This window comes from Battus philenor, unplaced genomic scaffold (genome assembly GCF_028537555.1).
Source record: "Battus philenor isolate CCGP_79_NKW_IND1 unplaced genomic scaffold, ilBatPhil1.0.hap1 SCAF_7, whole genome shotgun sequence".
Taxonomy (NCBI): Eukaryota; Metazoa; Arthropoda; class Insecta; order Lepidoptera; family Papilionidae; genus Battus; species Battus philenor.
The window spans coordinates 7,936,416-8,080,594 of record NW_027181737.1 but is presented as its reverse complement, the minus strand read 5'-3'; the positions used below and the strand labels follow the sequence as shown (position 1 = coordinate 8,080,594).

The 144,179-nt window shown below is 30.9% G+C and overlaps 13 protein-coding genes across 17 annotated transcripts in view; 12 read left to right on the top strand and 1 right to left on the bottom strand.

The window, feature by feature from the left end:
- Positions 1-4,124, top strand: part of LOC137931274 (endocuticle structural glycoprotein ABD-4-like) — a 10,053-nt gene extending 5,929 nt beyond the window's left edge. For both annotated transcript variants that reach the window (XM_068774703.1, XM_068774704.1), the window contains exons 2-4: positions 70-233; positions 2,053-2,173; positions 3,888-4,124. In XM_068774703.1, coding sequence (XP_068630804.1) covers positions 70-233; positions 2,053-2,173; positions 3,888-4,049 — 447 coding nt within the window. In that variant the 3' untranslated portion in view covers positions 4,050-4,124. The remainder of the gene's footprint in view (positions 1-69; positions 234-2,052; positions 2,174-3,887) is intronic.
- Positions 4,125-9,263: 5,139 nt separating this feature from the next.
- Positions 9,264-10,003, top strand: LOC137930938 (endocuticle structural glycoprotein SgAbd-8-like). The gene is made up of 2 exons (XM_068774305.1): positions 9,264-9,317; positions 9,478-10,003. Exons 1-2 carry the CDS (start codon positions 9,306-9,308, stop codon positions 9,847-9,849), a joined length of 384 nt encoding a protein of 127 aa, XP_068630406.1. The 5' UTR covers positions 9,264-9,305; the 3' UTR covers positions 9,850-10,003.
- A 7,602-nt stretch (positions 10,004-17,605) lies between these two features.
- On the top strand, positions 17,606-18,429 carry LOC137930827 (endocuticle structural glycoprotein SgAbd-8-like). The gene is made up of 2 exons (XM_068774158.1): positions 17,606-17,692; positions 17,913-18,429. Exons 1-2 carry the CDS (start codon positions 17,681-17,683, stop codon positions 18,291-18,293), a joined length of 393 nt encoding a protein of 130 aa, XP_068630259.1. The 5' UTR covers positions 17,606-17,680; the 3' UTR covers positions 18,294-18,429.
- A 17,993-nt stretch (positions 18,430-36,422) lies between these two features.
- Positions 36,423-38,601, top strand: LOC137931045 (larval cuticle protein LCP-30-like). Its single transcript, XM_068774445.1, has 5 exons — positions 36,423-36,464; positions 36,670-36,716; positions 36,808-37,059; positions 37,682-37,768; positions 37,945-38,601. The coding sequence occupies exons 1-5, from the start codon at positions 36,450-36,452 to the stop codon at positions 38,489-38,491; spliced, it is 948 nt and encodes a 315-aa protein (XP_068630546.1). The 5' UTR covers positions 36,423-36,449; the 3' UTR covers positions 38,492-38,601.
- Positions 38,602-39,264: 663 nt separating this feature from the next.
- On the top strand, positions 39,265-44,610 carry LOC137930953 (larval cuticle protein LCP-30-like). The gene is made up of 5 exons (XM_068774325.1): positions 39,265-39,313; positions 39,576-39,622; positions 41,817-42,035; positions 42,771-43,058; positions 44,036-44,610. The coding sequence occupies exons 1-5, from the start codon at positions 39,299-39,301 to the stop codon at positions 44,487-44,489; spliced, it is 1,023 nt and encodes a 340-aa protein (XP_068630426.1). The 5' UTR covers positions 39,265-39,298; the 3' UTR covers positions 44,490-44,610.
- Positions 44,611-53,434: 8,824 nt separating this feature from the next.
- Positions 53,435-57,490, top strand: LOC137930952 (calphotin-like). The gene is made up of 5 exons (XM_068774324.1): positions 53,435-53,491; positions 53,711-53,763; positions 54,174-54,311; positions 54,790-54,891; positions 55,797-57,490. The coding sequence occupies exons 1-5, from the start codon at positions 53,477-53,479 to the stop codon at positions 57,379-57,381; spliced, it is 1,893 nt and encodes a 630-aa protein (XP_068630425.1). The 5' UTR covers positions 53,435-53,476; the 3' UTR covers positions 57,382-57,490.
- A 2,661-nt stretch (positions 57,491-60,151) lies between these two features.
- Positions 60,152-73,271, top strand: LOC137931302 (uncharacterized). Of its 3 annotated transcripts, none has more exons than XM_068774749.1 (4): positions 60,152-60,226; positions 63,219-63,371; positions 64,965-65,401; positions 72,623-73,271. In XM_068774749.1, the coding sequence occupies exons 2-4, from the start codon at positions 63,351-63,353 to the stop codon at positions 73,221-73,223; spliced, it is 1,059 nt and encodes a 352-aa protein (XP_068630850.1). In that variant the 5' UTR covers positions 60,152-60,226; positions 63,219-63,350; the 3' UTR covers positions 73,224-73,271. The 3 variants fall into 3 exon arrangements, with proteins under 3 accessions (XP_068630850.1, XP_068630849.1, XP_068630848.1); XM_068774748.1 differs by lacking the exon at positions 60,152-60,226 and adding an exon at positions 62,559-62,670; XM_068774747.1 differs by lacking the exon at positions 60,152-60,226 and adding an exon at positions 62,559-62,674.
- Positions 73,272-74,136: 865 nt separating this feature from the next.
- On the top strand, positions 74,137-77,441 carry LOC137931304 (larval cuticle protein LCP-30-like). The gene is made up of 3 exons (XM_068774752.1): positions 74,137-74,205; positions 74,640-74,860; positions 76,684-77,441. Exons 1-3 carry the CDS (start codon positions 74,191-74,193, stop codon positions 77,066-77,068), a joined length of 621 nt encoding a protein of 206 aa, XP_068630853.1. The 5' UTR covers positions 74,137-74,190; the 3' UTR covers positions 77,069-77,441.
- A 13,071-nt stretch (positions 77,442-90,512) lies between these two features.
- LOC137931303 (larval cuticle protein LCP-22-like) lies at positions 90,513-91,935 on the top strand. Of its 2 annotated transcripts, XM_068774750.1 has the most exons (4): positions 90,513-90,611; positions 90,728-91,194; positions 91,424-91,595; positions 91,677-91,935. In XM_068774750.1, exons 1-4 carry the CDS (start codon positions 90,600-90,602, stop codon positions 91,764-91,766), a joined length of 741 nt encoding a protein of 246 aa, XP_068630851.1. In that variant the 5' UTR covers positions 90,513-90,599; the 3' UTR covers positions 91,767-91,935. The 2 variants fall into 2 exon arrangements, with proteins under 2 accessions (XP_068630851.1, XP_068630852.1); XM_068774751.1 differs by lacking the exon at positions 90,513-90,611 and having other exon boundaries at positions 90,716-91,194.
- A 20,914-nt stretch (positions 91,936-112,849) lies between these two features.
- LOC137931305 (endocuticle structural glycoprotein ABD-4-like) lies at positions 112,850-120,492 on the top strand. Its single transcript, XM_068774753.1, has 4 exons — positions 112,850-112,952; positions 118,988-119,109; positions 119,650-119,824; positions 120,099-120,492. Exons 1-4 carry the CDS (start codon positions 112,950-112,952, stop codon positions 120,195-120,197), a joined length of 399 nt encoding a protein of 132 aa, XP_068630854.1. The 5' UTR covers positions 112,850-112,949; the 3' UTR covers positions 120,198-120,492.
- Positions 120,493-122,298: 1,806 nt separating this feature from the next.
- LOC137930983 (uncharacterized) lies at positions 122,299-124,107 on the bottom strand. The gene is made up of 3 exons (XM_068774363.1): positions 123,339-124,107; positions 123,140-123,239; positions 122,299-122,633 (listed from the first exon to the last, which is right to left on the bottom strand). The coding sequence occupies exons 1-3, from the start codon at positions 124,031-124,033 to the stop codon at positions 122,454-122,456; spliced, it is 975 nt and encodes a 324-aa protein (XP_068630464.1). The 5' UTR covers positions 124,034-124,107; the 3' UTR covers positions 122,299-122,453.
- A 590-nt stretch (positions 124,108-124,697) lies between these two features.
- LOC137931160 (uncharacterized) lies at positions 124,698-126,829 on the top strand. Its single transcript, XM_068774562.1, has 5 exons — positions 124,698-124,702; positions 124,752-124,904; positions 125,382-125,570; positions 125,648-126,620; positions 126,704-126,829. The coding sequence occupies exons 1-5, from the start codon at positions 124,698-124,700 to the stop codon at positions 126,827-126,829; spliced, it is 1,446 nt and encodes a 481-aa protein (XP_068630663.1).
- Positions 126,830-136,400: 9,571 nt separating this feature from the next.
- Positions 136,401-140,136, top strand: LOC137931012 (endocuticle structural glycoprotein SgAbd-8-like). The gene is made up of 4 exons (XM_068774402.1): positions 136,401-136,456; positions 138,338-138,597; positions 139,106-139,358; positions 139,690-140,136. The coding sequence occupies exons 1-4, from the start codon at positions 136,445-136,447 to the stop codon at positions 139,786-139,788; spliced, it is 624 nt and encodes a 207-aa protein (XP_068630503.1). The 5' UTR covers positions 136,401-136,444; the 3' UTR covers positions 139,789-140,136.
- The last annotated feature ends 4,043 nt before the right edge of the window (positions 140,137-144,179 follow it).

Sequence of the window (144,179 nt, the reverse complement as noted above, 5' to 3'; positions counted from 1 at the left end):
ATAAACGAAATATTTGGAAATAGTGTTTATGTAGGTGCTTACGAAATATATGTAATTTTTTTTGTTCAGGTGGTTTTTGCTATAATTTTGGGCGTGGCATCGGCCGATGTGGTCAGTTTCCAGCCCTTCCAGCCGGCACCTGTATATCAACAACAACAGCTCTACACAACAGAACCTATTCCCATTATCAGACAAGAGCACGTCCAAAATCCAGACGGATCTTATAAATGGAGGTATGCATCTACTAATAATATAATTCAATTATTTTGTCTTCTCTTCAATATTAATAATATTATTGTATCATTTACGCTTGTATACATTGTGATTAATTATAGTCGTAAAATCTTTAAAGGGGTGGACATATAGCTTACTTTCAATTAATGTATGGTACACCCTATGCAAACATTACCGGCTTCAAAAATGATAAATATTGTAATGATAATGTAGCAAGAAAAAATGTTTCCAAAGCTTGGATTTCTACAGATACACATTAATTATTTTCTACTGTTTTTCATTATAGAGTTTTTAATGCAAGAAGTTACAGGCCTGTCAAATTCCCATAGAAAATAATATTTACTTTGACTTATTTCAGAGTGATCGCTTTATACAGCGTAAATAGGTGAACGTAAAAGCTTTAAACCTTTTTGCTGTCAAACGGGTTTACATTCACTATTTTAAACCTTTTACAATTATGACTAAATACTCTTTTTGCAGATATAAATACTGAAATTGGATTTTAATAATAATTTTAAATACCGAAAAATAAATTCTTGTTGCTATTTTAATCTCTTAATTATTATTGTTATTGAATTATGAATTTTTGATATCGAGTAATCAGCCATTACTTAGATAATTGTCAAAAAAAAGCAAATTTATTTTTATTGTATTGTGAAGATGATTCATAATAACTGGTATCCGATTTAATTTTTACTTGGCCCGAATTAATTCATCGCTACAAACTTACCTAGCCATCTCTATATCATATGCAATGTTAGCAGCTCGTATCATAATGTGCAGTTTAGTGTTCCTAATGTCGTAAAGTATTTTTACAATTACTGCAGTTCAGTAAGGGCTGATGATGTGATGATGTCCTGCAATCCATATGAGGCACAGTCAAAGATAACGATAAAGAGTACACCCTAGTTTATTAACAGAAGACTATATACATGATACTACCCATTGGAAATACTTCGTAAAGGATTGTTTTTCATTATATCTTTGACAAACAAATCGCCTCGGAGCGTACTCTTATTATTTTCTTTAGAAATCCGCTAATAATGGTATCCATACAATTCAGCTAACTCTCTGTTATCGAATAAGAATAAATATGATCTAATCAACATTAGAGTGGGATATTATAATATTTTTTGAGCATGTTCAGTAATTTACGTTAAAGAAAATTAAAGGATTATTATAATATTATTATCGGTTCTTCGCAAATTTGTTAATGTTTTTTGGCGTTTTTTATTACTCAAGCTTTTACTTTTTTCCGTTCCCTATAAAGTGTATTTGATATTGTTGGTCATTTTACTTCTGTCTAAATTGTAGAGTATAATACAGCCATTTTTAATATCCGTCTTTTTGAAGAGCAAAGTAATTTAAATATTTATTATATGATTTTTCTATTACGGTTTTAGGTATTGTCTTTTGCACGAATGGATCTTTTATCTGCATTATCTTTTCTTTATCATATACATTTTTGTTTTATTCTTTCGCCTAATTTTCGTAAAAAAATCTTTTACAGATATATTTTTGAGGGCGCAATAGTAGACATAAATGATTTTTGTTTTTAACTTGTAGTACTATGAATGTTTTCTTCTTGTAAAAAGTAACGGATTTCCTTTCTAGTACTTTAAATTATTGAGAGTGAAGTTTCCAGTTTATCCCTTGCTATTTTATTTGTTTTTAAAATTCAGTGAAAATTTTAATCGGATATGAAAAACGCCAAAAAATTACTTTTAGGTTTTTTTGGGGCCTTTTCTATGCGTTATAGAAATTACGTTATTAATTTATTAAATTTTGGATAACATATTTTGAAATCTTAAATTCTAGCTACGAAACAGGCAACGGTATTCAGGCTGAGGAGCTGGGTTATATCAAAAATCTCGGAGTACCGGAACAGGAAGCGCAGACTGCACAAGGACAGTACCAATATACAGCTCCTGATGGCCAGGTAACTTAAATATTTCGCAGATTTCTAAGTAATGATAAAATTTCCTTCGAATGATTGATGATACTAATTTAAGAATATTTTTTTTGTTCTAAGACAGGATTAAGGAATACAGTTGTGTTGTTAAATACTCTTGCTCGAAAAACGTTCCGACTTTTTTGTAGCGTTATCATTTTCAAAAATTTAAAACAATGATAACAATAGAAGTTAAGCGTACTCTACGGCAGACAATAAAAGGTTCTCCTTTAAGGTTTTGATTGACTTTTCGAACACGGTTTGCCATAATTTCATAAGTTAGTTATTGAAGAGTTTAACTGCAACCATCATATAGATTATCTAGATTAAAGACCGGTTGACTGTGTTTAAAGCGCTTGGCTTATATCACTGTCCAGTAACTAAACTCGAGTCTAGGCCTCGGAAGCCTTGACTTAGGCCACCTAGGCCTCTGTTCGCTTAGCTCTCTAATTGCTTAAGCAGCCGTTGCATCGAAAGTTGGTCGAAAGATGACTTTGGCTTAGGTTGCTAGTAATCACTAATCATTTCTTTAGCTAACAACTGCCGTTTTATATGTTAATTAATTAACATCAATTAAACAGTAATAGATTATAGAGCAACAACGTTACTCTCTAGGAATATTACCTAGTATTTCGTTCTGCATGCTATATACAAATAATAATACAGATAAAGAAATTCAGTAGAGTCAAAAAATATTAAATTGATTGTTTAGAACAGATCAATATTTCTGTTAAAACATATTTCGGATGTGCCAAATGAAATGCTGGGTTGTATATTAGGTCTAAGCTCTTCTGGTAGAATACATAAGAATTGCAAAAGAGGTATTTCTTATTTTCGTATCTTTTTAAATTTGGCTCGGACGTCGCAGTATATATATCAACAACATAAGAATAAGTTTACATTAACAAACGTGGACAAAGTGTCTATAATTTTAATGTTTCATATTTCGTATCCAAACGATATCATTTCTTATTCTCAAAACTTTAGAGTTGAATCTTGACAAGTAAATTTTTGTCATGTAACTGTATTACTGTGTGAAATATTACTAATATACGTTAATATAAAAAGAAAGTTTAGATGCTTGGGCGAAATAAGAAATAAAGTTAAAAAGTTTTTTTTCGGTGCGTCTAGAATTTTAAGCACATTTTATCCCTCTCTTTCTCTCTCTTATATATATATATAGATATTCTGTAGTCAGGAACATATGACTCGAAGAATATTGTTCTGTTGTATATGGCATGATTTTAGGCGGGATTTTCTAGTTCTTTTCGGGTGATATACGGGTTTTTCTAGTGATGTACAGAAAAAAATACTAAATCTTGTGTCAAATATTTTCAAATAAAACATTTAACAACCGTAAGATCACGCAAGTAGTGCGTTGAACAGATAACCGTTAGGGCCTTAAGGTAACAGCGATACTTATATCTTGAACGCTAAACCTATAGGGCGTGAAACCTATAGCGTGGACTTCCTAACGTTCACCCATAAGGCAGAACACGCTAGATGAAGGATGCTTTCAATGGGTTTTATTGGAAGTTAATGGATGAGGGTCATGTCCAGCAGTGGATGCCATATGGTAAAAATAATGATGATGATGATGTTTGTCAAAACCGATGATCATACTTTTATTTCAATAAAATATCAATGTGTTGTTTTAATTAGTAATCATTTATTTAAGGTTTATTTTTTATTTAATCTTCAGGTGATCCAGCTTAAATATGTAGCCGATGAAAATGGATTTCAGCCCCAGGGATCTCATATCCCAACTCCGCCACCTATTCCACAGGACATTCAAAAGGCTCTCGATTATCTCGCTACCTTACCGCCGCAGATTCCTGACAGCAGAGTTTTCGGGCGCCAGTGAAATAAATGATGTCTTATTAAATAAAAACTATTGAGGCTTAATTATGTACCAATTACTATAAATTATAGGTAAAACGATTTTAAGCATTCTTATTTTCATAATTTAGAGAATTATGAGTATTTTATTAAATAAAGTATTGTTTATTATACTGCTTTTTATTAACTTTTAAACAAACTTTTCTGTATTTATAGTTCTATAGTTTATATTATTTATTTATTATTTATTTGTTTATATTGTTATGCACACAGTAACAATTTTCACGACAGTGACCACTCATATGATTGAGCTCCCATATATTTTTCGTCGTTTCAGCCCATAGATGCCCAAAGCAAGACAGACCTCCCACAAATACATCTTTGATAAGATAAGGTGAAATACGTTTATTCAACAGGAACTTTTAACAGAACTCTTATTGATCAACAACTTATTATCTATTTTTTTTTAATATATTATTTTTGGGGAGATATACCATAATTGCCAAGCTTGGCAGGCCGGTTGATGATCGCAATGTGGTATTATGGTACGGTGAAGATGCTGCTGCTCATCCTCCGGAAACTTGTTTGTGAGCAGTAGTAATCCTATATAGTTAATGTGCAAAGTGTAAATTACATAAGATTGTATTCCGAGGGTTGAACCTGCGACCTACGATCTTTTATAAAGGAATCCTTCAATTGAAGCTACGAGGGTTTCAAACACGCCTAAACCAGAGAAGAGCCCACAACAATCTCAAACGGTTTTTGTTGTCGTGACTTTAGCAAAATCCTTAATAAAAGGCAGTTTAGTAGTAGAGAATTTCATTCCTGAACTTTATTATGACTTTAAAAATCTTTGTTTAATCAACTTTTCAATTTTACTTCATAGTCTAGTTATATTACATGGGTGTGAATTGTAATACCGTACACAGTCACGACTTACTAATTTTAAGAAGCCGAAAGAAAGGTATAAAAAGCTTATTAGTATGCGAAACAGTTATAGTGTAAGTCAAACAGTTTTTTTATGATTGACTTAAAAAAACATTTCAATTGAAATTACGGTTAATGTTGTAACAACGAATGAAACGCGTAGCTATCGCTATCCAAAGGCCGCTGCCAATCGGTCCTATGGGAAAGAAATGGACGCCTGTATCCAGCACAGGACTTCCTACAGCTAAAATAATGATGCCGATGATGAGTCATCATGATCGGCATGGCTTATACCAAGAGAACTTTGGTTTTAAAATGTATATAGTATTTAAAATGTATGTAAAACGATGACAAGATACACAATTAAAATATAAAATATAATTGTTCCTATATCTTGCAATTATTCGTCCCATGTCTTGTTAAAATCTAGACTAAGCTTAGTGCACTTGAATGTTAACCGTTTAATATTATCACATTGATCTGAAAATGTTAAAACGTAATAGTACGCGTCTTGGCCTTGATTTTGGTCGATTACTGCGAAGACGCGGTTTATTCAAGATTACTTAAAACGTTTTTCGCATACATATTGAATGATTTGTTTATTCATCTTGAGCGATGCAAACTTCCTTAAGATGAACATTGCGGAATAATAAATAAATACAAAATAAAAATAATCGCGTTTTACGTATTATTAATTTTAATGTTACTTTAATGCGTTAATATTAAGAATTAAATCAAAATTATAAATATAAGCGGACAAAGACGCTAGGGATATGTAAAGGTTTATACTAGTACAAAACTTACTAAGCATGAAACGAATTTATTTAAAACTCTGCAACAAAAATATCAATTTTATTATAGGCCTATAAGACGATATATTACAACTATGGAGGGTGATTGGTTATAGGCGAAAAACTGTTAAATAGGTATAGCTCATTTTTTAGCACAAACCTTCAAAGCTTTTACACCAATTTCCAACCACTCTGTATAAAGCGATCGCCCTAAAATATTAATGCGACAGGCCAATAACTCCTGGCAATAAAAACTGCAGGAACAGATACACAATGAATATTTTTTTTTACATAATTAGGTTTCTGAATTTTAAAAACGCTTTTTCTTATTACGTTATTTACTGTTACTGAAACGGTTGATTTTTTTTGACAGGGAGTAACATACATAATTAATAGTAAATGAGATATTTTATATCAATCCAATCAGCCTGTATAATTTAATGTACGGTTTTATTGCTACGTTTTTTGATAATATTAAAAAGTTGTGACAAAATGTTTTTTATTTAACTCTACTTAATATTTTCAAGCAAAATGTATCTGCTGGTGTATGGAAATTTTTTATTTATGTCCTAACATTAAATATTAATCGGATTGGTGTATAATTTATTAGCCGTAAAATATATTTGTACAAACAATCGATGCATATATTCCGTATCTCTTTCCTTTTGTACTGTGTTAACTAAACTAGGCTACAGCAACGTATATAAATTGAATATGATGTCAATTTAGACACAGTCATAGTAGGTGAAAATGGTTTTATATAGTTTACTTTGGATAACGAAAAATAAATAATAATAGACTGTCTTTGGATTTATCGGTGTTCAATTATGATATAAATAATGTGGAACATTTATGATAGTTCTGAAAAATCTTGATAATATTTAGAATATTAAAAATTACGAAAAAAATATATCTTGATAAATATTTCAAGTATAAAGTATTCTAAGTATATTTAAAGTATAAAGTACTAAGCAGAAAATGCTAATTAAAATGTTTGGGATTTTTTGATTGAAATAATTATGAAAATGTTAATTTGCGTCAAAATAAACCGGTAAGAGTTTTTATATCTTCAATAAATATTTTTTTTTCACGTCGCTGTCGAAAAATAAATAAAACTGCGTTGACAAAAAATTAACCGACGCTTGAATGGGATTACCGGTCAAGTTATTAAAATACAATCACACCTGAAGCATCTACCTACGCAGGCGGCACGTCGAGTGAGCGGCGAAGTGGCGTCTGTTGGCAGATGGGATCATGATGTACACCCGGTGACCCAGCTTGCTCAACAACCGGTCGGTTCACTTTCCCCGCGCCTCGTGTCAAGGTCGCACGATCATTGCTTCGCCATAAACCCCTCACACTCGACACCTTGATGATACACGCATAACGTAAATTAAAGATTTGACTATAACATTAAAATATCAAGGTTAGGTGAGGGCATACAAAGGTGACCGTTGTTATTATAGTATTTGATTTAATAATTAATAATAAACGATGACACACTCTTAATCATTTTTATTCATTATTATTAATAACCTAAGTACGTTGGAAATTTAATAAAACATATTGTTTATAACAAGTTACGTTTTAACTACGTACTTTAGGTTCCATCAATATTATGAAGTCACCACTAATTAAATTGTGATAGAAATCACATAATATATTTCTTAATAAGCCGTTTGCTATTTAATGTTCTAAAGAAAATTTACGCAATTAATAAACCCAAACATAAGAGATTGGTAATGTCACTCAAAAAAGCGTATATTGCGTTAGTGACACCCAGGCCATTATTGTAGACTCTTAGAACTTCTCCAACCATTCTGACAAAAAGTTTAGAATGTCAAATGACTTCATCAAATTATCATATCTATACATCATTCAGTTACATACCACTCCCAACAAATAGATGTTAATCCAGCTAACAAAATTCGCCCGAAGTCATTCTCTTGGTTCAAAACTGCTTACAATACGATTTACATAACAGATTTCAGTGAAATCTTTTGTTGTTTGAGTATCTATTCATACGGATTATTATATTGCATAATATCGCAGATGTACGTTGCCTGTATTTTTTATTATGAAATTACCTATACTTGCTAAATGATTATTGCAAAAAATATTATTATATCTATTGATAGAAAGTGAGAAAATGGCATTGATAATTTTGAGTACTTATTTATTTTAGGAAACCAAACAGTGACAAAAGATAAAAATAGATTTATATAACTACATAATAATTACATGTCGACATAGAAAAAGATAATGTAAATGAAGAGCTATAATAATAAAAAATGTTAAATAAAATTTTTGTCAAATCGTCAAAGCCTGAAAGTATTAGAAGCCTACAAGATTATAGAGCATATTGTATCACTTTCTAAGAATTAAAGTACAGCTAGAGAACTAATACCATGATAATATATTCCTATTCAAAAGTTGCTTTAAAATCATTTAGTTGTTTGACGAAGACCAAAAACCCGTAGTATGTATAAAACCATTTTTATAAGTTGGGTAACAAATAATTTCCATATTTATATATATATATATATGTATATATATATATATATATATATATATATATATATATATATATATATATTTATATATATATATAAGACATTAAAGTGCATTAGGAATATATCAAAGTCCTCAATATATTAGTTAGGCAGTTTTGAAGTATTTTCGCTGTTTTAGCATTCGATTTCTAATATTTATGCTGATTATATTGTCTTAGTATGGTCATAAATATAATTAAACGTTTTTGCGCATAAACTTTTTCATTCTAAGTAATATTTTATCATTAGTGTTTGATAAGTTTATAATTGTAAACACATCGAGTATTAATTTACCTGTGTTTCTCATATCACTTGATTGTGAAAGACATTTTTAACCTAAGGTTAATGGACATTAAAATTTTAAAGCCAGTATTGTCTCAATCTCTGAATAATTTTTGATGATTTTCCTGCTGTTGTTAGTTGTGCAGGTTATGTTTTGTATATATAATGTAATAATTTTTTATCTACAACAAAATCAACAACCATTCGAACAAATTAATATGAATTTTTTTAGCAGTATGAATAGATTATATTTTTGTCGCAAAATCCATGCAACGACACCTTTTATTTAGAAAACATGGAATAAGCAAAGGCGTTTAAGAATTCTGTAAGCTTGTATGCGTTGTTTGTACAGCTAATTAGTTAACAATCATATTTTAGTTACAATGAAGCTCACGTGACGAATGCGTGTTGTGTCACTGAACATTGACGTTGTAGGTGGAGATACTGCACCGCTTGCGTTAAGGTCGATACTGTACAAATTGAATATCCGTTTGCTTTGTTGACAACTGTTACGTCGCCGTACCAAGTTGACATATACAAGTCGAGGTAATGCATTTACTGTTTACTTATTTCATAGATTTAGCTACTTCGCAATAAATTGTGAAATTGGTTAAAGAGGTGGTGGGTAAATGGGTCCCACTATAAATAGACAAATTGTTAGGATGTCATGTCATCAGTCACTCGGAACATATTCAGCTACTTCATCAATTCACCTTAAGTTTGTCAACAATGAAGTCAATTGTAAGTGGTCTGTTGTGTAATAGTGTTGAAAAGTTATTGTTAAATATTCAAGTGCAATTCAGTGCAAGTTCAGTAGAATTCTTGACGCATCACGGAACCCGTAGACCTTGCTACAATTTAGTCAACTAGATATGAAGATTTATAATGTATTTTTTTACAGGCTTTCGTTGGATTGTTTGTCGCTGTGGCGTTTGCTGCCCCGCAGTCCGCCCAGGAACCCATCCCAATCCTGCGACAAGATAGCCAAATTAACGGCGATGGTTCTTACCAGTACTCCTTCGAAACCGGCAATGGCATTAGTGCTGACCAAAAAGGTGATTTGAAGAAGGTTGGAGATGGTGAAGCTTTGGAGGTGCAAGGACAGTTTCAATACCCAGGTGATGATGGCCAGAACATTCAGTTGAGCTATGTTGCCGATGAGAACGGTTATCAGCCACAAGGCGCTCACTTGCCCACTGCTCCTCCAGTACCTGAGGCCATCCAGCGCGCACTCGCCTTTATTGCTGCCGCAGCACCTCAACAAGCAAACTAGGCATGTTGAACAGACTGATTAATACATAACTTTTATGAAATAATATTAATATCTGTTACTAGAATAACGTTTTCAACGTTTATAATTACTTGGAAGAACAAAAAATGTTATTTCATTGTGATGTAAGTCAAGCCTGCCTGTTTTTTATTTTTATAGAGTGAACATAATACATTTTTATTTAAAACACATGGATTTTATTTCGGAACTTGATTTATTTATCAACCCCTTGAACAAAACTGTGGTTTGAGTTTTTTCTTTCAAAACAATGAAGGAAAGGAAATTAAAACTTTCAAATATATCATAATAAGCCACTTTTGTTTTTTTTAATTGCACTTGATTAAAAAAAACTCACTAGCTAATTACATTAACTACTTTGTTACCTCTATTTTAAAGGTTACGTATATACACAACAGACCAACATTGACAAAGGCAGATCGTCTACTCCTTTTCTTCCTTCCAATAGCAGTTAAAACTGCATTAACAATTTGTCACACTTTACACGCTATGTACTCAAAAAGCACTCAATGCATATATAAAAGTATAAGTTTGCGGGTTTGCGACCATTACAACGGTAGGAGATTGTACTAAGGTTTTAATACTTAAATAAAAATACAGGTGCTGTGTACTTTATACGTTATAGTTTGCTAAGATTTGTTCATAATTCTCAAAAATATAATCTGGGATGGTACTAGACATTGTATTTACGGCGCAAATTTTCGATTGTTTAGAAATTCTAACATCTCACACATCGTTCAACGAATCTTTAATACTAAATATACATTTTATAAGCAGATTAAAATGCTAATTTTACACAATATCTAAAACGGACATATTTTGTAAATTATTGACATGATCTTTTTATTTTTTAAATTTTAGATACCTTACAAAAGCCCCATCTTGCCATTTTTCTGCTAAATTGTTATATCTGAAGACTATTATAAATATCAAAATTTTACCAGTACAGTAGGAACACGCTCGCTTTGAGTGGCTGGCAGTGGCTTTTGTGTGTAATTTTAAAAAATAACTTTTTGACAGTTTAGAAATCCTAAAAAATATAGCTAGGCTTAAAATATGCATTTTTTATTAAAGGCCCAAAACAACCCGTTTCTGGTGGAATTTCATAAAATTCTTTCTTAGTTGAGCTGTACTCACCGAAAGGAACATACTCATCTGTTCATAATGTGTCAGAGAACTTAGATGAAAATCTGTTGCATATACATATAGATTATGTATTTTTTTCTTTATGAAAGTAATGAGAAAAATTTAACAATGAGTTAATTCATACAAGATTTTCTTCTTCTCCTTTTCAGCCGTGCATTCTTGACAGAGTCAAGTTGAAGACCCTGTCGATTCTGGTGTCCTTGCTGCTTTCGCTTTGTGTAGAACGATGTTTGGCGGAATGAGAGAATTTATTTATTGTTTTTAGTGGCTTTAATGAGATCTATCCATCTTATTTAAGAGCGTCCACGAGATCGCTTGCCTTCCACTTGGCCTTGCCACGTTCCATTGAGTCCTCATTACATGTGACAGACATGTCCAGAGAACTTGAGGATTTGTATTTGTTGACGTTTACTTCTATTTAATGTTGAGTTCTTTGAGGATCGAAAAGTTGATTCGGTGCATCGTCCACTGGATTGTGAGCTTTCGTCATACAATATATGAACTGCGTTAATAACCTCTCGGTTGCCTATGTGTCGTTTTGGCTTTAGATAACTAAGAGTTTCGCGGCCCCCTAATCTAGTGAAATAAGTAATGTAACCATCTCGGACCAGGTTCCCGAGTGAGTCCCTAAACGTTGTTACTAAAACTGGGGAAGCTATATATGGGTTACCATTTGTAACTTCACTTGTCCTGGAAAATTAAGATTACCTTAACAGGCAAAAAATTTAAGAGAGATTTAAGGTTTACTTGAGCGGTATTTTTAATTTACTTTTTTATTTATAGTTTGATATTTGATGCTTTAATCCTTCACTTCACCTTTACAAAACCATCGAACTGACCTAGGGTTCACGGATCCGGAATCTACAAGCTATAAATTTTATATCGATGAATTAAAAAAAATATAAAATTTTATTTGCATCATAAGGAAAACCGTCAGTCACGTGTATAAAAATATTAAATGTGGAAACTACAAAACTAGTCTCATAAATACATTTATTTACGATATTTATTTATTTATATACACTTTGTACATATTGTAAAATGGCGAATTGAATGTCTATTTATTGTGACGTTAAACGGAATTATTAAATCTAGACATTGTTCTTTCATCATTGATTTATTTTAAGATAAAAACCTTTACTGGGTTGATTATTGGATACCATACACCGTTACGATACAAAATACTTATCTATTAATTATTCTTACCAAAAATAACTTTCCGTGATAACGGTGCCTAAATAAAAGAACTAATAGATTTCGTGTTCATGAAGTTCTATAAAATTTACAATTTCACCTTCAGCGTTTTCTAATTTTGACAATATTTGTAATATAAATCATTAATTAGCATTTTAAATTTTAGATTATTCATGTTTTAAGTTGCAATACATAATGAAAAACAGTTTTGCGAAGTTTACAAATGAATTGTAAATAATTAATAACATGTTATTTTGGAATAATTGTGTATCGTTAACTAAATTTTCATTGAGAATTATAAATTAGTAGTAGTTAGTAGAAAAAAACTCATTGGTCGCTTTTTTAACAACTGTATTCTATTTAGCCAAAGAATTAAGAACCACATCTTTCTTTCTCTTAGAACAAAAAAATTACTGGTATATACTAATGTCGACTACAAGGCATCGGCATTCCCAAAGAACGTCTCAATGACCGATCTTGCGCTGCCTAGTGCGGGGCCTGCCTACGCCGCGTCCACCAGCTAGTGGTCAAAGGTTTTCGAGGATAGGTTGTACGAGTGCTTTGCTCCGCTCACTGCCACTTTTCTTCTTCTGCGGATCTCCTCATTTTCATTATTTTACTTCAAATTTATTTCCGTATAATCGTAGTTTTATACTTAAATTTATTTATTACTCTTTTTATTTCTATAGCTGCAAACTAACACTAAGCAATGGATAGCTCTTAATATAATATATGAAGTTCAAAATGAAATATGTTTATAGACATCTACTTATTTTACAAGAGAAAGTAAGCACTGTGTTATATTAATGGGGTTCATGATAAACTCCACGTTTATTTTTTCTCAAGTCACAGGTGATAACTCGTTCAGTCTATGAATACTAATATCCTCAGTCAATAATTCAGTAGGAGTGGTATTTTTATATCTAATACACCTTTGGAGTCTCAAAAGAAAGTTTAATTTCACTAAAATGTATGTTTCCTAACTTTTTGCTTAAAATTGCCCTTACTTGCCTCATCATTTTAAGGCCTATAAAATGTTAATTGGTGACCGGAGAATAATTTAAAAAAAAAATTAGCAGTTGTTTTCCATCGTTTCGGATCTTTGCATTTCTGATTCGATTTCGACGACGTCTATGCTTAAGACGTAAGACTTCTTCATAACTCGTTGAGGGATGGTGAGCTTGCCAATGAGCTTCAGAGTGAGAGATCACGTTTCTGTGCTGTAACTGGCGATGGACGAAAACTTTCGTCTTAAGGCTCCGAGGGATATTTGACCAGGAGATGTTTCTTAGTTTCCCGAACGTCCAGTTTGATTCGACGATAAAATATCAGCAATAATTCGTAATTAACACATAATAAAACTTAATCAACGGATTAATGGTTTTCAATTGACTTTGTGATGTACTATAGACTTAATCAATGATGGTCTATACTAATTTCTAAATTTTGTTTTTGTGTTTATATATGCTAATACATTTCGCTTTTGTAATTCGAATTTACCAATAGATGTCGGCGGTTATGCTTTTTTAAATGAGTTTTAGTACTTCAAAGCGCCGCGGTTTAGTCTTATGAATATTCGAAAACATTAAGTAAACACGATTTGTTACAGTGTGGTTTTATTAATGGATGGATCTTCGTCCGAAATTGATGAAATAAATTTAAAGTGTAGTGTACTAATAATTTATGCATTTTAATGTATCTTACCTAGTTTATAGTACTTAAAGCATTGTACGTTTCCCATATAAACATTAAATTAAATTTTATCTTTGGGTCAGGTCATGCCTTGCAGTTGGCTTCTATCGGCTGATATGATGACAATAAAATTTGTATAAGTCGGTAAATACTTTTAGCACTACGTAATCTGTTTTACTAGAGTTATAGTTGAAACAAAGCTAGTAAAGGTCTTAACATTTATCAGAGAATAATTAAAAGTATGGTATTAGCATTTAACCAAAATTTTAATCTTTAGGACATAAAGTCCGATATGATTGCGGTGTATTAGGAACAACGATCTAGCATTAATATTTGTTTAACTACCGAATACATACGTATATAAATACACAGAACATCAATTTAAACATAAATACCGTTCAAAGTTTTTTTGCTATAAACATGTATTTTTATGCATTTTGCAATCATCTTTAAGTGTCTCTTTCTACAACCTTCGACATTCAATTAGCACCGTGAAGTTTCTTTGGATGAGCGTGTGTGTTACGTTATTGCAATTGCATTTGTGTTTCGCTTGATATAGTAGAAAATATAAATCTTTAGTTTGTGTACTTTGTATGTGGCCTTACGTATGCTATTTGTTACAAAAATTCCAATGCCTTCTTAGAAATTACCAATGTCTTCTACGCTCGTTTATGAAATAAATTTGTAATATTACATGTTAATCATGATCATTATTGTCAATATTTTTTTATCGCCTGTCGAAAATTGTCCTTGTTTTATCACTTTTTTTATCACTCAAATCACATTTCTAAGGTTGCTGCTTTTATCACTCTTGACATCAATCATCGGTCTCATAGATATATCTTGAGCATAGCCATCTTTAGGGCTTTTATGAGAGTAGATAGTATTCCTTATACCTAATTTAAAACCTAATTAATTGATATTTAAAGAATGAACGTCAATTGTAGTAAAGTTAATATCTCGTTTTATGAAAGCAAACATTTTATGTTTATGAGCATCATGCTCTAAGTACGCTTGCGTGCGTTACCCATGGTTGTTAACATCGACCTTTCTTGTTAGATTTCAATGTAATTAGGTATGAGTTCAAGAATAAAAACCTTACGTACATTTAAATAATTATAATAGTTGCAATGCTTCATTTAGCAATTAACTTGTTACTACTAAAATATGACCATATTGTGAGATTCTACATTCTTTTACTAGATTTATACAGAATGATTGACTATAGATGTAAAAACTTCAAAGGAGCGAAGATTTAGCTCATTTGTCAGCTAAAAGTTTTATAGTTTTTTAAACTTTTTCTCAATCACTCTGTATAATAAGTATTCACTTGAAAACATGCCGCATTGTTTTATATTCTAAGACAGAAAAAATAGAAATGAAATTATGGCATTTTAAAATCTGCAGTGACAGTAGCCTATATTTAATTTTAATACAGAGTTATCCGAATTTTGAGAACTGTTTTTATACTATGCTATCATTACGTTTTTTTATTACTTTTGAAACATATGATTTTGGTTTGGGCGTAGTCTACATTAATTGGGAGCAGAAAATAAGCTATACATTCTCCCCTTTGAAGCTTTTACAGTTGTAACTATTAAAGCTGCGTGAATTAAATGTAACATGATTAGCAACATATACATTAGAAATCAAGTGACAAGACCAAGGTTCCCACGGCGAGTACTCGTATAATATTTTGATGATAATTATTTTAACCCAAGCCTACAATAAAAAACCGTCTTTACTTATTTCTTTATGATAGGAACACATCGAACCGATTCGGTGTTCTCCCGAATCCAAAAATGCAGTGAAAGCCAGAAATATGTCTCGAAAAATATTTTGTAACTGCATGAGGCTTCTGAAAGAGCTTTTGAACTTGGTTACTGTAAAGACATCCAAACACTTGTAGCTTAAACGCTTGCTTGAGCGAGTTAAGAGATTGGCGGCATCCTGATTTGGTGAAATAAATAATGTAACAGCGTAAGTCAAGGTTCACAGAGTAACCCACGAGCTGGATTACTGTAAAACAGGTTTATTTTAATTCCCGAATGCGCTGCACGGACGGGTGCATGGAAGTAAATAATGTCAGAGTTCCATTTAAGGCTTCGGGGTGACCCACAAGTTTGGTTACTGAAATAGGTTTCGAGTAATTGCCTGCTGCACCAGTCAATCGATGAAGCTGTAAATTTCAAACGGCATTTGTCAATCGATTCAAAATTCAAATAAAAAACCAGTTTTGTAATACAATACCACACCGGCTAGCACACCTTGCGAGATAAGATGGCATGTTTCTCAGCTTAGTAATTTCACTAGCAACGGTGTCCTAAAACCTCTGTAACGTAATAGTATGTATGTAGACGACGCCTTTCTACATAAACCTTTCAGAAAAATGAAATAACAGTAAGAATGCGCAACTATGTTTGTAAATTACTTAAAGTAATAATATTAAAAAATCCCAAAAAATGTTAATATTAAGAGTGCTTGGTTTAAAACTAGTGAAGAAACTTCTTAGTTTTGAGTTGTGTGCTCTAGACGAACAGGAGGTTTTTGCACGGCTTTTTCAAAGTAATTTATTTATTTTTTACTCAGAATTTTTGCACGTAAAGGTTTAGTATATGGAGACTTTTCAGCTTTTGATATTACACCAGACAATGAGTTGCTCTATAGTGACGTCTTCATTTTCTATGACGTAGGCAAAGTTAATTTAAATCCTAGGCAATAATTGGTTTAAGACTTGCTTAATCTTCAGCTTTAAGAGAATAATCTATAATGTCTGCAACTATCTTTTAAAAAATCAAATTTCTAAGGCTTGGAAGAGTTTTCATTCTCTATCTTAATCTTTACTAAATAAAATTTTCCTTGCTTGACTTTAAGTGCGAAATTTTTTTTAAATCTGACCATGATGAATAAACGCTATTAGTATTACCAAAAATAACTTATGTAAAATGAATTATTAATACTTTGTTAAAGTAAACAAAAGTTATTAAATACGTAAACACAAGGTCATTGATTAAGTTTATGTACGTATATGACTGTAACTTTAAAGTACTTAAGTACCTATACATTATTGTGTATGATCTTTATCTTTACCGTAATATGCCTTTTAGATACAATACGAATAAGGTTTCGTAAATATTAGGGATCCAATAACTATGTTAGAATAACATAAAATATTTTAAATCTGCTATAACTATTTTCTGTATGCTAATTTTCCCATCAATTTGGATGCTAGCAAAAAACAATCAACAATAAATCAATAAATTCTTGGCGCCTTACGAAACAACGAATGTACGCACGTGCGTCGTATAAGAGCCAGTTATTTTTTAAAATTTTGTATATCATTCTCAATTTTAATCGATTGCCACGACGAAAGAATCTATTTGATCACAAGCCTATTGTTATTTGTAAAATTAAAAAAATACTATTTCAAAGTAAATATTAAAAGTGTTATAAAACATCACATATTTTCAAACTAAGTTTTTTTTTAGTTTTAAGAATAAAATTTAAAGAATAAATACTTAAAAGACTTTAACCAATATCTAAGTACCAAATAGAACTCTTATCTAGAAGGTTCAAAATAAAAAAAATATTATTCAATGGCTTGTAATAATATGTATTAAAAATAAAAGCGCGCACAACAATCAGTCGAATGTATTTTAACGCTTCATGTGGTGCAATACTACCCAGAGGTGGTACAGCGCAGTAATCCACCCGTATATATATACGGATATGGCACTCTTAGACCAATATTGTTTTGTGCCTCCACCGACATTCTATAAGCAACATGAAAACCATTGTAAGTGCCAGTGATTTTGTGATAAAAATAAATAAGTTGTGTATAAGTGGATATACGAATCTTGGGATTAAATAAAACTTTTCGCGGTATTAATTTTTAAGAGACCGATTTAAAAATTCTTTATAATATTTGAAGATATGTGAAAGAAATTTAAAAATTATTAGGTATTTTGAGAACTAAATTTTGCTATTACACGATGTTTTAAAATCTATTGTTTCAGGTCGCCCTATCACTCTTGGCTCTGGCCGTCGCCGCTCCCCAGGGACCTACTGAACCGATTCCGATTGTTCGTCAAGACAGTCAAATTAACCCAGATGGCTCTTACCAATTTTCTTATGAAACTGGAAATGGCATATCAGCAGAGGAGAGAGGAAATTTGAAGAACATTGGTGCTGAAGAACCCGCCCTGGAAGTGCAAGGGCAATTCCAATACCCTAGTGAAGAAGGTGGTAATATTCAGTTGACTTATATTGCTAACGAAAATGGATTCCAGCCACAAGGTGCCCACCTTCCCACCTCGCCCCCTATCCCTGAAGCTATCCAGCGCGCTCTTGACTTCCTTGCCACCGCACCTCCGCAACCGGAAAACGGCAGACAGTAAACGATTTTAATATAATTAAAAATGTGATGATATAGAACTTGCTTAGTTGCTAAGTTTTCAATTTTGTACTTTTGTATACTTTTAAACATTTTATACTAAGAACATATAAAAAAATAAATGTAAATATTTTGTGAAACCAGTCTTTTCTCTTAAGTACAAGTAAAACCATTCCAAACATTTTTTTTAGATTACGCTTATCGAAAATATTAGTTTTTTATGGACCACATTACCTAAACTACCCTTTATGCTTACCAATACATGTATATAACATTTATGTAAATGTCGGGTACCGAAACCAATATTAATTACAGTTTTAAATTTTTATGGAAGCTCTATCTACCGGTAAAATGTTAACTTAATAAAACATCAGTGTGGAATTCTAGAGTAATGGATTCTTCAAGTCTATTTTATGAAAACATTAGCTTTACCTAATTTTCGTTTCTTTTGCTAGATGGCGTTAAATAAAAATAATACGTGGTTTAGATTACAACAGTTTCCATAGAATTACGTTGCAATGGCAAGGCTATGCATAACGTAGTTTTTGCATCGGTTTTTGGTTATAAAAGAAATTGTTATTAATTTTGTTCCTTTGTTCCAAATATATATATATATATATTTGGAACATATATATATATATATATATATATATATATATATACACACACATATATATATATATATATATATGTATATATGTAACACGCTTAAATATATGTAACTCAGGTAGTAAATTATTGTAGATACGATTAACATAACTGAAATGGACTTAAAACGAAAATTCATCTGTCTTTACAAATAGTTAATTTGCTAGTAATAAACAGAAGCATGTTAAATTGACATTGGTCATTTAAAACTTTTGTAGATAACGGAACTTAATGACGCTACATAGCATTCAAGACTCAACATGATTTGTGGCAGATATCGGTATTCTGTCTGACCCAATTGACCTATTACCGGAGGTGGTAGTAATAATAACTGTTGGCATTTAGACTAACGGAACTTGTTCTGGAGGCCTTTGGCTGCATCATCTTCAATAAAATATGTACATAGAAACGTTACGTAATGCCATGAACAAATGCATTTGTATTCAAATTTTCTAATGTTTATTTAAAATTTCATAGAATTTAATGCATTTTATTACATATTGTTATTTTAGTATAACATTATCAATAACTATATTAAATAAAATATTTACTTATGTTTGTCTTAAAATACATTTTATATTGACAAAAGCTCCACCTTATATTATGATTACAATTCCGCTTAAAACTTAGGGGTGATATTTTTCGTAATTTGTCCTAGTAATATAATACTATTTATCGTACGTTTTCAAGAAAGTTGGCAATTTTGTGCATTGAGTTTTTGTCAAACTGATAAGGGACTTTTCAAAGAGTGTTAGTGGTTAAGATTTTTTTTTTTAATTTTTGTGTGTTGTGAATTTTCAACATAAAAATTTTGAGCTTGGGTATTTCATTTTCAAGTTAAAATTATTAGGGTGCATAACAAGTACAAATACGTTGTTGAGCAGATCATAATAATTTATTCCTATGTCCCTAAAATGGGGCAGAGGAAGTCCACAGTACGTCGCCATCCCGAGCGGTCTTGAGCCTCGCGCTTTACTTCGCTCCACATCATTCCAACTGCTTTCACTTCCGCAGTGATCGTCCGTCGCCAGGTTTGCTTTGGGCGGCCACGTCTTCGCTTTCCTTGAGGATTCTATTCTAGGGCTTGCCTCGGTATGTAATCGGGGTCCCTTGGGAGCGTGTGGCCTATCCAGTTCCACTTGCGGCGTTTGATCTGCTGGTTGATTGGCATCTCACCGAAGCGTTACCAGAGGTCTACGTTGGAGATTTTCTTAGGCCAGTATATACCGAGAATACGTCGAAAACAGTTGTTAACGAAGACTTGGAGCCAACGTGTGATATCTTTGGTAACCTTCCACCTCTCGCATCCATTACGCAAAACGGTTTTCACATTGGATCGGAATATTTTAAACCTTAACTCTCCTAGTCAGCTTCCGTGATTGCCGTGCGAAGGCTCCTCTCCCTTGGAGATTTTCGAAACGTGTCCTCTTCGGTCCCCCCTGATTCCGATACTACGCTACCGAGGTAAAAAAATGTGTGGACTCTCTTCACTCCCTCTGTGTCAATAAGCAACGGCAAAGAACCTGTTGCTCCGCACCTCATTTCTTGGGTCTTCCGGGTATTAATTTTAAGTCCCGTCTCCAAAGCCTCTCGTCGTTGATCGCCTGGCTTGCATGTCGGCATGTGTGTGGCTCAATTGGAAAAGGTCATCGGCATAGTCCAAATCTTCCAAGACATTCGACAGTCACTCTAAGCCACTTCGCTTTTCGTTGTTGGAGGTGTTCATGATGCTATACAGAACGACAAGGAAAAGAAGAGGTGAGGGGAGGCACCCCTGTCGCACACCTGCATGGACCCATATACCTCCCGAGACAAGGCCGTCATGAGCCACTCTACAAGAATATTTCCCGTAGATGGCCTTGATTGGTGATTTTCTCGGGTACACCGATTTCACGCAGCCAGTTCCAGATACAACTCCATCTCAGCGTGTCGATGGAATTTTCAAAGTCCACACGGGTCAAATACATTTTTGCCCTTTGCCATTCTGATGCCTGTTCGAAGATTATGCGTGTTGATCTAGTCCATATACGATCGTTTGGGTCGGAAGTCAGCCTGTTCTTTGCCAAGAAGAGGCTTTACAACCCACGATAGCCTATCCAATATGAGCCCGCAGAGCACCTTAGAAGAAATCGAGAGCAAAATGATACCTCTCCAATTGCGACATTTACTGAGGTCCCCCTTATTGGGTACGATGATGAGAAGGCCCTTATTATTGTCGTCGGGTAACTCTTCGGCTAACCAAATGTTCCTCAAAAGTGGCGACAGTGTGGGTAAGTCGGCTTTCAGCATTTCCGCTGTAATGAGGTCAACTCCTGGAGCTTTCCTGTTCTTTAGAGAACGGATTGCCTGCACTACTTCCTCTCTCGAAGGGAGAGACACATTAATGTTCAGGCTTTGTGCGGGTAGGCTTGCAGCAGCTGTCGCCGTAGAGACGGGTTCGTTCGAGACTCGGAAGATCTCTTTGAAGTGTTCTCGCCAGCATTAAAGCTGTCCCTCCGATGTCACGATAAACTGTCCTCTCTTATCTTTCAAGGGCTTCTTTTTACTCTGGTTTTGATTCCCGGTAAGTGTTTTCGTCGCCTTGTACATTTATCTGAGATTGCCGGAATTGGCAGCGCGTTGGACGCCTCAGCCCATACTCGACGGTCATGACGAGTACTGTGGTAGATTTTGCGGCGAGTCTATCTATATTTCACCTCCAGATCTTCGCGCACTGCCATATCACCCGTGTCCAGAAGTTGAAAACTGAGTTGCCACCTTTCTTCAATAAGATTCCAGGTCATCTGTGACATCCAGTCTTCTCGCGTATGTTTTATGGCCAAGAACGACAGACCTGGTCTCTGTGCAGGCCAATTTAATGTGTTTGTTGAGCAGATAGAACTACATTTTTACAGATAAAGTATATATTACATGTCGGAAATAATAATCTTTAAAAACACAATCCGTTTTTACAACTTTGTATGCCTAACAATGTATGTATATATACTATATAGAACAGCTAAAACTGATGTAATTTATAAGAGGTTAATATTTTATGCTTAATATAAATTCCGGGTACTACAAATAGTTTTAGTTTACTTATTCTGTCGTATCCAATGTTTTAAAATAATGAATATTTATGACGTCTTATAATATACATATATAACGTTCTTAGCTATCAAACTATGTAATTAATATATAAAATAATACTTTAAGAATATTATTAACATCGAGGAAGTTAGTTGCTAAAAGGTATTAAGTTCCACAGTAGATAAATACATTTAAAAAACTTTTAAGTTAAACGGTTTTTTGATACCCATATTGTGGTGGTTGTGGAAAAATATGTACCTCCGCCATATTGGAACGGCGTCCATCTTGAATTTTAAATTTTGACATAATCATCGTGTTTTACTAGTGTAGCCCTTACATTTGATACCCATATTGAGGGGGTTTAGGAAAAATATGTTATCCGTCATTTTGTGTCGGCGGCCATCTTAGATTTATAATGTTATTGATTTTATTATATTGTATTGTCATCTAAATTAAATGTGTGTACCAAATTTCAGATCAATCTGACAACGGGAAGATGCTTAAATTTCAATTTCTGATTTTGACCCAAATAAACAAATTCTGTACGGGTCGAACTAAATAAAACCGTTTAAAAAGATTTAAGCATTAATAAAATTTTATAGGTGGTGAGAGACTACGTGGTTCAGCTGCACCTAAATTTAAGCAATTACGATACAACAAAGATTATAATCACAAGGTTTTATATTATCGCTTACTTAAGGCGACAACCATAAATTGATGACCATGACCCATGTACTGATGGATTTTCTAAACAATCGGTCTACGCAATCATAATTTGGTAAAAAGAATGTTTAAAAGGTGTATTTAATGGTGTATAAAACTAAACATTGCAATGTACTATAAAAATAATATTTGGATACTTTACGATGGGTTAGTTATAATGGAAAATTGACATTTTTATTGTTTTCAAGCAATTGTTTGTAACTTTCGTTATTAGATATACAAGATATTTAAAGTATGGCGACCACGAGCTGGTACATCGGCGACATCAATCATCTATCATCAGTCAAGGTTTCGAGAAGTGAGTGCGTGCATACAGCCTATTTTCGTAGGAGGTCTATGACTTGCAGTGAGCTTAGCTGCAGTTAGCTGACACGATGATGATGATGATATGGTTACGTATACTGTATCACCGAGACGCAGAATACTTTGTTCATTTGCCTAAACATATTATTAATACCAATTATCATATCAGCCTTATGATTAAGAATACCGGACTTCTCAACTATTTATTCGTTAAGAGGCTATTCTATACTATTTATATTACATGGGCATGGTATTCGTAATAGAGATTTTTTGGAGACTAACGCAAAAATAGGCACACCAGCGATAAAGCAACTATGCAGACTGATTTCCAGAACAGGGGAGAACGATTCGATACAGTAGTGACTGTAATGGACAAATAATTGCGAATAGCTTTTTAAACTATCACTGATGTGAAATATATAGTTGTATCTCCAGACGATTATCCTGTGCTGAAATCACGTTAGTGATACTCCGTTACAAATTTTCACACTATCGGGCGGGGACTGCGGTATACATAATAAATTGTAATAGGTAAATTTATGCTTAAATTTAAAAAAACAAAGTAACCAAAGCGTATACTACAATAATAAAGAGAGGGAGGCAGTGTATGCTTAATGAAACTGAATTAAAAAAATCCCATGAAAATGATGATTGGTTCACACAGAACTCACGAAAAGAGGTCGTGGAAAATGATTTGTGAAAAGTAAAAGTAATACCATACGAGCCGATTAAAACATATAAACACTTCGGATCATTTAGCATTAAACAATAGCAGGGAGGATAGATGAAACTTTCGAATTACTGGAGAAAAAATATCAGCTAAAAGTTACAGGAGGTAATTTACCATCCTAGAAGAGATTTGTGAAACATGGAAAACCTGTTAGGAATGTCTTTTTTTACAAAGATGCCTACAATTTCCTCTTTATACTTTTTGGAGAAGTGATGCAGCAGCATTAAACGTCTTAAATTTGCAGAAGAGCAGGGAAGTGATAACATATAAATCAAAATTATCGAAAGTCTCACGATAAAAAATATCATAATCAAATACTGCGACATTTGATCTCAGGCGTCAGAGCCGTGTTGATAAATTTACACATTAACAGACAATATAACGACAGTAGACAATATAACGTCAAAATCTAATCGAAAACTTAGTCAAGCTGCTGCGGGTGTATAACAGGGGTACTGTTATTTAATATTTATATTAATCACACAATGAGGACTAATAACCGGGAAAATATATCCAACCTTTTTGGCGATAACTCAAATCTCTCGACGATAAGTAAATATCTAATTTAAATGCTTCCGGGCCGTGTTGTAATAGCAATTCTCGAGTAAAATGTGATGACCGATGGACTGTAAACTAAGATGATGGTGATTAACCACAAAGGATTAAAGGTCGGAAATTGAAACCGGAAGGTCTTACAAACGTGCACATACTTAAGATAAAGATAACTCAGATAACAACGAAAAATCGTTTAACATATTACGAAAACAAGTGAGTCCCGCCTTAATAGAATTATACACATACCATTTTCAGAGTTGCTTTGGTTGCCCCAGGAGCTCAAAATCAAGCAACCACGCTTTAGCAACCCCTAAAACTACATTTTCAAGTTTTAAAATAATTTAACAACGTAAAGCTAAAGAACTATGACTGTGCTGCTTTGAATATTGTAGAGTGAATGCGATGGAGCTTGAACCTAAGTGATCATCAAGGATTACTCCTTTACGGTGATTGAAATTTTAATCTGTATTCGAAGAAGAGATAGCGGGCGATTAGAAGGAAAGCCTTGCAACGCCCCTTTAATTATGACTGTCGTCATGACTATCTAGGTCGGGTGTCTACAGCCGTTTTAGTGCCCTCCTCCTTTCACTATAGGTGACCCAGCTAAGGTTATTGACAAGGTGGGGTGCAAGAAAATAGAGGTGTTGTATATAATTAATATTTAAATAGAGATGATACAATCTCCTTTATATATATTACAAATTAAAAGGTCGTTTATGAAGGTGGTACTTACTTGTTCCCTTTTAAACAAGAATGTCATTGATGAGACTAAACAGGTTTTTGCGCGCATAATTTTAGATTTTAATTACTTGCTGCTAATGATGTGTCTTCTTGTTAATGGTCGTTAATAAAATACCAGTAGGGTTATTTATCCAAACAAGTTTTTAACTATAATCACAAATAAGGACATTGTTAAAAACGTTTTTGCATGCATTCTTTATAAATGAAAACTGTTTGTCGACTGGATTCCATAATTTCATTGTAAAACCATAATAAATAATCGCCACTGTGTTTTGGATTAACATTGTGGGAAAGTTAAGAACGACGTTACTGGTGTTGTAATTGATCTTAGTTCAGCAAGGACAATTGGTTTCGATTACTTACGTATATTGACAGAAAAAAAAGACGTTGAATTGTCAAATAAAAATCACTTATAAAATATATTTGAGCAGTGGAAGCCCAGCGGCAGTGAACTCAGACTTGCAATCGTATGTCACGGGTTCGATTCTCGTTTCCAGAGGATGGGCAGCAGCATCCTCTTCGTACCATAGTACCACACTGCGATAGTCAACCGCTTACCAAGCGTAGCCATTATATCTCCCTATAGATATTTTTAGGAGATGCCTGTGCCTTGCAGTGGACGTCTATAGGCTGATACGACGAATTGAATAATAAATATTTTGTTTGCTAATAAAAATAAGATATGAAATAATTAAAACAAGTTAATTATAATAAACATCTGTACATACTAAACATCCGCTTCCTAACTGGTTGTTTTAGATGGTCACTTAATAACGCAGATCGCAGACCTTGAACTTACATAATTTGTTTTTTCAATTTAATACTAATATGGATCTGTATCACAGGCATCCGTTTATTTAAAAATGTTGTTTGAACATGATTAGTAAAGTTACATTTACTTAATTATAACCTGGCAAACTCTCCCGATATCATCGGAATAAAATTTATGAGAAAGCCAATTTGGTGCGGCTACTCCTTGTCTATTGATTTAATAAGACAGTAATGAGGATTTAAAAATTTATTAGATATTTTTTAAATCTGGTTGCTGATGTACATTTAAGGCACGCATGATTCTCATAAAGAATTTATTATAATTTTCAACAAACGACTAATAACGATTAAAAGTACGTTTTAATCGTTATTAGCCTTGTAAATAATACTTAACGTCAATTGGTTTCAAAAAATCAGACAAAAGAAGATTAGACTTCAGTCCAATCTTCATCAAGTTTTGCTTCTTTCTTCGTAGAAGTTGTTTTCAATTCGCTCACTCTCTTGTTCACATTTCGTAGGCACATTTTGGACAAAATTGCACGTATTTCACGTAAGATTTTTTTTTCACTCTTATCTGTTATCCGTCTCAATGTCACACATTCTTTCCTCTTTTATCCATCACAAATTCTCCCATTCCCCTTCAAAATTTTTCTTTTTGCATACATCGCCCCGCTTTGTTCGTCTTATCTCTGAAATATTACATTACCATCTTGATTTATTTTATTTTTGATCCTATTCTTCAATTTACTTTACATTTTGTTCGGCTATCTTAATTTCTTACTTTACTTCTTAATTCTATATCACAATTTTATTACTATTTGTTGCTATTCAATCACAATATCCGTTACTTTCGGTTGCTTATTTATTTATTCCTTATGATGGTTTTTCTTTTTACCTTCCTGGAAGGTCCGACGACTCTCGTCGTTTTTCACTAGCGAGGCGATGTTTCCTTCTTCAATCCTTTGCTGCAACCGAAACTGGCAGTCTGTTCGTTTCGCACGAAATACGAGACATTCGGTGATTATGTGCATCACGGTCTGGTTCACACAAGTGTTACAGATGCATGAGGGACTCTCCTTGAGTTTGAATTTGTGAAGGTAATCGAATAATTCTCCGCGTACCGTAAACACCTGGAACAGAACCGTGCCCAGCTCAACCTGACGAAGCATGCGGCAGGCCGAGACGGCATCCGGGAAAAACATCCGCATTACCGAAGCCATCGTCGATAGTCTAGGCCGAGCGTGTCATTTACTCTTCAGAGCTGCGTCTTAGGCTAACTGGTCCGTCCTCTCGTTCCCTTCCATGACGCGGTCGACACTAATCCATTATATTTTAAATAAAGTATATGATTGCAAACAATTTAAAAGGGACACCGATTTTATATTCCCAGGAAAGTTTCAACAATAACAATAAATTTTTTGATTTACTTAAGTATTTTATTTATTGCTTGTATAATAAACCAATCAAAAATATAGCTGCAATTGTCATGGAATTATAAATAGTTTTCAGTTATAATTCATAATAATATGTTTATTGCCTGTCCTGATAGACTTCATGCGGCCAAAGTTATTGGCTTGTCGCTGTCAAATCATCATAATCACTGCATCAGTACGACATGATCTGCTGGATATAAACCTTCCCAATAGATTTCCAATAGGACCTTTGAATAGCAATTGGAAGCGGACTACATTCAATGTTTTAAACATTTCTGAGTAATCGCTAAATTATTGATTTAATGTATTAATAATAAACAAATAATACTTACAATATTAAGTGTTTTGTTCTGTGGACGACTCCAATAATAATATTAATATATTTCTATTACAGTGCTTTGGTATACTGTATTTTTGGTGTAATTAAACCAAATACGTTCTAATACGTCTTTTTGGAGATGTGATAAAAAAGAAGTGTTACTTATCTGTTCGCATTTTTTTATTTATTTTTTTATAAAAACATTTTTTGCGTCTTACCAAAAGCTTAAAATATATTAGCCAAATTGGTCAAGTGGCTTACTAACATATTAGCTAATTAAATTTTTTGTATAAAATAGATTGTAGGATTTTATATTGTTAAACGATTTGTTGCGATAGAGTTCAATAAAGGATTGAAAAGCAACCAAATATGTCCAAAAATTGGAGTTCAAAAAACCGATTTACTGCTTAGTATTACTAGATCGAGATATTTGGTAAAGCAAAGTATTATAATGAAAAATCTGAGCATGTTCTCATACATCTGTATTAACATGACAGAACATACAATGAATCTTCATTGTATGTTCTATCAGTCATCTTAATCGCGCTCTTGAACAGATCTTGCCATAACTTGATGCAATTTACAGAATTCTCAAGACTTATCCTAAAATAATCACAGCTCTTACAAAACTTCAAATTGGTAAAGCTTTTTGATAAATAGATGACTGCTGACAAATATTGCTTATAAGAATTTTTAAGAGGTAGTATTTTAGAATTTTTCTCCCGAACAATTTATGATGTTGCAGTGAGATAGGTACGACGAAAGCTATAACTGGAGGCCCACTGTTATCGGTGACAGAGGCCGGAGGAGGGAGTTTTTTAGTGAAGGCTAAGTGTAAATCGAAGAGGTGTAGGTTGCCGGGTTTGTTTGACAACATTCATAAAGCACAAGGAATAAAACTAAAAAAACCGTAGTATATTTCTCCTCCGATTCCACTAAACACCGAGCTATATAGCAATACTTACACGAGTAGCAGGTGCCCCAGTACCTACCGAGGATGACCAGGACCACTCTGTCAATAGTGCATAAATGAAAATAATTGTAATAAGGGTTATCTATTAAATAGTGCCAAATACGGTAATGCAAAAGTTATAGGAGACAGAGTTTTGAGATTTCAAATCAAATATTAAACACGTAAAATAATGTCTACACCGAATTTCCGCTAGTCGTTTGCTTTATTCTTCGCTGTTATACACTCGTCATTTTCTTCTTTGTTGATTTTTTTCCGAGAATAACGATAAAAACGGCTTTGTCTCGTATTGACGAGTCCTATTGTGTTAGAGCAGAGTTCCCCAAACTTTTTTGTGTCGTAGACCCCTTGCCATGTTTTTCCGTGTTGGGTAGACCCCCTACTTACCTGATATTGATTTCCTGTAAATTTCTAACTGTAGTGAAGTTTAGTGTTAAAAACTTAAAGTAAAAACACATGTTAATTTATACATTTATTAATTGAATTTAAATTAAAACTACACAAAATAAAATTTTGTATGTGTTATGTAAAATATACGTAACATTAAATAAACTTAAAATTTCATTTCATAGACCCCCAATTATTTTTCGCTGACGTAGACCCCTTGCAGGTTGTCATAGACCCATAAGGATCGATGTAGACCACTTTGGGAATCACTGCATTAGAGGTTCATCAAAATTTTGCCTAGTTTTTCTCCGATAGCCTCAGAAGTCAGGGGTCTTCATATATCACACTTCTAACGGTAATTTTATTTAAAACCATTTGAAAGGTTGATAATTTTTGTTTGTGGTCAGTTTTCTATAGATTTGTACTTAAACTACTTAATGATCTCCCGGTCCCGTAAGAGGTCAACCGCTCCTTTCACGATCTTCACTAAATATCCATTGAATCATTGCACATTAACGCGACTCCTTAAAGATTCACACCATTTTCTTTTCTTATCTTAAGATATATTTCTGAACAAAAATTTATTTTAGACAAGCTACACGCTTCGCAAACATAGTAAACACACCTTCAACCCACCCTTCCGTTCGCAAGGAAGGAATTAAAATCCTTCCGTATATAAATATAGGTGTATATAACATATTTATACATAGAATAAATCGTACAAGGTTTTTTAATTGTATTGTTAAAATTATAACCCTTTATGAAATAATGTTTATACAATTTTGTTAAAATTACAAAAGTAAAACGCGGGGAATAATTTTTTTTTAATTTGATAAATTATTCTAATAATAAAACGCAGTGGATAATAATTATTTATTTCATCCTGATTAAAAAGAGATAGTCTGAATTTAATGTCTTAAGCATTTTAATTTCATAATGGGACTAGTATAACCGAGATTTATAGTTTCTTTACCCTTTTACTGCATAACAAGCTGCGAAACCTGACTATAACAGTATATTTTTGATACTGGATTTTTAATAATAATCTTAAAGAGCAACTTAAAAATGCGACTAATTTAGCAAACGTGCTAAAGAGATACACAAATAATTTTTAAAAGTATTTATGTGGTTGCATATAAAAAAATAAATCATGTGAGATGAAAAATGTGTAAAAAATGTAAATTAATATAGTTAAATGAAAAATTTGCTATTCAAATAATGAATTAAGATATTTGATGTTAAAAATATTTAATAAATATATATATTTGTTATTATAAGACGACTTTTCTTCCACAAAAATATGTAAAAATACTCGTAGGGGTATTTATGATCACATTAAAGACTGCTTACCTAACGGCACTTTCATATTTTAAGACAAGAAGCGAAAACAAATAGCTGCGTAAGCCAATGCGACATCAGTTGGTGCAGAACATGATTTCATTATAAAAAAATATCGGTATTATACATGTGACAGCAATATTTAATTAAAATTTACGCAATAGCTTTAATAGACAACATAAAAATCGCTGGAAAGGAACAAATAAAAAATAAAAATGTAAAGTTAATTGTTGTTTGGTATATTACGTTAGACGAAAGATTTCCACATACTTCCTATTTATAATAGTTGTCAATTGAATATTTTTTTCCCATTTTAGCACTGATGTGTGACTCGGCAATAAAATTATTAGATTTACGTTTTATTTGAAAATTTATATCATATTGCATTTATGGTGCGAAGTTAGGTATTCGGTTATAAATTTAGTTAAAACTATCGAGTTTTATGTGTAATTTTTTAAGAAACTTCGTTTTGTTTAAATGAGTTTTTTGTAATAATCAGAATAAATAAAGATTAAGTAATAAAAGAATAACAAAGTCCATAATGAAAAGCGATAATATTAATGATGCAATTCATTGAAAAACGTAATTGTATAATAAATTTATGATATTGATTTACATATGTATATTTTTATTAGATTATGCCTTCCTGTTTATGTATGCAAGTATCAATTTAGATTAATTTACTAAATTAATAAATCAGGCGTTCCAATCTTTTCATTTTATCAAATTTTATGTTCAATGCATCCATCGATATCATATTTTGAATGACAAGAAAGCTTTACTAACTTCTGAAATATTTCCTAGTTGTTAAATTAAATTATTTTGTAAATATAGCCTGCTTAAGGTTTTTAGTTTGATTTTTTCAATTAAATATCAAAAATGTGTGGAATGGTCTCTCACTTGGATCAAATTCACAGTCGCTCAAGGAGCCGCGGAGGGGGCTATGATGAGAATTCTACTACGAGACCGAATTATGAACGAGTAGGATGTAGACGTACGAAAGTACCGAGATGGCCCCGCGAATTGACAAGTTAAAGTGGCATTAGACAGGTCATATTTGAGAACAGATTGCCACTGGAGCTTAAAGGTTCTGGAGTCTAGATCATGAGCGGCTAAACCGCGCTTGGTTTAGGTCGAACACCAATAAGATTTGATAAGGTTCTCGTAAAACGTTGGATACAGGCTGTTTGCATTCAATCCTGTTCATAATCAAGAGGGGAGACCCGTGTCCAAAAGTGTGCGTCCTACGGTTGAAACTGTGATGATGAATTCAATGTAATATTTCACTTCAAAAATGCTGGATATTATTTTTAAGTTTTGGTAAAAAAAATTGCCTAAAGAGGATAATTTTAAAATAATAGTTTTATTAAACAGCAAGGTTTAACTTATGTGAGATCTCACACGACTAACATTATTCTATGACTAACATTCCTCGTGGCAGAGAACTTGAGGATAGGAACCTACATGTCAATAAAATTAAAGTTCTATTAGTTTTGCATTGATAATTTACATGTTTTGTCTTCGTTAGTAAATGACAATTGTCAAGGTGCAACTTAAGTCAACAACAGGTTACATTAGTTTTCTAGTAGCGACTTTATTAACACCTAATCCATAAATGCAACACATTTTCTCATATTTGTATGATAGAAAATTTTATAATTTTTAATATTAACATTATGGACAAACTAGTTTTATGACATCATAAATAATTGGAAGGGCATAGTAATTAAAAATGTGTGACATTTGCGGTGAAATGATTTATCGGTTCATAAATTTTGAACTCGTGAAATTAGCTTAAGGAAACTTTATCACCGGGTCAGACAGACATACAATTAACTTTATATATATTAAATGTATCTACATATATGGTTATGAGACATTTGAAATTACAACCCGGATTGTCCATGACATTATATTTTCTCAAGTCCTTTTCACACCTTCCGATGCTACATTATATCAAAGGTAAAGCCGCGTTCACATAATCTTTAGCCGAAAAATATATTGTATAACATTATTATTTTTATTTTTAAGTTTTTGATATCTTCCTGCTAGATTCCTAATTAAAAAAAATTTTAAGGAAAAGTAATTCATGTAAAACATTTGAAACATAGTTATCAAATTTTACCGCACTCAATTTAAAGTTCATATCGTTGTATTACGTTATAATGTGGAGTTCAAATGTGTATTTATAGTGTCATCTAATACTATTGAATTCATAAAAGATCTAGAATAAACTTCACTTATTAAAAACTATGTGTCTTAATATCTAAGGTTATTTACTAATGCACATATAAAAAACTATTATTTTAATAGATTTAAATCTATTTATTACTTTACACGTAGAAAACATTATAAGGTACTACAATTTATGCAAAAACTGTTTACAGAAGAATATTTACACAAAAATATTACTTTATTTTCGTTTTTTTACAAAGAATAGATACATTAGTTAAAAGAAACTCGAGTTCAATACAAAATAAAGTTCGGCGCATTTACCTATAGCAATTATATTTTATTGAGATGCTTGAATTTTAAATACTAATAAATATGATAATTATTAATTAAACTTTTTAATCTCACTTGAAGAAAATTAAGCAGTACACTTAATTTATATACCTAATTAATATATTTATCCTCCCGGATTCATGATATTAATAATGCGTATTTTATTCATTAAATTACTTCGTCGTATAGTGTTTGATAAAAACCGAAAACGGTTTTGGTATATCGTAGAGATTTTTCATTTCCAAATGCATTAATATATTTCAGAGGCTTAAGACTATAGAAATGCGTATAGTGTTAAAAAAATCGCCAAATACGTGATTTGAAATTTGTCAACTAAGTGATCTCTGCAATGCTGATTGATTTGTGTTAATCTGTCTGATGGATTATTTACGAACATAGATTTATTACAAAACTAACACATTATTTAATTAGATCTATAAGTAATAATAATATGATATTGAGATTACACGTGTACTATTTTTTTCATATCTTCTTTAAGAAGAACATTTATGCGTTTTTCTGTTAAGGCTTTTCATCAAGATGTAAGATGCAAATTAAAAATAAAAAACTTTTTAAAATTACAGAGGTTACGGAAAAAAACTTTGTGAATCAACGTAAAAAAGAATATTCATCGACTTTCTAAATCTCTATTCACCAATGTTTCCAGAATACTCGGTAATTTAATAGATGTATTTTCGAGAAGACAAATTAGGTATTGCAGGACACGTGTTTTTGACCTATCTGTTAAAATTTTGTATAAGTTTTGTTAAGGTGATTTTCACCAATACCTTTTGATTCTATTTACTTATGCTTCAATTAAGATCGATTAAAAGAGATGAGAAAGATGTATTTGCCAAAAATTTTGTTATTAATGTACGCTATTTTATTCAATGTTTTCATGTTATACTTGATGTGTACATCTTAGGCAATTGTATAGTTGCACAATTATAATATGACGAATTATTATATAAAATCTATACAACAGTACCTATTCATTAAAACATTTTTCATATAACTTTTATCAATACTAGATAATGCTATAATAATAATTTAAGTATTTTTTTAATAGTTTTCTACCAAGTGCCTTTGGTGTCACCAAAAGAAAAAATTCTTCAAATAAGTAAATTTAAGACAAATTGATACTCGTCAATTTAAAAGCAGAAAAATGTTCAAAAGGATATAATTTAGAAATTAAATACCAGAAAGCATATAGGCCGTATGAAACATTACAAATATCGGTGAACGCTTTATAAACATTTAAACATATGTCCTTTGCTGAACATAGTACATCCCCACATGTTTACAATAACTCAAGTTAGAAGCATTCGGCATCAAGCATCTTCAGCCGACTTTAACAGGGTCGTCTGTCGACCATGTGGGTGGACATTCTACGCTATTCTTGACGGGCCTTGGTTTCCACACCAGAAACTTTCGACTTCCGCGGTTATCTATATGACAATATTATATGTGCTGAATCGCAATTTATGTTTACGTCGCTGTATGTCGTTGTTTGATGATTATCAATTCTTCATTAATAAATAGTTTTTTCTAAATATCTTTAGGTAATTTAGTTAAGAGAGGTACTTTTTAAAGACAAAAAATTAAGAGCCTGTATATATACGTTTATACAGGTAAAATAAGCAACAAATATAATATGATGTTTGAAGCTCCAACTAAAGAAGGATCAAAGCTTTAAGGCATACTTCGTTATTCGATGTTTTTGGATTTATAAAGTAGATTAAAAATGTACTAATATAGACGAATCTTGTCTTTACTTATAGTAGATCACTTAAGCAAGAGGCCGTCTAGGTGGTTAATTTCTGTAGTTTTTCGCTTTGAAACGTGCCATTGCTTTTTAAGTTACAGGGACTATACATGTGTAAAAAATGTATTTAAAAAGTCATTATTTTGTTAACCTTAGTGGTCTCTTTACCTTATGTTATACAAAATCGTATATTATGCTCGTCAATAAAAGTAGTTTATTTTAATAGAAATTAAACTAGCATCATGTGCATATAAGAATTATATAAGCATAAAAGATACAGATAAAAATACCAGCATTTTATCTAATTTTTTTCTAATTAGTATAATAATGATTTTAAATTTAAATAGGTCAATTAATAGATCAAAAAATGGAAATTAGCGCAAAAATGTCTAATGGAATACTAATTGATTGATGTTTTATCCGCGTAATATTCTGACATTCGAACCAATTTTGCATGTGTGTGAAAAATTCAAGCCGTCCGGCTACCATGTGTGAATCTTTAGGAATCAGTTCTCTTGTGACGTCGACAATTGACGGGGTTCTCAAACTTTGCTGTTATATTTTTTGAAATAAGTAAAATGTTTGTCATTTTCAAATAAATGTCACCATTTTTGATAATTTTATAAAATTGTAAAAAAATCAAGCTGATGAAGGCAAGATGGCAAGATCATAATATTTAAAAGAAAATCAATTACAACCTAAATCTTTGTGTACAATATAAATTCCTTTGTTCTTTATTCACGCCTTAATTTGAGATCTGAATTTACTGATTTTTTTTTTAAATATTGTGACAGAAAAAAAAATAAGAATGGATACGGACTTGAAAAAATTCAAAAAATACTATACCTGTCGAAAGTTGCATGTTTGTGCGCACTGAATACTTCACTATAAACTTCGCGCGTTTGACAGTTCGCTCTGAACTTTGCGCGTTAAACAATACATGCGGTGCAAATTTGTGTTGTTGTTCACTGAAGTTTTTGTCGTCAAAAAAACGAAAAGTAATTTAGTTGCTAGCATGTAACTTTAATTTATTTTTTAGTTTAAAAGCGACAGGCCAATAATTTCTATCTAAACAAAATCAGATAGCTGGTTTTATTTATTAAAAAAAAACAATTAGGATCATTTATAACTGCGGATTATGTACGTCATGAGTACAATTTGAAGAGACCCCAATTACATTGAAACCAGAATAGGATTGTTCCCCTATTATGACATGCTTCAACTCGAACTTTGACAGTTTATCAAAGAGTAAAAAGGTTATATTGACTTACTATCCATAAACATATTATTTAATCAAATGTCAATTATCTTACCGATCCTCTTATATATTTCTTTTGAGTATATTTGTCGTCATCTGTTTCTTAATATACATAAAAAAGATAATTCTACATTTGAGAAGTAGAAAACGAAGAGTGTATAAAATTAAATTTAATTAGTAATATCATTAAGTAAACAAAAAATCTAGCTTATAAGGATATAAATATATATAAAATAAGATTATAATCAATTCACAATAAAATTTCAAACAAACATCTTTGTTAAAATAATAAAGGGTATGATTTTCTCTGTGAATTAAAAATAACAAACAGTATTTACGTTTGTTCACAATTCTATATTAGTTATAAGAAAAATTGTAAAAAATAAAGTTTTGTAAATATATCACATACATAAAATTATAATTAAGAAGACCTTTCCCTTATTCTACGCAGAAACACAAAGGATCCTTTGCTAAAGATTGAGAATCTCTAGTAGTGAATTAACTCGCTTGTTTTACACTTTATGAAACAGATGGATAAGACAAGAAAGGATCTACTTAGAGATGTAGGTGAAAAAGGTATATATATAGACTTTGATTTTTCAAAGAGCACATTAAAGTCGAGAAGCTCACTAAGTAGGAACAGCAATGCGAGCGATTTTGGTTTGTATTATACGAGAATGTTTATGTTTGATAAAATGATCTAAATAATATGTAAATGTATCAAGGCACTATCGAAATACAGTTTTATAGCCCATTATGTTAATTTAGACCAATTTTATAACATTTTTATGATTGCGTTATGTGGTATTAGATATTTGATGTTGTAATTTACAGTAAATCTAAAATTATATATTTTTCATTCAAGGTATTATGTTTGACTGTAACAGTCACGCTTGCGGCGGAGACCGGAAGGTAAATATATTTTATGTTTTTTAAAATATCTTTGTTTAAATCGATGAGATGTATGCATCTTTAACTTTGTATTCTTTGTCTTCGTTTTTAGTACTTCGCCGTTCGTGTTTGTTACGTCAACACCTAGGTACAATCCCGGCCGGTATTATAACTTCGGAAGGTACACGACACTGGGTGACAACTCTGGACGATACAATGCTGGCCGTTACGACCCTGGACGTTACGATGCTGGCCGTTACAACGCAGGTCGTTATGACCCCGGCAGATACGATCCCGGCCGCTATAATCCGGGCAAATACGACCAATCTGGACGTTGGATTCCTGACGGTTCGGGCGCTTATAAGTAAGTGAAGACATTAATATTTACAGCATACTTACTTCCGAGCAATTTAGAATATTAACACTGTACTCCCTAGGGAGCGGTCCTTAGCCAAGTATAATTCTTTGAATAATTTGTTTACGTACTGAAGTGCTAATAATTATTAATTGAAATAAAACTATTCGAGAAACAAATGCCTGGTCAGCGGTGAATTAAAATTTGCCTTTAAAAAAAAATTTAGTTAGAAGGCTGATATAATACGGCTGTTAACACATTTTGACATGTTAATTAGTTCGCTTAATAAATTTTAAGAACTTTAATTGAACTTTATATACCTCTTAAAGGGTCCAAGTTTTTTATTTTGCGGCGAGAGATAAAAAATACATTTAGCTAGAAAATATTCAGATAAAGCAGTTTGTTTAATAAAAAATCTACTAATTTGGAAAAAATTATCCTGTATTAAGTGAAATTACGTCCGTATCTGTGCTTCTCCTACAACTTATTTAATTTGTAATAATTATTCGACAATCTAAATATCAAACAAACAAGGTAAACATTATTACATAGGGTGAATTATTAAGTAAGTTGTGTAAAAAAGAGTGAAATATTGTTTTAGTAACTACAATAATTTTTTAAATTTTAACAGTGGTGACCGCGGGGACCGTGGCGGTGCTGGTGGTTTCTACGTTCATCAAGGAGATGACATTGATAAATACAAGCAAGACCGTTACAGGTGAACCTTAATTCCTATTTAATTATTTATTATCAAGAAAATGTTCCCTAAAAATAATAGCAGAAAGATTAACGTCGCCGAGCTAAAATAAATAAATAAATTTAGAAATAAGTGTTCTGACAATTGCTACTAGTTTTTAGTAATCAAATAAAATGAATTTTTGACTGTGTTTGCAGCGGAGACCGCGGCGGTGCAGGTGGTGCCTACCAAGGAGAATATAACACAGGTTCTTCATTTGTGTCCACTACCCCTGAATATCTCCCAGAAACAACCGTAATTCCAACAACTAGTGCTCCAAGTCCTTCTCCGACTCCTTCTCCAAGTCCGTCACCTAGTCCGTCCCCAAGCCCTGCTCCCAGCCCATCCCCGAGTCCTGCCCCGAGTCCTTCTCCTGCACCTGTATTAATTTCAAGCCCTAAGCCCGTGACTGTTCAGCCATACGTTGCGGTCAGAAATCCTAATAACGGAGAATACTTCTATAAATACGATATCATCCGTTTGGAACATGACTACCTTCCACCTGGTGGATATCACTACCTCCTTCAAACTAAGAACAAAATCCTTGCTGAGCAAGTAGGCAAGGTCGAAAAAATCGATAATGAGAACAGTGCACTCAGGACCAAAGGATTCTTTGAATATGTTGCACCGAACGGTGTTACATATAGAGTTGACTACACCGCCGATGAATTTGGTTTTAAGCCTGTCGGCGTTCATTTACCTTAAATGCACTAGTCATTGGAATTATATTTGGTTAATGTAAGGCTATTTTAGTTTTGTTTTAAATTTATTGAAAGCTTGTTGCAATAACCGTTCTTTTTGTGTAGAGCTCCTTATTGTTTGCAATGTATTCACAAAATAAATACTTTAAAAACATTACAGCGCTTATTTTTTTACTATTTTCCTCTTAAAGTATAATTTCCATTTTGCATTTGGCAAGAAAGTTTTATTTTTCCTAACTTTCTTTGAAGATAACAATACTTACGAAAGTCAACATTGTAGTACGTATTGTTCGTTGTTAACCGTAAGAAATTAGCATCGTCTCTAAACATAAACACTAAAACGATGGTAACATAAATATATACCCATTATGTGGGTGCTTTTAATAATATTTAACAATAAAAAGTGACAAAGAGCACATACGCAATTATCGCAAGAAATATCTTTCGTTTTTTCCGCCAAAACATTAATTTAACTTTGTATTAAAACCTAAAATACATGCAAAATATATTTGTTGATCATGTTTTTCTAGTACTTTTTATTGCAAAGTTAGAAAATGTAATAGAACAAATTTTTCGATATTTCTTCCCAAAACAGGCAATGTGCGCGCAATTAAAATGATTGAAGTAAAAAATTAAAGTTATGGCTTGAAGATTGAGAATCTCTGTTAATGAATAACTTATTCATATTTTGTTTATTCATTATAAATGAGTAAAACTAGACGTGAGTATCAGTTTGAATCTGGGTGAGAAAATTATATAAAAGTCTTCAATCTTTGGAGTATCACATTATAGTCAGTTCTATAGACAGAAAATGAGGGGGATATTGGTAAGTTATTTTTTTATCGTTAACTTTATTGTTGGTGGTTTTGCTATTATGTTTCGATTTTTTGTAATTAAAATGTTCTGAAATAAAAACAGATATAGATTTTTGTTAATAATATAAACTTCCATTGTTTATTTTGTGGTCAATTGTTAAATTAAAAGTAAACATTTAATGTTAGTAATGAATTTTCATACAAAAAGAGTAACATTTTTTTACAAAAGTACCTAGAGAATCTTTTCTAACGGTAATTATTTTTCTTTAAAAGGTTCTTTGTCTATCATTGACGGTTGCCTTGGCGGCTGAGACAGGAAGGTAAATATGTAATTGATTTTATCTATTTAAAAATGCCTTTATATTAACATTAATGGTAAGCTTATGGAAAATAATAATTCTAAATAGAAACTTCGCCGTTTTTTGAAAAGATCAGATCATAAATTTTCAATTTAATATTTAAGTAATTATAAGTTAAAACAATCGAATAATATATATATATATATATATACATATATATATATATATACATATATATATATATTTAATATTTGATTGTAATATGTATATATATATATATATATATATATATATACAAATTACAAATTGGGCGATTAATCAGTTATATTTGTTCCAAGTTATATGTACATTTTACAGCTACTGATAATAATTTTAATAAACTTTAAGTTTTAAAATCGAACCATTATATATTTTTAAAAATTTCTAAATTAGCCTTTTAAGAAATCGTCCTGGTATTACAAAAGTTTATGTAATTGGAAAATTAAGAAGTATCCTTTTCATGTTATTAGCCATTTTGGAGCCACAAGTCTGTTTTAAAAGATTTAGTGGCTGACACCAAATTATTTCCAATTTACAATACCCAACATGATTTTATACAAAAGTGTTATGATATCAAAAAAATGTATATAAATGGTACCAAAATTTGTCTACAATAGTCGACCGGCAAATACTGATAATAAAGGAAGGGTTATAAAAAAGTGTGTAAGTAATATAAAAAATACTTATAAGGCTTTAATAAATGTATATTACTTTACAACGCAAGAAACGTGAATTATTTTTTAAAAATTATCTAATCGAAGTATAGGTTCAAGAACTTTCTGACAAATAATACTGAAGAGTCACTATTTCCCAAACGATACTGTTTAAATTTTCCGTTCACGAATTCAGGTTTTAGCAATTGGAATCACCGTTATTTATTCCCGAATGTTTTACTTTACTCCAGCGAGTGTTTTTAAAGAGTTACAGAATCTTGACATGTTTTAAGGAAAAAACACAAGGTGACAAATTAGATTACGTGGTGGCCACTCATTATCATACCTTGTCGATATGACTTTTCTTGGGAAGGTTTCCCGTACGGCCTCCATGTTGTAACTCATCATGTGTAAAATCTGGCCCCGTTTTGGAAACAAAGTCATGGAGCAAGTAAAGCTTGCGCTGGCCCACCCTTTAGAATATAAATAACTTAACTATCCATGAAACTGTTATCTATATCTTGTAGATTTTATATCAACTAGTAGTTAATGTGTTAATTCAATAAAAAATGTTATAAATGGTGCGATAGAATACTTATCGAAATTCTAACGATTATTTGATGTCAAATTTATGATAAGTAATTATTCAAAATTTATTCAACGTAGTCAACGTCTGGCTTTGATGACTCTAGTTACTCATCAGAATTTATATATGTGGAAATTTAGGAAGTCACAAATTTATAGTTTTTTTTTTTAAATTATACATGACTTGGATACCTATCCATGAAGAGATTGTATTGTATCCTTTACTAACCGCTTTACTTGAGATTGAATATGAATCATAAGGTACTTAATTTTGTTATCGAGAGGTGTAAATGTTTAAAATTTCATCAGTAGCTAAATTCTATAGGATTACAATTTTTTAACACTGTGGTACGTATGACAAAATGTAAAATAAAGGATTTGTACCAAATCTTAGAAAAAAAATTGCGATTCCAAAAAAATCCACGTAAAATTTTTTTACAACCAACTTTTACTTTTCAGTTGTATTTTCGTAGAGTATTATTATGTGTGCTTTTAGGCAAAAAAAGGCTTAGTAAAGGAATTAATTATATGTATATATTTATATCAGGTTTTGTTTACGGCGGTGTAAAATTTTAAATAAAATATGTTTTTAAGTTATATATATGTGTGTGTGTGTGTGTGTACATTGTACTAGCAAGTGCGAGAAAAAGTTCTTTGCACTTAACGAAAATTCAATACCTTTTTTAAGTTTATATACATTTGACTATAAAACATAGGTGCTTTTTTGTTCCATTACTTCTTGTAATCTTGTAGATACACATTTCTCATCAAAAAACTCGAGAAGTTGTTTTGGCAGTCCTATCTTAATGTTAACCTGACACTGTGTAAAGAATACTGTATAGACAGAAACTTGTGGAAATGACTCCGAGTTAATATTAATTAATTTAGCTCTTGCTTTGATGTCATCTGTTGTTTCTACATGTTACTTTTATTTTTAGATATGTTCCTTTCAAGTACACTTCAACTACATCACGGCCTCTGATTAAATACGATAACGCCGGACGGTACAACCCTGGTCGCTATGACCCTGGTCGATATGACCCTGGTCGTTATGACGCTGGCCGCTACGTAGCTGGTCGCTACGATCCTGGTCGTTACAGTGGGGGCCGCTACGACAGCTCTGGACGATACATCCCTGACCAGTCGGGCGCTTATAAGTAAGTTGCTATTTAATCAGCTGCGAGTAACATCATTATACTATCGTATATTTTATCATCATCATTAATTCAAAGAAGACAATGCTGTGTTATATCTATGAACGTTACAATTTTTTTCGTGGAAGTCGTAACGTTTTATTCAATTTTTTAACTAAAATTCTGAAATGGTGATGGTAATTATATTTAGTTACAATTTTTAATTAAAATTTAATTACTATAAGGAAAACAACAACGTTCGCCGAGGCCGAAAGTTTCTCGCGTGGAGGCCATGAGCCGGTAGACACGGCTTGGGTAGGCTCCCCTCTAGGTGTACCGACGACATGATCGAAGATGCAGAAAGTCGCTGGATGTAGCCAACGACTAGTCACGGTAGCAAACTTTGATGGAAGCTTATGCCTTACAGTGATTAACATATAATATTGTACTTAATTCAATCACCTTACAGACCGGTTTTTACGTAATATGATATGTTCTTTTTCAATTATCTTCTTTTTGAGGTTTTCGATTACATTTTATTCTACGTTGTCGTAAAAACAATACAAAAACTGGCCATATGTTTAAAAAAATATATTTTAATATGCTTTAGTAACGAGTATATCTCAATAGGTTCTTTTTATCTCTTGAAATTCTTTTAACTATTATCAAACACGTAAATATTTTTCATGATCATAAATTAATTAAATAAATATTTAAAAACCTACTTTTATTTCTCATATTTATAAATATTATCTACAGCGGAGATCGTGGAAGTCGTGGTGACGCCGGCGGATTTTACTCAGGTTCCGGTACTGCAGGAGGTCCTGGTGGTTTCTACTCAGGTTCGGGTACCGCAGGAGGTCCGGGTGGTTTCTACTCAGGCTCCGGTACCGCTGAAGGTCCGGGTGGTTCTTACTCAAGTTCCAGTACTGCAGGAGGTCCTGGTGGATCCTACTCTGGTACAAGTGTAGTCGTTGGATCAAGCGGCGGTGATGTGACTCAAAGCGATTTTACCAAAGATCAGTCCGAAAAAGCTGAAGATGCTAAGTAAGTTAGAATTTTCTTTATAAAAAATCGATACTGTGCTATGCTTGGTTCTTCCGTTATTCAGCAGTGAGGAGATTCTAAGACAAATCAAAGACCAGTGGATTGAAAAGTTGAGGTGCCCACTGCCCATGTCACATAGCGCGCAGAATTGATGGTTGCTGGTGCCTCAAAGTTCTGGAGTAGAGACGACGGGCTGGTTGTACGAGCGTAGTACGTCCACCCGTAAGATGGATAGATGACCTTGTTAAGGTCGTTGGAAAACTTTGGATGCAGGTCGCTACCTACGGGCCTCATTGGAAATTTGTGTCGTAGACCTATGTTCAGCAGTGGATGTTTTATGGCTGAAATGAAGATGAAGAGTTAATTAATTGCCCTAGAAAAGTAAATAAAAAGTACTAGGTTAAATTTTCAAGTTTTTAATTTGATATAAGAAAACGGACTTTTTAGGTCATACTCACGTTTCCATGAATGATCATAATATGATCAAAAAATATTTATTTAAATGCAACTTATAAGCCTTATACGTGAAGATGTTCTGCTGAAATAATCATAATCATAATGATCCTAGAAAGAAACAAGTTCTTTAATATACAACTTAGTGTAATCAACAGCGAACATAGGTTTGTTAGGGTTTAGACTTCAGATGAAACATTAAACATGTTAAATTATATCATTGTTACACATGCATGGCAACTAATAATATTGTCTTGGTTATAGAGTGGTAAGATATTGTTAATGGAAGGACATTAAAATTACAAAGATTATAACAGGGAAATAATTTCTTTAAGACACGAATGATATGAGGGAAAATACTTGTTTTATTGGTGGTCTTACATAAATGTCATCAGGTTTTACTGACCTTTATTTTTGTATGTAAATTTAGAGCAGTTACCAAAGCATTTGAATATAATTATTGTTGTCATAGCCTATTAAGAAATTAAATACTTTTATATAAAAGATGATTTTTTGTATTTCAGTGTTTCTACAGTAGCGATAACCGAATCGACTGAGAGTTCTACCAGTGCATCTGAATCAAGTACAGTTAAGTTCGAATCATCTCCTAGTGAAGTTCCTGAATTAGTTCAAACTAGTCCACCATCTGTTTTTATCCAAAAAGTTCAGAAACCAGTTAATCAATCACCGTTTGTTGGAGTCATTTCGAAATACGAGAGTGGCAATTATCAATACAAATACGGAATTATTCGCTTGGAACACGATTACCTACCCCCGCGTAGTTACCATTACCTATTGGAAACTGAGAACAAAATTCTGGCTGAACAAGAAGGTAAAGCCGAAAAAATAGACAACGACAACTATGGTATTAGATCTAAAGGGTTCTACGAATACGTTGCTCCTGATGGTGTCACTTACAGAGTTGACTACACAGCTGACGAGCGCGGCTTTCTACCCGTTGGAAGTCACTTGCCATAGTTCTTCTAGTTGAAGGGGAATGTAAGATAGTTAATGGATGTTTTTAAATATTAGATATCCTCGTGCTTCTTCGTAAATTTTATTGTAAATATGTTTGATAAACAAGTTTTATTTCATTGAATTTTTGTTTTATTTACTTATTGTCTGTATATAATACAACAAATATACTTTTAAAGTACCTGTTGTCTAGCATTACTTAAAACGAGGACTGTCATCCCTCAGATGACTCCTTGGCGACATTTTATTACGAAAGTAAAGCTATATCAGTAAAAAACCTATAAGCGATGTTAATCCCTTAAAAAAAACTATATTTGTACCTGTTTCCTATAATTACATACAACAATAGCTGTCTATTGAAATGGCTCGCCCTTTAATAAATTGACAAGGTAAGTATCGAAATGGAATAATAAAATAAGAAGCAAAAGAAAACATTGTATATTGATAAATGTAACATCTGTGATAGAAATAAAAAATACATCCTTATAATAATAAATATTGTAATAAAGCATAATAAAAACCCAAGCGATGCAAAGAATGAAGGTATGAATAAACGAGAATGTAAGATCTTGTTATGTATGATAGAAAATAAATGAATGATAATATGAAGATCGGTAGAAGAGAATGACAATTAAAAGAAATGTTAAAATATTATTAAAGACAAAAAAGTCCTATTACCAAAAATAAGATCGGGAGTACGAGGGCTCCCTAATAACGATACGATAATAACGACTCTAATAATATCACTTTATTATTGGTGACATCAGCACATTGTAGGCATAAGGGTAAAAATCGAGAGTAGTTTAATCGTTGTTTAAATCAAAACCAATAGTAGTAATATCAACTAGCGAAAAAGACATAGTAAGATATTAAGAAAATATTGTTTGAGTAGGATGTTTTTGTTAAATAACCCACCGCTGTTGTATGTAGGCATAAAATGTACTTTTGTTTTCTGTACTAATGTTAAATCTGTATTGGTCGTTCATACGAGTATCAAGATAACTATTTACTAACGTGTATATGTTACAAGTGATGATTTATTGCAATAAAACGTTGTATCTTATTTCGGGCCTATTTGGTAAGCTCATAGTCGCTTAAAGAATCATTGAGGAATAAGTGCATGATTCCTCTAGAAGATTTAATCTGGAACGAAGAGATCCTTAGAAGAACGAAAGTAGCTGTGATAGTCCAGAGGATGCATAAATAATTTAAATAGGTGTGGGCAAGCCACATAGCTTGTAAAATACGCCGCTGGTTTTTAAAAGTTTTACAGGGAAGCACTGACCAGCAAGCAAAGCGTAGGGCAACCAACAAGGTGGATACACAGCGTTTTTAAGTCGTTGGAAATCTTTGGATGGAGGCTGTTTCCAATGCTGCTCTCGATGTTCGTAGGCTGAAAAGATGATGTTGAATGTATTTTAAAATATTTTTCTCTGTAAGTGATTTTTGTGATCTTATGGGATATAAAGGATTCATAAATCTTGAACCGTAATTGTTAACAGAAAAATCCATAAAACTCTACTTATGATAATTCAAAAATTTAATGCTTTAATGCGAATTTGCTAATAAAATATAAAAGGCGCTTAGTTAATCGAAAAATGTTACGAATCAATTTAATATAGGACGAGAAAAAAAATCTTGCATGCTATGCGATTATTTAGCTGTGAACACCAGACAAAACAAATTATTTGTAATCTTCGTTTTCGGGACAAAGTTAATAAACAAGCAATCTCTTCACTTCCCTAAAACTATATTCGTTTATATTTTAGGAGTAGAGACTATTTAACTTTTCGTTCTCTTTCTTAATCGTATCAAAACATTGTTGTGTGAAAGAAGCTGCATATTTGTTCCACGCGGAGTGATTGTACTCGTATCAACAAAATGACATAGCTATACCTGCGGGAATAATATCATTAATAATTTCGACTGTCGCGCGACATATCGAATGGTACGCCGTTTATTAACGCAGTGGCCTTTTGCGAAGTTGTTCTTGTAGGCGAATTGCGTGTCAAACACGACGATTGTCCAGAGGTAGTCAAATTCACTACAAGCGTTCTGCTAGTGTGGTCTCACAGAATAACAATCTTATGGTAGGCTTTAGTGTGAAAGCTACAATCTGAATCAATGTTATGATAATTGTCGACCTTTTTTTTCTAAAGGCTATCTAGGGTGCTATCTATCAGAAAACCTCTTGTACCAATTAACGGTACTGCAGAATCTGGTTAAAAACTAAGAATGACATTGGCACAAATTCTTCTATTAGTAACTGATTCCAATACGTAGGCTTTATTATACGATATAAACTTCAGAGATTTAACTTGGCAAATCCACTAATCTTCGAAGCGTAGGATTTGAAATCTATGTTCTACGTGTAAAAATTGCTACTTGTAATTTTCGCGTAAATTTTCTTTTCAGGATAAATTAGGTTATTCTAATAACTTTTCATACAAGCTATTCCACTAGCGTCTGTATTTAAATGTTAACAACACTTTTTTGCTTCGTGGAGAATATTAAGGCGTACCTATTTTCAGAGATTCATAAGATTCTTACACACTAAAAACTCGATGCTCGTCCTCTACGTTGGTAAAGGGCACTAGTAATTTCTTTCGTAATGCGTCGCAGTCCTTCTCAGTCATGGGGTTGTGCGTTGTGCGCGCTACCTCTGAAATCTCGTGGTTCTATCGCGATGTTTCGGGACCACTTTATTCCATCATCCACTTCAGAGTTACTGAAGTTGGTGAAAGTTGAGGGTCCATAGCCGACTCGTGTTTTAGACCATGACGTCCTCTTAAATGGGGAGCACAGCCTTTCGTGCCGATAGTAAGGTCTTATCTAATCTTCCACCAGGATCTGCCATTTTGACTATAACGCCCGCCATTTCTCCATAGCTTGCAACCTTGCAAATATAAAGCCAAGCCACGGTACCGTGTGATTACCCATGGAAACTTGGAGGCGAGACTCCCGCCCCGTCGCAACATCTCTGTCCCGAAGATGGGTTATATTGTTCCAACCAAAGTCCGTGCGTGTACCGCTTTCTCTAGTTAGAATTCGATTGCAGATCTTTATATATCTACCTGAATATATCGAGGGAGATAACGTGAGATTTATCTTACCATAGCATCACTATTTAGCAACTGTTTGTAGCCCAAAGTCGCATCAGCCTACGACGATTTGTTTAACAAGCTCAGAGAGATCTTTGACCCTTTCGTAGTTATACTCGACAACGACGACACTTATTTTTATTAAGGAGGTTGTATAAGGGTAAAGTATTTACTCTTCGAATTTATTTTTTTACGTCGTATATAAGTCGTAACTAATGTAATCTATATCACTTAAAATATAAGAAATGAAACCTATTATTATACTTCTATATTTGTAATTTTGTTTTGAAGTATATTTGACCTTTGTTATTTTGTCTACGTACATGTCTCAAATAAAATAAGTTAAGGAAATATGTATATAAGTATTTCATCAAAATGTTACATATTCATGCTACCGGTTATAATTGCTATGTTAATAATAAATTTATTATATATTTATTATCACATAACCTTTCGGCGGCGCAACTTCCCTGAACCTCAGATAACTTACGTGTCACCTTGTTGTTAATAAAAAAAAAACATTAAATTATTGTGCTGCTGTATTTCATTTGATGACTGATAGATGCTTTAATAAATAGGATAGGATAGTGACATTCAGTGGCATAGAATATTCTCAGAAAATGTATTTCTTACAAATTTATCAGCAGGAGCCAAGTTATCTTGTTCAAATTATTATAATTAAAGTAATGGACATCCTTTACATATAGGCCTCCGGACTACGTATTACTCAGTGTTGTTTTGATTGGCTTCAAGAGCCAGGCGATTCCTAACAACTCGTTATAATGAATTGTTGGTCGTGTGATAGACCTGCCGATCATACGTTGTTTTCTCCGCAAGGTTGTAGATTTAGAATATCCAAATTCTAAGATTCATCGTATCTCAAGATGTTATGTGTTTGCTCCTACCTCAATGAATCAATTTTTCCAGCTTTCGACAGATGTTTAGTCCTTATTTTTCTTACGAGACCCATAATCAAATACTAACCTCTTTAAAATATTGTTTTAACTAAGTAAATAACTTATCACGAACTGTAGGCATTGTATTGACGTGATACATATATAGTTTGTATAATTTATTATACACGTGTATACTACTTCATTAATTTGGATACCAGTATATTATCTTGAAAGCAGAAAGTTCACGAGAACAAAAGCGGTTCGCACTACTTTTTTAATGTATTTTAATGTATTTCATTGACTATGACTTTTAAATGTCATTTAGTTTGACATTAAGGTCGCTAACATTTATCAAAATTATTAATCGAAAAGAAATTCCGCGTTAATTTTAAGTATGTTATTAAATATACATAATATTAATAAAATATGTAAAGTTATATACAAAAGTTTTGAATCGTACTGACATGAAATTTTTTATTTAGTTTGAAATAATGTAACTCTTATGGGGTACCCTATTTAATTTTGCCATGCAAAGCGAACAATGTAAATATGTAGCAAATTATTTCTTACGACTCTCTTTTAAAGATGAAATTTGAAATTTCTTTTTTGGGAGAAGTAGCAAAACCTTTAGCGAAATGTTACCTGCACACACATTTTGATATATACCAGGTATATGACTATTAAAACCATACTTTTATTTCTAGGTGATTTCACCAGGAGCTGTATTGCGAAATTGAATTGTTCACAGAGAATAGTTTCTCTGAAAAATCTCTATGTATTTCTTTGTTTTAGTTTAGGTAAAGATAGATACCGGAGGCATGCAGGGGTATGACAATCTACTGAGGTCTGGATATCGAAATATTCTTCAGCAAACAGTAACTTTACTTTTAATTGACTTTATTTTTACTCAGTAAGTTTTTTTGGTACATGAGGGTTTAGTGTGATCATTTATTAATAAACAGAACTATTTTCATAACCGCGCTGCAACCCTTTTTTGTCTTGTCACTTCTATAGTCTACCTTAATTTATATGGGTTTTATATATGAAATTACTGTATGTTTAAATTAATAGCTTCGAATTATATTAATATGCATATATACATCTATATATATATATATATATATATATATATATATATATATATATGTATATATATATATATATATATATATATATATATTGTTGTTGCACACAAAAAAAAATATATTATTAACATTTGCAAACAATGATGAAAAAGTTCGTCTTCAAGAGACAACGCCCGCCTATACTACACAGGCTATAGACACTTGAATTGTCACAGTCCTGGTCCCATGCTTTTCAGATCGTGATCCAACTGACTATCGCTTTTTTTATAAAAAACAGTTATTACATAATAATTGTGTGTTAATAATATACTGCATATAAGGAAGATATGCACATGTTATCAAAAATTTTGTTATAATTAATGTAAAAATTATTGTCTCTTATTAATAGAGTAGCTCGCCTAAGGCAGTACGTATCGATTATGAATTAATAATTTATAACGAGGGACATAACAATTAATAACAGATTTTTATTTTTAATTACTGTCGAGAATTATGTCAAAATTCATTTTAATTCTCTATCAAATAAATTATTTATTATTATTTACTTATTATAATCCGTTCCGGAAAAAGTTAAAAAAAGCAAATATTTACTAACAAAAACAAAATGAAAAACGTTTTAAAAAGTAATTTTAGTTTCAACAATACCCATATATGAGAAGTTTTTATAACGGGTAAATTCAAGCTTTTTAAAACTGCCGTACCGATCCAAAAAAATAACAAAATCCAAAAGGGTCTTTGCCCTCTTGGCTCGAACTGAGTCACCTTTTTAACAGTAATTGCAAATTCTTTTTGTTAATAAATATTGGACCGGTCAAGTCGGTTTGCGTACATAGCATTACGTACAATGCTTGTTTTCTTTGTGTATATTTTTTTCTATTTATGCATGGTTATTGGTGTAAAAGCTTTGAAGGAGCGAATATGTCAGCTACAGTTAAAAAACGTATGGTATATATACTATAAAAATCAATAGTTTAATAAATAATAAATAATGTATTGATAATAGAGAAAGAAAAAGCGTTTTCAAAATTTGGCTTACTACATATTGAAATACATTATTGTTTAATATCTGTCCCTGCAAGTTTTATACTGCATAAAGTTATTGTCAGGTCGTAGCCGTTAGAAATGAGTGTAAAAGCTTTGAAAAAAGTAAAAGCATTACAAATGAGCTATGAGTTAACCCCGTATAAGCTGATTGACTTATAACCAAACACCCTGTATTAATAAAAAAGTAAGCTACAAGAAGAGAGTATATTGTTTGCAAAATTAAGGTTTGTTTTTGTTGAGAAATCAACAAATTGCTGTCCATCCCTTAGGAACTATTATAATTACATGAAATTATAATATTCTTGTCTGTTTTGTGGTTACATTTTTCAAGAGATGGTTTATTATATATATATATATATATATATATTATACATATCTCATAATATTTATTGCTAGTTTTTAAAAATGAGTTTCTAATCATTTTAACAAACAATGCGAATTAATAAAAAAAACTTATCTACTACTAAAACTAAATTAATCTTTGATAATCTTGACTTGTAAAGTAAGCATAAGACATAACTTATAATTAATTTGTAAAAATGTCGAATAAACAAACCGTCTGCTGCAAAATTGTTTATCATAATATTTCTTGAAACAAAAACATTAAGCATTAAAATACAATAAGATGACGACTGTTGTTGTCGGATTATTCGAAATATGTGACAACTCGAGCAACATTAACAAAATCTTTAAATTATGTATAAGAAAAAGGTAATCGGCAAGAGCGAAGTCATCTCCTGATGGTAAGATAAGCTTTAGCTTATTTTCGTCCGTAAAAGCTGATTCCCTTTTAAAATTAACAGATTAACTGGTATTAGATAGCAGAGAAATATAGATATGCAGTTTTGACTTTATTTTAACTTTTTTAATTGAGCACGAGAGCTTTGGCTCGAGCCGCTTCATTATTTAAGCGAAGTTAGATGTAAGTTCTTAAATCGTTAGATCTCTTCCTATGGCCCATTGAAAGATAGATCAGCATGGGCTATGTCTCGAAATGCGTGAAGAATTAGATTCTATTTCTTTTGAATGCGTTTAAAACATGAAATTGAAATGGATGTAACATTTTATGAATAGACGCTATTATAAACATTTTATAAATAAACGTTTCGGTTATTAATCTTGGATGTAAGAATGGTGTTCTAATTAAGAGTATCTGTGTTCTCTAAATTCTTTGGTTAATTCCTACAAGGCTATACCGGCGTTTCTATTCGCCTTCTTAAAATTTTATATGCTAGTACTACAATAAATATACATTTATTAGCCTAGGACCTATGCAGCGTCATTGAAGCATGAATACAGAAAAATCTGTGCCACTTTTTTGCTGCTAGAATACTACTTAATTAAAACATAAATATAAATTTCTTATAGTAATATAAGTATTTTTACAATTTAAGTTACAATGTATCAATAATATCAAAGCTGTTAAAGTTGTTTTTTTTTCCAAAGCTTGTAAATTATAAGGAAATAAAGTTCTTTATATTTATTGCGACGTTCACAATTTATTTAATTTTATAGGTATGACAGTTTTTAATTTTATTTAACTTCCAATTATGTGTAGAATGTATATATGAATGATGAGAATGTATATCATTCTCGTTTAATTAAAAACGTAGGTATTAATCTTAAATTAAAACCAACAATAACTTTTGTCTAAAATTTGAATTAAAATGTCACCACTTAATATTTGAATCATAGCGACTAGATAAATTAAGTAATTAGCAATTCAATCAATTTTGAATCAAGAGAATATTAAAAATAATCAAACGATGCTTAAAGTTTAGTACTAAAAATTTACAGTAATATTATAAAGACGCTTGCATTGGAAATGCTTATATCATGTTTTACGCTTAGAATCACTGATTAATGTTAGCATTATTAATGCCTAAATACATTTTGTTCCTTAATTAAACCAGAATATCTCTATAGAATTTCTGTATAGAACTAGAAATTGCGAACTAAAGTATTAATGTATTTTAAAGGAAATAGTGATATTTCATGAGAAAGCTTACTAAATTCCCTTTTTAAATTGATTATGCGTATTAAATATCACTTTGAAAGTGAAGGAATTACTGCATACCTTTCAAATTATAACCATAATTCTTTTTCCGATATCAATACTAAGAGTAAACAATGTTTTTTAATTTTACGCTATTTTTGATTTATTAATAGTTGTACATATACATTTCCATTAAAATTGAATACAGGTCAAACACAAAATAATGTTAATAGGAGATGTATAACGGAACTGTTTAATTAGTAATTTATGTTTTAACGGATAACTACGCAGGAGAAAAAATTCATATATATATATATATATATGAAATTTCTTTTTTCTGAAACTATATATTGCGAATAAATAAATATTATACATAATATTAAAATAATTTTGTTTATTTTTAACAGAAAATGTATGCAGCAGAAGAATTATTTTTTATAAAAGGATTTGTTCATAAAATTGTATTAAAATGATTTATCTATGAAAGCTGTCAAAGTAAAAAAACGAAAATCTTTACCGTTTGACAGGCTACCTGACTTTGATAAGTTCAAAAAAAATGTTAAAAGGTTAATTGCAATTTCGTTACATCCTCAGATTAATGTTTTAATGATTGAAAATTAAAATGTAGTTTCATATTATTTACATCGGGACAAACATACCAATTTATGATAAAATATGTCAAGACTAGATTGATTACTATGTAAAGATTGAGAATCTCTGTCGATGAATAAGTTATCATCGCAAAAATTATAAATGAGTAAAACTGGACGTAAGAATACTTTTAAAATTAGACGAAATTAAGGTATAAATAGGCATCAGTCTCAGATGTGTCACATTAAGGAAGTATAGCTCGTTAGGTAAAAACAAAATGCGAACATTATTGGTACGTATTAAATCATAAAGAGTTCATTAAAATATATGTATATATTTATAATTAAAGTTTGTTAATATTTAAAATTCTATTCTACATACAATGCTTTTTAATTACACCGGTATGAGAATAATCGTAAAAATTTAGTAATTTATGACTTGAAGGTTATCTTGAGTTGATAATTACTTTTATCTATTTTAAAATGTTACTTACGTTTATTTTCTTTTATAGGCGGTGAGTTTACTGGTTGCCGCTGCCTTTGCGGTGGAAACTGAAGAAGTAAAGTGAGTTTAAGACAATTGAATCAATTATGTGAGATAATGAGATATGGGCAAGTAAAAGAACGCTAATAATTTAACCTAAACAGATTTTAACATCTAGCAAAATTGAAGCCTTAGTATCAATGTATCAAATTTAAAAAATATCGGTCGAATACAGCATTAGGTCTTTTACTGATTCCATAAATGTGCATTTCTTACTACAAAAACACTGTGCATATATATAAAAAGACGCCATTTTTTAGACAATTTTTAGATATTATTATTGTATATTGTAAATTACGATATAATATTTTACGTTAATATACTTTAACGTCATCATGTACATTAAATCAAATACTTATCAAGATATAGGTTATTAAAAAAGGTAAAACAGATTGTTACTGTCTTTTAATATGTGAATTTGTTTTCTGCAGGCCGGCACCAGTAGAGTTCGTGTCTTCTACACCGCGCTACTATGCGTCATCGACGGCGTCTTACAGCACCTACAATCCTAGTCTTTACTATAATAGCGGCAGATACAATCCCGGAACATACAATGCATATAACGGAGCGTAAGTGTATATTTACATGACAAAAGTATAAGGAGAATGATTGGTCATCGGTGTAAAAGCTTTAAAGTGATGAACGTATACCTCAATTGCTGTCAATGAATCAATGTTTTAGAAAAAATAAATAACGTATATTATATTAAAACATATTCAAATTACTGTCTAATCTGTCCCTTCGGAAATGCTACAAGCTTCGGAATGCTATTGGCCTGCCGTATTTCTATAGTAAAAATAATGTAACTTATTCCAGAATGATCACTTTATACATTGTAATTGGTCATAGTTGTTAGCTTTGAAGCTTTTTGACAATTGAGCAATATATTTTCCACTTTTATATCTATAAATAATCGCTGTGTATAGAACATAAAATAATAACATTTGTTGGATAAAAATGTTTGCAATAAGAACCATCCAAAAAATTTTCAAAAATTTTCCAAAAATTTTATTAAACATGTCCAATACTTATTTAATTTAATTGTAGTGCTGGAAGTTACTATAACACTGGAAGCTATCCTCAAGGCACATACTACGGCAACAGTGTCAACAGTGGACAGTACAAACCTGACAACTCCGGAGCATACAAGTAGGTGAAATACTGAAAATATAGTCATTAACATCATATTTTCAGCTATAGAATGTCTTATGCTGCGTAGTATATGCTGGAAGGTAATATATGTAGATTTTCAATAAGACCGGTTAGAAGCGGCTGCTGATCAGGTGGAATGATGAAATTAAATTTGTTGAAAGATGCAGACCGTTTTCAGTTTGCTGTTTCCAGTCCTATTGGAAAATATGCTAAATTGCTTAAACTGTAAGATCTACAAATGTAATTTAACTTAATTTTTCATCGTTTTGTTGAAATTAATATCAATAACTCATTTACGTCATTGATAGTGTACCAATAGGTGGGTAGTTCTAGCAGTAATGTATTAGTACCGTTACGTTGTTTTTTAGATGAAGGTAGCCAGGTGCATTTATTTTGTTAACGCTGTTATTAGTTTACGGCAAATTGTGTACTGTGCTTGTTTTTGTCTAATAAGTTCGTGTGCCAATGGAGTTTTGTAGTAGAAAAATTGTTTTAAGCATGTTTTAACTGTTATTTTTACCAAGTAACATTTCAGTTCTAATAAGTTTATGCCTTAATTTAATTAAAAAGTAAGGCCTCAAATGTTCAACTCTAATATGATATAATACTATTTATTGACTTTGAAGAATACATTTTTATTATACTTTTTTTTTTTAACTCATTGGAAATTAAGGCGAAATCTTTCAAAATATGAATGTGTATGTTAATGCAATGATTTCTATAGAAAAAAAAATTCAATTAAAATTAAACATTATAAGGAAATCGGTATATTCGAGGACCAACCTTGAAACATATTGGGCGCGCCTTGTGCATTATGGCCTGTAGCCTTTATGAGAATAAATGACACAGTGTCTTAAATTTACAAGTTAATACTTTAATGATTTTTGTTCTTTTATTTTCAGTGCCCAAAATGTTGCTGCCACGGCTTCAGCTGCAGTTAGTCCAGTCATCTCTGTAGCTATTGTTTCTGAGCCTAGTCCTTCCAGTGAAGCTTCCGTTGCGACTCCCAGCGAAGCCACCTTAGCTGCTCCAAGTGAATCTCCTGAAGCGACTCTCAGTGAAGCTCCAGCAGTGACTGTAGCTGAAAGAAATGATGTTTCTTTGAGCGATGTCCCTGCTGCTTCTCCCGTTAAAGTTCCTGTCGTTGTACCAAGTGAAGTTTCCGTTGCCGCTCCCAGTGAAGCTCCGGCAGCACCTGTAGCAGAAACTGTTGATATTGCTTTGAGTGACGTTTCTGCTGCTTCCCCTGTCGAGCCTTCCGTTGTCGTGCCAAGCGAAGTTTCCGTTGCTACTCCCAGTGATGCTCCAACAGAGCCTGTAGTTGAAACCCTCGTTGTTTCCTTGAGCGATGTTCCTGTTGCTTCTCCCGTTGAGGCTCCTGTAGTAGTTCCAAGTGAAGTTTCCGTTGCTATACCCAGTGAAATTCCAGCAGCTCCTGTAGCTGAAGACGTGGTTGTTGCTTCAAGCGATATCCCTGCCGCTTCACCCGTTGATGCTCCTGTAGTAGTTCCAAGTGAGATTTCAGTAGCCACTCCCAGTGAAGCTCCGGCAGTACCTGTAGCTGAAACCGTTTTCGTTGCTTTAAGCGATGTTCCTGCTGCTTCCCCTGCCGAAACTTCCTTTGTCGTGCCAAGTGAAGTTTCCGCTGCCACTCCTAACAAAACTCCAGTAGCACCTGTAGCTGAGAACGTTCCAGTTGCTTCCCCCGTTGAAGTTCCAGTAGTAGTTCCAACTGAAGTTTCCGTTCCAACACCCAGTGCAGCTCCAGTAGCTCCTGTAGCTGACCCTGTTGTTATTGCTTTGAGCGACGTCCCTGTTGGTTCTCCCGTAGAAGCTTCCGTTGTCGTGCCAAGTGAAGTTGCTGCTACCACTAACAATGAAGCTCCTGTGCCGCCAGTAGCTGAAACTTTAGTAGCGACTCTGAGCGACGTTTCTGCTGCATCTCCCGTGGAAGCTACTGTTGAAGTCTTGCCTAGCGAAGCTCCTGTTGCTTCTCCCAGTGAAGCTCCTGTTGCTTCTCCTACTGTTGCACCTGTAGTTTCTCCTATTAAAGTACCAGCTACCGCTCCTGTTGCAGCTCCCGTTCCTGTAGTTCTTTTCGGTTCATCTGCCAGCTCATCTTCAAGTGTATCTCCTAGTGTAGCACCTGTCGTTGTCTCCAGTCCGGCTCCTTCTTACGTATACAAGCCTGTACAACCAACAGTTCCAGTAGTAGCTTTGTTAGGCAATGGCCATTACAATTACGATCACGGTATTGTTCGTCAAGAAAATGATCTTCTTCAAGATGGATATCACTACTTATATGAGACACAAAATAACATTCGCGCTGAGGAAGTTGGCAAGCTAGAGCAGATAGATAGCGAAAATATCGGTTTTAGAGTTAAAGGATTTTTCGAGTATGTCGGCCCGGATGGTATTTCTTACAGAGTAGACTACACTGCGGATGAAAATGGTTTTGTGCCATTTGGTGCTCACTTACCCAAATAATCTAGTCAATAAATATGTAAAATGATGTTTTAACGAAAGTTTCCTCTGTTTTCAACAACTTTAACAAAATTTATGTACCTATGGATAAATAGTTGTAAATAAAAATATAATGATTTATAACAGGATTTTATTATATGCTAAAGTTATTATAATTCGACACTATACCTTATTCGAACACAGCAATTTAACCCGAATGTTTTTAATTAGAAACCCTAAGGAAGTCTAAAGTTATCGCTAGCAAATTTATACAAAACTTATATGTCGGCAAATATGCCTATAACACGCTTATTTGAACTACGATGAAAATATTCGATTAGCCGGAACCAACTGTTTCTTCTTTATAATACTTAAATTCGTGGAAATACCGAGAACATTTATGAAATTTATATAAATTTATCTATTTTTGTAATATAATGAACCGCAGGGCTCTATGAACATGGTATAATTCGAATAGTTGTTATTGACGTCGTTTACGCGAAGTAAACGACATAGTTCTCTTTTTACAAATGGATGAACGATTCAACTCTGATCATTTCATATTTGGTATCAGTTGTGGGATTTATATATAATACTCATTTATTAGGACAGTCATAACCCACCTTATTACAATCTCTACGGTTCAATACGTAATGTACGATTATAATAAACAAATTTAAAAATGATTTCAGTATAATTATTAGTTCAATAAACTAATACAGGTATCAACGCGACACATTTAATAGCAACACTATCTTAAATTTTAAATTTCAAAATGAAGCAGTGATTTTCATATGCTTTATGTAAGTTACCACATTTTCAACTTGGCTTTCAAAAGTTAAGGCCACTGTAATGGAAAACCCGGTTTGATCATCTTCGTTTCAGCCGCAGGAAATACACTATTGGACATAGGCCTTCCACCGAAAGCGAAGCGAAAGTAACCTGAATCCTGCGCCTTTCGAGAACTAGTATACACGAACCAAATAATGATACTAAAATATGCTTAAACTTACTTTAAAATAAATAAACAAGGAAAATAATTCAAATCTCAGATTCATATAAAAATAAAGTTATAAACACCCTGAAAACAGTAAACTCCTTTACTACTTTTTTTAAAAACTTATGCAACCAATTAACAGAAACCATATCAACATGCACAACAAGAAACAAATTTGGATTTATTATATTAAGATTCGGTTAAAATTGTTAAAAATACGTTTTTAGTGCGATTTGGTAGATGAAAGAAATCTCTTAAAATAGGAATTAATCAACTATTTTTGGCGAATTATATTAAATCGCACAATAATCTCAGAAATCATTATGTGAATGATTGCGGATTAGAAAGAGATAGCAAATTACACCTGTTAAAAGATGTGAAGACGTAATGCACTAGGTTTACACTATAATTAAAATTCCTTATGAAATAAAAAGAACATAAACTCATTTCAGCGTGTGTCAAAATATGTACTTTCAACAGCACGCATACGCGCTAAGAACCTAAGCCAGCAGAGTAAAAAGGTATTATAAACAGTGATTCATCAGAAACGATTCAATCCTGCAATATAATCTGCATAAAATTTGTTTTATTTTGATTTATCAAAGCTTATACTCTTTATAGTCATAAGTTCCAAGAAATTCGAAACGTAGAGATTTGAGGAAATAAAGACTTACGTACGACATGGGTCGTTTCGTTTTCTTAAAAGTTATTAGAACTTTACTCATAAGAACTTTTTGTAAATTAAACAAAATTGAAGCAAGGTTGATCATCGCAACAATTTTTAGGGGAGGCCGGCCTATGCCTCGCAGTAGGTGTCTATTGTATGGAAAGAAAAAAGAAGAATTAAACCTTCATAAATTGGTTGCAAGAATAAAGTGAACATCATTTGCTTCATTTAAATAATAAAAGTACGCTGGCAGTATTAATTGAAAAAAAAATACAATTAATTCTTGTTATAATTAGAAGAGGGTATTAATTTTGTCTAATAAAATGTCATTGACTAAATTAGAGCTTCATGCTTTAAGAATAAAGAAAGAAAGAGAGCATTTCCACAAGTATAATCAAATTCGACTTCAATATTTTAATATTTAAAACCTTTCTATCGTAATTATGAACTAAAGTTTTTTGCAGTTTCGTTTGGAAGTATTGTTGGGTCTGTATTATTTCTAACCACACATGAACAATTTACTTATAATTATAAAACTTAAATTTTAACATGTAATATTATCTTTTATTCTACATTATAAAATACATCGGTAATTATTTTCGTTAACCTTCCAACTACTATATAGCAAAATTCCTGCACTACTACATTGCGGCAAGTATCGCGATTTTTTTTACACAGTTAAGGCTCACTGTGTAAAAAAAATCGCGACACATATGACGTGACTTTTACAATAAACAAATTAAAACACTCTTTTGATGACTAGCATAGTTTTGTGCTTACGTTTATTTTATTTATTTACTTGTTATGGTACTAAAAAAGGTATTGTGAATCTCACTTGACGATTTTTTTTTATCAATTGTTGCTTGTTTAAATTTGGGATGCAGTTCACTAAATTTTTTGATAAATATGTTAGAATTATGTAATGTATGAAGTACTTAACTATATATTTAAATTGGAATACATTAAACGACAGACTAAAACTGGAATCTCTAAATCGAACTTTAGACAATTAAATTTCATTCCGTTACCGTTATACTCGTAAACCGGGTATTTATTTTATTTTGGGATACAAACGAAGAGGGGGAACGTACTGTTAAAACGAATTTCTTTTACAATCCTAACCCGTTCGATTTTAAGTCACATCTGTTGAGTCGGTTCGTGATCACGGGTGTAGCAACAATACAACAATTTTTTTTAAAACTAAGGTAATCTTTTGTTATTTTATAATTAAAGACCGTTGTTGCATAATGTCAACCGTTCGATCTTTGCATATTCTGAAAATGGTGATTCCAATGCAAGACTATATGTAGCTTTCAATTTTAAACCTTTTGAAATAAATACATTGAACAATTATCAATTCATATTCGTTCTGTTTAATTATTTAATTTGTGCCTTCTAATATTACCAAAAATAGTAAAACTACTTCATAGTAATGTAGTATTCGTAATGCTTTATTTTCTAGTAAAGCTTTATTTGATAGTATAAAATAACATAAAATTTTGGGATGATGAAAAGCAGCGAGTTCTGTTTGTTTATGCTGATACTCATTTGTTTTTAGCTGAAAGTTGTTAGTCACTTTTATAAAAAGTTATTGCTCGACTTTGGTGTTAAAAGTTCAAAATGTATTTAATGTTTTTCGATCATATCTAGTTGACTAAATAGTTGTTCAAAAAAAGTCCGCCATTTAGTCACTATCAGTTTAACACCTATTGTAATTAAATGAGGGCCAATCTAGTAATTTTAATACAAATATTGTAACGCATTATTAACCAAACGTTTCATCTTATGTTCTAAGGGGAGTAGCATTTTGTATTTCATAACTATTTATAGTACTATTATATTATAAGTACCCATGTCATTTACCTATTCGTGAAAGCTGTTTATACATAAACGAATTTTATAAAATGGTTCTCCTAATATTAAAAACACGAAGAATTGCTACAGGTAAAAAGTTGTACATCTTTATAACAGACAAATTGAATTAAATATTTTTGGTTGCATTATGACAGAAACCTTATAAATCGTATACTAACTTCCAATATTCTGTTAAAACTTAATAAAATTTAAGGAATTTATAAACAAAGAAAAGTAAATTATCTGTCACAAAAACGTACGAAAAAAACATGGACAAAACATGGAAAAAATTCGAAAAAATAAATGGAAAAGGCAATCAAAGCCCGTATAGCGAACCCCGGGTTAACTCCCAATAAGATGACGGTGTCTGGGCTAGAAGAGCAGCGGCTGTCATGAACTTTTACTGCAGAACAAAACCATCAATTTGGGTCTCGATTGCAAACAGCTGATGATATTAAAAACTTGGTAGAAATTGGTTAACAGAAACCGACTGCATAGTTCTTTAAATGTTCAGCTTGCATCAGTATCATACACTATCCCCGGACTTGAACTCTTGGCTTTTTATGTACAAAACATTATGATGCAGATTTTTTATCATTTAATACAAAGTGGACATTTTATTGAAAAAATGTTATACAATAATTTCAATTTTTCTAAAATATTACTTATTCATGGAAAATGAAACAAAGTTTTGTAACAATTTATTTTTATAAATGATTTACTTGTATAATTATTACATATTACATAACGATTAAAACACTTCGGCTAGAATTATAAATTTTTATATAAACTACACTTACTGTCACATACTTTAATAATGTAATTTGTAACTTTTTTTTCTGGAAGTACGTTTCTTAACAATTTTACCTTACCACTTCATTTATTGATAGTAAATGTGATATTTTGAAATGTTCTGTTTACAATAATTTAATTTTATCTCCAAATAAATATCAAAGATGGTAAAACAAATCACCAGTAAACGTTTTCCTCAGTACGAGCTTTCTTGAAGCGACTAGGTGATAAAACTAAAAGATAAAATTACTATAATTTGTATCAAGTGATCAATAATTAATAGGATTTGCAATATTTGACGTAAACGTGTCAACATTCACAGAATTCATGCATAAATTAATATATAATTGTACCCTGTCGAAGAACACTATTTAACAAGACCTTGATCGCAACGGATCCGCTAAAAATTTTAAGTGTTTGATTGATTTTTATGTAGCTGTGGGTTCTTCCATTCTTGTAATATTATACATTAAGTAATATATTTTCTTAAAATTTTGTTTAAATTCTAAGATGACGTAGATATAAAACTATTGGTTATAGTGTAATTAATAATTTTACATGTCACAATAAACACCGATTAAGGCATGCGGATCCACTTTGCATCGAACTGGTTATTGACATAAAATTGACATATTTCTCGAATTGATTAAGTGTATATTAATATGTCACAAACAGAACACACCTTATTAGACGTCGTAACATATTTTTATACTTTAACACGTCATGACACAAAGGATTTTCTCCTAATTTATCGGAATTAAAATGAAACGCTCGAAAACCACTAATTATCGATTATAACGTCCCTGTCAGACTAGTTTAAAATCTTGATTTTTTTAACTTGAGGATATAAATAAGCAATAAGATGACAAGGTGGCGCTCTGTGTTCATCTCCACTTCAAATTCGAGTGGTGTATTGCGACTGAGATGTGTGAATTATGATTCACACATAAATTTAATTTTTTTAATCTAATAATCATTAAAATGTCAAGAGCCTTATTGCACCGTAGGTAAAGTTGTTGTTTTTTTTAATCGTTATTCAAAAAGTTTTTTTAAGCATTTGTTGCATGTTATTAATTATTACATAATACAGTCAAAGCTTGTTTATCTCCATGCAACCTTGATGTTTGCGTGATTAATTTGTAATTTTTTATTTAAAAATTCTAAACATCAATTATTTTTTTTAAATTCAGATAGTTATTAGTTAGATCAGTAAGTGTTTTTTTAATAACTACCACTGAAACAGTTCATTGTCGTATTACTTTATTGCAACTTTAAATTTTAACGTCTTTGTTGTAGTCGTAAATGACCGACGTCATGAAATATACTATATGGCTCCGGAACAATTTTATTATTATGAACTATGCTAATGTCTTTGCCTGACCTCGTCACACCTTGATATTAGGATTCTGATCCACTTTTCGGTTTGTCTCGAACAAAATTTATTATACATTTAAATGTTAATTGAGGCAATGAGGAATAAAATATTTTTGACGAATATTGGCTGTTATCTCACAAAAATGCTGCTTACTTATGACACATAATTTGATCTAGTTTCAGATCTAAAACATAATCTGCGGAGTCAACAACGTGCATCGATCGAAGTGTGAAAAAATCTACTATTAACGAAATCGACCTTACTTTTGAAGCTTTCAATTGAAGTTAATTATTTATTTTATTATAAACATGAAGAGTTTGCGGCTAATTGTAAGTATTCTTTGTTTAATAATATTATTTAAAAATTTAAATATTATGTAGTCTTGTAAGTGCTTAATAATGATCAGTAAAGGTTTTTTTTTAAACGTGAGATATAAATAAATCTAAAAATGATAACAATAATGAATGCAATGTGCATTTCCACTTTTAGAAGAACACAATTATTATAAAGATTGGAGTTTAGAACCGTGCTTGATTCATATAAAATAAATCCTTATCCCTATCGAAAATGAATCCTTCGCAATGTATATGAGTCGCTAATATGTTGATTGCTATAGTTTGCGGCACATAATATATTTAGATTATTTATAGGTGTATTTAAAGGGATGATTGAATATCTTATTTGTCAGAAAAGTTTTAAAGCTTTTACATTTATTTTACCTCGTGTTGTATAATGTGATCACTCTGTAATATTTTATATTAATGTTTTTTTTCTATTGAATTGCGATAGGCCAATAACTTCTGTCAGTACAAAGACTACAGGGACAGATAATAAACTATAATTAATTTTATGTGTGGTAATCCAAATTTTGTAAACTTTCTTTCTTTTCTACATTATTTTTGTGTCTTTGAGTTTTTGGATAGAGGGAACATATATTAATTGACAGTAAGTGGGCGAAACATTCATCACTTTAAAGCTTTTACGTCTACTACTAATTACCCACTTATGTATAATACATATGGTAATCCACATCATTTATTTAACTTTAAGAAAGATAATCCCGATTAAAATAAAGTAATTAATCCTCAGGGACAAAATAACAAGTAGCACCATCTTTCATTTTTTAACCAATTTTGGATACATATTTTTAATTTATTATAAGAAATGAGATATAAAATGGCTACTATTTTAATTTCAGCGTTCAATGCATTTGTTTATTGAGACTTTTTTACTGAACTATTTATATAAACTATTCTATCAAATTCCGTAGTTAATAATGTATTTGTCCTTTTTTAATTTATAGAACGATACGTTGATATATTCTAGTTAGCTACTTTAACTATTGCTATTTGCCTTTAATGTACAGACAGTCGGGACACAAAATTTCTTTGAGTTAAAGTGGTTCGCGTTGCAAATTATCTTACTGTCTTAGTATAAATTGGGGAATGTCATAAATCCATTGATGTTTTGGTTCTGACATACGCTAGTTTCCTTAGTTTGTTAACCGTTAATGAAAACAAATAATTATATTGCACTAAAAAGGTTGCAGAAAATAAGATAAGCATATGTTCTCGGACGCTGAATGGCATGCCTCCATAGAATATAGGGAAAAGGGGAGTTGGTAAATATTAGAACTTTACAAAATATTTCTAATGGATCAGGCCTCGGGATGGATCAGACCACTTTTGATTGTACGCCTTCTTAATCGATTGTTCGACTTTTTTAGTCAGGTATCTGACATTTTGTATTTACGGTTACATTAACAAAAATCCTCAGAAAGATATTAACTTTGTAAATAAACATTGCTTTTTATTACCTGTCCATAAACAATTTTCCCATAACCTTTCTAAATAAAGATAAATAAACTGATAATAACCGATAACTTTATAAAAAATCTAAAATATGCTTTATATTTTTTTAAGGTTTTAATAATATCTGTATTAAGTGTCGTCTTATGTTCTCCGTTCGATGATGGAAAGTATAGACCTAAAACTTACGGAGATTACGATGACGGAAAATACTATAGACCACTCGATGAAGGAAAATATGTTCCCGGTGACGAAGGTCGATATACTTACATCTACCAACAAGGTATTTGGCCCTACGATGGCACGTACAAAATTCGCAACAAAGAAGATGACCCATACCAGGGTTACAGAGTCTATGCTAGTCGCTACCCTTACATACATGGTGTAATAAAAGGTTTGGTTACCAAGTATGTCTCTTCGGATAATATCAATTTTGGTGAAGCAACTGAAGGTAGCACAAACCACTACAGCAAAGTCTTCGCTGATAAGGAAGTGGCAGTTAAATGTAAATACATAATGCCTGATTCCAATGGATCGGAGTTCACAACGCAGTAAGTACCATTCTTTTTTATTTATAGTTATAAATTATATAGACAATACATTATATGACATGCTATAAATATAGATCTCATAATTTAATTTAATAACGTTGGCAACGTGATAGAATCCGTTTAATTGTATATCCTAATGTCAACGCAACAGACGGCATTGAAAACGAAACAAAAGATTAAATAAAAGTCCTTGAGATTGACAGGTGACTTAGTTTTTAGAGCGCTTGTGTGATATTAATAGAAACCGGTTCACTGATTAATGAAGACACCAACAGGATATAGCCCGTGCGAGTTTGACATTTTTTAATAAACCGATCTATAATAAAATTTAAATAGTTTGCATCAATAAAGCGGAATTCAATTCTAATGTGAATAGCGATGTCTTGAATAGTGAACGAATTCATTTAATTTTATTAAATTAGATCCGCTTACAGTTGTACATTGCAATAGAATACGAACCTTACACGTAAACTTAGAACAAGTTGCTCAACCACTTACAAGTAAACAGTACAAACACAATTGAAAATAAGGTAAAAAAATGAACTACAGAAATGCGTGGCAGAAAGATATCACGGTAATTTATTCCAGTAAGATACTAGGGATTCGAACGGGATTCAGTCAGGTAGACAATTTAGAATATGTAAATGAAAATGATGTACAGAAATAGCGAATACTTCAATATTACAACTGCACTCTTTGTAAATTTGCATATTCGTGCGGGAGTGAAATCATATTTAAAATTTCATAAAATGTATCACATGTTCGGTTTATTGACCTTAGACCCCTGTACGACCGTTTTTTCCCCAACGGATCACACTTAGTTTATTTATTCCATAGCAGTTTTTTCGTTTTATGGACGCGGGAAATCACGAAATAAAAGTTATGTTGCTGTCAACATCAAACAACTTTTTATTCAATTTAAAAATTATTTTCTAAGGTGACAATATCTTAACATTTAAAGTTCGATAGCCTTAATAAATTGTGTTTTTTGTGGTTTTGCTTTAACTAAAATAACCGGTATTGACAGTGTTTAAAAAATCCGGGAACGCCTTGGACGGATGATATGCACTTTATCGATTTTATACATATCAAGGCAAACTAAAATTTTTGGTTTAAATGACAGTGAAGGTTTTTGGATTTAATATTATCCCATCACATACTCTTATATTCTAATCGATAATAGCAGATAAGTAAACTTTTAAGTGATCGATAATTTATAAATATTATGCTGTGAGAATGAATAAGTATACGCATTACCTTAAATTATATTCTAAGGTCTTCCTCCTTAACTTCTTTTAATTTATGACGCAATGACATAATACTTGGAAGTATTTCATAATAATCATCATTTGATCGTACGACATCCACTAACTGGATTTTGTCCTCTCTCATAGATTTGTAAGAGGACCGGTTGTAGGTGGTTTGCATTCAGCGTCTTTCGATGACCTAAACAAGGTCGTTTATACTTAAGCCCCTAGCGGCCATTAGCCCTACGCACAATGTGGCCTGCCCACTACCACTTCTAGTTGCCAATATGCTGGTCAGTGTCGGTTATAACCGTTCGTCTATGGATCTCCTCATTCCCGAATCGATCTTATAGATCTATAGCTATAATTTTCCCCGCCAAATCAGAAAGTAATATTTCATTATCGTTAGCCACTGTCCCTTCGATGGGAAAATATTAGCGTTCTTAATTTTTTATAAAATTTTATTAATCGGTGATAAGATTTTTTGTTACGTATTCACTTCAAAAGTTTTTAAAGAGAACTTTGGGTTGCGACGTGTAAGTTTTTAACTGTACTTGCCGGTACGTGGTCTGTAATCCAAAATCTTAACGCTTTAGCGGCTATCTGTTCTACGCCCTTGGTGGCTTATAGCTACATCAATTTCCCAATCTTCTGGTCTATCACGGTTACTTTAACTTTGAGAAGGTTTAACCCTCACTGTATTGCGTTTTGTGCCATCATTTACCTCGTGCAATCTGTTTTCCGTGAGCTTTATTAGATATTATTTATATAGCAATATAACATATAATCTATCTAGTCATACATAATATAATAGGATTGCGAGTAGCGTTTGCCCGATGATCGTGGCGATATTTGGGAGAGACTTATGTCCACTGATATGATAATGATGAATATTAATATTAATATGTTATTTTGTATGTTGCCCGAATGTAGCGATAACAATCGTACAAATTTAGCGTCGACATAACTTAAAACTTAATGTGTTTATTGTTAAAAGGTGTACGTTTACCTCTTACTTTCTGATCTGCATGCGTTTTAATGTTATAAATTAACAAAGTTAGAAAAGTTGGAATTTCGAAAATCACAACAAATATTACCATTTTTGAAGACCATAATGAAAAAAAAAAACAAATAATCTAGAACCAAATATCTTGATAAAGCCAGAAAACATTAAAAATAATTTCTACGAACCATTCTTGAAGGATCCGTAACTTTTTATTCATTAGCTTAACTTCATAATCAAATTTCTGATTCTCCTCGCTGACGTTCATCGTGGAACCGTATCTTCGTAATATATATCTATTCGTTCCGATAAAAGATGTATAATGAAATTAAAATTTTATAATTTGAATTTAAATAAAATGTTGATAATATCGAATTATCTAACATAATATTTTTAATTAAGATATTTTTTAAATAAGTCGTGGTTAACAAGCAAGATAAAATGTTCTTTTATCAATTACTGAACTAAGATAATTTATGTGAAATGATAAATTTTATAACGAATATTCAGGATTCAATGAAAGCTTTGTTATTTTAGGAAGTATATTTACGCGAAGGAACTGTTTTCTACAGGAGACTTTTTAACCGTTGAATTTTTATGATCGTTTTTCCATTAGACGCCGCCGCTTGACCAAAACCGTGTTTTCATTACTTTTAATATCAGCTCATTTCTGGGACCGGCTTCCAAATCGGCATTAGTTGGATTATTTAAAATTTAGTTAGGTAGTGAGAGGAGTTTGATCGGAGACGTGAATGTCAATGCAAAGCAAAGAGGGCCCTTTCAGAGGCGTCTCAAACTTTTAGAATCATATCCGGGCTCGCCCTCTATAGCGCGATGGACCCGCCAATTAGTGAATTCATGAAATGGTGAACTTTGACCCACCTGGAAGACAAGAGCTCAACACATCTTTGTCTTATACGCACCCTCCAAAATTTTGTTCCCTATTTAAAGTCACTAACACGTCAGATTAAAACTAGCCTGGCAGTTAAAAACAAAGACTTTGATGCACATAGCTGTACAGACTTTCTATTTTTCTTTCTTAAGGCATTAGATTTAGGTACGTAATGTTTTTTTTTAACCAGATTATCCGTTTATTTTTCTAAATCTTCTTGAAAATATCTTGCATAGTTTCCTTATATGAATAAGGTAGTTCGATAAGTAAGTAAGTTCGATGTTTCAAAATTAAATTATATTGTAAAAAATTTTTTGTTTTAACATTAACATTTTAAGTAAATGTATTTTAAGTTTTCGAAAATCTGACTTCTTTATTAATGATATTAATTTTTTTTCTTATTTAGATATTCGTTATTTCGTGGAAATGATCTATCAACCTGTATATATAGATAATTTGTATAATTTCACGTAGAACTAATATTGCTTCTATGATGTCCTCGTAACAAAACTTTAAATAATAAATCGGCAACAACAAAAGAACTAAATTCTGCCATTATAACTTTTTTTAATATTATAATTCTTAACTTAATTTAAATATTGTTTTCAATTACATTGATCTTTAATTGATATGAAAATGTAACGATTGTTAAAATAAATAAAAAATATAACGACGCGTGTATTACAACAGCGATATTGACAATTCTTTTATTATTAAATTAAAATTAAACTTTTAATTAAAAGCAAATGAAATGATTTTGTTATTTTAACTTATGCACCAATTACTTTTGTATATAACTCTAGTTCACCGTAAAATAATGTTTAGAAAGCAAGATTTAAAAACATAAATAAGAAGCGTTACTTTTTAATTTGTGATTTTTAACGGCGGCTAGAATTTTATCCTTTATAATCACAGTATGATAAACATGTAATTAAATTTGTTTTAACATCCTGCGCAAATTATAAAGTAAAAAACGATTATGGTGAATTTTGGTTTTACGAAAAACGTTAAACGTTGAGTTGAGTTACTTTAACAAAAGTATTTTAAAAATTGAGCACCTTGTAATAATCATTTGTAACCGTAATGTTTCGTATCTAATATTTTAAAACATCGTATTATTTTACAAATGATCCTTATTCCTATCTGCTTCTGAATGTTTAGCTTTCGTAAAGATTTAAAGTTATTTCATTTATAGCATTTTATTGTTAAGTACATAATAATTTTAATATTAAGTACGTTAACTAAATAATGCTTTGCGACACTTGCCATTGCGTATATGGTTACATACTGTAAGGTTGCATTGCGTACATAGCAGTAAGAAGATACAATTTAATCACACAGTCGCTAATGACGCCTAATTCGTTTAACACATTAACACATAATTAATTTTCATGGTAATAAACGATTATAATTTCTTTTTAAAGGCAAACATAGGTGTTTAAATCGTGATAAATAAAAAAAAATATTTTTGTTTTCGTATGTCATCAAAATTTTGCTTTTATTTCTTTAACAGTGCAAATTGTTATAAATCATATTAATCATCAATTAACCGACTTCTTTTTATTAGTTTTATTTTTAAGAAAAACTCATGTTGTAAACTTTCTACTTAATTTTACAGATAAAAAAATATTATCTATATATATATATACATATATATATATATATATATATATATATATATATATATATATATATATATATATATATATATATATATATCATAATTCTCGGATAATACAGATATATGGAAATAGTTCCGTATTTATTTTTGACTTGATTACAAATTGATTTCGAGTTAAGAAGCCTTGACTTTTATTAAGGCGATAGGTTTATTAAATTTATTTTATTATCGTGAGTCGCGGGTTGCATTATCGGGATACAGTCTTCTATATAATTCACATGTTGTGCATTAATTATATAGGATTGCTACTGCTCACAATAAAGTTTCCAGAGGATTAGAAACAGCGTCTTGAGCGTACTATTGCGTACACTGCGGTCGTCAATTCGCTTGCCAACCGAAGCAATTATGGTATATCCCCATAGATATCTTTGTAAAAGGCCTATGTCTTGCAGTGGGCGTCTATGAACTGAAACGACTTAACGACGAACTGGACCACGATATTTTTTCCTTTATTATATGATATAAAAGATTTAAGCTTTACACTAATTTATTTAAGAACTAAAACCTTATCAATTGACAAACTATTTCAAATTTAGTAATTATATATATGCAAATATATGAGTAAAAGTTTATATTAAGTGATCACACCTTGATAAAAAAAAGTTTTTTTTTTACTTTTTTATAATAGGAAAATTAATTTTTTTAAGGTTATAATTTATGAAATACATAGATTACATTTAACACCTTTCTAATATTAAGTTTTCTGTTTTTAATTTTATTTATTTAAGGCAAATTCAATGTAACTTTTTATACATGTATTGAATTTCAGAGCATTAAAATTAAGATCCGGGTTTAGCATTAACCTTATATTTAAGATTTTCTTAAATATTTTATACATACAATTTACTTTAAATGTAAAATGATGACCTCGAACTAGAATAAAATATGATGTAAACTGGACCAACGAGTTTTATAAACTCTTTCTAAAAACGATTCCGAAGTTATTATTAAAATGATCCTATTATGTATTAAAACATGACTTATAGTCTTTTCAAATTATAATTTAAAATCAATTTGTTTAACAGTGATGTTAAATGATTATCATTATATATACCGCCAGTTCCGAAAATGTTAATTTGAATTAATATTTTAAAATAGTATTTAATTTAACGTATTGGTGCATTTTGTAGATACTTTTAAAAAGGAGTTATATATGATGAGGTGTTTATTTGAGACAAAATATTTATACCTTCGACCGACAAGCGTAACGAAGGACTACCCATAAGGAGGACAGACGATCGGGTTGAGGTCGTAGAAAGACACTGAATACAGACAGGTTCCTACCAGTAATACTGGAAAAAATTAAGAGAGGTCTATGTCTAGCGGGCTTCCTACGGCTAAAATAATGATGATGGTGATGAAAATATTTTTATATTGTTAGCAATACAATGATAGCCTTGTCATTAATAAACTATGACATGCGAGTCGCGGATTCAATTTCCGTCCAATGCACCCCTTGTGTGATTTAAAATTCAAACGGTAAAGTAAAATATCCTATGGAAATCAGCATATCGCGGTACAGCAATCCGAACGTGATAGGTGACTTTCATACAGATTTCCAATAGAACAGATAGAAAACGGCCTGTGTCCAGCGCCTTTCGATGACTAAGGTTGTCTGTCCAGGAGTCAATAGCCTCCCTGATAAGCGGAATAGATAAAAACTCATTCATAGCCCTCTGCAAAACAATTGCAAAATGTGCCATTGAAAGGAACAAAACGCAAACACAATAAATAAATAGAAAATAGATAAAAAAAAGGATAAAATAGAACCAAAGTGATACATAAAACTGTGATAGATAAAATTATAGGATAAGTAATAATAATGTAAAATAAAAATGTACAATAAAAAAATGTAAAATGAAAAATGTAATAACAAAAGAGGAAAGAATGAAAGATTGAACCGAGCAATAGAGAAAGATAGAAGAACTGTAGCGTGAAAGATAGGTAATAGACCGAAAGAGACAATAAAGTACGAAAGACGAGAAAGAAAATAAAAAACTATGTAAAAAAAATGGCAAATAAAGTCCCTGTCCCACCATAAATAGGGGTACGAGAGGCCCCCAATAGCGGGGGTCATAAAAAAAAAGGTTGTCTGTCCGCCGTGTGTGTAAACATCCTAAGCTTGCCGGTTCGTGGTATCTACTCTAGAATCTTCAGGCACCGGTAGGCTGCGATTCTGCACGTTATGTGGCCAGCAATTTAAACTTGTGAATTCACTTGGTTCTGTAAGTTACTAAGTTCGTCTACGGATTATTTATAAATCAATAGTAGTCATTTAACTTTTAACATATAACAGGTTAACAAAAAAAAAAACTGTAAACTTGTGATACGATTTAACTACAAAACATGGTCAAATTTACTGCCATACATAATAAATCGCTTCCTTTCTATTTTACAGATACCCGCCACACATGAAAGTTAATGACGGTGAAAAATTGGGAACTTACTACAGTTATAAAGGAACTAAAGTTTTGGACACTGTCTCTAATTCGCTTACAAACAAATTAAAATTACAATATGAAGTGTTTGTGAAGGTAGTCGAGGATATATCGGGGCCAACCGAAACTGCTCCTACACCTCCCGCTAAAGAAGAAATAAAATCTCCTCTTTTGATTTTAAGACCATCGGCTTTCGACAAAGTGGAAGCAACTACAAGTAATGAAGTTAAGAAGTCTATTAGCGAAATTGTAAAAACTTTAATTGTTGACGACGTTTTGCCCACTGTTGGAGGTATTCAACCATCAACAGCAGAAGATTTAAAACAGAAGATTGGCGATGTACAGTTAGTAGCTAATGATGAAGCGAAACCAACAGCGCCGTATGTACAATCTTCATTCGATGATACTGTCAAGACAACCACTATGAACTACAATAGTGCAGAGATTTTTGCTCAAGAAGGCATCATTTTAACTAACAATAACGCAAAAGTATTTACAGATGACGATGCAAGTGTAACTGATATTAACGAATTGCTCATCATGGAAGCAGGAAACAGATAAAAGGCGCTGACTTTTAGATATTAATTGATTAACAGTGATAATTGCAATATAAGGTCTTAAATTATAATAAAGAATATTATAAAACTATTTCATTGTTTTACTTCAGTCTGTTTATTTTTGTCAGATTAGGGCCAGACCAATGCTACTGAAATGAAAGTGTTTCTGAGAGTTCGCAAATATCACAGTTTAGTAATAATGTTTCTAACAAATCTAAACATGAACAATAACAGCGGATGTTGTAATCTTTGTTAATAAAAATCTGTTCAGTTAATTCATATGAGATGTTTGTTTTGATCTGTGATATTAAATTTAAAAACATGTTCTATAAATGCACAGATTACGCAATACCCACATTTAAATTACTTTATTTGTGTATATACTAATGACTATTTTTAAACTTAAATTTGCTGGCTTTAAATGTGAAAAATGACTTTTTATGCTTTAGTAGAAACTTCAAAAAGTATATTAACGTAATTGTAAACAATATGTGCTAGTAAAAATAAGTTTATAATAATATGCATATAACCGCTCGGCGTTCATTCAGTTCATCATAGTAACGTCGTTAGTTTGGGTTTTATTCGGCAAACCGGAGCCAACTACTTTTCGATAGATAACATAAGCGATACAATAAAACTTTTAAGATTGGAATTAATAAAACCGACTATAACTTTGCACATACTAATCGTTAAAACTACTGCAAGATTAAAATGGGAGGATAATTTATCGTTACCTGTTCATCCGAAGCATGGGCGTAACAAACATTGCTAAATTGGACTTCGAATTAGGTTCGCACCAAATAAGCGATTTTCAATGTCAACTTGACAACAAAATCTACATTTTTTAAACTCAATCCATCGCATTGTTGTAATAAATACTCCAATTTGGTATTCGATGGATATATAAAAACAAACGTCGAATAAATTGATTAGTCATTCAAAGTTAGGGTTTTGTGAAAATTTAGTCCATTATGATGCTCCTTACGGTAAGTTTTTCTATTTCTATTATTTTCTACTTCTTTTGTTTTCTACTTTATTGTTTTTTCGATCCTGGGGAACAAAAAGTTAAAAAAAATTTTTAGAACTAATATTTTCGCCCCATAATATAAACAGTAAAGGAGGTGGTCTATACCCATTGCGGGGTTCCAATGACAGAGTGGCCTATAATTCAGCTAAAATTTAAGAAAAATTCTATTTAGTTATACATATACAGTTTGTATTGCACTAGTCATTAAATATACATACAGAGTGTAAGAGCACCATAGACAACCTTTAGCATCATTATAAGAATTCCTGTGAGGCATTATTATAATCGAGCCTGGAAAAGGATCAAATTGCTTTATAACAAAATTTTAAGACGTTTCTGTCAATGTAAATGATCCTATGTGTAAATTAATTTGGATAAACCGATATTTTACAGATTACTTGTCTAGCTGTTTTCAGCTTTGTTGCCAGTGAAGACGATGGACGTTATCGACCAGAATTAAACGTGAATTACAGAAGAAATAGCTACGGCGACGGACGTTTTTATTCTCCTTTTACAAGATACAATAACTATGCAAAAAATAATGGATTCTACACTCCACAAAAGCCCCATCAAGAGCTACTCGCTCCATACGCTATAAGCAGTTCAGAAAACCGGTAACTAAGATACAATATTTATATAATGTATTGAATTAAACAAAGTATACTGTGTTAATTAATAAAAACTAATAATATCCATCAATTTTGACTAATTTTTTTTACTATAATATCATCTATTATAAAAGGTATTTACTAAAACATATTTACAATATTCATAACACAATAGTTTTCTTTAATAGTGAACAATATTATAAGTAAACCAAATGTTTATAATGTTGTTAATTTATAACAGAGGCAGTTCAGCAGTGGAAGTCCTATGGCTGAATCAGATGATGATGCTTTATAATGATATGCACAATGCTACCATCGCGAACTCGCTTACCTAGCGTGACAGTTATGGTATATTTCCCCATAGATATCCTTGGGGGAGGCCTATACTTTGCACTGAGCGTATATGGGCTGAAACGACGACTTATCGCTTTATTTTACTCTTGATAGAATTTTTTATCAAGTGCTTATCCAACAGGCTACTATTAGATACGAATTTATATTGTGCAAAATCACGTTTTAGTTTAAAAGGCAAAATTGTAAAACATTGGTGAGTATTAATATTTTTCTCAATATGCTCTTTCCAATGAGTATTGACTTTGGAGTTAGTACTTTAATAGTTTCTGCGAAAAAATTTCGATATTCCCAATAATTATATCGACTTATTTTTTATTGTATCATTGAGAACTAGTTATTGCTCTATTAAATGTCAATACGCAAACATTTTTGTTGTCATGTATGTTGTAGTCTTTTACATGCATACAGTCTTTGATGTTTATGTAATATAAAAGAATTGACCATATTTCTGTCTTGGATCTATTTGAATTATTTTCATCACTGTAACGTGTAGTTAGTGTTACAAAGGACATGGATTACTTTGCAATGCACACCACAAGAGAATATAATATTCTTAATATCGTTATTAATTAGCCAGTGGGTTGTACCAGCCAATACTGTTGTTTTATTTTTATTTGAACAATCAAACGCTTTGTAATAATTTATTTATTTACATTTACCACATAAAACTATATAAGAATACACTAATACACTTAACACAATAATATTTAAAAATCTACTTTTAAATTGTAAAGTGTTTAACTATACGTTTATATATTTATCTTGGATAACAAATCGTACTACAAAGACTTGCGGTTTAAGTCAAAGTAACTGAGATTATAGCTACTAACTTTAATCAGGTGTTAATCTTAATTATACTCTGGCTCTTTATCAGAGAGTCGGCTGTTTTCTTTCGTTGATTGGTTCTGCCTACCGGTAATGAGAGTAATTGTCGGTTACGTGTATTGTTCTGATACGTACAGATTTAGAAGCGATGTTTAACCAATAACTCAGTCTATGTGTTAAACCAAGGTATTTTACACATGTCGCGAGTGTGATGTCGCCGTGCCCCTTAAGCTCATTGTATGTTACGATGCCCAAACAATTATTACCGAGTGCATTAAAAGCTTTTGTATATAATTTAGTAAAGAAGAGCCTTAAGTTTTTATTTAATAAAAAATATTACTAGGCAGACAATGACGGCTGCTACTAAGTAACTATAAAGTCTTAAGTGGCAAAGAACACTTTCTTTTTAGTATGATTTAATTTTTTTAGTTTATTTACTAATAATTTCTCTGTAATATTCTTTGTTCTCTTAATCTTTTTCATTTTTTATTAAATTAATGTTAATCTTATGAATTGCGCCGTTCTGTTATTGATACCTATCTCTATTTCGTGAGGATTAGAGATTGTTATACTTATATAAATAACAAAAAATTATCATATAATAAAAGTTGTGAAGCGATTGATGACATGGCTATTTTAATTATTTTCAGGAGAAATATCGAGAAAGCGACTGTAACTCCTCGTACTGTTACTCCCAAATCAACAACTGTAGGTCCAATTTATTCTCAGGTTTCGGAAACCACAGTTTTACCTAACGCTTTTCCTGTATATCAAAGAAGTAATATAAACGAAGGCCAAGCAAAAATCGTCAGCCAGGACAATGATTTCGATGTTAACAGTTATCATTTCAGCTATTTGACTGAAAATGGTATAAGTGCAGGAGAACGAGGAGTTGTAGAAAATTCTGTAAATGGTGGAACCAAAATAGTCGGGTTTTACGAATACATTGGCGCCGATGGTCTTAAATACAGAGTTGATTACACTGCCGACGAAAACGGTTTTCATCCAACAGGAACTCATTTGCCCAAATTGTAAATGTCGTTTTAACCAAAATTAATTATAATACGAAGTGATTAAAATATTTTGTGTCGAAATAAAATATTCTTTATTACCAGTTTTGTTTCCTCATATTTACGGAAGGTGTTCTAAAGTCTATAACATTGGAAATAGCATCAATATTTTAGGAATTAAAATGCAACGTATTCAACTTCCTCACAATAAATATATTGTATAATGCCCGTAGTGCATAATAAACTACACAAGGCTCTTTATAAAAATAATTTGTAAAATTTTATAATTTCATAACATTACAAATATTCGGAGGACGGTCATATTTTACACTGACAGGAAATAATCTGTTTATGCAAAATTAACTAATAAAGATGCAATAAATACTTTTTGCAGTATATTCAAATTGTATGATTATTTACAATTATCCATTTACATTATTTCGAATCCGTCAAAACAAACAAACCAATTTAAATATATCGTTTTAATAAACAATTCCAAAACCCAGTGGTATTATTGTAGTGGAAGGGCGTAGATGGCGCCTAGCCTAAGACGTCTCATTAAGTAGCAATGCTCGAAGGCTACCGGCAGAGTCATAGCTTGAGCCTACATACTGCTGTTTTTTGGATTGGGAGACTGCCGAGCTCTTTGATCGTTTCCGTGAACACTCAATGGAGTGACTAGGCACAAGAGCACTCACAAAAGTACTTCGCCTTGGGCTGGCACTCGTTGGTAATACCGCCTCAGCGCCCAAGAGGACCGAACCTCGGCATAAACACATTTGCGGATATGAACTCTCTTGAATTATTTCCTACTTAATTTTATTACGTAACTTTCTCCATTGATTTTAGGAAAGGTTTGTAATTGCAGGCAATATAGGTTATTCGTAAAATATCAATTTCGATATTTGAGTTTTGTTTCCATTTAAGTACCTATACGAATGAAGTATAGTGAAACTACTGGGCTAACAAATTCGATGTAATGCGATGAAATTGACAAGGGTCGGCGAGGGGAATTTTGTGACTGAATTACATACCATTATTTTAAAGTAATGATCATCGCTCCATTTTCTAGAGAAAATTAATTAAGAATCCTTTGATTTTACGGTCTTCTAATGCCATCTTTTAAACATTTTTCTTAAGTACAACTTTTTTTATTACGTACTACGTATAAATTTGTTACTTAATAATAGGTGGTAGGAACAATGGTGATGGTATGTTATATTGATATTATATAACGGAAACAGTAAACTTTCATTTTAATAGGGAACATTCGTCTTTATTCTATGTGTAGCCGAAATCGCATGATTACATATTAACATTTTAGATAAAATTGTTTAATATTATAATCTGCTTAATTTATATGTTTAAGCTGATCAAACATCTTATCAATGTGTTGTTACATATTTTTTGTGTATTAATAATAATTATATTATTAATTATTGCTTCAATCATTTAGACTCTGTACTGCTAAAGACTTTAAAACTAAAGTGCCAAAGAATTCAGTAAAAAAGAGAAAAGAGAATCACAAAAAAAATGTAAATTTTATCTTAAAAACCTAAAATAGTTACAAATCATTGTATGAATGTTGGCTAAAATACGATATCTAGTTTGCTATATTTTATCAGTCAAATAATGTCAAACTACTACTAACGCTAGCAGCAAAACAATTTATTCTTTCATAGTTAATCATAGTTATTACGGTAAAATATGAGGAAAGATGAAAGAGAAAGTTTTTATAGTGCAATTGTTTTTTCAATAAAACCTTTAGAGATGTCTACAAAAAAACTTAAAACAATGATTGCTTAATAAAATGACTAGGTGCTTTGTGTCCAAATATTTAATACTGTTTAAATGTAAATAGCAATAAACGTCGATTATGTAAACATCTTTGTTACTCTTTTAAAAGGTGCCTTGTTACGTATGGGTAAAATTAAGTGATAAAAATTTTCATAGAAATATTTATACATTATCATTCTAGGCGTAGGGTGTAAACAGCGGGGCATAGGTTTCCCCGCAAAGGTTTCCTATAAAATCGGTAAGAAGCGGCTTGCATCAAGTTTTTTCTGACGACTTTAACAACAACCATTTTATTTATTATTGTGAAAAGAGAGTAGTATTTTTTGTTTTGTTAATCATAATCAAACGACAAGACTATTGAGATGTAAGTTATTTCTCAAGATAACAAACGCAAACAAGTATTAAAATTTTTCATATAAAAATTTTGTAGAAACTTATTGTAATGGTCTTGGCTGGAACAATTTCAACAGGCGTCTTGTATTATACAGTGTATTCAAAAGGATAACCCAAGAGAACAACTTCTGTTTTATAAAGTGAACCTTCACAATTTTTTAATTAGATTTTTATTGTGCTAATATTTATATATTTACTAATATGAATGCGAATTTGGACGAAATTAGGCGGAATTTTATGTTTTAAAGTTTATTTTTATTATGACTACAGCTAATATCTATATACATTAAATTTCAATTTAAACCACAAAAATCAATCTTATATAATTGACACTACATTTTTAAGAATAATATTTCATATAAACAATTTGACTTTTTATTACTTTTTGACCAGGTTTATAGGAGAACACTATCTTACTCTCTGTTTTCACTTCTGTCTTCCTTAACATTACCTCATGGGTATGGCTTGATTAGATCCTTGTTTTAGAATTCGTTGCACCGGCTTCTATTTATAGTTAAGCTCAGTCTATCGAAATGCTATTCAGAGTTGTGAAATGTAAAACCCCAGTACTTATCATCAAAGGGTAACATTTACTTAGTAGCCTATGACTATACATATATCAGTATCAATACTATATCTACATTTTTGGATCTCTTAAATATAAGTTTCATGTTTCGAATATCATTCTGTTTTAAAATTTTTTGGATGACAAAATTTAATTTATATTACATCCGTGATTAAAATTAATGTGACTATTAATCTTTCAATGTTACGCAAGGTTATAAATATACTACAAAATTTATTTAACACATTTAGAGCACATATCAATAAAGTTGTAAAATAGTTCGATATTTTTATAATACACGGGTATAATAGGCAGCTTTACATATTTATAACAAAACCAAGGAATTTTGCCATAACGTCATTAAAATTCATTCACAGTTGTTGCTATTGGTGAAGAAGAGCCATCGCATGATATGATCAGGATGGCATTCGGAATAAATGTATATTAATTTCCCGCTATGTTTGTTGAATTTATTGAATTAAGCATTTTGACTTTATTACTTTTATTTTATATCGTTTTAGATCGAAGCCTAAAGGTACATTCACACAACCGAATTTCTTTTAAAAAATATTGTGGTGTTTAGGGATTAAGAATTTATAACAAATCGCATCACATAAAATTTAATTACGATACAGGATCTGCATTATTGAGTAATGTGCGTGTTAATATACATAAATGATATTTATTTTTTATTAAAATTTATGCATTACAGTACCCATAAATAAAACATGATAAACAACATTTATTTCTCATACGTGCAGTGCGCATCTGTTAAAAATGGTAATCTGCATTCCAGTATTTATTACAAGAAACTTTATTAAATTCGTTTAGCTAAAGACTTAATAAATTTATTTTTTTCTTTGATTGGAAAGAACGAGCACATTTTAAAAACAATAGAGAAAATTCCCAGAACGTGTTTAAGTATAAATCTCGATTTCAAAACTTAAAAATAATTCCTGGTTTATTGTCCCTTGTTATATTGACCTGCTTTGAATATTAGGTCGTCAAAGTAAACTCACAAAAATAATCAAATTATTTTAAAATAATGTGAACAGTACTTTATTAAGTTATTTACATCAGAAACATCTTATCTTTAATTCGCTATGTATGTATATAAATAAATAAAGCCTGAACTAATTATTCGCAATCAATATTAGTGGTATTATCAATTTAAAATAACTTCGCTTACATACTAAACTTCAAGAAGAGATTTTCTCTTAATAAGTCATAAACTTAACAAATACGGTACAATTGTACAAACACATGCCGTACATAACGTAAGTTAAAATATTTTTTTATTTGTGAGACAGGACAGTATGTATCTGCTGATGATAACAAAATAATTTAAATGCCATGTAACTATCTGATTTTGACGACCTCTTGTCAAACAGGCCAGCTATAATTTTAAAAATTTTTGTTTAAAAAATATTTAGAATGTTGACTTAAACTTCTCACCTAAAAACTACTCATTCGATATTTCAACTTTACAATGGTAAAGAGGATTTTTTATATGTTTTTAGGCTTGCAATAGTTACTAAAATACAGTAAAACTATTTGGTATGATCGCGTGATAAACTGATATCTTTATTACTACACTCAAAAACACTAACTACTACAATGAATAACAACTAAAGTCACTACATTCAAAACTTATATTAGTATTTTAAAAACTAAAATATTTCTTGTTTGATTCTGGTAAATAAGAATAGATATTAGGTGACAAAGAATCGCAACTGTAATTACCTTTTTATATGGAATGACTATATTCATCAATATCAATATTTACAAAAAAAAAAACAGAATGTTGTTTAAATTTCAGATTATATGAAATACTTTTTACAACCTACAAGTACAGTGTTATTTTATAAGTCCCAAATTTCTTAGCTTATTTTTAATAAAGATTTAAGAGGAAATTTGTATTTCATATAGATTTTTAATTATAGATTATACAAGTCAAATTTCTCACGTGAATAAAATCTTCGTATAAAAGTTTCTAACGCAAAATACTTATTATTAATTTTGTACCTTGTAACTTCTTTATTGAATCTCAACGGATGATTGATAAAAAAAACTTGGCAGGACGATTCATTGACCTTCATTCATATTAAATTAGTTGGCGGATATAGGAGTGGTGCCATAAATCTTATCTTCTTTTTGGAGTCGAAACCTTTTATCTACATAAACCATGTCAAAGTTAAAAAATAAAGTGGGTTATTACATAGTTTATTAATTACAATATATAATTCATTTAGTCCATTATCTCCCGTTTACAGACGTTTTCATGTCTAATGATTTTTAAGAGTTATTATCAATGGATAATTAAAAAAGTAAATTGATTTTTGAATTCGAATAAATCTTAAATATGAATGTAATATTTCTGATACTAGAAATAATGTTTTTATATTTGTGAAAATCAAACATTACTTCAGTCAATAAATACTAAAAATTATTTAAATTTAAATTTAAATTTTAGGATGTTCTGATTGGCCGATATTGATATAACAATATTATAATCATATTTAAAAAGTCCATCGGATCGATTAATTATAATAATTTTTAAACATGGCTGCCGACGTGTTCAAAACTCACGAGAGCGCCGCATGAAATATATTTATTTTGTTACGATTATTTATCAACGATCTCATTTTTGTTCCATAGAAGAATGTATATCAATTCTGTAATATTACAAAAAAATTTCGATACATTTTTTATTAAAATAGAATAATAAGTATGACTAAACAAAGCGTTATTAGATGAAAATTATAAAATGCGTAAACATCGAATTTAAAGTGTAGTTAACAACGCAATTAGAAAGATTAAAGCTTTTTACATTCGAGTAAAATAAACGTCATTATTGTATACTTTACCAATTTTATAAAAAACTAATAAATTATTTTAAAAAATCCAGGAAGAAAGGTACAAACAACTCTGCTTAGGATTGCCTCATCAATACACGTTTTTTCTTATCAATTAGTTTACCAAGTTCGAAAAAAGTGATAGTCAGTTGGATCAAGATCTGAAGAGCATGAGACCAGGACAGTCACAGTTCAAGTGTCTATTGCCTGTGTAGTATAGTCGGGCGTTGTCTCTTGAAGACGAACTATTTCATCACTGTTTGCAAATCTTTACAATATATTTACATAGTAGTTATTTAATTATCTTAAAAAGCTGTAGAGGACAAAGCTACAGGTCTTCACTTGCAATATCTTCAACTTCAACTTTGACACTGACTTTGACCAGTTAACCGGAGTTTAGTCATTTTAGGAACGTTTCAAATTGTTACATAAAATCCACTTTCTTAACCAGTGATATATTTATTTGCTTGAGTAGTTTGTGGCGGCACTCAATATGTTTTCGCTAACGCTTCATTCAATTCATTAATTATCCATAACTATAAATTTATTACAATCGCTTGTCATGTACACCGAAACCAATGAGTTCAATGGATCCACTTTAATTATCGCTTTCAGTTCATCCACATCTCCAAGTATCCACGGTGATCATTTCTTTGATAGTTGTTCCACAAACGCTCGTTAACAGTAGCTGATATACACATACATGTCAATAGAGTAGTTTCTGCGTAGGAAAACGGAATGCAAAAAAATGCTTATCTAATTTAGAAACAAATTTGTGGTCCCGGAAAATTTCTAAGAAATTTGTATTTAAGTTTGCAAGTAATAAGAATTGAAATTATGAGGGTTGTAACAAGTATTCCCAGAACAATTTTTTCTTGTGTCAAACAAACAAAGCCATTATCAACAGTGTCAAAAGTAAATGACATAAAATTGCAGTTTCACAATGTTCAACGTAAATTACTTAAGGTAACGATATCATTACTCATTGTGAAAAGTTTAGAATTAGATCTAATTTGTATAAATATCAAGTACGTTTTTGTTATCTCTCTATAGGCTAAATAAGCTAAAATAAAAACAAATACCATTAATATATGCATTACAAAATGATATAGACCTGTACTACAATTATGTTAATAGTAAACTTACAAAAGCGAAATACGTTTTTAGATTTTGCAGAATTTTAATACCAGTAAGTCATGATATACAATATAAGAGCATTCAATTGATCGGCGGTGCCGACCCAGCCATAATCTATTGTAAAAGAACATTTTCTATCATAACAAATACTGTGCAAAATGAAATTTGATATGAAAACATTAAGACACGGAATGCTGCCTGCATCTTATAGTAAACTTAATAAATCTGAATTTAGTATTAGAAATCATATGGCTGCGATTTGACACACTGGGTGCGCAAATGATTTACGTTTTCCAGCTTAAATAAGAAATGTTATATTTCATATATAGTTTTATATAATTAACAACTAACATTAAACAATTAGCAATTAGCACAGAAATTCTAATTTTATTTTTTGAAGAGTATGTCATTCAAGTATTTTCTGTCGAGTTGAATACTCCGGCAAAGGCAGCATTGTGTTCTGCGCCTCACGCTGTAGCAACTTAGTTTAATAGAGATGACTTCTCGACGAATATTATCTTTTAAACTCACAAAAGTTCGGAAATTGGAATTGCAAACTCTTTCTTTGAAGACGCCCTACAAAAAAAATTGTTGGAGTTCACTGAGGTGAACTCAGTGGTCACTGTGGAGATACCAAAGCGACTTATCTATTTTTTGAAGGAAAGTTTTTCGAAGCAAACTCAGCTTCGCTCTACTGGTGCATGCAGTCGCATCATCCTGTTGGAACGACTACGATGAATGAGCTCGCGTGTTCCGTAAAAAGGAACTCGTAATCAAGCGTCGATAATTTACGCTATTTATCGCTGAGCCTCGAGCATTTCCTGAAAAAAAAAAGGTCCAATTATCCCCTTCCCGAATAAAGAACACCAAACTATTACTCTGGGGCAATGCAGTGGTTTTTCTTATTTCACTTGAGGTTTGCGGATTATTGGAAACCAGTAATCGCTTCAAAAAAATTGAACAAACTTTTGCGTGAAACAAAGTTAGATACTTTTAGTTTTTGTACACTTTGAATTTTAAAATGATGGAATTCAGATCCTTTTTTGAAATTTAATGAATAATTGAAATCTCAGTAAGTATGCTCTTTTCCATATATCATATATATTCCAAAGTCGTGGATTTGCGCAAAAATTGCTTTCAACCAGTTTAATGCGAGTGAGTGTTGTGTTGCGAGTGAATGCGAAACGGTTGTGCGGAATCTCTATACCCATTAAAAATTTAAATTTACACACGGTCTATCCGTTATACGTCGAATACCGAAGTGTTAACAGAATTGTCGATGAGCAGTTAAGTAAAAATCGTTGCTCTTAAAAATACTTCGACGGCGAACGCGCGATGCTCACTCGACCACTGCAATATCGCGACTAAGATATTTCTTACCAATCCCAATGGCACCACCATCATTTTCAACTTTCATTACTTTTTGAAATACTCCTATTTAAAAACCTAAATTTGCCACCAGACATCCTATCTTTAAAAGGCACAAAAAAAAATTTCTTCTACACATCCTATAATATTATTAAATAGCACCTTATCTAACAGCTACTAAGACGTACGAATATCATTTTGAAAAATGTCAACGAAGTTGCAAAATGTATGTAAAAATATTATGCTGTTATAGTACAATCATTTTAATTAAGGTGAATATAATAATTACTCTTTTTATTTCCTTTACAGTACAGCAGGAGTTGAAAAAAGCATTGCATATTATGTAATAATAGTTATAAATAAAAGGATACGGAACATACATGAGAATAAATATGTGATAAAATTTATGTCTCAGCTAAATTATTAATGCTCAATGATATCACTGAAATTTCTATACCTAAAATGAACTGGTATAGTTTGTTTTCACACATGTAGAATTCTATGGAGAAGTGGCATGAGTTCAAGGCCTTAAATATTACGTAAGATTACGAGAATGCGACTACTAATAATGATATTTTTGATTTACTTTATATTTAAATATCATAATGGGTCTGAGAAAAAGTATTCACGTTTTTTTTTTGTTACAGTTTATTTACTTATGATTATAAAATATTTGTGCGTTTTGTTCGAAAACAGGTTGCCATTTTGTAGATGACGATATAATACTATTGCTCTAAAAATTATGAATCGTGATCAGAAGTCTAGTCTCTAAACTGACAGAAGTAGTTTAATAGCCTTGTATTTATTTTACGTATATACAAACTCGTCTGGGTAACATTTGGGATGCTCAGAAACGTTTTATTTAAACGTTTCGAGTCGCAATATCTGAAGATGAAGGCCTTTAACAAGTATGTGTTGCCGATGATGACTTATGGATCTGAGATGTAGTTGTTTATGAAAGGCCCTGTAAAGAAGTCTCATGATCACGCAGAGAACAATCGAGATGGCTATGGTCAGGCCTTCGTTGCGATATCGGATGGGGAAGATGAGATTCCTCATTCCTGAGGAGATCCATGGAATAACTAAGGTTATTGACGTAGCGTGAACAGTCGCTCGTGATAGTAGTCGGAGGACATCTATCGTGCAACTGACGACATATAACACATACATAAGATCGCGGGATGTCGCTGGATACCGCTGCCCGTATGCTAGGACCAGCTATCGTGACGACCTTTGGAAGAAGTTTATGCCGTGCACTGGGCATTTATCAGCTGTAAAAAAAAAAAGAAAATATATGTAAATAAATTAAAATAGGTGTATTAAGCTTCTATTCATAATAAAAGACAAACATTATACTGTAATGTTTATATATATAAATTAACGTTTTAAACAATGTTAACAGAAGATACGGTCAGCATAAGACTGGTCTTAGTGGCGATCTTTGAGGTAGGCTTATGCTTTGTTATCGGCTAACATGATGATGATATATTGAATTGCCTACACTCACCGGAGAAATTTGAAAATATTGAAATAAGTGGAAATATGACGTTACAAGTATGTATTACGAATATATATTATTAACACTTCCCAATTAAGTTCTTTTAATATTAGATAAGTGCTGTGAGTTTGATATGCCATGATGAACCGTAATATATTCTGTCTATTCATCCATTCCGGTAGTTTTTTTCTATACTTTGTTCCGAAATCGTTTGATCGTTAATTCTCGGTAGTCTATGAAACATATTTTCTCTTTAAAATTAATTTTATGTATTATTTCAAATAAGTAGCAGTAATTATTCAGTTTTTTTTTTCAATAAACTTATACGGCAAATAAATAGCGAGAGTTTTGTTTATCCTAAAACTTTATTGTGTGATCTTAATCCACCGTTTCATATATAAATATAAAAATAAACTTTTCCGAATAGAGATATAGCCGAAAATAAATTATCTTTATAACTTGCATAAAATTCCATATGCCATATACAAACTATTATTTACAATCTATGGTGTTTAGTCTAATGACTAAACTTATTTCGAAGAATAATTGATAAATTTGACACAGAACAAACTAATATTTACACATTGTTAAAGTTTTACTGCGCGGGCATGTACTGAATGTATGGATAAACTATCAAGAAAATTATTTATAAATGAATTAAAAAAATATTTGTAAATGCAAAATAAAGTGTATTTGCGAATAGTTTTTGAGATTGTAGAAAGAAGAAAATCCAATAGTTCGCATAAAATTACATCTATATACACTTTTATTACATATGCATATACATATGTATATATTAGTCTAAAAACAATTAAGATTAACGTATGTATATATTAATTTTCATAAAACCGAATATCTATTTACAGAACTATTTTTACCATATTTTTCACTAAATTATACTTAGTCAGTTTTTTGGAACATTTTGTATTTGAGTTATAACATAAAGTGAAAAACAAAATAATTCCGTTTAGTTCATAATATGAACAATATTGTTCTCATTTTTAATTTTTGATACTTTGCATTATGAGAATTGGAGAATCGCGTAGGTGTCACATTAGTATGTATTACATATACATTGATTATAAATTAACGAAGAGTATTTTACTATCTGTTTTATTGCTAAACTTTTAAAAGTACCGGATTCGTTCTCTTAGACCTGAATAGAGGCTTATAACAAATTCATATATTTACATTTTTTTGGGCTTTGTGAGAATGGTAATTTGTCAAAATAATATAAAATTGTGTATTTACACTTTCATATTTAAATTTTACTATGTTCAATATTGTTTGTTTACGCCGAGTATTACGCGAAAAAAAAATTGTTTTCGTCAAGGCACATGTGTGTTGACACCTTCTGATTGTTTTAAATTGATAAATTGATCCTTTTAAGACTCTTAAGATTATTTTAAATGAATCGCATTTACGAATTTACATTAGCTATGTATGTCAATTAATAGATATATTAACAAAAAAAAAACAGGTTAATATATTTATAAATTTTAAAGTTTTAATGATAATATAACAAATACTTACTTAATTTTAAAGTAAATGGTTGAACGGAACAAATTTCTATGTTTGGGTTGAGGTTTAACAAAATCAAAGGCATTTTTTAATCATTGAACATGTAGTACAAAATTATATACATCATGATAAATTAAAATTTCTTTTTACATCATAAATATTTCAGTTGTAAGAAGTCAACTATAAAACTTGGGCCTCTTTTATAGATTTTCAATAGGACTAGATAAAGCGGGCTGCGTCCCAGCTTCTTCGATAGACATGAATAAGGTCGTCTGTCTACCTTTTTATATGAAGAAAAGTAAATTGTCATTAAGCACAGATATCGAGTTATTAAAATGTTCTAGGTATTAATAAAATTTTGCTTATAAATTGTAGAATACTATGACCAAAATATTTTAGGTTAGCAATGTTTCCTTAATAACATCAAATACATCTTTTATAATATTTTCGTATTTTTTGTATTATTACTAACTGATAGTGAAACGTTTTATGAACTTTATTGACTTACTGTCCGCGACGAAATTTCTTAAACATAAGTTTCATAACATTAGCAGGTTTCAACAATGGAAATTTAGATCACTAAGAGTTGAACTGAAACTTTTATATAACTTTTGATTAATTTTGATTCTTTAGATTCTAAGTAACTGTAATTAATAATAATTCAATTTATGTACGCGTGTAACTTTTGTTATATTAATATATATGATAGTTTTCTTATATTGAAAGTATATATTTATTAAAAAATTAACACAATTTTTAATTTTTATTTTCCATTATAGCCATAAAATATGAATATGAAGAAATCATTTACTGTTTACATTTTTAATCTAAAAGTTGTTATCATATTTAAAATTCAGGTTGATTATTGTAGATGGTAATGGCCCCGTGGCAGACCATGTTGGTGTGTGACTATGGGTTGTGTGCTTTTTGCTTTTCTGTGCCAATGATTGGTTATAGGTGTAAAAGCTTTAAAAAGGGTGGATTTATGTTTAATTTGGTGTCAATTAATATATAGTACACTCTATTCAAATTCACTGGTTTCAGAATTAAGAAATATCGTAATGATTATACAGTAAAAACAAATCGTGCTGAAATTTCGGATTACTACAAATTAAAATTAATTTTTTTTTATGTCCCTGCAGACGGTTGTACTGAGATAGTTACCGCTATAAAGTTTTAAGCTTTAAAGATTTTGCTGACAAATCTATATATTCATTCACCCCTTTGATGGTTTTACACTAACAATTAATCACACTGTAAAGTTAATTGATATAAACTTGTACATTAAAAGAAGATGGCGAAAGCTTTAATCTTAAGTCAATTTTTAAACCTGTTTTTCTGTGGCTCAACCACATGCTTAATTTATATTTGTAAGGTACATTGACACTTAATTTACCGCAATAAAGAAATTAACTGTTTGCGAAACACACGAACACATTGTCCTTAAAAGAATATACATATATACACATAAATATAAATACATATATATATAAGTATTGTATTTTATATTAAACATATAAATGTAATTTATGTTAGAAATTTTGGTTGTCCGGGTATTCCTTAAGAACATTCTTGTAAACGACACTTAGGGTAAAGCATGCATGCAAGTTTAATTTTATTGGAACCTTCGCCATTTCTTTTTGAATATTTTGGCTTAACTCGACAAGTGTTCTCAGAGAGGTACAGAAGACTTTACTCTTGGATTGTCTCCATTAAAAGTAAATCATGAGGCAACAAATCATGGCTGCATGGTGGCTAAACATCTTCGATATAACTTTTCTTGGGAACATTTCTCGTACGATCTCCATGCTGGCATTAAAAGTGTAACAAGAGGCTTATCGAAACCAAGTCATGACTCATTTAATACTCATTTAAGTTCAATTATCAGTTATAATGTAATAAAATGAAATAAATTATATTCATACAGACGGAAATGAACATTAAAATTTTGTTAGTCTGGTGTATGTTAATTGGTGATTGTTTCAAACAATCATCATTCTGTTTTGATATAAATAGTCAGTATTGTATCTGTTTGTTGTCGTATTTTTAGTTTTATAACTAACCGTTGAATATTATAAAGTCAACGATTTAGTTAGCGCCTTAAGTAAAAATAAAAGGTTATTGCCTTAAATTATGTTTATATTATGACACTCTTATATAGACAGGTCATGCTGAAAATAATCCTCCGTAAATTACCAAAAATGTGGTTTCCATAGAAAAAACCATTTATGACTTTATTAGAAAAATGGATAGCTCAAGTGTTATTTTAAATAGAGTTCCTCAATCAAGCGCCAAATTATTCAAATGTTATTGCAATTCGTCGTCTAAAGTGGGTGGTTCTATGAACGATATAAAAGCCCGCACGAATTTTTTATCCGCATTCGAACTAGTTCAACGAAGCTAGGCAATCTCGAAAATAAACATGAAATTCGTTGTGAGTAGAAATTTCTTTAAATTAAATTTAAAGAGAATTTAGTGAAATAATATGTAGAAACTGTTTAAAATCTAAGATATTACGTTTTAAATGAATATTTTTTTATGTTAACACAGGTTGTCGTCTTGGCCGTGCTGGCGGTGGCTTACGCCCAAAGCCAAAGTCCATCTTCCCCTAAGCCACCCGCGTACAACAACTTCGGTTTCCCTCAGCAAAACTACCGATACAATCCCCGTTACCAATATAATGGACAATACAACCCTTACCAGGGACAATACCAGGGACAATACCAGGGACAATACCAAGGACAGTACCAGCCATTCCAGAACCAATACCGTTATCCTTACCAGACCTACAAACCTTTCGTTTCCGTGACGACCGCCGCACCACTTCGTCCAGTTGAGCCAGTAGTCGCTTCTCCTGCTCCATCAGCTTCCGCTACTGCTGAAGCTAGTGCTTCAGTTGTTTCCGCACCTGTGCCTTCAGTTCCAGTCGTCGCTGCCAAGCTTGTCTCTGATCCCCGCTCCGCTTCTATTGTGAAATACGGTAACGAAATCAACCCCGACGGCTCCTACAACTACTTGTAAGTGAATTTTTTATATCGGTTCATATAGAGGATTCATAAAGCTGTCTAAAGTTTATAAAATAAATTTAATTTGATTATAAATATTAGTTTCATCTAAGACGTATTTAAGAGTATTACTATCTGTACATTCCATTTAAATCAAAATATTCGATAGATGTCTTATTCTTCGTTAATTATGGTGTTTTTCTTAACTATAAACACTTATTTATTGCTTTTTTAAATGTAGCTACGAAACTGACAACGGTATCGCTGCCCAAGAGCAGGGTGTACCCCGTAACTTCGGTGGAAACCCACCAGTGGTTCCCGACGTTGCCCAGGGCTCTTTCTCGTGGGTCTCTCCCGAAGGTGAAGTGATTGGCATTACTTATGTCGCTGACGAAAACGGATACCAACCCCAGGTAATTTATATATATATATATTAATTTAAATCTTTATTTAAAGTAGACGTATTCTTAACTCTGGTTTATAATATTTTTCAGGGCAACGCTATCCCTCAGCCACCTGAAATTCCCGCCCAGATTGCTCGCGCTTTGGAATACGTAGCCAAATACTCTGCCAAACAGAAGTAAAAAGAAGATCAATATTTAAAGAATCTCGTCACATTGTAACAGTACAATCCTTTTAACAAGTAGAATTAGTTTAAAACTTCATATGTGTTGTGATATGTTTAAAAAAAACGTAATCCGTTGTATAATGTACCTTTATAAAAGATGCAATAAAACAATTTATAGATAATAATATTAATGATTATTTATCCTTGTTTCCTTTAATCACTTGACCATAACATGTCAGCAAGCTTATTTCATGTACAAATTAGTTCGGAAATTAATTGCAATGAAAATTTGCTTCTAAAATTTATATTTTCCTAATAAATACTTATCGTTATATGGAAGACAGTGTCAATTATGTACTCAAATGTTCTTCTCGATTATGGTTTGGCATTAATTTCACATGTATTGTATTCTTATAACAATATTTTATAATAGTCAAAAACTCTTTTAAAGATTTTGTGTCATAAATAGGTTCTTTTAAATTTTTTCCCTCCATTTAAAGACACTTTAAGTGCTACTTTAAAACTAAATAAATTTTAAAGATTACACATGTAAGATACTTCCAAATATTTAATATATCCAAATCAATAACGTATTACTGTAAAAATATTTAAATTTATCACTATTAGACTTCTTAATATTTTTGAACAAACCTAAAGGTCAGACCATAAATTACTTTTATTCGTTCCTTGTTAATTTTGTTTAACCTTGACATGAGTTTTTATTTATTAAATGTTAACATATATAGTGTAAATTTCTTAAATCACCGCCTTTGTATTAATTAACATATTATATATAATTATACACATTACACACACACACACACACATATAATATATATATATTTATATATATATATATTATAATTATATTTAATAACCACGAAGTTATTTATTAAAAGTAAATATTAAGAGTATTTTTTAATTAGATTTCCTTAGAAAGTCATGAATAATGACTAAAGAACTTTAAACAGATCTTTCTAAATAAAAAATAGAATGTTTAGTAATGTTATCTATTCATATAAAACTTACACTGGGTTTTAGAAAAACAATCGTCTGTTTTGTCACAATTACACATTTATTTGGCGACAAGTTATGTATTTTGTTTTATTATTTTAAATAAGTAAATAATTCATTATATAAATAATTAATTAATAATTTATTAATTAATTAATAATTTATTAATAATAATTTATTATTCTTATCATTTTAAAAAAATTATGTTATAATGTTTGACAAAAAACTAAACTAAGAAAAATAATTTAAACAAACCTTATTTTTACAGTTTTTTTTTTAAATAATAAGACTAGGATTTGTTGTGTGAAAATTATAGTAAAATTAGCAAAACGAAAATTACCCCTGAACCATAAAATGTTTTTAACAAGCGTTAAAGTTTGAAATTATATAGAGTGTAATTTTAACATTACTATGATACAAATAATAACGACTAAAGTTCAGTTCATCACATTAGATTTCGACACCTCGATCAACTAAACTGACTAAGCTATATTAAATGCCGGGAATGGAGCTACAGAGGCGAATATCGAAAGCCCAAGAGTTACCAAGAAAAGAGCTGACGTGTTAGCACATAGAAGTCCTGACGACGGACAATATTTCCAAAGGCGTATCAAATAGGGAAGATGTGGAATGAATTATAACATGGAACCCAAGACCGACAGGGATGACGACGCATTGTGGATTCCGAATTGTAAGAGCGATTAGATTTTAGTATAATTTCCGTTTTTGTTAATTTAAATTAGGACTTTTATAGGAGGTACGTGTAAATGTTACATAGCAACGAGTTTCGGATGATGGGAAAGCGAAAATATTTATAAGAGCTATAATCCCATGACTACCAATTTATTTAAAATACTCATAATTTTGTCATTCCAACAAAGGAACGGGGGGTACATTAGTAATCTACATACGAAAAATAAAAACATTTTTTTCGATGTCGATAAATTTGCTGCGTCTATGAAAGTGCTAATTTTTTTTTAATTGTACCTTCGTAAAATCGATAAAACCTAAATTACTAAGTAGTAATAAAAAATCGTTTCGAAATGTTAAAAAAATTAGAAGCAGTAATTTAGTTACTGGTTAGAAATAAAAAAAAAATTGGATTATTGATTACGGGGCCATAAATCTTAGGCAAACAGGAATCGGCCGGTATAGCACGTAAAAACCAGTCTAACCCTGAGTTTCGGCTTGATGTTGATTCATAAGAAATTCTGTATGTGTCCCATACAAACATATGAACGACTGCTCTTTATTTAAAATAGCTCGCAAATTATTTATAGTTGAAAACAATGTACTTAAGCTCTATGAAATATTTGAGGAAAACCATTTTAAGATAATTATAACCTGAATTTATTAGAACTTGAGCAATTTTTACGACATGCTGGTGCTGTGGATTATCTACTGAGGGGTGCTAATACAGGGAAAAAATACTAGTGTGAATGGCAATGAAGATATAAAAGAGTAGCATAGAAAGACATAATTCCAATAATTATGCCGGAAATTATGTATAAATGAAACATTTGTGATAATTTTAGAATGTTGAGCTTATTTATGTGTATTTTTATACACATAATATGTTTTTTTTAAATAGCGGTAGTTTTTTTTAAAAATACTACATTATTATCATCATTTCAGCCGTAGAATGTCCGTTTCTGGATATAGGCCTTCCCTATAGATTTCCAACATGTCCAGTTAGAAGCGACCAGCACACAGCCTAACCTTGGATTTCTCACGCTGCTCTTTCTCTATTTTTTGATATAACATGTGCCTTATGTAGCCAAAGTAAAAACATTTTGTACTCAATAACGCTTGATATGAAACTGAGTATTAAAATAAAATACACATAAATATCAAGTAGCAACTACACAAATAACAACTACTACTGGATTACAATATGTTAAATAGTTAAAAAGTAAACTTTTCATACAAAGCATTTTTTTCATATTTTAATAAAAGATTTATTTTAATAAAATAGAGCTACCGTAAATAATACAATAGTAAGTAACACTTTAACACCATCCATTTTAGTAATGTGCTTTATTCAGAATTGAACAGGTCCTGAATACCATCTATGAATGTTCGCCTTTTTTAACATAGCATTTTTTAACGTTTATGTTTTTGGCGGTTTAATATATTCAGTAATAAATGTGTGGAAATATATTTTTAACTCAAGTCGATAAAACTAGACATTTTTATACAGTTAGGAACATTTATAAATTTAAATTTTCGTATAAACCGTTAATAGACATTTTGAAAAAGGAGTTTTTATTAATGTAGTTTCAAAACACTTATTTGATATGTATGATAATACCTTTTTGGAAGCGATTGCGAAAAAATGTGAGTATAAAAGCAAAGCAGTATTATGGTAAGAAATACAAAAACTTGATTTCGGCGAACCTTAGTAATATTTTTTGTTAAAATATTATATTAATTGCGAATATTCTCAACTGTATTTAAATTTTTGGATTGGTGTACGCTGGGGGCTATGAGTAACTGATTTTTGTATTATTCTGTTACCCATAACGTCGTTCAAAAAAAGGTCAAAATTTGTTAAAAATATGGGTTGTAGATAAATTTTATGTATCGGTAATTATATGAATTTGTGGTTTAAGTGATACTGCTTTAAATTGTTTTCGATACCAAGGTTAAAATTGACTCGTATAACAACTATATACGGGTCACCAAATTATTCAAACTGACGATCTTTCAAATACGACTGATTTGGCTGCTAACGAGACAATAAATCGTGTGAAGTTGTATCGTATAGCGCGCCGTAATGTCCTTCGTTTTTATAGGTGTCACATTGTTCCAAGGCAAGCTCTTATAAATTCACGGGTCTTTGCTCATCGACCTCTTAGTTACGCAAACAGATATATTTTATAACAGGTTTAAAAATACAATTAACCATTTGTTTTTTGCTTTTAATTTAAATAATCAGGGCGGCCGGGATTGCATTATTATTCTGTAAATCATCATCATCATCGTTATCCTTTATATTTTAGAATTTCACCGCTGGACAGTGATCTCCACTAATAAATTTTAAAAAGACCGTTTGAAAGCGACCTGTATCTAACGTTTTCCGACAACCTTTAGTAGAACGCCCTGTGTTGCGCTTGCCGGTCTGTGATCCCACTACCGAATCTTCAGGATACAGAGGTCACGTGTTCTGTTTGCTATGTGACCTGTGCTATGTGTGTGAATAAACAGATGTGTAGACGAACCAAAGTAGGCTACGTAGCCCAGCAGATGTCAGTGTTATTCGTAATAGCCACGCAGCACGCATTATAAAATGACACTGATGCTTCAGCGTCTGAAAAGACCGCTTCCGATCTTATTGGAAATCCATTTGGAAGGCCTGTGCCTATCAGTGGACATCCTGTACCTAAAACTGTACTGATTCTGCAATAAAATTTGTTTTAATAACTTTGTATAATGTCTTAGGATAAATCTGAAGTGAACATAACACTTTATCTGCCGTTGTTTCGTGATCATGCGTTTTCGAGATGATATGCGATTGGCGTTCGTTTGCGGCCTTAACATTTACCTTTGCGATGTCTTTAGCTGTTTGCATTCATATTGTTCGGTCCTTCGACGATCAATTAACCATACGATACACGACCGATCCTTTAAATGTCTAAAAATAATTGATAAATGATATGGTTGTTATGAAATGATTTATGAATCTCCTATAACTACCATATCCTGTTAAAATAAAAATGTAATCTTAATCAATTGGTAATAGTTTATAATATTATAGGTATCGAGGCGGTAAATTTATATCCAACTTCCGTCTTAAAAAGTAAAAAATATTAAGAAGTTTTTTTGTCGTTTTTCAACAAATTTATTAAAGCTAGATATTGCATACGACAAATTCCATCCATTTTAAATCTCCTTCCGTTTATATTGTTTTTTTTTTTTTTTAATAGCATTGATATACGTAACTTAATTAACCGGTTCAAAAGGTCACATTTGATTATAATTTTAACAATCCATTAGTACGCTACTCAGGCTCGTGTAAAATATTTAATCGAACTTAAAAAAATAGGTAGCAAAGTTTCCTTAATAATGTTAATAAACGTTTTTATAGCCTCTTTTTAATATTTATTAACATTTTATGTGTATAACTCTTTTTAATTATTACGTTTGTAACTGTTGTTAATTCTAACACTTAAAATTACACTCCCGCATACATGAAATACACACAACTTTTACACTCTTTAGTAAGCTGCACTATCACGTCCAAATTTTGTTACATTTTGTCAAGTGTTACTTTTGCGGTTTTTGTTACTTGAAGTACCTCTGGTGTCCACAACACATATTTATTCTATGCGCATGGGAGGTTACTAATTAGCTGTCCGCGGTATGTGCTTTATTTTTTTGGAATTATAGTTATTTAGATATCATCATAATTTTAGCAGTTAGATATCGGTAGCAGGGTGAAGGTAATCCACGTCTAAAACATCTTGATCACCTTACGATAGTATCATTCACATTTTTCATATCAATAATTAAATAATACTTTTGTTGACGATGAGAAACATATGATACGGATGAAAAAAAATGGAATTCTCTGATAAGGATTCTCTAAATGTAGATTAATGTTACACCTATTTAACGGGTTACATCGCCGTGCCTGATGAATTACATGGGCAATAATTTCTTTGCGGTTTTGCTGTAATTATTTTAGAAACTCACTATCTGTTCATAATACAACATATTAAAAAGCCAAGATGCACAAATTTACACAGTTTCATTACAGTATCAGTTTTTTAAAAAAATATTTTGATTAATTATGTAAGTAATTTGTTTTTTTTTTTGGATAAGAAGTAGGTTAAAATTTTTTAAAATGTTGTAATATGAAGGAACAAAAACAAGGCTACTATGTCGAAACTTCGATTATGTTCATCCTTGCATCATTTAAAAAAAACTGTTCTAAACAGTTTTTTTTTTCATTATATATTAGAGACATCTTATTTCATAAAAAAATGCTTTTAAATCGAATATATTATTTAAATAGTCGCAATGCATTGGTAGTTTTGAACAGGATGTTCTCTATCAACCTGAAAATCAAGTTTCTCGTACGTAGAGATGAGATAGCTGTTAATGTACATTTTAATAAGTGATTAAATACCGATTTGTTTCTTTCATTTAATTTTTATTTCGTGAATTTAATATTATTCATATATGTAACTTTTAGCTCGTGATTTAAAAATAACGGGACGAAAAGAACGTTCACCCCATGGTGAGCGATTCATTCTGCAACATAAGTTTCATTCGACAATTTTAGACTTATTAAACTATTGGATGAATTGGCATTAAAATAATTCCTTTGAACAAGAACTGCGCTAAATAGACATCGCAAATATAAGCAAGTTTTTAGCAAACATAAGATTTATTTAAAGAACATACATATATACATATCTTTAGCGTTTATTTCATATTCACCGTAATATAAATTCGTAAACGTTATTTTATTAAATTAAATTTACAAATTTCACGAGACCTCTTGCGTACGTATTTTACTGATATATATATCTGTTCTACGACATCTCACAAACCATAAATATTATTTTCGGCGAGTAGAAGTCAGCAAGGGTCGAATAGTCAAGTAGAGGATTTTGCAAAATTTCGTCGGCGAAAGGAGTTCATGGGACGTTTCTTTAAAAAATACATTTTTTCTTACTATAACTTTTATGGGTACAAGACTAAAAATAGATTCTATCAATTTGTTTTCTCAAAACTCAATGCGGGCTATGCAAAGCTGGCGAGGGAACAGCTAGTATAAGCAAGACTTATCTTAATTTTACTAGACATACTTATTTAAGTTAAATACACACTTATATCAAAGATACTTTTATGTATACATTGCTATCATTAATTTTAAATTCATTTCATTCATTTTATGATTTGAACGGTGTTTTATTGACCCAAATTCACCATATACCACATAATGGAATACCAAAAACGTAACTGTATATATTTATGTCACCTAAGTAGATACCTTGTTTATATACTATTCGCTACAATATGTAATAAATTCGAAAATCATTACTAACGTCATGTAGTATATGACGAAAAACGGGTTCCCTTAATGAATCCAATAATAAATTAGAAAAGATCTTCGTCGATCGTTTTTCCTATACATTCAGGTGTACTCCAGAAAAATTCTAAATTGGGAAACTTTTTTCTAATTTCTCTTTTTCATAATGTCAAAGCCTTTGTTAGCTAGTTAAAAAAATAAAGACGAGGTGGTTTATCAATTATCTAAAAATTGACATATCTATTATGATAAATATTATTTTCGACCTGAATATTAACGGTTAATATCTTAAGTTTTGTTACTGATTATTGTTCCATATTATCAAAATATCGATCGCCTTAGATTGGTTATTATTATTTATTTAATTAATATAGCGAACTAAAACGTTCCCTTATAAGGAATTAACATATATCGTTTGAGTTACTCATCGAACTGGATGTAATAAAGTAAAACATGTTATAACCTGAATAAAGTTGCCGTACCAAAACTTTTTGTGTTACAACAAAAAAGCAGACGCTCTTAATTTTATAGCCATTGCTATCAACAATAGGCCGAATATTTATTTATATAGAATTTTACATAAAACTTATTCATTAACTTTATGGCCACAGAAAAATTAATTTATCAATCAAATGCATTCCATCGAACCACGCACAACAGATGTGTTCTGATATATAGTAAAAGGTAAAACAAAAACCGATAGGTTATTAATAAGATTACATCATGTAAACCTACTTGGATTTTTAGCCTCTATGTAAATATTATAACAATTTTTACTAACAAAAGAACTAAAAATTCTAAGTATTAAGACAAGAATATTACCGGTAATTTTTAATTTGGTTTGAAGTTGAATTAAACTTTGTCATTTTCAGTGGTTTTAATTTTAATCACTGTCCTTGAATATTATTTTTTAATTATCTACATATATTGTAAATTAATGTAAAGTATTTTGAAAAAAAACTTATAATTTAATATTTTGATATTTATCAAATAAACAGGTACAAGGTTTCTGTCCATTATAATATTGACTCAGAAAATAGGCAAATATTCATAATCACAGGGGTGTCATCAATGCACGAAGCAAAGTGTATAAGTTACGTCAAAGTTCATATGATTATTTTCCAAGATCCTCATTTTATTTTATTTATTTAAATTATTGCTATTAACAAAGATATATTACAAATAATTAGGGTAAAGGACATGTCGGCAGATGAGAACGTGTGTATAATATTATAATAGGCTTTGTGACGTTCCAATGTAGGTGAAGTTAATGCCAGACGGTCACAGCTCTGAGTAATCGTCCATTTCAAGCCATAGTAAAATGTCAGCGTTTCTCTAAATATCTTGCGTAGAATCTTTAAGAAATCTCTACATATTCTATTAATTTAATATCCGTAAATATCTTGTTATGTTAATGAAATTGAAACTAATATTAATTATATTCGTCAATAATAACTAATGCAAATACTTTGGAATTACGTCAAAATCAACTTCCAGATATTCGCAAATAGAGTTATTTACTGCTGTTATAGATGTGAGCAGAATATCGGTCTAATAAATTTATGAACGAGTGTGAGGATCCTTGTGGATTTGTAAATATCAGTTTTGTTTAGACCGGATACACTATTTTACCGACTCTGTTCTATAGTTGAAATGTTTTTCATTGTATGTTCATAAAACAAAGTATAAATAAGTCTAAAGCCTAAGTTAATAAATTTTTACCGTTTTTTTTATTATCAAAAGACTAACTAATTTATGTGATAATTATTACACAATTTCCTTAATTAGAGGGTGACTACATTTTTACACACGATTACCATACATGTCATTGACCGGAGACACATAAATTATAAATGTTGATGAGACGAGACCTTTCAAATTTTGTAGTAATAAATATCCTTTAAATATTCACGTTTTGTGACAATGCTGTGAATAATTAATTTCTAGGCAATTAAAACTGGAAATAACTTTGAATATCTATATAATTATAGTTATAAACAGATATGGATATTATCAATAAATTAAAATTATGTGTAATAATTATTATTAACTTTCATTAGAAAAGGCTTTTAACATTTGACGATTAATAAGTATATTTATTTTACATAACTATTTAGGAGTACGTAATTTCTTTAAAAAAATTCCTCCGTATAATTATAGAAAAGTTTTTTTTTATATAACTGCGTTTAGAAAATTATTATACCTCTTCTCATCCAATACCTCTCTCTCTACGACATCTAATCAGGAATAAGGAGATCCGTAGATGAACAAAAGTTACCCAAATATCCCAGTAAACAAACAAAAGTGAAGAGGTAGTGGGCAGGCCACACTGCTCACAGAACAAATAACCGCTAAAACCTTAAGATTCTGGAGTAGAGACCAAAGGCCAGAAAGATAGCGTAAACCACTCTCATGGTTGACACATGACCTTGTTTAAGCCAGTTACCGGTCTAATTAAAATATGTGGTGGAATGCTTGAAAGTCCTTCAGTGACCATCTTACGGCTGAAATGATGATGGTAATCTTATCTAACGTTTACAACGGAGATGATTTAATTCTTGTATCAGCATTTTCATAGACTTTAAATAATTTTCTTTTATAGCTGCATAGTGTCGCCTGTCAAATCATTAGCAAAAGTTTATTGGACATTCTTTTTGATGTACCTTATAAGATACATGACAAAATTATTTTAAAAGCTTGAAAAGAGATAAATCAGCGTTTGACAAGCCAAAAGAAAAACGTTTTGAAATAATAAAACAGTATTTAATATGCTATGCTTAGGCAGGTCATTAGTTCTGCTATATCATTAATTAAATTTAACTTCTAATAATACTGAATATTCTTAATCAAATTCAATGAGAATTTTTCGCGAACTATGAATAATTATTAAGTTTTTTGAATATCAATGAAAAATTAGGGCAAATTTAAAATGAAAAATAAAGGTAAACCACAAATATATATTATAAAAATTTATAACAATTTGGAACTGTCGCTAAGGCCCTGTCTGTCTTATATCACGCCAATTTATTAAAAATTTGATGGTTTAAGATCTTAAATGGTGTAGTTAATCTTCTCTTCTATTGACTCCAGCGGCCGTTAAAGTATTTCAGACTTAAGGAGAACTATCGGAAATATAATTCGGTAAGAAGACGAGAGACTTCGAGCTCAGGATCGATATTTAAAGCTCTTGAGTCTCCTGCCCGTGTGGAAGTTATACATGAATAAAAGTACCAAAAAATTCTTTACCAATACTAAAAAGACATCATTGTTTCAAATCTAGTAAAGGAAACTGAAGACTTAAATAAATCCTTTTAATAATTGAGCATCTTGTAAATGAATTAAAAGTTTTTTATTTGCTTTTTCTATGTTCACGTTTGTACTTATTATCATCCTAAGCGTTATTGCGAAGCCATGTTAACTGTTTTCTTTGTATTAAGAAATTCTTTTTCACATTAAAAAATCAAAATCTTTGTCTTTCGACATAGCTTTGAGCTTTATTTTATCGTTTTCCTGGAGTATTCCAGCTCTTTATCTTGTCCAACGCTTACAACTTCAACTCTCATCACCTCAACCATAGGACTTCCATTAGTAGACAAAGGTGCCTCCTACAGCACATTAACTTAAATAAGGTCATTTGTCTACCTTGTGGACTGATGCACTAAGTTGCGCTGGCCGTTCAGAGTAATTAAAAAAAAGGAGAAATCTGTATTAAAAATTTTTCTGAAAGTGTAAAATTATTTTTCTGTGTCAATTCAGATAGGCTAACGCGTCTGTGTATTAATCTATGTGTTCTCAAAAAGGCTGTTATCTTATTCAGAGACAATTAAATCTGTGCGAAATGATTTGTACTGTATAATAAAATTCAGCATTATTCTAGCTTAGAAACTCACGTTGTTATAAGGCATGGCCTTTTTCAAGTCCGGATTTGCCGTTGAATTATAAAAAGTAGCCGTTACACGAAAAGCCTGTTTTAAATCTGTCTAGAAATCCTTTTTAATAACAAAAAAAATTAAATAAAATTTAGTAATAAATTTTATGAGATTGTAAAAGTACTATGGGAGTGTCATGATAAAATTATAACGTTTGATAACAAATAAATATTTGAAAAGACTACATAAAGTATATCTTTAACGAAAAAGTAAAGTAAATCCATCGATTTAAATAAGCTATTTGTGAAATGACTTCGATCCAAATAAGAACTTATTTTGTCGTTTATCCATTGGTAGATGATTGGCAGAGAAAACATAAAAAGTATATTCTATGTAGTCTGTTTGTAGTCGGACTAGACAAATATAAGAATAGTAGAACAAAAGGAAGTAAAATTATTAGAATACTTTATTTTTCAACTTAACATGTTCATTTATATTCAACTAACATTTATCATATTTATTCAATGAAATACATAATATACACATGATTTAATAGCAGTACAAATATTGTTACAAATGGACGAAACACGAAATGTTAATGGTTCAAAAACTTTTTAACGCATAAATAAAAAATTCAGAAAATAAATTTAATATCGAAAAAACGTTTAAGTTTTAGTTCACATTCAACTAGAAGTGCTTCTATTTATTTTTGTATCTATGTACTTTAAGCTCTTAAAATCACTTTATAATTAATATTTTTGAATTTAGTAATCTTTGGTTTTTCTAAATTACTATATATATAGATATATTTAACTATATTTATTAGTCGTTGAGTTATTTTAGTAACAATGTAAACATTGAAGTTCTGTCAAGTGACTTTTACGCACATGCGCAAGCTACCGACGACATTTTAATTTCTAGAAGAGTATTCATGTTTACCTGTACGTATAATTAGCATACCGATTGCAAAGATGTTAGTAAGAATCCCATTACGGAGACGATGGACATTTGCTTCTGATGTCAGCGTCAAGGTTGTAAACTACACACTTGGAGTTAAAATATAAAATCAGGAAATATTAACGTGATGTCTTAAATGCGTAGAAGAGATCTATTTATTGTTTAAGATATAAAATGGTGGTGTATCTATATAATAAAAATACCCAAACATATTTTATGATAAGAATACCAATCTTGTTTTTGCTTCTTTGAATGACTTTTATTATTTTGTTATTTAAACAAATGTAGCGTCTGATCCACTGATATAATGTTCATAAAAAAACACTGTTAGTGTAAAAAAAAAAAAAAACAAATTAGAGACAATATTAAATCATCCGTTTATGGATATACGAGTACAGCTTTAGACTCTCACTGCCACTTGGTGTCATTGGTAATAATAATGTTAATTTACATTAAATCCACCATATTGCTAGTTTGACATTTAAGGATAAAGGCCTAAGCGTTGAGAGACGTTAAGAATATGTTGTAGTTTTTTGACACTATTCGATGTTAGTTGAAGCTTCTAGAACTAGGTGGCGCTGAAATTAAATTAAAAATTTACAACATTGTGTACTCGATATTATTGAATCAAATTCCTCTCGAATGTTCCTGCCTATTAACAAGGCTTAAGTATAAATCTATTAGACAAAATACTATAGATTGAAATTAGGGTATTAATGTGCCTTTTTTGTTTTTTATCTATTATTCCTTAACGGCGAATAACATAATATTACTATTTGGAATGTATTTACATATTTGGAATAGATAATATAGCACATTTCCCTTATGCAGTCAACAATGCGGGACGAAATGGCCTAGTTTACTATAATCACAAAACGAGCAAAGGATTCTTTAAACAGTAAAAGAAGGGATTGTTAATTTGAATAACGTGATATCCTGCACTTTGTAACAGGAAATCGTACGTAGCAACACTTTTGCGATCGCCATACGTAGACTCTCACCGGTGCCTTAACAAAGACCACCTTCAAATCTGTGTACGGTAGTGTACATTTATCTCGGGAGACAAAAGTAGATGCATACTCAGAAAAAGTCTCCAGCGAACAGAAAAACTTGACTTGTAGCTTAGTTGGTATAGTAGAATTCTTGTAATTGGAACAACGTCAGTAAAAGTTTAATTATGATTTAAATATAATACGTCATATATATATATATATATATATATATATTAATTATTATTGTTTAATATACGTATTATACAAAAATTTTGTTTGTGTGAAATTACAAGTATGACTATTCTTGGTTTCTGAGATACTGCCGAATCTTCCTATATCCTTCTGTAGGGAGAACAGGCTTAAGAGAGATTTCAATCTACTACAGTTCCTCTACATGTGTAATTTTGGATATCCCATTCCAGGATATACGTAGTTCAAACAAGCTTCGTTTTTCTATCACCATGGTTTGGGATTATATCGTTAGAGGCAGTTTGTTTTTTCTTTTTCTCTGCTCACGTGAAAGCCTCGTTCGTAGTACAGGAACACCACTATCCGGAGGACAGTCCTACGTCGATACTGTATCTTTGCCTCCTTCTGGACTATGGCGGTTTTGTAGAAGGCTATGACCCTCCACTAAACGTAACATACCCAAGTAATAATACATATGAAAAAAAAGAACTTGAATGATCAATACAAGTTAAGCGTCAAGCGTTCAATTGTCAGCTGAAGCGTGCGAACTGTCTCATAGATACTTATGCTGAGGAATACGCAAGTGTCGAAATCTCGTACGCATTTAGCACAATCGCCTTTGTGTTATAAACAATACCCTAATGGTATTATTGTTTTAAATGTGGACCGATGACCTGTTAAAATTATCTGCGCCTGACCTACATAACGGTAAACAATTGGCACATTAGATGCAAAAGTGCTTAAGTGGTGGTATTTCAAGAATACTATACATACTTTGTTAAGCAATTTCATGTTTAAAATTGTATTTATTATGTATTATTTATGTGATTATAATTTGTTTAATATTAAGTTATATATGTAAAGGCTGACTAACCAAACTGTTGTGCTAAATATAAAACATGACCGACAATTTGTAGGCGAAAATTTTTGCTTACAAGAAATAAATGTATGTAAATCAAATTGAATCGCCAATTATGTGGCTAAGCGTAAAACTCGAGAACGGCTCAACAAATTTCGCTATTTTTTTACTTATTTTGTCTTCTCTCGAAAAAGGTTTTTAGGTAGATAATAATGGAAAAATTGCAAGGAAGATTAGAAAAAAAAACACTTTTCTTTCGGACATAAACCATAAAGTAAATTAACAAAACAAAAGATTTAAATCGTTTACCATCCTCATTATAGTCATAATTAAGTTGTAAGACGTCCACTGCTGAACTAAGGTCACTTCCTAGCATTAAAAATTTTAAAATATATAATATCTTTTTGCGTAAAAAAATCATAAAATGTTTATGAATAATGATCCGATAAATATGACCACATTATTACTAAGATCTTGTAGAGTAATAAAAAAATTGCTTTGTGTAATTGTGATTTAAGCTTAAGACATTAAATCTTACGACTACATTGTGAGTTAATCGGAAGACGAAACTGGCCGCTTTGAACCGATCTTTATGGGGGAGGATTGTCCAGCGTTGGATGTCTTACGACTAAAATAACCATGATGTTAATGAAATCAGTAAATAAAGTGTTCATTCTGAAACATATTTTTTCGATTGCGACTTTGGTTTTTAACAGTACGGAGTCTGTCGCGGTAGCTAGAATTTGCATGAATTTCAATGATTTTACGAAATATTATTTCCAATGTAATAATTGCTAACAAGATACACAGATATACAGTACGTAATATGTTTGCTGTTAATATACTATTTTCATAACCCTGTATTTAAACTACATTTTGGATAAATGATTAATCTAATTCGTTACATATTCAAACGAATTATAGCATGCAAAAGGGTTTTTTTAGATTTAAATTTGTTTTAACTTCCCACTACGTGGTTTTAAATTTAGGTGAACTGTTCAGAAGAGTTTATTAAATTGTAATTTTGATTTCGTACAGAAAATTAAAAAAAAATTAGGTAATATAAGTTTGAATCTCTTTTAATTTTACTGTAGTCTGCATTTTAACGATACAACTCGATATTGCGTTGTCCAGCTTTGGTCTATATACTCGTATTTGATAAATATTCACCTGATTAAGATAAAAAGAACGGAACACTAGAAAAAACAGTACATGCACTTCCTCCATCACATATAAGCAATATTTACAATCATGTCTATTATCCAGCAAATAAAAATCTGCATTCGAAATCGAATTCGAACGATCAATAATACACCAACAAAAAATATTTATGACCAATATGATAGGTAGAGTATAAGTTGTTACTTGAATGTTACTTCTATATAAAAATATGTTTTTTCTTGATCATCATTTCAGACATAGGAAGTCCGCTACTGGACATAGGCCTCTCCCGTATATTTTCAAAATAGCCAGTTTTTTTTTATTATTATAGCCATGTTTATTGTGCCTTTCGTAATCCCTATCTTGTTTTACGACAGGGACTTTTTCTAAGAAAATATTTTATATATTTATTATATAATTTGTTCTACAAGCATTCTATGTCTTTCATTCATCACAATTGTTTCTATTATCTCTTCTCACATCCTTCACATTATCTATAACTCACACGGCTTGCGCTTAAATAACATTAATGTATCGCCTCCCATTCTTATTTTCATTTAACATTTCCCCACATTATTTAATATTTTAATAAATACGGGTTTTAACCTACAGTTAAAATTTTATCCTATTTAATTATCACAGTTTATTTATTATCTGTGTTTTCTGCTTACCCGACCTAAGTTTTATTTTATTTCATAGCATGCTTTATTACCTTTTTACAATATCGTTAGAAAATGCGACGGGTCCCATCATCTTTGATGACAGCGAAGTGATGTTGCCGCAAGTTATTTTTTCTCACCACTCTTTCTCACAATTCTGTTCTCTGTATGCGGGACAGTGAGTGATTATATAGAAGCCGCTGACATCCAGTGTTTTCTGACAACTTTAACAAAGTCTTCTGTCTTACTTATGGACGTTCTACGCTGCGCTTGCCAGTCCGTCTCCACTCCAGAATCATAAAGCCATGCGGCCATATATTCTGCATCTCAAATTGCCAATCCGCGTTCGTGCACCCTCTTTTATTTTTACTTCTCTGAAAAAAAAATTTTGACAATCGATGTATATTTGTCGTCCCGTTGCACTTTAGTCTTAGTTTGCAAGGTCACATGTCTCGAGTTTCGTGCAATGTATTTTAAGTGTCGGCGTGTTCCTTTGCATATAGTTCTGCTCTAAAAGTAAAGCAACTGGTTTGAAATCTAAATCCTAGAGCAAAACATGTAACAAAATATCGTATTATGTTCCTTACCTAACCTTCAGATTTAAGGACAAATATTTTAACTTTTGGAGCGTGTTAAAAAAAGTTTATAGTTCTTAATGATTAAACTATGTTATATAATCACTACAGAACTATTAATTCTTTTTTACAAAGATCATTTTTAATAATAAATGTCTTTTGGTTCTTTTAATGATAATATAAATATACTGAAATGATACAGGAATCTCAATGTGGCAAACATTTGTAGATTTAGACGGTTTTATATATATTTGTAAATTGTGGTTTTTGGTTTTATATGTTTATAATGTTGTGTGATTTTTTATATGTAGCTAAACATTTTAAAAAATTAAATTTTATGTAAATTGTAAAAGTAATTTAGCTTACTGTGAAACTGTATTAAATTTAACTAATTTATTTACTTTACAATGTAAGTAATTAGATGTCAGTAAGTAAGAAGACATAAATGAATATGAGCACCAAAACAAACAAATAGTTTATATGGTACAATATTAAAAAAAAAATATGACAGGAAATTAAATAAAAAAAAAAATACGTTGTCATGTTTCTCTTGAAAAAAGTAATCTGAGCTAGTTACCGTGGCAAAAAGATCTTCCACCAAGGAACAATTAGCGATAGTTACAATATTTCTGTTCGTCATCGTCGTTTCCGTAAGCTAATCTGACTTTGTTTAAGGTGATTAGCTCAAAAATTATACGGCTTATATTACATAAGCTTGGATAGTACTTACAATGTATCAGATTTGCGAACAGGTGAATGCCACGATCATATCGCCACATTATGTAGCACTATACATTTTACTATTCTATTAAGAACAGACTTTTTAAAAAATTAAATAGTAGCCGTTATTTGAGTAACAATTGCGGCAATAGTTGACACGGACAGTTTTGTAGAGTTGTCTTTATTGAAATCTGCTTGGACTGCTTGGTAATTGCGATTGACAAAAATTATTAATCTAGCCGAAGATCTCGATCTTATTTCCTTCTTCTTCTACATGCTTAATAATCATAAAAGCTTAAGTAAAATAACTTTCTTAGATAGCTCAGAAATACCTTGTGAAAATTTAAACTATATAGACCGTCGGATCGTGTGAATAATTTTTTGGCAACATTATTTTTGGTAAATTATTTAGTATTTGGCATTTTTGGTGATAACTTAATTTGTCTGTTCTTATTGGTCTATCATTATTTCAATCAATTGATTTTTTTTTTCAAAATAATAACATGTTTCTTTTTGTAAGGTTTTGATGTAACAGTCTACAGTCAGCTGGTAATTTAAAATTTTTATTTCAGTTGATTGCCTTATCGGATTGCATAAAAATTCCTGACGAAACACAAGCTTCACCATATAAGTAATTTATAACATTGATCATATTTTTATTATTGTATTTATTTGAATTTATCGTTTCCTATTGTGACTAATTGAACAGGATGCTTCACCATGACTGACCACAACGACCTTGGCTCAAATACTATTCAAGCCATAGAAAGGTCATACAGCGGTGTGGGGCGCTTTTCGACTTTGGATCTGTATTACATAGTTTTATATTTACTCTAAAGAAGATGCACCAACTGCATGAAGCAAATTACGACGCAATTTTATTATTGCGTGCGACATTATTAAGATATAATGATGGATTATACATATTAAATGATAATTGTTCTCGTTCATATATACTAATAGATATGACTTCATTTTTGCAAAAAAATTAAGACCATAAATTATAAAGATGTGAGTGTGACTTTAGAAATATAGCAGTGGTAGAAGACTCAGACTTGTGTATCTAAGGTCGCTAGTTCGGTTCCCGCTATACAGTTTTATATAATTCACACTTTGTGCAATAATTATATAGGATTGCTACTGCTCACAAATAAGTTTCTAGAATATAGTCAGCTTCGTTCTATGCGTACCATCCACTAAAAAACTCAGCGTTCATTAGTTTTGCGCGCTATATGGCGCGTCCACCGCCACTTCAACTGTTCCGCTAGGCAATGTTGGATATTTTGGTTCTTTAATTTAATTGATTAAAACCTAATCTACCATTTTTTTGTCATATTCTTTCGAGGAAAGTGACAAAACTATAGCTTACGAGATGAAAGTAATAGTACAGTAGTTACTTATAGATTAATTTTATAGATTGATTAAAATTACCGTCGATATTTAAATTTACGTTACAACCACAATAAAAGAAGTTTTGAAACGTTTTTTGTTTGAAAAATATTAATCGCACAAAGCCCTCAATATATAATAAATATAATACGTGCTTAAATACGTGCTTTATTGTATTGTGTCAACGATTATTTTCAAGTTTACCAAAAAGTAATACCACAAGAAAATCGGACATTTTTTACAATAGTTTAAGAATCGTGTTTTCGTTAAACAGTCGAAAGTTCTTCTAATCATTAATAGAAGATTTAATGTTAATAACAACACTAGTTAGATGACCCAAGACAAAAAAAGTCCTCTTAGAACACTTTAATGCGCCCTCGATCTGTGACGGCCTGTTATGGGCAAACTTGCATGAATTAGAATGTATGTATTAAAGACAAATCACTTTTTTCTACTTCATTTATTAGAATTTGATCCCTTCCTGTTGCAGAGTAAGTCGTATTCCATTTTAGTAATATAACCAGTATTTATCGGTAAAGTTAGCGCGTAATTAATGGCAAGATGTGCTTCCGTCAGTTAACTTTAATTAAGTTGTAAGACTATTGAGAAATTAATTTTAATTATAATTTATAAAAAAGTAATAAAATATTAGTTAAGATATAAATATACAGGCAACTATAAAGTGATCTGTGGGTAAGTCCCCAATAGGTCGTCGATCTAAGATGTAGTCTAAAGTAGAGGGTTGTGGTTGGATGCGGACAGCATAAGACTTAGGCGATGGAACAGGTCTACATCTTGCAGTGGGAATGTTATGGCTGACATGTTATTATGTGATCTTGGATATTGTATTATAAAATTAACGAATTAATGTAAAATTACTGTTGAATTTTAAAGGCACACTATCCTAGGCATTGCCGACATGACCGCAGATAAAAAAGGTTCTGTCCTTTCGTACCTTAACCAACCCATATTTTATTGTTTATTTCATACCACTTGGTGTACAGAAGAGAAAATATAGTTGCAATATTTATTATGAAGGAGTAAAAGCGGTAAAAAGCATTTGCAAGGAATACGTTAACATTATAATAATTGTGTTTCTTTGCTGCACATTTCTCAATAAAAAATATAAAATTGTTCACCTATTTGTCATATATTTTAATCATTCTAATATCTAAAATAAAAAATGTTCCGAAAAAGATCTATGTCTATAAGGTTCTAAGACTGGAGATATGATGATTAATAACTATTGACTTTAAATAATTCAATTAAAAAATCTTATTTTAGATCCCTTGTTGAACAACTTAACTAAGAATAGAAAGCGAGAAATATTGATAAATTAAAGAAAGAACTAGGCTAAATTTGTAATTGTTATAGAGTTTTTGTTATGTATAATGTTAGTGTGTTGTAATTTACACTTTGCTAAAACTTGTATTTATTTGTCATTAATGTGACATTTTTTTATTAAAATACGTACAAAATATGTATTTTTTACGGAATACGAATTAAAACTTTTAAATAATAAACGTTTTGAAATTCACAAAAAAAATTTTTAAAAAATATGAACTTAGTATAACACATGTTTCCGAATATGTAAATTAAGAGGAAATGTCAGAAGTGTAAGAAAATTTGTATGGAAAATCAAGGCAAACTAACTACACTTCTATTGCTGAAGATTCTAATAAAGGTGTAATAGTAGCTAGTAGTTCAAGGTACACGAAGGATCAGACACGCATTCTTTGACATAGGTATATCTATTGCGTATAAATAAATAAACCTATAAGTAGAATGATAATATAAACGTAAACCATTATTTCAAAAGGTATGCACTCTGTAAATCTAATGTGACGCTTTTTAATTGCGTTGAATATGGTACATAATATATTAACTAATAATTCATCAAAATTTTTGCTATTTACTCATTAAAACCTTCATTACATTTACTACTCCCATTTTATAGTACAATTTATTGCGTATATTTATCACATAAAATTAAAAAAAATATATATAAAGGAATCGAATTTGTAGTCTATGGTATATTTATTTAAGAAATTTTATTCAGTTGATCATTATACAATTATGTGTGAATAAATATTGATTTTTTTTACTAAATTTTTTATTGATTTACTTTTGATGATGACGTGCGTCAAATATTTTACACTTATTGCAATCATTTGACAAATAAAACATGCTTATTTTTAATGTTTTTATATAAGCGTGAGATATTTAGGATTTATTCGTACATTCATTTTATATAATATTATTATTTAAAACCTAAGAAATTGTTTTAAACTAATTACGTTATGTATCCCATATAATATTCACTAAATTGCTAAAAAATGTTAACTTAAATTTTGATATTGTTTTTTTAATACTCGAACAGACCTTGATCGGCGACTCATCAGATGTGATGAAGTACAATAATTATTAATTCAAGAAGTATCGCAACAATGTTCAAAGTCTCTAAATCATTTATGCTAAATATTAATTACAATTTTATAACTTACGATTGAGATTCTGCACTTAAATATATTATAAATAAGATATAAAAGAAAGTCATAAAACCTGAGTACGGCCCTGCGTTTTGCTGTTGTTGCAGACTCCCCCTGCAGTTTGTAATGGCTAGACAAAACTGCGTCTCTATAAAAGGGACAGATGATTAGATGGCTAAGTACAATCCGGCGCACACGTCGCCGACTGACGCCACATGGGATATCGCATCTCTCGAGAATCCTAAGTACATCAGTCATTAAAGTGCCAATATTCACAAAAAATATAATGGTGAGTTTACACTTTGTATTGTTATTAAACTTAACGTTGTTAAGGAATTACCAACTCAGTAATATTTCCATGGCAAATCTTTTAACATCCCTAAAATATATACTGTCTAAATTACGTAATTTAACCCTCCATGTAATTAAATGCTATTAAAAATTCTTTTCTGTAATAGTCACTAAAAATGAATAAGGTTACCCTAATCGCTTATAATATGTCCAGATGACGGCAACGCTATATAACCAAATTTATTATATACCATAAAAACTATTAAATCAGAAAAAAACTTTTTGCTTATGTTATTTTGCTTAAGATATCGATTATTTTATTTCACCAAAGCTAACAAATAATGGTGATAATAATAACAATATTATTGTTATGGAATATCGACGAAATAAAATATAGCATAAAATATCATTAGAAACTAACGCTGTTATATGCATTTAAACAGCAATTTTTTATTGATCGGATGCTGACAAATGGTCCGATTTGAAAAACACTGGTATGTAAAATCTTTAGAATGACAAGATATGTCAGCCTATTTATCAGAAGATGAAAATAAACGTAATATTGAACAGGATTTTTATGTACTTCACGATCTTGATTATATAAAACAGAGGTCGATTAGTCAATATTTAATTTAAATGTATAGATAATATATTTACGTCAACTGTCTGTCCCTTGTACGCTTTGCGTGGCCTGCATTGCCTTTTGTGGCTGTAATTTTATAAAATTTTCTAGTCCCGGTTTAATTCGTCAAAAAAAGATATTTTTATTAAATTTTATGCCAGAAAAGCATTAGTTTGTTAATATGCATTATTTTAATTAACGCCTTTCTAACAAACCTTGCAACTAAAATTTTATAAAATCCGTTCTAAGGTGACCTCTAATAAAAGAAAGAAGAATATTCCTACTAAATTTCAAGTTTTAAGCCTTGTGGTTTTAAAAAGTATCATGACGGGTCAGAATATAGACAAAATATCCTGTTTACAATATACTCGTACATATACTAGCTTCACTAATTTGCATATAAATCATAGAAGGGTTTGTCTGTAAAACAAACAAATTTTAAAATAAAGGTACAGCACACATATTTATTGATGTCGCAACTGAGTAGTTTTCTTGTTGAAGAAGCGTAATACCAACAGTGCATAGGGCATCTGGACAGTTCGGCGGAACATTACGCAAGCCTAGTGCATTAAATGCCTACAATACTTAACCTTTGCAGGTAACCGCGCGTTTGCTTTAGTGACAAGCGGCGCATCGTTTTAGCGCATACTTTATCGTTTGAGGTCGCGCAGTGGGTACACGACCAAACAGTACCTAACCCTATGTTGCTTCATTACCTTGTGTAAGGCAAACTAACCTTTTTACAGAGAAAACATATTGAGAAATATTTTATTGATTTCGAAATTTTTCTTTTTAAGATTTACATCACGGGATGTTTAAATGTTTTTTATTTATATGAAATCGATGAATAATTGCTTTAATTTAATTTATGTGGTTAAATTTTTATATTTGGATTAAGAAAACATTAAAATACTGTAAGAATTTGATATTCTCCTTCTTTTTCTCTCTTTCTTCGTTCTTCATGGTCTATCCCATGAATTTTGCCTAAGAAGTTTAACGAATGAAAACGAGTTTATATATTCAATATCTTAAGAAATTCTACTAAGACAAAACGTATTTTACGTATGTTATTTCTCGGAAGCCCTAACAGAGTCCCGTGTTAACCGTAAGCAGCTAAAAACAGGATAAAAGCATTTCTCAAAGGCCATGAAATATTTAAAAATTATATCAGTTTTCTGTAGAAATTGATTATCTTTTATTATTACACGACCAATAAATAGTATTCTTTTTTATACTTTATGTATTTTATATTACTAACGATATAAATATAAATGTGTTTTTTACTTAATTCGCGATGTCACAGTACGTCTCTGTATTTCGCTAGAGGCGTGCGAGCGCTTAATTAAGCTTTTGTTTTTGTACGTAGGACATTGTCTTTTAGAGGCGACTCACAAATTCTGTGTCATATTCTCACAACTCAATGCACTTACAAAACAACACCAAATTAGACAACTTGTTGCTTGAGTTTTGCAAAGGACTTCTTTCGTCAGCATTTTTAAAAAATAAATTGTACATGTATACAGCTGATTAATAAATGTATAAGATCAATAGTTCTTAATCTTTTCTTTATATTATTACCAGATTAATAAAGATTATGTAATAGTTACATCATCAAGGAAAACAATTGTTAAAAGTTTTCTTTGAATTGAATTTGTTACATTCCTTTTAACTTGTGTAGTTCTTTATACAATTAGGCAGGTTATCTTAACGTAAAACGATAAAACTTTTGTCGACTAAGTTTGCTCAGGTTAATGCCATGGACATTTAAGGTACAAAATCTATATATTTGGAAGATTAATCAACAACCATGAGATCATACAGGAAATTCTTTACTATTGGCTTATAAATAATTATGTACTTGCGAAAGCAATAAATATTAATGCAGTTGTTTATTACATTCTATAAGGATGAGGTGAAGTTTATGTATTGAATAGGTCACTCTGAATAATAATTACTCGTAGACTTCCAGCGTGGTTTTTATTAGCTTTAAAAACAAATTAATTACAATTATTGAAAAAAAATCAGACTTTTACGAGTATTTGCGATGTGACAATGTTCGTTTCGGTGATTTAAAAAACCACTTATAAAATTGATTCTAAAATTTATTCAGCGTTTTAAGTTTCCTAATCACATATAAAAAAACATTTGAATATCTGTGTCACAATAATCTGAAATTTTTGTGCTATTATTTATTTGTATATGAACATGAAGTACACTTTGTAAATAAAAATAAAACGAACAAAACATAGTGTTAGGCTCAGTATCTTTAGTGAATAAATATATTTGTATATAATTACTTGGTTGCATAGGTACTAGATATTAAATAATAGTGCAGCAGTTTTAACACTAATCACACCAAAAATAGTAGTATTATTAAGTAGGAAAAAGTCATACAGTTGCGTGAAAAGCTAGAAAATGATACGTGCATTTTCAACGCAAAAGTCAAAAATGGGTCATTCGACTCGTTATATTATGTTTAGTGTTAAATGTTTAGGTTTTAAATTGACTATAGTGACTGATAATGTGTTCGAAAATCCTTACTACCTCGAAATCAAAGATTTTTAAAAATAAACATTAGTCATTAATAGACCTTGTGGCATCATTTACATTATTTTATATCAGACCTATTTACACAATGTGAATGTTAAACTGTACATATTGCCTAATCTCGTTTCGACTTTTTTGTACAACAAGACAAATAAATATTAAAAAAAAATTTAAAACTAAGACCTTAAAAGGAAAGAATCAGTCAACAAATTAATTGCCACTGCTTATAAACATTAAATAAATTTAATTTGAACTCGTTAGTAATACGAACTGTGAGTCAGTAGTCGTTTATTAAATATTTATTTTTATTTAACAAGCATTGTTATAATAATATCGTTACGAAACACATAGAATTAGATTTTGTTAAACAAAAATTTAGCTTTGTAAATGTCAAAGAGCACGTATAATCAAAATACAATGAAAATCTAAATGTTATTATTGAAAAGCGGTAGCAATGTTGCATATTTAAAACCGACGTGAGTTTTAACATGCTAACACTACGTGCAAATCACGGCTATTACAGCCGTCTTTGTGTAGAGTTAGGAAATTAGCGGGCACAATATATCTTCTTGAAATGCGTTCGTAGCCTATTTATCAAGAATCGTCTTAAAACATATAGGTTTCTCCCTGAAACATTTGTACTAAAAGTTTGTATGTACATTTTGATTTAGTTTATATATTATTTTTTTTTCTTAAAAATTTTTGAACATTCCTACCTCGATAAATGTATAAAGTGTCTCAAAAGATGTTTCATTTTTGTAAGTTTGCTTAGACGGCGAAATTTTCATTAATCGTTAGTTTTAAATTATTTTTTAAAAATGATATCAGTCAGTATAAGTGCACTTTAAATATTGCGATATTTAATTTACAGAATAATAATATATTTTAAAAGCTGCGTACCCTTTTCGATTACTGGCATTACTATCAAGTTAAAATTTTAGTGATAAATTCGTCAAGTAAGTTAATTTATAAGCGTAAATTTCACATGTTAAATATATCCTGTAGCAAAAAACGTCGAAAGGTCCATCACAGAGTAAAAAAATTGTAACTAAAAAGATTAAAAACTACAATGCATTATCTATTATATCATTCAAAATAATTGCTATTGTTTACAGATTGAATTTTTAAGATATTCACTTTAATGAAATAACATGGTAATACAATGATATTACCCTTTTTTGGATATTATAAAGCCGAAGGACGTTGCAAAATATGTGCATGTGTATCTTTTGGTTATTCCTATGTCACCTTTGTGCTATCTTGAGCATATTGGGAGAGTAATTCGTTGACTAACCGTATCACATTTATGTGCTACACGAAAAATACATTCACATACAACTAATTATTAAAATGATATTTTAATAGAAGAAACCGATTCTGGAAGGAACTTCCTTTCATGTCCCTTTTTAATAACAATTTTTGTTCACTATTCGATTTTAGAAAGGCGCAAATATTTTCGTAACGTTATAGAACTTGTTTATTATAACCACTGAATTAAATATCTAAGTATCACTACGCTGTAAGACTATAAATTTATTGTGAACAACTAGTGAATTATGTAAAATAGTACAATGTTTATATCTGTTTTGCGGATATGGTCGCACAATAAAAAAAAACTAAACTGCTTTTATTGTTATTTATTAAATAAATCTTGTGATATTTTTGTTCATTAATAATAATATTTATTTATCATAAGGACAGTGAAAGATAGATTGGTATATACATATATATCCTTCACATAAAATAGTATAGATTTATTTTAGATCTAAAAATTATCAGATGTTAGGTGTTAAAGTGTACTGTAATAAAAGAAAAATCCTTCAATAAAATGACATAAGCATATTCTTAGAAACACGTTTTTTTCAGTTCACAGAAAAAGTGTTGAACGTGTAAATGTCATAATCATAAATAAATCATATTTGACCAAATTTTAGCGTAGTTATTTACCGTATTCATAATATCTTTTTCAAAGACATTCCTATTCACAATATGTTAGAAAATAGTTTTGCAGTGTTTATTAATATTGCTTAATAAATATCACAGGCGTTCGGCAGAAAAAATGCTCTGCACTCGTAGATATTTCATAACGTAATTTTATAGGTAATGTTAGTTATAGTAACAATAATCATGATATACTAACATAGAGTTTATATATATCAATACAAGATATAAACTTAAACAATATTACAATAAAGTGTTCTCTACCAGTCGACCCTGGAAAACAAAATTTGCTGTTGCAAAAAAAGTTACTAAAAATTAAAATTTAAGATTTTATATTATAAATTTAAATTAAATACCCAAATAGATACATATTTTTACATACGTATACATAGTATATCGGGCTAATTACCGATGAACAAAATATTATTAGAAATTTTTGAGTTGACTATGAAAGACGGTGACTATTTAGAAAAAGGCTTGATCACCGAACAAATAGATAGGTGGCGATGTAGAGGCTATAGTCTGATATGCTGTTTCAATCAGGTTCTTGCAGTTCGCGTTTCTCGGCTGGTTTTATGATGATGATGATTTGCTGTTCCGTGTGGTATATACTAGACCACAGTTTAATATTTTCGTGCCGCAGTGGAATGATCACAGTCGCTCAATAATATTACCCTTTGAGATTGGCAAGCAGCAGTGGGCAGGCCATATTACGCGCAGCACTAAAAGCCAGTGGGGCCAGCAAGCAAAATATAGGGCATATCCTCGCAAGGACAGATGTCCTTAATAAAGCTGTCGTAAGACGTAGTATGCAGGCTGCATCCTACCTCATTGGAAATGTATAAGGGAAGCGTCTAAAATATCTTTTAATGATGAAGAGATTTGAAAGTCATATCATATAAATCTGATGTTTTTTCTTACAGAGGGTCTTAATCATTTGTGCTGTTATCGCTTTGGCTGGAGCAGCGCCGCAACAACCCGACAAGGTCATTGCAATTCTTAAACAAGATTTTGATCAGCAACCTGATGGATCCTATGTCTCCAGGTGAGCAACTGTTGCCATGATTTTTCTTTTAAATTTGTCTCTCTCTTTCAAGTGGCAGTCATTGGGCGTGGCACATAACTCGTGAAACCGTAGGTTATTGGGAGAAAATAGTACTCGGGTGGCGACCAAGTGGCGGCAGATGGCCTATTTATTAGTCCCTGAAGCAGGCAGTGCAAGATCGGTCAATATGGCCTATGGCATGCCTATGACTTGCAGTAGAACCGTCTGCTAGAAGGCGATGAATTAATAACTGAAAGCTAGATTGTTTTAGATCTTCCTGGGAATATTATTGCATTTCTTAGTAAATTGGAATTTGAAAATTTCAGTTACCTCGGTAAATGATGCCGATCTTGTGTAACACGCTAACACAAGCCTTTGCTTAATATAAAACTACTTTTAAATTTAAATACAAATCAAAATTAATTATAGTCAATGTGTTTCAATCGAACTAAAATTCTACATTATTATAAATTTTCTTATTATATGAACGAATATTGATATGAACAAAAGCAATATAACATACGAAAATATATTTTATAGCTATGAAACTGAAAATGGGATTAAAGCCGAAGAAACAGGAACGTTAAAAAAGGCTACTGGACCGGACAGTAATGACGTCATAGTCGCCCAGGGAAGTTTCAGCTACACTGCTCCAGACGGCACCGTCATCAACCTAAACTATATCGCTGACGATGAAAATGGTTTCAAGCCAGAGGTAATTATTTTTTTCTTATTTTGACGTAACGCTATAGTGAAAACCTATGAATCACTTTGCTTATATTTCCACGTTTGTACTTTTCTTAAGAATTTTTTTTATTAAAACGGGTAAACAATTTAAAGTACTGAAATAAATAGACGTAAAATTTTATAAATATTTACATAAAAAGTATAACTACCTAGCTGTTCACCGCTCGTTTAGCAAACTTAATACACGCCCTCTTAACCCCTCTTGCTAAAAGAAATTTATTCATGTATACTTGAATGTTTAGGGTGATCACCTGCCGACTCCTCCACCGATTCCTCCAGCAATTCAAAAGGCATTAGACTACCTGGCAACACTCCCACCACCGCCACCATCCAGAGCCTGATAACGCCGCCACAACGATAACACGCAAGACCAATCATTATACTCAAATACTTATGATGCTCGTTTTAACATACGTTAGTTAGTGTTTATACCACTTTGTAAGCTAAAATTAATTATGCAAAATCATTGTAGATATATTATTCAAAAGATTGGTATCAGATGCATATGTTCATGTTTACAAAGTGGAAATGAACACATTTTTTTTTAAGAAAGCATAAAAAAACAAATAAAAATGTACGTCTGATGAACTGTGTATGATCAATAGATTATCGGTACAAAAATGTTAAATATGTATGTATAATTTATTTAATAAATGCATAATCAGTGCCAAAGACGCATTGTGAATGATTATTGAATGTTTTATTTCCATATAAAAAACTGTTGCTTACATAGTGTATGTAATTCGCATTACAAATGTCAATCGCGTCGATCAGAAGTGCTAACTGCTGAGATCATTTCCTATATAGGCTATAATTTATCCCGAAAACAGCATTCAATTTGTTTAAAACAAAAGTCTCTGTTGCGTCATATGTTATTTTCGGAGAATTTGTAGTACTGAAGCTAATAACTTATTCAAAAATAAAATTATTTGCGAAATAAAATAGCCAATTGTCTATACAGAAAATACTATTTTACGGCATTTATAAGAGGACTTAGTAAAAATAAAAATAATAGACAACATAAACAATACGTAGCGTGTGATAAAGTGAAAGATAATTTTAAAAGGTTTAGATAGCACCAAGATCTCGGTTTGCATTATGGCCTACAAGTTCCGTTCTTTGAATAGTTTCGTCATCACTTAGCTGTGATGCTCATTTCCGAAATCCGCAATCATGACGAACGGAACGGTACGCTGCTTATACTATACTAATATAAATATAATTTCTCCTTAAACATGAGTCTCGTGTAACTTCGTCCCTCATTGGTATGCTCATAGTTACTTGACGAGCCATGAGTAACTGTTAAGCACGGGATTTCTTTACTAGATGGAATCAAGAATTAAGCATTCCGAAGGAGAATGAAATTAACCGCAACAACCCAGAGAATTGGCGAGTTAGAGTGGCAATGGTCAGGTCACATACCGCACAGAGATATGAGGCTTTAAGGATTTGAAACCGTAGAGCACTTGCAACAGAGCATGACCACCGATAAAGTGGACACACGACTTTGTAAAGTGCTTTTGTCGCCGCAGCCAGTCACTTTGTAAATCAGGGAATGGGAGAGGCCTACATTTAGCGAGGAACGTCCTTCTTATGAAATAATGATGATAATGAAGTGTAACACACCTTTTGAATTTTTGGTTACAAAATATGCTTGTCACCTAACGATGTTTTGCTTTATACGAGTATCTTGTGAACAATTATGAACAATATGTGATTGTCATAAATTATTTATTTGTTTAAATCGAATATTTTTGCAGTCGAGTAAAATCTCCACTGTGAAGCATATGTATAATATTTTAAATTCTAGAAAAACAAAATTAGATCCAATATTTTTTGATATTTGTACCATAAACTGGCAAGATATGCAAAGCATTTAAATTCTATTTACTTTCATATTAACGTTTTTGCTAACCACTTTAAAGCAAATTGTTTTGTGAAAAACATTGTGAATTTTAAAAAAAAATCTATTCGTATTTTAAAATTATATTTTCGTATAAATTACTTAAATCAAATGCTAAATTTCCACTATTAACAAACTGTAATACGAAACCACTATTCAAAACTATGTTAGTCTGTAGATGAGCAAACATCTTTGTGGGTTTATTTATTGGTAACCTGTTTGATAAACGAGACTGCAAGGTCATTGACGAGTGCGATGCTGTGTAGATATTAAAATTGTTTTAAAATGACTTGAATAAAATGTTATATAAGTTTCAAAAACAAATTAGGTACATACGCGGCAATGAACATGTGGTTCAACTATTGAAAAATGAACCAATGTTTAGAATATTTGATTGGATTATGACAAAACGTTAATTTTGACAATTAGATGCGGTTAGACGTGTAAAATTGTTAATTTATAAAGTGACCAAATGACAAAATCGTCGTATTTTTCTAAATCAATACAAAGAATATTGATACTAGTAAGCATAATTAAAAAATGATTTAGATTTGTATGACTTAATTTATTAGTCACTTTTTTTAAAGAAGTAACTTTTTGGGAGAGGAACAATAAAAGAATTGACTTTAGGAGTCTTTAATACTATTAACAATTACGATTATTTTTTTAATAACGTAAACGAGGAAGTTAAAAGCTAGTAAAAGTTTCTTTCGGCTTCAGTTGTTGATTCAGGGGTAGACTTTGTTGCAAGATACGCCAAAGCACGTGCAATCGCCGGCGGAATAGGAGGAGGTGTGGGAAGATGTGCACCTATCGGTCGATAGCCGTTTTCATCAGCGGTATACGACAAACTGTAATCGTTACCTTCCTTGTCCTAAAATAAATTTTAGAATAGTTAGATAAAATCGAAAAGTAGTAAAAATACATACAAAAGTAAATATAAAATGTTATAATTATCAGTGTTTCAGTTCTAGGAAGAAGATAAAATCCACATTAGACGTTGGCTTCCCCCCAAGATATCCAATAGGACTGGTAATAAACAGGCTGCATCTAGCGTCTTCCTACGACTTTCAGTGGTTGAGGTCGTCTATCCACCTTGTGAGTTACATTGGCCTAAGTTACCTCCAAAACCTTAAGGACCTCGCGCCAATCTCTTCTGCGCGCCATTTACTACTTTCTAACTGCCAGTCTGCTGGACTATGTCGGTTTCTTTCATTCGTCTATGGATCTTCTTATTTCTGATTATATCTCGCAGACAAATTCCATTTAATCATAGCGAACTAAATTTATTTATGTTCATTAAATTTACTCTTTATTTATGAAATAATGTCACGCGATTTAATTTACTCTTTTTAGTGTTACATCACTAATATTACTCACTTTGTAAGAAAACCCGCCTTGCACAGCCTCGCCAGTGTCATCATTAATAGTTTTTAATATGCCTTCTTCAAACACTTTCGTTCCATCGCCACCTTCAAAGCTACAATAGACATAACAATCAAATAATTATTATTTTCTAGTTAGAAACTAAAATAATCGTAATATATGTACATTACATTGATTTATCTTTGACACATACCTATAATGAAAGTTACCACTGTGTGCGAACACAAAATTCTGCTCATTTACTATCGGCACAACTGGATCGCGTGTACCCGTTCTTTTTTTAAATTGTCTAAATTTTCCTGTGGTTGTTTGAGTATCGTTTGCGGCTGGTGTATTGGGTTTATCTATTTTAGGTAGTGATGTCGTTGCCTCTATCAAAAATGCTTTTTCTTCTCTTAATTTATTTCTTTCAGAAGTAATCTGGTCTTGCAATTTCTCTTCTTTATGGGCGTTTTGAAGGCGTCTTCTTCTTTGATTTTTCTTCCTTGGTGATGCAGTTGAACTTTCATGAACACTTTCCTTTGTATCCTGTTCATAAATGACTTTTACAGGTATTTCCGAATAAGTTCTGGAAATAGCTTGTGTGCCTTTCGTACCGGGAATTTCCACCATGTTATCCTTGGTTTCTGGAACTGATTCGACATTACCTATTGTAGTAGATGAATCCTCATCAAGTGTAGTTTGAGATTCGGCGGGAAGTTTAATTGCTTTATTTTCACGAAAATCCCCATTTTCATAAACCACTGCCACTGGTACTGTTTCAAGTGATTCTATTAAAGGAGGATGATTAAATCTATATAGACTACGTCTCTCATCCTGAGCTTGCACGTAAATAATACATAATGTAATAATATTTACAATTAAAAACAAGTAACGCCGTAAAAGCATTATAAAATATTAATAATTTTTTCTTCACCTATGAAGCTATACTAACGCGATTGAGTTCGTAATGAAGATGAGTCACAAACTCAAGCCAATTCTATCTTATACCTCAAGATAACCGCTTTACTTGTCTGACAAGAATAAAAAAAACACTTTATACTTATAGTAGGTAAATACATTATGCTATAGTATGACATCAACACAGCCGCACAGCCTTTGAAAATTTGGAAATAAACATCCATAGATAAAGAAATAAATAAGTCGTTGTAGAATATGAATTTTAAAACTATTTTATTTATAAATCCAGAAAAGAACTATAATTTATTATTTATTCAACGACTTAGTGGGTTATTTGTTAAAAAAATGTATTATACAAAATGTTAATTATAATATCATATAAAGCACCTTAAGTTTTCGTTACATCTTACATTTAAATAAAACAACAAAATGCATCAATTTTGTTAGGGAAGAGGCATGCAATAAAAAAATTTAATCACGACTGATCGTCACCCTTCGTGCTATATTATTGACACCTTGACGATTGTGCAATTTTCTGAAGAACACATCAGTCTACTACTAAGGTTGAAGTGTTTAGCGTCCGCTGACACTTGTACTACCGGAACGCGGGGGGAGGATAGTGTAAATAGATGAATCTTACATATATGTCGCTATGAAGTCTGGAGTAACATTCATGTAAAAAAATCGGGAGTGATTACACATTAAGAATGATTTATCGTTTAATACTTTTTGGTATTGCAGTATCATGCATTATAGGAGCACCGACCTCCTTGTCGCCATTAGAAAAACAACAGCCAACTGTGGTTCCGATTGTGTCGCAATCTGAAGAACTCGAACCAAATGGAACATACAAGTTCAGGTAATTATTTAATTAGTTGCTTTTCAGCTAGTATAAACGTTGATTGATATTGACTACATTTATTTGAATTTTACTAGTCATAATAATAAAAAAATATTGATATTTGTATCGATAGTGAAAAAGTTTTATCAAATGATACATATTATTATGTTTAGAATAGATATGCATAAAATTTTCTCGGTGCCTTAATTTTTTGATAAGTTATTCAGTGAGGTCAATCACCGTGGACCAATAACTGGTTCGGCTAATTGATCCAGTATTTTTATTTCATTATGGGCACGTAATAATACTTACGTATTACGGATTGGCGGCAGAAGTTACTGAGTGGTAACTATTTAGGTATTCTGTTTTTTTTTTAAAAAAACTATCACCGGTAAATGAAACCTAAATTAAATATATTATATTAAGTTATTAAATGATTTATTTATTTAATCATATCAAATTGTATAATTTATCATTGTAATAAACTTTTTTTAGTTATGAAACTGGCAACGGAATAAAGAGAGAAGAAACATCGTATGATAAGGTTATTCCAAAGACTGCAAGACATAGCAGCAACAGTGAAGAGGGTGAAGAAAGTGACGAATATGACAATAGTGATGAAATTCATGTACAGCGAGGCTCGTATTCATATACTGCACCTGACGGTACTATAATTAGTTTAAGGTATACTATTGTTTACAATGTAAATACACAATAAATTTTCTTTAGATTTTATTATACTTTTTATTCTATTTTTTCAGTTACATTGCTGATGAAAATGGTTTCCGACCAATAGGAGCACATTTGCCTCGAGCGCCAGTTCCGGACACTTTTGAAGCATCTTCTGTTGCAATATCTGGAAGTACATCCAAAGATAATTCGGAATCAGGATCAATGCTCATTCCTCGTGTAAAATCACCGGATACTGTTTCCTCGGATAGCGATAAACTTTCAGAAAATGTAGCACATAAAAAAGCTAAAAAACATAAAAAACCCAAACATTCTTCTACGAAACACAAAAATATCGCTAAACTAAGTTATAATTTAGATAGTTTAAGATCTCTTGATTCAACAACGAGAAATTCTAAAAGACCTTCAATTATTTCACCTAAAGTCTCTCAGCCGCAAACTGAGCCTTTAGAAGTCAACTCGTCTACAACTTCCTCGTTACCAGGTCAAACCACAGAAAATTCTGTTACAACATCAGAAGATTCTTCTAAATTAGACAACGATTCGGATATTCAAGATATTGCTGCCGCTTCTACTCCACAGTCAGATGAGACTTCGGAAAAAAATGTGTCAACTCTTTCAGTATCCGAACAAAATACAGAACCGGCAGAAACTTCTACAGTATCCGATACTAGTACAACACATGAAAGCGGTGAATCAGAAGATTCAACTATTGCTGAATCTACTGAAAAATTATCACAAGCAGATTTACAGTCTGGAGAAAATACAACAGAATTGAATTCAAATGATGATATAAATAATACATCCAATTCGGTTGAAATTACTACCATACCTTCAGATGAAGGACAGACTACAAAAACTAGCGAAGAAACTACATTAGCTATTTCAGTAGTAGGCGGCACTACGTTTGAAGCCAATACTGAAAATATGACAAATGGGGTTACTGAAAATGAAACTTCTTCTGAGGACACTGAAGTAACAACAAGTGGGACAGCAACCGTAAATAACTCGGAAGTTTTAACTTCAACACCAATGAACGAAGAAGTAAGCACTTCTGCTCCTTCAGCTTAAATTATGTTGGATAGAAGTTTAATATTGTGAGAACTGAATATAGACTTTTTTTACAGCGCTTTACGAAAATTAATGGGAATACTCAATCTGAACGGGTAATAATAAATAATGGAATATTTTATCTCGACGAAAATATTAAAAATGTGATATTTCAATGTGTCAATAATATGAGTAAGAATTAAAATAGTTTTTTTAGCATTCACTGTAAAAATTAAATGTTTTTATAAGCTCTCGATGTATTTTAAACACTAATCTGCAAATGGGAAATATTAATGGATTTATTATAATTAAAAGTATGTTATCATTAGAATTACTATCCTTTATCGATTATCTAAAAAAAAAATTAAATTGGCAAAGAAAATATACATTGAAAATATATTTTGTTAAGTGTAGTTTTATTTATAATAACTGTTATGGTTAAAAGTTTACGTAAAATTCATATTAATTTTGAACTATCTAAATACATATAAACCTTAAAATTAATGACTTTTTTTATTTAGAGACAAAAATAATACCAATTTTGAGGGAGACGGGTACTTTCGTTCTTTATTTTAAATAATTTATAATAGAAAATAAAATACAATGAATGTACTAACTACATCGTTCGTTCGTTAAATTTTTATTGTTTTATTTATTTCACACAAGAATTATTACACTTAGAATAATTGGTGTCAACACTTCTCAAAAACTATTCCAGATATTGGTTAGTCATTACTGATAAGTATTGTTAGATAGGTTTAAAGTGAAATGAAAAAAATCACGTATTTTCATCGTTCCGAACTTTGAAATCATTCGACAAATAATCGAAGCCAAAAATAATCCTTCCAAAAAGCTGCAAGAGACGTAAATAACATTTTTTTAATTTCGGGTATCGGCTTGATTTCCACATAAATGTTTGCTAGATTAAATAGTCTCGTTAGAACTACCTTTTGTAATATTACATCGACGAAAAGTGATGATTTTGCAATTTTTAAAAAAAAATTTAAAAAAAGTTACATTTTCTTTTCTTAATTCTATAGGTTGCATTATTTAATTATTTATTATGCTATTATAATTAGAGGTATATAAGGTATAAACGTCTGTTATATGACATAATTTCATAGAAAATAGGAACATATATTTTAAAGGATAGATGCTCGTTTGTCAACAAAAAGCTCTGAAATATGTTACATTAATAATATTATCCTATTGAAATCTGACTCTCGCCAATAACTTTTGTAACACTTTTGTAACAAAATATGCAAGATAGATTGAAAAAAATATCAAATTAATACATTATACAAGTTTTGAAAACGATTTCATTACTATATTTATCATCATCTTTATAACCATATTCGCCGACAGACGCCCATCGCATATGCCTCCCCCAATGACCTCGATGACCGGTCTTGCGTTACCCGTATCCATAATTATATCATACATTAACTGACAGCAAATTAGCTACACTTTCACACTTTTCACCGTTTTCATGCCTATTTACAATCCTTCTGCATGATATTTAATATGTAGAACCTACCAAAAAAGTAGTTTAATGTTATTAAAAGTTAATGTTGCTATTAAATTATTGAAGGAAATATAATTTCATACAACTGTTCATCGAAAGAATGTATATTAAAATTTCATTAAGTAAAACCCTTTTTCAAATTTAAGGATAGAAGCAGTAGTAATAATATTGCTTTGTCAATAAAGTTAGAAAGTAGCAAAATAATCTTAATAGAAATTATTATGCTATTTAATTTATTTTATAAATGATTGCGTTCAATTTATAAAGGACAAGGTTTTCGCTTCCGACTTTATACGATTATTGTATATGTTTAAAATTATTTCTTGTTTAGATTAATTTTGTAAATGGTAGAATGATGTTATTTTGATTGTTTTAATACCTTTTCCGATCGTAAAAATTATTCATCAGAATAATAATATTCACAGAGAATTACTGTATAAAAAGTAAATAAAATACTATACGTGAGCGTTTAGGGAGAAAGTCGACGTGTTGTTTAATGTAGCCAATGTGTGGCCAGTAAAAGTATGCGGATTTTATGCTTATATGTATCTGTTAACAGATAACTTTTTTTACCTTCCTTAAACTGTTCATAGTGAACAGAGATTCTGAAAACTTGGCATCCATCAAACCTGGCCATGAGTAATATGAAACAAAGAATAGGGAAATATATTTGATTTTTCCCAACGTAGCATTTTATAATACTCGCATTAAATAGTAAATATTTATTAAAAAATAAACAAAAGCTGCCTTCAGTTTTAGTGAATATTACCCTCAAATAAAATTGATTGCTTTTTTTTAAAAAATAGTCACAATTGTATCAATTTAGTTATCGTTGCATCCAGTAGAAACGTTATGAGTGACCACTGCTGGTTTCATTCTTTTTCGGAGATCTTATCCGCTGCGTTTCTAACGCTTCTTTGCCGTCAAGAATCCTCATTTCACGATTATCTTTAATGATGGACGAAAGTTGCATGTACAAGATCGGAACTCTAACAAAGATGACCCAACAATTCCATTCAAAACGTGGGTTTTTAGTTTAGCCAAATACGCTTTCGCGTTATCTTAATGGTGGAAGTTTTAATGCGGAGACATTATTCTTAACAGCGCTTTTGTGCTTCGATCACTATACGAGGTACTCATCTATTCTAAGGCCTAAAAGAACGTGCAAAATATTTAATTTTTTTTCAGACCAATGCTCAAGTTTACTTGAATTTGTTGTTATATAATTCTCCAGTCTGGGTTTTGTAATATCTCCCCTGCTGTGCAATATCTATACAGGAGTACATCATGCGATTAGTTCTCGAAGACGAGAATGAGGGAATATCCTGGGTAGCAGGATGATATGGTAATTGAGATACGCCGATGATACTACCCTCCTAACGTCAAACCAAGACGATATTGAAACTCTCCTTTGGCGACTGGAGGCCTAAGCGATAGAATTTAAGACTTAGCATCGATCTCTACAAGACCAAAATGACTATTATAGACGGCGCTAACAAACAACCGAGCGTCCAAACCATAGCAGGATGCGAAGTAGTTAATAGCTACTTTTACCTCGGCTACACAACAAAAACAAGGGTGTGATTCGTGAGAAGCTTGTTCTTTCCTAAAGATTCTAAATCCCCGGAGAATTGACGTTCTGGAGATATGGTGTTTGGGACAGATGCTTAGAATCCCATGGACGACGCACCGAACCAAAGTTTCAATGTTCAAATAATTAAACGTAAAAGAGTTATCTTCGACTGTGCAAATAGTAATCAAGTTCTTTGGGCATATTACCAGTAATGAGGACTTCGTAGAACGTTTGATGGTGCGTGAAAAAGTGTAATGCAGGCAACCACGTGAGCGCTCTCCTACGAGATGGACAGACATCATCAAAACTGTCGCTAATAGGTCAGTAAATGAATGCTCGAACAAACACTCAGAACTCGGACAAACACTGACCTAAATGGCCACGTTTAGAGACCGTGTATTTAAAATTTTACTCATTTAAATTCATAATTACCATGTAAACCTAATTTTTAAATTGCTATCCATATGTGACTATAAATAACAGAATGATATAATATGTTTAAGAATAGATAGTAAAGAGTTCAACCGCAAATAAAAAAAAAATTAAGCGTTTAGCTAGTTAAGTTTAAAGCGTTTTAGCCAATTCTAAAAATTTTCAATGTGTTAACGTATTGAATGATTCATTATTCGTAGTTAGAACTACGAATTGTTTAACGTAACAGGCTTTGATATGGTGTCAATCTTAATAAAATATCATACCACAGCCCACTTAATTTATAGTACAGTTTTGACTATCAATGTGCACTTTATAGCGTAAATAAATTTTGTAACTCAAGTACTTTTTAAAATCAGGTCAGCATTCGTATAAGTTCCTAGTGGAATTTGCTCTATAAAACATTTCTTAACTATTAAAAATGTTACGCGAACTCATCTCTTTCAAAATAGAGTTTATTCGAAAATATTTTCAGGGATTATTCGCAAAAAGTATCAGTAACAATTTTTATATTCTGTTCTACATATCAATTGATTAAATATTCATAGCAAATGCTGAAACCTTTGTAATCAGTTTTTAAATTTTATTCATGATTTTAATTTAATTTTTTTGTTATTAAATTTAATTTTTAAACTCTGAAATAAAGGATTTAACCTGCAAGAGATTTTTTAAATAATAAATGGTAACGTTCACAAACTACAATTTTATTGTAATGAAGAAATTTACGCCGTCGCGTTATTAAAACACACTGACGAACCAAGATTTAAAAGAACTATCAACGTAAGGAAAATTGTAGAAAGTGACATTTGTGTGCGTTTTCCTTTTTCTAACATTGTGCAATCAGTGAAATCGATTTACATTCAAAATTTTTCTCACAATATTTTAAAGATCGCTTTAAGAATTTAATATAAATAAATGTAGGATATTTTTGAATAAGACTAGATAAAAATGACACTAGTACATGAGACTCAGTAAATTTTGCTGAGACTTGCTACTCTGCAAGGTATTGTTTTTTAAGGCTCGTATTTGTGGACCTCTAGTTCCCCCCCCCCCCCCTGTGTTGGGCAGATACATTACAACGCGAGTAAAAATTTTTCTCCTTTTATACTTTTGTTTCACTTTCTCCTTTCATCCTTCACAATATCTTTCTTCACATTGAAATCGTCTCTTTTGCATCACCTTCCTTCCCTCCTCTTCGTTTCTAGAACACAGTTTGCTATATTATGACAATTTTGACTTAATTTTTCGATTTTGTTTAAGTTTTACTATATTTCGTATTTTTATTACTGTTTGTTTATTCAATTATAGTTATTTCATTACTTTCCATATTAGCTAAACTTATATTCTTTATTCTTGTCTAGCTTAGGATCTTGCTTGAGCTTTTTTGTACAATGTACTACTTTGTCGGAGAATCCTTAGAAGACAGGCGGACTTTTGCCATAGCCCATGTAGGAGGTGATCTTCTTTCCCTTCTTCACCTCGGAACCAGAGCGGAGTTCTCTAAGCACAGGACTTCCAGAAATGAAGAGCACCACGGTGTGGTCCATTTCCAAAACAGTTGCACGTGGAATTCTCCTTGAGCTTAAACCTACACAGGTACTTAGAGAATCCCCCGTGCCCCGTGAACTTCTGTATAAGATATTGTTTAGGAAACAATGGAAATAATTCGTATATAAATAGTAAATGTAAGAGTGAGATGAACCACATGCCTTTGATTTAAAAACGAGGCCATAAAATGTCAAGGTCAGTGCAAGTCGTTGATGGTAATATTTAAAAACCACCTGTTCCCTTTCTCATTCACTTTTACGTAACCGAAGACTAATTTATTTATCAAATTTAAGAAGTGTTTTAAACTGATTTTGCCTCCTGTTGATGTACATACCTAACTAAAAGAGTACATACTCGGGCAATTTATAAAATTCATGTAATACGTTATTACGTCTAGAAATAACAGAAAACAATATTACTTGTTGTTCAATACTCTTTACTATACACGTAACACCAGAAAAAAGGAAATAGAGCTATAACTTAAAATCTTATACAAAAAATAGTGACAGAAATGATATATCCAATAAATTAAAATTAACTTGTAACGCCTAAGTCTTCAAAAACTAAACAATCTTTCAAGAGTCTAAGTGTACGTATATAATAAAGTTCCACAAGAAATCTGAGACTTTTCTGATCTTAATTTTAAGTCTAAATTTAAAAGAATTTTATTAAACATATCTTATAATAGCATTCAACAGTTTTTAGTGTATCGAAATGTGTGGAACTTGGTTTGATCACTCATTTACGTTATTGATATTATAATGCACATATAAAAATTGTTAAATTTCATATGAAAGAGCAAGTGTTAAGTTTCTGATCGGCTCTTCTTCCGAGTCGGTGACAGCTTACTACTTATAATGTTAAAATAATCAATGATTCAAAATCACCAAGTATATACCTACTTGAATAAAAATATGTTAAATTTGTATTTGACAACTTCACAACAAAAAAATGCAATAAGACTGTCCCGTCCTATCACTCGAGGCAATTTCTTTTAGATAAACAGTATTTATAGATGTAGATAGTCCACGTTTTCATTGATCACAGATACTAGCAGTTTAGAATCCGTGTTTAAAATAAAAAAGTATTTTAAGAGTACACATGTAAATCATCTATTTACACTAGAACACTAAAACAACTAAAGGACCAAAAAAAAATGTTTTGTACTAATCTTGGTAAAATGGAGTATTTTAATGTTATAACTAGACTACATACGTACGCATTACTGCCGGTTAAGCTGTCAAAGTGGATTATGTACGAAATAATTGTCCCTTGAAACACGTCAGTATTGTTAAATTTTTACGCCAATCTCATACCTATTCTATTTCGTCGATTTATGCTCAATCAAATATTGCATTCTATTATAATGTTTACAATATAAGTAATGCTGTATTATGCAAATTGTATGACCGAATAATATAATTGAAAGTAATATCACATATTTATGGAAATATTTGGGACCACGTGCAGAAGAATGACGATTTGATGACTCTTCGAGAACGTCTTCTCTTCAACGTAGGATGTATGTGGGTTGTCAATGCCTTTTGGCTTTGACACGGTTATAATTTTAGGTAATCAATTTAAATTTATAATACTTGCAAAACTACAAACATTGCAAACAATTTTTAAAGGCTGCGAATTTTGCTGTTAATTATAATTGTACATATTAATTTGTGAATTTTATCGGAAATTCTCTCTCTGAAGGACCTTAGAGTTGTGTAAAGCAGGAGCCAGTGAAAAGCTTTTTATTTTAGACAATTTTACATAGCGATGTTACACGTTAAACATTGCAATCGCTATGTACACTACTCTATATTTGGCTCAAACAGAAGACAGTGATGACGAATGAACCACAACGAACTATTTATAAGATTTGATGACGATGAATCTAAAGAAAACCGATGCAAAGTGAGAGATTTTACCGCTTAAATCAAGCAAGGTCGAAGTCAGACGTAAGACTATCTTTTAAATATTTGTTTAAGAATTATTCACTATGAGTTTGAAATTTCTAAATACATTCTGACAAACATGAAACAATCAATATGTAACTATACTCATTATTACATAGGCGATATAATTTATTCAAAAGCAATCATATAAAACATTTATTTTACTTTTGCTCATGAATTCCATACTAACATGTTCCATCACGGGGGTCTGGTGCAGTTTGGTAGATGTCCAAAAACTTTTATATGTATTAGAATAGTCGTATAATGTAAGGCAATATATTAATATTCCACGGCTCACAAGCTTTCTCACACAAAGTGTATGAATTTGTACGTAAATTTATGTATGTTTGTTTTGTACACGTTAAATACCCATTATTTACCTTTTCCATACTATGGCTGTCTGTAATAGATTGACTTGTGTGATAAGACCGCCCATTGTACTTTTTTGATTACAGTTATAAAATTATTCAAATGTATCCTAGCGTGTATAATAAAAAATATAAAATAAAATGATTAAATAAAGTGTGTGGTGTTTGCAATTCGAACCCGGCAGCTACGATCTTAAGTAAATCGTTAATCTCTATGCTGACACTCCTTTAATAAAAATAAGAATTTTAATCAATAAATAAATTTATTAATTATATGTGTAAACTTATATACGTACAGATATAAAAATGAATATAAAATTACACAACAAAGTACTCTATTTAAATATATATTTACACAATTTCGAATTTCAATAGAATATTGCATAAAATTACGAAATCAAATCTGATCAAGCATGTGATTACTACAAATGAGTCATAAGGCCTACTTTGAATTAAAATTCACCTTTTAAAGAATATCCATGTTTAATAGAAGTAAAAATTAAATTAGCCCATATTGACATGATTTTTTAAAGAAGACAATAATATTATATTGCTAAATTGTTCCCTTTTGTTACATTTACACAAAAATCTTTGTTGAGCCGTTGTTATGTTTTAATAATTTCGTGACATTTCACAAATCTTTAAAAATAACCCTGAATTTCTCGTATTTTTATTGCTCTTATTTTGTCATGCATATTTTTTTATTCCTCCTTATAAGCACTTACACAAATTTGGAGGACGATTTACATACATATATACATAACTTGCTTAAAACTTGATAAAAAATATCTAAATAATTTTTAAATCTAAATATAAAGACGAGACATAAGAAAATTAAACATGTAAAAACGTTTTAATGTTTATTAAATGACAATAAATTAACCTAAATTTAATAAGTAGGCAAGAAACTTGAACCTCCTGTTCTTTTGACATTTAAATTATTTAAAATAGACGTTAGTCGTGCGCTATGTTGAAACAGAAAACTTAAGACAATTTTATTGTTTTTTTAAACAGTATATAAGGATACATACATAATGTACAACGTATTATTAAAGCAAAAAAGAAATTTTTACAATGGGTCAGCGCCAAGTGTATGACACAATTAACATGTAAGGCATGAACTAGTGTCGGTAGCATGGGTGGAGATGATTTACGTAACCTCTTCTTGGCAACAGCGATAAACAATTGAAAGTAATGGCTAAATTTACTAAAATTGCCAACTTCAATCAATGTATTCAATAAATTTATGTGAATAAGACGACAACACAACAATGTGGGTTACATGATGCATTTACACAAAATTTATGTCAAGGTCATTGGAAATTCTTTACTACTCCGCTTACTATTGGCGGGTTTAAATGTCTATTAAATATCACTAATATTTTCATCTTCAATAATATTCCATAAAAATACCCGTAACGATGTCTGACGAACCCCTAAAATTTAAATTTCCCTGTCGAAATTATGAAAAACTCACTTCTCCCAAATATATCAATAAATAATTTTGCGAAAATTATTTTTGATGCAAACATAATTAAATATATTTTAAATCCTATTTTAGTAGTAATTATTTCAGTAATTTAAGGCCTTTTGCTCTTTATAGTCGTTAATCAGTTTATTTTACAGCATTGTTAATTTTCCTATCCAATTGGTTATCCAGCTGCTATTTTCTATCAATTTTAAAACACATCATGTTTTATAATTCACGCTAATATAGGCTAAGATGGACTTCGGTTTAGTGATAAGATGTAACACGTATAAGAGCACCCCTTTGAAATAAATTATTGCACAAGCTGCAGTGATAAGTTATACTAACATGTTGCTTTAGTGTTAAGCAGAACAACGCCCATTTCTTATGTAATTTAACTTTACAACATTCACAGAATCTTGTTATGGAATAAATGATTCTATGACAGGTAACAAATATTTCAATAATAAAAATGAATATAAAACGTTTACGGAATATCTCCCTTTTATTCATTTTTACAGTTACTCAACCGGGTAGACGTAAAACAATCATAAAATCAGAATGTTGACATATTAATGGAGTTGGAATTCAAAGTGCAGCGCCGAAGATGTCGTAGATTACGACCTCCGCAAAAGTCACAACCTTGCGTAAACAGTAAGTATTAAGATTTGAATTAGATATTGCTAATAAAGGGTATGTAAGGGTATTCCAAGCGATTTCGTATTAGGTTTTAATTTTACTTGTTAGTATTATCATGAGAAAAAAATCGTCATCTCTTGCTTCTTAACCAGTACATAGTGTCTTCGAATCGTGTATGAAAGTGTGATGGCTCATAGCAGAGAGCGAGTAAGTGGCAGGGGTGAAGTATATAAGTGAGCGTATAACTACCACTGTGACACAGTTCCGAGGAGGCTTGACGTGCTTCACCGCTGCACGTGTTATCAAAAATATAACAATGAAAGTACTGGTAAGTTCAGTCTTTTTTGTATCGAAATTTAATCAATTAATAATTAGTTCAATGGCAAATCAAAATGTTTTTAATAACATTGAAATCATTCTTTCATAGTGTTAGGGAAATAATATTAAGAGAAGTTGTAATCAAGATCTATTTGATTGGCTAAAGACGAAACCTTGCTTTAATGTATGTGGATTTCCGCAATCATCTCTTGCGAGATTCTAACCCGAATGGGCTCGGCTGTTGAACTTTGACATAATGTTGGAAGCGGTGCATAATGTTCGCTGCCTTTTTTTATACAATATATATTAACTTTATTTTCAGCTTATTTATTCAACGCTTACTTTAATTTTTTGTTGTACATACAGACTAGAAAAAATTAATAGCTTTGAAAATCTGTACTAAGAGGACTCCTTAGTTTGAAATAAAAGACTTCACTTGTAAATAAAATTACTAAAAAAAACTGTCTCTGTTTTTAAGGACATTGACGAGTTACATTGTAAGTGTTACAACTGAATAGTCTAGACGTCTACACAAGTCTATTACCTACTTTTTGAAACGTACTGTTATTCAAACGGTCTTATTTATCGTGTCGGCAAATTGCATAACCATACTTACTAGGTCATGTTGTATTCGGCCTCAGATGTTTTGTAGGCGATCTCAGATGCTTGGTAGGCGCAAAAGCTCTAGCTTTTTCTAGCTTAACTTTAAAGTTTAATTTCCAACAGTAGATTATTTCAATCAGCTAATATTTTACTTTTTATGTTGTTACAAAATTATTTAGAGGTCTTAATATATACAGAAGTTTTTTTTTTAATTTTCACGTGAACACTTAAGACTTATAAATTAATGAAACTAGAGTAATTATTGCATTGATAGTATATTACGAGTTAAATTTTAGTGGTGACTAATCACGTGTAGTATTTTTCTCTATTCAGTTAGGTTAGTTTAGGATCTTTCTATGTATTTTAATTGCCGTCGACTATTTGTTTATCGTTTACCCTTGGAGAATAAAATTCTGTGATTTTAGCAATACTCAATAAAATAAATAACAAATGTAAGAGATCTTTAGTTTAAACTCTCTTAAATCAGAACATTGTTATATGTTATTATTATTATAAACGTTGTAAAATAATTTAGAAGGTTATTATAATTCATGCAATTCGATAGGTTAATAGACGGTTAAACGTTTCGGATGAAAGCTTTTAATTGAAGCGTTACCATTGATGTTTAATCACTAGCGTACATAACGTAACAAGATTACGATCGTGGCTAAGGAAACGGAACAGTAACTCATTACACACGTGCGAAGCGTAATCATTGATAAAAAATATAAGTTACGAGTTAACCAGTGCTTATTGTTCTATTTTAAAATAATTTAATGTACCAATCATCCATGCCGAAGGTTGGAGCATAAAAGTCAAAGGTGCATTTAGAAAGACATAACTATTGTTACGTAAAAGTAAACTATTATTTGACTTAAAGATTTCAATGCTAACAAAGCATAGACGAGGCTTCATTGAAAACATTGCACTCGGAGACATGCCGATACATGTTGTACTGAAGTCCACTTTCGCCCAAGCTGCGTGTCGAATGTAGCAATTACGTAATTATGGAGCCCATTGTATCCACTCCACCTTATCTTACGACATTATGAATATAATGAAGTTCTTTTTGACGTCATCATTACTAAACATTATATCATACATGCCATTAGTCAATAAGTGCAACGCCTATAACTTTGAACATCACTGATAAGTTAAAAGTATTACTATTTGTTCATTACGATTATTATTTGTGTCCTTTACAATATTAAAGTTATATATGTAATAAATGGTTTATGTATACAATTTACTATATTATGTGTACTTAATACTAAAATTTAAATTACAGGTAGCTTTATCGGCAGTGCTCGCACTAACGACGGCTCTTCCTCAAAGAAGAGTGTCGTTGAATGCAGAGGTACAACAACAAGACCAGGTGGCAGCTGAACAGAACTACAATTATCAACCTGACTATAGATCACAAGAGTATAATAGACCAGCCAAGCCCATTGAAGATTTCCGTCCCAAAGTGCAATTGGAAATAAGCACTGTCATCCCCATCATTCGTTTTGATAAGGAACAAGGAACTGATGGCAGCTACAAGACTTCGTAAGTGTGGTTTTTATTGAATTTTCCGAACTGGGCCCTACCTATAAAATTACAAGTGGACATTAGTAAAAAATAAAATTGAATATTTTGGTATGCCTTCCTACAAGTCAAATGAACCCACTATTAGAAAAAATTAATATTTGGAAATATTAAAAAATATTACATAATTATATCTTAAACAGTATTTGTGAAAACTTAAATTAATTTAATTTATTCATTTATTTTTCAATTTTTTTCTTTTAAGTAAAATATACCGATCTCACAACACTTCAATATTTGTTTAGATACATTGTTTTTTAATTTCTTTTTTTTATTAATAAACAAATAATAATTATTTGATTCCTAATATGTTTAGTGCTTATAAATTGCCTGATCCAGTTTTAATAATTATTCTGTTTATCTAGTTGAGAAAATGCGAACATAATTTACATTTTTTTGAATGGTTAATGGTATAAACGATGTTTTAGATTATAATGTCAAAATTTAATTTAATAATAATAATTTATAGATATGAAACTGGCAACAACATCCAGGCCGAAGAAGAGGGATACCTGAAGTCAATCGGAGAGAACCAGGACGCTTTAGTGCAACACGGCTCTTACTCCTACACCGCTCCCGATGGTCAAATCATCACCGTCGAATACACTGCCGATGAGTTCGGTTTCAGAGTCAAGGGTGACCACATTCCCACCCCACCGCCTGTATCACCTGAAATCCAAAAGGGCCTTGATCTCATCTACGCCGGAATTAAGGCCAACCAGGTATGACGTACGCTGCTTTTACTGTAAAACACATAAAGGTTTCTTTTTAAAGTTTTAATGAAATAATTATCCTAATAATGGATTTTAAAAACAGTTATAATAAATGGTGTTTACGTTTTCTGTTAAAACTCTTAGACCAGTAGGTACTCAGAAGAATAACCAACATTACTTGTTGTTCAAAAGTATTACTTTAAATCATAAAGTACGCTAAACTAGAACATATAAATCAACGTTTCGTTTGTAAAAATACCGATTAAATTTCGATTAAATTAAATAGTGAAAGAAGAATAATGTTAAATGGATAAATAACAACCATGCATCTTTTATTCAGGAACGCGCTGCCTTGGAGGCTAAGAACAACCCAGAAGCTGCGAAGCTACAAGAGGAGAAAGCCGCTCTAGATTACAAAGGCTTCTATTACCAACAATAGATAAAATAAGTGTGAATATCATACTTAGTTAAAAGACTTTAAACTGTACTTTGAAATCGTGTTTAAAAAAGGTATCTACCAAATACAATAGTTACATCATACTAAATTCTTAATATCTGAACGAAATCTGATGAAAAAAATTGCTTCGAAGAACATATTTCAAGACCAGACATATGCATTTCAAGTGCATAGAAATTTTATTGATATAAAAGTCGACGTAAGTTTCGGGCGATATTATATACAGTAATTGATTACTCTAAGATGATGCAGACTATGGAAGTGTTCATTTGTTTTTAAAGAATTTTGTACATATAATTTTAACTTTAAGATATTACACATAAAACATTTTACAATAAAACGTTAAACATATTTTAATTATTGTTTTAATCGCATGATAATTGTTTTTAAATATGTATAACACAAAATATACATCATAAAGTTCTAGCATGTATATGATACTTCGAATAGAAATAAAATCCCAAAGAAGTGGATTAATTAATTATAATTTCGATTCGCTTAACTATGCTATATTGCTATGAAATTGAAAACTTATCCTGAACTATGAATGAAAAACCTTTCAGAATTGAAATAATTTATTCAATCCATCGTTTTATCATAACTTTTGAAGAGTAGATTAGATTTATCATATAAAAAAAGCAACAATTTAAGGTAATACATGTATGCACATAGTACGTGATATTTGTAACATGAAAAATCGTTGTCTCAATATTTTGTAGAAAGTCCCGACTTTACAAGATTCCAATGAAATCTCTTATTGAAAAATCTAGATTATTCGAATCAATCTAAATATTTTTTTTTTAATTTTTAGTGTATAACTCAAATCATATATTCATTAGATTCGGAAAACGTATCTCAAGAATATTTTTATCCATTCGTGTCATTTTATGAATGATCACATTGCAACCCGTGGCGATACAAATAAACGCAAAAATTTGCATTGATTTCCTTCCATGTTTTAAATGTTACGAAGAACCATGAGGTATTTCAAGGTTAAGTGAACGCTTTTAGCGAAGGGGCGAAACTGGTATGCATCCTAATGATGAGTCTTGTGTGTATTATGGTGGATTTACGATTATTGATTTAATTAAAATGTAGAGCTTTAGTTTTACATATTTCTTATATACAAGTTGATTGGTTATACACGTCAAGCCTTTGGGATGAATTTAAAGATCAATTGCTGTTAAATAATAGTAAATAAAAATCAATGGTTTCAAAATTAATAAATAATGTAATGGAAATTTAGCAAAAAAAGGTATTCAAAATAGGCTTTCTACATAATACAATTATTTTTTATTTGCAATCTGTCCCTGCAGACTTTGTAACACAAGAAGCTATTAGCCAATCGCTTTCCTGTAGAAAATATAAACTAGTGTAACGTATTTCAGAGTCATCTCTTTATACAGGTTGATTGTATACAGAACCCTATATAATATCGTCGACTCGTAATTCTTTTTACACTTGAAACTGTTAAAGCAACACCTTTATTTTTGTTTTTAAAATCAGTAATTAGTTTAAACTTTAAAAATGAGCAGTCTGGATCTACAACTTTTTTAGCTTATTTAATAATATTAGTACATGCAAAAAATATGTTAATATATATTTAAAATATTTTTTGCATGTATTTTTTATACCACTATGCGGTAAGCTCTTTCAATGTGTGAATCTTCGTCGTAATCGAGGTCACGGGAAGTCCCTGAAGGGGGGCAGCGCAAGACCGGCCATTATAGCGATATTTGAAGGTTTATAAGATTAACCATAAACACGTAGAATAAACACTTACTGCACTAGAAATAATTGTACTAAAATAATGTTTATGCGTGTAAAGAAACATATTAATACATTATATATTGTGAATAAATGATCCGGTCACGCATGTATATATGTATCCTTGTTACGTCGTATATTAAAGTTATATTAGAAAAACGGAAATTAAATAAGAAAGTATCTATTTTTTATATAACATTTCACGTAAAACCATTACAATATGTGGCTGTATTAATAAATTTCTCTTAAAAAAACTTTAGTCTCAAAAGAACTTCATCGTTTAAGCTGTACGGTGTATACTTCTCGATGGATTATTGGCTCATAGATTTTTATTAAGACAGGTTAAAAGCGGCCTGTATCCAGTACTTAGTGATAAGGAACCTATCAAAAAGGCTTTCCCTTACCTATAACTACTACCTGTGCCCATTTCTTTTCGCATGTTATAGAAGAGCTCTGATTTTTAAAAAACTCGTAGTGTTTTAGGTTGTAGTCTTGTTTATGTTTTCTATGAGTAGATTATGTGTTTATGGTAAAGCTACGACGTAATGTAAGTTAAGGTACTAACAATTTTTAATAACATAACTATCAGGTTCAATACATTGATAATATGTATTACACAAGTAAAATTATTCAATCTTAAATATACAAAAAAATAGTACAATCTTCGTATATTTAAGTGCGACCAATTAACTGTATAACATACATGTTTAAAATTCATGTAATACATCCATGTACTGGTAACAAATTAAACAGATTATATAGAAAAATTCTATATTGTTTATACTATTACATACTACAATTATTAGATGAGTAATGATCAATTATTTCCTTTTCATATTTCGTCCAAAAATCATCCATTTATTGCTATCTTGTTAAGCTATCAAACGTTATATGCTGGTTGTTTCAAAGGATCTCAACTTGGATAATACAAGCACATAGTACTTAGATCAAGAGAATCATAATGGCTACCACTTTATTTTGGAGGAAGGAAAAAAATACGCTACGTGGAATTGCAAGATGTATTTCATTGGCTCATGAAATATACACTACAACACCACCGTAAATACTTCGACACTTGTGTTAGAAAACTTTTGTGTATATATCTTTTAGTTTTGTCATACTTATATGTTATGACTAATAATGTTAAAATACATCTAAGTAGAGAATGTTAAGCTTTTAAATGAGTAGCGGCTTTTATTACTTCGTTAACATTTAAATTTAAAAATCAAGTAAGCATTTACATTTACGTAATTTTTTTTTAATAATATATAAGAATATTTTTTATAAAATTTACATGTCCAGGACTCGATGTGTAAATTTTCTCACGTGTTGAAATAAACTAACCGGTTATACACACGTTACAACATTTAATTTATTAGACTTATTGGTGATGCGATGGAACTTTGACCTTAGATTGTACAACTTTTATTCATTGAATCAGGTTGTCCGTGATTCTGGTATGTGCAGGCATCAGAATATGTATAAATGTTTTTGCAACTCGCTCCCGCTTAACGTCCGGGATATAATTTATTCTAGGTTTTATTTACGTTTAATGTTACCTTAAAAAGATTAGTAATTATATATTGGGAAAAAACTGAAGTTACAAGAGAGTTTCATATAATAATTAAAACTTTACACTATTATAATATTTACATATTTATTTAAAATTATTTATACTGTTTCAAGAAACTTTTATAAAGTTTTTGAATTTTTAATCAAACACATTTAAATTGAAGCAACTAGGCTTACAGTGTTAAAATTGATGTTTTAATAAAAACATATTTCGTTAGTATTTTATAATAAACATTATTATAACATTTACATACTTGCACTATGCTTTTACTTTCGTTTAAATAAATACCATGAAAGTAGTTTTAAAACATTGCATTAGCTCCAGTCAAATGCCACGAGCAAAACTTGAATCGGTGGTCATCAGATGTTGCGATGCACCTAATGTATTTCATAATTAGACCTCTGATCTCTATTTCTATAAAATGTATGAGTGACAGACGGTTTTCTGCAATAGAATATTTGCCTGCCGGGTATCAAACAAATATGTTATTCATTGGATTTCACCAACAAAAAATCTATTCTTATTATTCTCCGTTACTGTATTATAGGATAGAAACTTTAAATTGTTTTCACATATTCTTCCTAAAAGAGAGTTTTTACATGATTGTAATACACATTCATAAGTAAATACTCCATAAGATAAATACTTTTAGTAACAGTAATAGGTTTGCGTAGACGAAATTATTTAAATTCTAATTTATTTATCAAATATATTTCAATTATTTTTACACCATTAATTTATACAGGGTGATCGGTTACCATAACCATTGGCTTTAAAAGGGTGAATGATGAAGAGCAGCCAACCTATCAAAAGTTCAATGTTTTCTGAAATTATAGACAATAACGATAACAAAGTAAAAAAAAGTATTTTACAAATTAGGATACCTAATAAAATTACTTATTGTTTACTATCTGTCTCTGCAGTCTTTCTACTTCGAGAAGTTATTGGCCTATCGCAATCCAAAAGAAAAAATAAGTTAATGTAAGATTTTTTAGAGTGATCGCTTTATTCAGTTTGATTGGAAAGCGGTGTA

What these genes read in the sequence shown, in the direction of transcription:
- LOC137931045 (XM_068774445.1), top strand. An exon ending in GACGGTTCGGGCGCTTATAA is followed by an intron (nt 37,060 to 37,681) that starts GTAAGTGAAGAC and finishes AAATTTTAACAG; the next exon opens with TGGTGACCGCGGGGACCGTG. An exon ending in TACAAGCAAGACCGTTACAG is followed by an intron (nt 37,769 to 37,944) that starts GTGAACCTTAAT and finishes CTGTGTTTGCAG; the next exon opens with CGGAGACCGCGGCGGTGCAG.
- LOC137930953 (XM_068774325.1), top strand. An exon ending in TTGGCGGCTGAGACAGGAAG is followed by an intron (nt 39,623 to 41,816) that starts GTAAATATGTAA and finishes TTTTATTTTTAG; the next exon opens with ATATGTTCCTTTCAAGTACA. An exon ending in GACCAGTCGGGCGCTTATAA is followed by an intron (nt 42,036 to 42,770) that starts GTAAGTTGCTAT and finishes TATTATCTACAG; the next exon opens with CGGAGATCGTGGAAGTCGTG.
- LOC137930952 (XM_068774324.1), top strand. An exon ending in GTGGAAACTGAAGAAGTAAA is followed by an intron (nt 53,764 to 54,173) that starts GTGAGTTTAAGA and finishes TGTTTTCTGCAG; the next exon opens with GCCGGCACCAGTAGAGTTCG. An exon ending in GACAACTCCGGAGCATACAA is followed by an intron (nt 54,892 to 55,796) that starts GTAGGTGAAATA and finishes TTTTATTTTCAG; the next exon opens with TGCCCAAAATGTTGCTGCCA.
- LOC137931302 (XM_068774749.1), top strand. Translation starts at nt 63,351, where the DNA reads ATGAAGAGTTTGCGGCTAATT. An exon ending in TGAAGAGTTTGCGGCTAATT is followed by an intron (nt 63,372 to 64,964) that starts GTAAGTATTCTT and finishes TATTTTTTTAAG; the next exon opens with GTTTTAATAATATCTGTATT. An exon ending in GGATCGGAGTTCACAACGCA is followed by an intron (nt 65,402 to 72,622) that starts GTAAGTACCATT and finishes TCTATTTTACAG; the next exon opens with ATACCCGCCACACATGAAAG.
- LOC137931304 (XM_068774752.1), top strand. An exon ending in ATAAGCAGTTCAGAAAACCG is followed by an intron (nt 74,861 to 76,683) that starts GTAACTAAGATA and finishes AATTATTTTCAG; the next exon opens with GAGAAATATCGAGAAAGCGA.
- LOC137931303 (XM_068774750.1), top strand. An exon ending in GACGGCTCCTACAACTACTT is followed by an intron (nt 91,195 to 91,423) that starts GTAAGTGAATTT and finishes TTTTAAATGTAG; the next exon opens with CTACGAAACTGACAACGGTA. An exon ending in AAAACGGATACCAACCCCAG is followed by an intron (nt 91,596 to 91,676) that starts GTAATTTATATA and finishes AATATTTTTCAG; the next exon opens with GGCAACGCTATCCCTCAGCC.
- LOC137931305 (XM_068774753.1), top strand. An exon ending in GATGGATCCTATGTCTCCAG is followed by an intron (nt 119,110 to 119,649) that starts GTGAGCAACTGT and finishes TATATTTTATAG; the next exon opens with CTATGAAACTGAAAATGGGA. An exon ending in AAAATGGTTTCAAGCCAGAG is followed by an intron (nt 119,825 to 120,098) that starts GTAATTATTTTT and finishes TTGAATGTTTAG; the next exon opens with GGTGATCACCTGCCGACTCC.
- LOC137930983 (XM_068774363.1), bottom strand. Translation starts at nt 124,033, where the DNA reads ATGCTTTTACGGCGTTACTTGTTTTTAATTGTAAATATTATTACATTA. An exon ending in AGTGGTAACTTTCATTATAG is followed by an intron (nt 123,240 to 123,338) that starts GTATGTGTCAAA and finishes TGTCTATTGTAG; the next exon opens with CTTTGAAGGTGGCGATGGAA. An exon ending in AAGGCGGGTTTTCTTACAAA is followed by an intron (nt 122,634 to 123,139) that starts GTGAGTAATATT and finishes AATTTATTTTAG; the next exon opens with GACAAGGAAGGTAACGATTA.
- LOC137931160 (XM_068774562.1), top strand. An exon ending in AATGGAACATACAAGTTCAG is followed by an intron (nt 124,905 to 125,381) that starts GTAATTATTTAA and finishes AACTTTTTTTAG; the next exon opens with TTATGAAACTGGCAACGGAA. An exon ending in CAACACCAATGAACGAAGAA is followed by an intron (nt 126,621 to 126,703) that starts GTAAGCACTTCT and finishes CTTTTTTTACAG; the next exon opens with CGCTTTACGAAAATTAATGG.
- LOC137931012 (XM_068774402.1), top strand. An exon ending in GATGGCAGCTACAAGACTTC is followed by an intron (nt 138,598 to 139,105) that starts GTAAGTGTGGTT and finishes AATAATTTATAG; the next exon opens with ATATGAAACTGGCAACAACA. An exon ending in CCGGAATTAAGGCCAACCAG is followed by an intron (nt 139,359 to 139,689) that starts GTATGACGTACG and finishes TCTTTTATTCAG; the next exon opens with GAACGCGCTGCCTTGGAGGC.